General features: G+C 42.8%; 4 protein-coding genes and 1 long non-coding RNA gene across 17 annotated transcripts in view; 2 read left to right on the top strand and 3 right to left on the bottom strand.

The window, feature by feature from the left end:
- LOC124004649 (CUGBP Elav-like family member 2) overlaps positions 1-64,764 on the bottom strand; it is a 65,432-nt gene extending 668 nt beyond the window's left edge. The window contains exons 1-13 of one of the 11 annotated variants that reach the window (XM_046313347.1): positions 64,483-64,764; positions 34,587-34,786; positions 22,700-22,782; positions 15,123-15,171; positions 14,226-14,360; positions 9,917-9,996; positions 4,348-4,509; positions 3,879-3,942; positions 3,279-3,386; positions 2,744-2,902; positions 2,143-2,319; positions 1,780-1,797; positions 1,148-1,291 (exon numbers count right to left, since the gene is read on the bottom strand). In XM_046313347.1, coding sequence (XP_046169303.1) covers positions 1,148-1,291; positions 1,780-1,797; positions 2,143-2,319; positions 2,744-2,902; positions 3,279-3,386; positions 3,879-3,942; positions 4,348-4,509; positions 9,917-9,996; positions 14,226-14,360; positions 15,123-15,171; positions 22,700-22,782; positions 34,587-34,786; positions 64,483-64,604 — 1,501 coding nt within the window. In that variant the 5' untranslated portion in view covers positions 64,605-64,764. Of the gene's footprint in view, positions 1-1,147; positions 1,292-1,779; positions 1,798-2,142; positions 2,320-2,743; positions 2,903-3,260; positions 3,387-3,878; positions 3,943-4,347; positions 4,510-9,916; positions 9,997-14,225; positions 14,361-15,122; positions 15,172-22,699; positions 22,783-34,586; positions 34,787-40,673; positions 40,827-60,172; positions 60,351-60,611; positions 60,951-64,482 lie in introns of those variants that run through there. The other 10 variants (XM_046313356.1, XM_046313319.1, XM_046313326.1 and 7 more) reach the window with 10 other exon arrangements.
- On the top strand, positions 60,138-65,885 carry LOC124004699. The gene is made up of 3 exons (XR_006833510.1): positions 60,138-60,989; positions 64,011-64,099; positions 64,365-65,885. It is a non-coding gene; the product is annotated as an uncharacterized LOC124004699 (long non-coding RNA).
- A 6,840-nt stretch (positions 65,886-72,725) lies between these two features.
- Positions 72,726-84,201, bottom strand: LOC124004635 (transcription initiation factor TFIID subunit 3-like). Its single transcript, XM_046313294.1, has 7 exons — positions 83,841-84,201; positions 82,511-82,762; positions 78,164-80,064; positions 77,998-78,080; positions 76,109-76,337; positions 74,097-74,203; positions 72,726-73,852 (listed from the first exon to the last, which is right to left on the bottom strand). The coding sequence occupies exons 1-7, from the start codon at positions 84,004-84,006 to the stop codon at positions 73,738-73,740; spliced, it is 2,853 nt and encodes a 950-aa protein (XP_046169250.1). The 5' UTR covers positions 84,007-84,201; the 3' UTR covers positions 72,726-73,737.
- Positions 84,202-84,235: 34 nt separating this feature from the next.
- Positions 84,236-97,634, top strand: LOC124004642 (rab GDP dissociation inhibitor beta-like). Its single transcript, XM_046313306.1, has 11 exons — positions 84,236-84,425; positions 84,874-84,981; positions 85,391-85,490; positions 85,975-86,109; positions 90,744-90,942; positions 93,938-94,069; positions 94,304-94,403; positions 94,620-94,791; positions 95,106-95,250; positions 96,057-96,111; positions 97,079-97,634. Exons 1-11 carry the CDS (start codon positions 84,381-84,383, stop codon positions 97,232-97,234), a joined length of 1,347 nt encoding a protein of 448 aa, XP_046169262.1. The 5' UTR covers positions 84,236-84,380; the 3' UTR covers positions 97,235-97,634.
- Positions 97,635-97,688: 54 nt separating this feature from the next.
- LOC124004619 lies at positions 97,689-143,722 on the bottom strand. 3 transcript variants are annotated; one of them, XM_046313266.1, is made up of 22 exons: positions 143,270-143,722; positions 141,827-141,975; positions 141,416-141,511; positions 141,109-141,181; positions 130,439-130,530; positions 130,040-130,177; positions 129,567-129,700; positions 129,427-129,443; positions 129,165-129,264; positions 128,850-128,944; positions 111,135-111,238; positions 110,872-110,944; positions 110,708-110,779; positions 107,704-110,475; positions 106,257-107,091; positions 104,542-105,022; positions 100,047-104,432; positions 99,717-99,842; positions 99,425-99,578; positions 99,068-99,173; positions 98,738-98,919; positions 97,689-98,559 (listed from the first exon to the last, which is right to left on the bottom strand). In XM_046313266.1, exons 1-22 carry the CDS (start codon positions 143,295-143,297, stop codon positions 98,459-98,461), a joined length of 10,314 nt encoding a protein of 3,437 aa, XP_046169222.1. In that variant the 5' UTR covers positions 143,298-143,722; the 3' UTR covers positions 97,689-98,458. The 3 variants fall into 3 exon arrangements, with proteins under 3 accessions (XP_046169222.1, XP_046169231.1, XP_046169237.1); XM_046313275.1 differs by having other exon boundaries at positions 104,764-105,022; XM_046313281.1 differs by having other exon boundaries at positions 106,257-106,578.
- Between the last annotated feature and the right edge of the window lie 457 nt (positions 143,723-144,179).

Genomic DNA, 144,179 nt, shown 5'->3' with positions numbered 1-144,179 from the left:
GATCTTCCTTGAGATGTTTCTACCAAGCCATGAGGTCGAAATAATTGTCCGTAGAGCTCCGAGACAGGATTGTGTCGAGGCACAGATTTGGGGAAGGGTACCCAAAACAAATTTGCAGCATTGAATGTCTCCAAGAAGACAGTGGCCTCTATCATTCTTAAATGGAACAAGATTGGAACCACCAAGACTCTTCCTAGAGTTGGCCACCCGGCCAAACTGAGCAATCAGGGGAGAAGGGCCTTGGTCAGGGAGGTGACCAAGAACCCGATGGTCACTCTGACAGAGCTCCAGAGGTCCTCTGTGGGGATGGGAGAACCTTCCAGAAGGACAACCATCTCTGCAGCACTCCACCAATCAGGCTTATATGGTAGAGTGGCCAGACTGAAGTCACAACTCAGTAAAAGGCACATGACAGTCCGCTTGGAGTTTGCCAAAAGGCACCTAAAGACTCTGACCATGAGAAACAAGATTCTCTGGTCTGATGAACCCAAGATGGAACTCTCCTGCTCCAGAGAGCTCAGGACCTCAGAATGTGGCTAAGGTTCACCTGCCAACAGGACAAAGACCCTAAGCACACAGCCAAGTCAACACAGGAGTGGCTCCGGGACTCTGAATGTCCTTGAGTGGCCCAGACAGTGTCCAATCTAACATCTCTGGAGAGACCTGAAAATAGCTGTGCAGGGACACTCCCGATCCAACCTGACAGAGCTTGAGAGGATCTGCAGAGAAGAATGGGAGAAACTCCCCAAATACAGGTGTGCCAAGCTTGTAGCGTCATACCCAAGAAGACTCGAGGATGTAAAAAAAAATGCCACTGCCAAACGTCCTTCAAAAAAGTACTGAGTAAAAGTTCTGAATACTTACGTAAATGTAATTACATTTTTTATGTTTGACATTTTATTACAAATTAGCAAAAATGTCTAAAAACCAGTTTTGCTTTGTCATTATGAGATATTGTGTGTAGATTGATGAGGGGAAAAACGATTTAATACATTTTAGAATAAGGCTGTAATGTAACGAAATGTGGAAAAAGTCAAGGGGTCTGAATACTTTTCAAATGCACTGTAGCTGGTTAATGATCCTGCTTTCTACCCCAGCGGCCATTGAGCCAGTTAGTTCTCATGTTTGGAGGCAGCAGACTACATACCGAAGCACTTGCTCAGATTGGTCTGTTTGTCGATGAAGACTTTGGCAGAGATGACACTTCCAAAAGGCATGAACATCTGCAGGACATCCTGGTCTCCAAACTCCTGGGGCAGGTGGTAAATGAACAGGTTGGCTCCCTCAGGACCTGAGGGAGAGAAAGCAGAAAGAGCAAGAGGGGAGAGGATCGCAGGGGAGGAGAGAGAGGGGTGGAGAGGAGAAAAGGAGAGGTAGAGAGGAGACAGATCAACAGATCAAGAAACATAATCATGTGGCATGACGCACAGCTGTGGCCAGCAGACTGACCTGGGTTCAAAATTGTATTTGAAATCTTTCCAATACTCAATCTGTGCTTGATTGAGCTCGCCTGGAACCAATGGAATAGCCCCAAGAGCACCAAAGCCTTCCAATCTGGCACTTGAGGGCCCTGAAGTTCCCCTTAGGTGCAGATCTAGGATCAGCTTATCTCCTCCCACAATCCTAACCACTGCGAAACTGACCCAAGATCAGCTTCCAGGCCAGGGCAACTCATCTTATTCCCACTAGTGGCAAGCTCAAGCAAATGCTGAAAGAATTTGAAAGAAAACCAATACTACCTGACCACACATTGTGGTTAGTGTGTGGACTGAGACTCACCCTCCCTCTGGCTCCCAGCTGAAGGAGCAATGAAGGAGAGGATGGAGTTTTAGATTTGTTTTTTTGAGAAAGAGAGATACTGGTACTAAGTAAACATATGACACTGCGCCCTATGGTTAGTCGATTCTTTTCTTTCAATGTCATACATCGTTTACTTGCAAAGCCCATTTGGGCTTTACAAGAAACTAGTTGAGACACACATGGCCAAAACATTGATATTTACATGCCATTCTTGGTAATTTAGCAGACTTACAGTCAATGCATTCCACTTAAGGTAGCTAGATAAGGCAACTATATATCACAATCAATGTAAGTTAACAAGACAACATTTGCAGCCTAACTGGTGTGTGGACTGAGACTCACCCTCCTTCTGGCTCCCGCCGGCTGCTCCCTGCAGTAGGGACTGGCTGTAGAGGGAAGGAAGGGCGGAGGCAGTGTACTGCTGCATCCCTGAATAGGCCTGAGTCAGTGCGTCCATGGAACTCGCCCCCGAGCCGTTCGCCATCGAGGCCCCCAGTCCTCCGTTCATAGCCGCCATTCCTAACACAGTAGACGTAAAGATATCATTTATTTTGACAATTCAAAAATACAGATTACATCCATGCAACTGGATACAACAGCCAGAAGAAAGGCCTCGACACCTAAAGTTCTCTCTACCATACAGACTGGCATACACTTGGGATTAAAATGACACGAGTCTAGTCCTATACTAAATAGCTATTTCAATGGATATTCTCCCAAGCATTCTTTTCAGTCCAAACCAGGCAATGTGTGCGTAAAACCAGCCCTTACTCCAACATTTGACAATCATGAACGTGAACAACCATACAGGTAAAGAAGCCTGAACATCAACAGAACACAGCGGCTTTATCAACACAATTAATTAAGGTATGATTTGAATGGCCGAAAACAAAAAAGGTTGAAGAAAAGGTAGTGAAGTCATTGTTTTTAGTGCAGTACTCACGGTTGGAGTACTCACCGCTGACACCCCCAGTGAGGGCGTTGAGGTTGTTGAGACCCATGGAGGTCCCTGTCAGGCCCCCGCCGAGGCCCTGGGTCAGGCCCAGAGAGGCCAGGGTGTTCATGGCTGCACCAGCGCTGGAGCCTGCCGTCTGGCCTGCTGCTGGCGAGGAGAGGGGTCAGAGGTTACTATTAGGTGTCGTTTAAGCATAGCAAAGATGTGTTATAGTGGAGTAGATAGAGCAGGCCAAGCAATTGAATACGAAGCAGGTGCACTCGTAGGCGTCTTTCTTTGGGGACACAGAATCTTAATCCTGGACTAAAAAGCAAGTTCAATGGGGAATCTCCACCAAAAAGTTTTTAGTTCAGGACTATGTTAAATCTGTGTCGTAAGATTAAGCGCCGTAGATTTTTTTGTGAGCAGTACATTTTTTATAGAGCGAAAAATGAAGGGAGAAACTAACATTGGCCTCAGACTGCTAGATTACCTGGACTATAGAGAGAAACTGGGCTATAGTTACCTGAGTTATAGAGATTACCTAGAGCTCCGTTGGCTGACAGGGCATTGGAGCCGCCGCCTGAGTTCTGGGCTACAGAGGCAGCAGCAGCTAACGTTGCCAGGTTCTGCAGCTGCAGCTGGTTCACACCTGGAAGAGGTGAGTGAGAGAGAGGTTGTTTTATTTCAACTTTATTTATTCAAGTATGTCAATTAAGAGCAGATGCTTATTTGCAATGACAACCAAGAGGGGGAAATGGAGCTGCATTAGCTGTTCTTATGGGAGACCAGAAGAGCGGAATCATTCGCATACAGAAAGAAATGGCAAAAACAAGAAGACTTCATAGCATTGACATATAACAGGAAAAGAAGTGGCCCTGGCACCCTGCCTTGAGGCACTGCACCGGTTCTTGATTTTCACCCCTATAAATTTGTCCCCAGCAGACTTGTATCTCCTAGAATAGCTACTCTGATTAATGTTCCAATCTTATTCAACGGTAATGCGATTTTAGTGGTTGTGAAACTATGTGGGAGTAAAGCATCGTGACAGAAGGTTATTTACATGAACAGTTGTATGTTTATCAGAGTGGGTTCGAGTTGTGGAGGACGGGAACAGGGACAGGAAAAAAAATGAGTGACTCACCTCCTAGCCTCTGCATGCCACCAAAATTACTCTGGTTACTGGTCGATGTCGCCTGTTGGAGCAACTGTAAAAGAAAGAGAGAGTTCTAGAACAGAGTAAAGTAGACTTGTGCTCATTCCCAATCATTTTTGTCTTTCCTTGATTCCCCACGTCCTCTCTAGTCTTTTTCAAAACTCATTGAAGGTCCGCGGGTAGGGCCCTTCTCAAATGCGTTTTGAGAAAAGGGCGAGGAACTTCTCCTCCAATGTAGAGACAGAGAGGAGGTGACAAGGACCTGAGGAAAACTAATTGAGAAAGAGTACGACTTCTCAGAATGTCATGCTTTCCCAACAATGATAAACATGCATGTAGCCTATATTTATGAATATGTATGTCAATGGTTTCAATTTACTGCCAGGTACTGTACTGTGAGGCCTCCAAGCCCTGCCAGGTTACTGTGGCGTACTATGGTGTATTAAGGTGTACTTACTGCCAAGTACTGTGGGGTGAGGCCTCCCAGCCCTGCCAGGTTTCCCCAGGTGGAGGCGCTGTTGAGCTGCTGCATCTGTTGGGCCATCTGCTGCTGCAGGCGCCGCTGCTCTTTGTCCCTCTGAGTGTCCGCAAACTTACACACCATGGGAGAGGAGCAGCCCTGTAGTAGTGGGGGAGGGGGAGGAGCAAGTTCACACACACACACACACACTATCAGAAACACAGACACTATCACAACAGTCAAATCTGCAGGGCCATTTTTCAGGAAGAACTATCGTGGAGGGTATACTATGCCCTGTGGTAATCTGGGGAATGTATTTCTTTAAGTGTTGCATTCAAAATAGGAAATAAACTAATTAGAACATTGTCATGCACGACTAAGCCAGGCTACATTCCACAGACAGAACCAGGAAGGGATCATGTTTAGACAGAAACAAGACAGCCAGTTACACTTTATAACACTGGAGGGTATGGCTCAAAAGGAGGATTGGGGCGGGGTCGGTTGGGAGGGACTGAGGCTGAGGAGAGTCAACACAAAATACACACACACAAAGGCAGATGGGAGGGACATAACAGAAACATATAAACAGAGACAGTCAAACAAGGAAGGACGTGAATGCCAAGTCAAGACATAACGAGATAAGACATTTAGCTACAAAACACATACATAGGATAGCGCTGTAACAAACAGACAAGCCAGATATTGACATATCACTGGACAGACCAGACATAGACATGTGGTATCAATGTTGTGAATTAGAGAGAGCCAGACAAAGGGACCAGGCTTGACAGGGAATTACTTTCTACACTAGTAGCACCTCCCATAGCATCAGGGGGATACAGTAAAGACTAATACACTAGTAGCACCTCCCATAGCATCAGGGGGATACAGTAAAGACTAATACACTAGTAGCACCTCCCATAGCATCAGGGGGATACAGTAAAGACTAATAAACTAGTAGCACCTCCCATAGCATCAGGGGGATACAGTAAAGACTAATACACTAGTAGCACCTCCCATAGCATCAGGGGGATACAGTAAAGACTAATACAATAGTAGCACCTCCCATAACATCAGGGGGATACAGTAAAGACTAATACACTAGTAGCAACTCCCATAGCATCAGCGGGATACAGTAAAGACTAATACACTAGTAGCACCTCCCAAAGCATCAGGGGGATACAGTAAAGACTAATACACTAGTAGCACCTCCCATAACATCAGGGGGATACAGTAAAGACTAATACACTAGTAGCACCTCCCATAACATCAGGGGGATACAGTAAAGACTAATACACTAGTAGCACCTCCCATAACATCAGGGGGATACAGTAAAGACTAATACACTAGTAGCACCTCCCATAGCATCAGGGGGATACAGTAAAGACTAATACACTAGTAGCACCTCCCATAGCATCAGGGGGATACAGTAAAGACTAATACACTAGTAGCACCTCCCATAGCATCAGGGGGATACAGTAAAGACTAATACACTAGTAGCACCTCCCATAACATCAGGGGGATACAGTAAAGACTAATACAATAGTAGCACCTCCCATAGCATCAGGGGGATACAGTAAAGACTAATACAATAGTAGCACCTCCCATAGCATCAGGGGGATACAGTACTGACTGTAAAGGGTGTAGTAGGGTTGCAAAATTCCCAGAAACTTTCCCCAAATCTCCAGAAATCGCCTAGTTCTAAATTCCGAGGTCCAGAGCTGAGCTAGTTTTATTCTGTGGTTCCTAATTAGGGATCGGTTGGCTGCTTCCCTAGGGAGCCTCTGACCTGTTAGCAGTCACATCACTCTTGCTCCAGTTCCTGAGCACTGAACTGATTCAACGGGAATACCAGCCCAGTTTTGAAGGGGCTTAGTGGGACAGTTACTCTTATACAGTACACGCATGCCTACAGTGCATCTTAGTTGACACCTAAACGATTGTGGAGAACCTAGGTTCCCTGATCTACAACGTTTTGAAAGGACCCACTAAGACAGTTGCTCTAATACTGTAGCCTTTATCTCGGTTTAGTTCAAGTCCATTCAGTATAATGTGCATCGTAATGATTTACTATGCAGGTTAAGCATGGGTAAATAAACACTTTGTAATGCAAGAGGTTATACAGTGGCTCTAATATAGGACTATATCTCAGTTAATGTATATTGAATATAGTAGTCTCTATGCTTTACTATGTAGGCTAAACAACATGGGTAAATACTTTGTAATGCAAGGTTTAACACATTGCCGGGCGCGTTGCAATTGGCACGTCACAAATAAATAAAATGGTATAAATAAATTAGTGTTATATTATTGATTCATTCGGCTTCTGCTAAAATATAGATTCAAAAATATGTTTCTCTCCATGTGTGCCCTCTTAAAGCTCCAATATGTAACTTCTTGGGCGACCCAACTAAATTCACATAGAAATGTGAGTTCTAGATCTGTCAATCATTGAAAGCAAGTCTTAGAAGCGGTATATCTGTTGTATGTGAGCTAATTCTATGCTTCCCATTACAAATATTTATATAACAACCACCATACAAAAGTAAACTTGGGAGTCACGCGATGAGAAGTTGTGTGGTCCTTCCTCTGCGACTCGTCGGGAAAGCATGCAGTTTATTAGGCTACAGATGAAATAAGTTATGTTGAACTTCACAGGCTGGTGAAAGTGCAATGGGATTATCTTAATGCTCCTCTCCAATAAATATTGAGGGTCTTACACTGGCGACATGATGATCTTGGCTGCCGTTTAACAAATTAAAAATAAATCTTGCTCTTTTGGCCATAATAATCTCATCATGTAGGCTATACCCACGAGCTGGCTTGAGCGCACTTGCCAATAACAGAATGGGAATACTGCTATATAACAATAATTATTTTGTGAGAAAACCATCGGGAGAGTTAAAAATGTGCTGGGAACCAATTTATTAAGTACATCTTTTATTCGGTTCATGGGAATTTAACTGCAAAATCTATTTGTATGTACCTTTTATCTCAACAACAAAATGAGATGAAAACACATCTCAGGTGGGAAAATCGTTCTCGTTCTGTGCGTGACGTCCTGCAAGACAGGAATGTCAGTGTTCTGCCATGGCCAGCGAAGATCCCGGATCTCAAACCCATTGAGCACGTCTGGGACCTGTTGGATCGGAGGGTGAGAGCTAGGGCCATTCCCCCCCAGAAATGTCCGGGAACTTGCAGGTGCCTTGGTGGAAGAGTGGCTTTAACATCTCACAGCAAAATAACTGGTAAATCTGGTGCAGTCCATGAAGAGGAGATGCACTGCAGTACTTAATGCAGCTGGTGGCCACACCAGATACTGACTGTTACTTTTGATTTTTTTTCAGGGACACATTATTCCAGGTCTGTTGGTCACATGTCTGTGGAACTTGTTCAGTTTGTCTCAGTTGTTGAATCTTATGTTTATACAAATATTTACACATGTTAAGTTTGCTGAAAATAAACACATTTGACAGTGAGATACGTTTTGTTATTTTGCTGAATATATATATATTAAAACACGTATTTTTTTTAAAAACATACGTTTATGCAACATTAACCTATTAAAAACAATTCTGTAGCAATGAGGTTTGTGCAGTATGCTATAGGCGCAATACCTTATCAATGCATATTGGCTATGCTTGAATTGCCCTGCCAATGTTGTTCTTCTCAGACTATTTAGAATGTACATTTCACAATGTTAGGTATATGACCATACTGGAAATAGATGATTTGTTATATGACTTGTGAGGCACAGCCAAGTGAGCGTAACAATTTGCTTATATATTTTACTGGACTGATGGCATGCATCTGGTGGTCAGTCTGCGGGGAGGGAGGTAACAGCAGTGAGGCTGCCTCTCAGACTCACAGTCCCTTCCTCTCTTCTTCCCTTCGCTGAGAAAAGGGGAGATACGTTTTTTAAGTCGCACTGTATTATTTCTGCCTTAAGCACCAATTCATGTTGTTACTCCTGTGACCAAAGAAAGTGTCATATTCCTCTATTTTAAAAAAGACAAGCTGCTAATAATAACATTGCAAGCTTATCAGAACACTTTGCTATACTCCATTGCAGTTGCAGTACAGGTTGTAGCGTGAGTGAAAGTAGGGAGAACGCACATTTTATAGCTTATAAAACTGTTGAACAAAGTGTTGACAGTGCTGAATAACAACTTAAACATGAACTTACAGAAAATAACTGCTGTTTTTGAGTATTTGTTGAGTCTCTTGTCACTGCATCGCAGAGCTTGAGGCGTCACTACAGCCCGGGTTCAATTCCCAGGATGTGTCACAGCTGGCCATGACCGGAAGACCCATGAGGCAGCGCACAATTGGCCCAGTGCTAGCTATCTGGGTTAGGGGAGGGTTTGGCCTGCCGGGATGTCCTTGTCCCATCGCGCTCTAGCGACTCCTTGTGGCGGGCTAGGCGCCTGCAAGCTGATATCTTTTGCCAGTTTTAAGGCGTTTCCTCCGACACATTGGTGCGGCCGGCTTCCGGGTTAAGCAAGCAATGTGTCAAGAAGAAGTGCGGCTTGGCAGGGTTGTGTTTCGGAGGACGCATGGCTCTCCCGAGTCCGTACAGGAGTTGCATCAATGGGACAAGACTAACTACCAAATTGGGGGGAAAAAGGGGTAAAAGTACAATTAAAAATAAATAAAACCTGCGGTGCGCTCGAGGCTTCGTTTTACGGCAATGGCTCGAGGAAACTGGCGCAAACTGTGTAGACACGGTGAGCTGATCTATCTGATTGGCCAGCGGTAGGCCTATAAATGCACTTGATTTGCTCTGTAGACCTGCCGGGTAGGCCGAGTTCTACTTTCAGACATATGAAATGGTTCAAAATGGAAACACTTTGCCTTCCCGGCGCTAGGGCAGCCCGAATCAAGTGCACCTACCACCAAAAGCGTGAAAATAAATAAATAAATTAACGCATGGCTTTATAGTTTTTTTTATACAGATATGTAAATAAATGGGCTTAACATCTTGTATTATTTTCCCTTCCGTACAGACTAATTAGCATATGAGTATATAATTTGCATAAAGTAGTATAACAAGTTTATTCTAATTTCATAAATTGTTACAAACTCCCAGTTAGGCATTAAGCATAAAAATGTGTTAATAATAGGACCAGCCTACTTTAAATTATTGGGCTGAAATTACTGTAATTATGTTTTCCGTAGTGCCTAATTTGCATTGCAGTCCTATCCTTATAAAATGAGATGCTTCTCTATAACATGGAATACAAAGTATAACACCAGAACTACAGTTTCATTTTGTCTTCCAACACCCTAGTAATATTGACCAAGTATGCTTTGCGTTGGTGTATGACTAATGTTCTGTGATATGACGTCTGCTTCCCAAATGGCACCTTGTTCTTTTTATAGTCCAAAGTCCAAAGTAGTGCACTATAAAGGGAATAAAGTGTGATTTGGGACAACCTATAAAATCAACCAACATGTGTTCCCTTGTGAGATACAATTCTCAATTCGCACTTAAACCACAAGAAGGCAGCAGACTGCATAGAGGGAGAGGGGAGAGATGAGAAATAGGTGCTAAGGGGTACAGTACCTCCATAGTCTGAGAGTGATGCATGGTTTTGATTGCATTCGCGGCCTGAGCCCTGGTAGAAAATGTGATAAACGCACAGCCTGTAAGGGAGGGGAGAGGGAACAAGAGGAGGAGGAAGGGAGGGACAGACAAGAGGAGGGAGGGTAGGAGGGAGGGACAAAGAAGAAACAAAACAAGACAAAAGGTTTTGGGACACGTCGTTATGAAATCCCAAATAACACATTACAGTAACATAGAATGAACGGCACTCCAAGCACACAGAAGAACAACCGCTCTCACTGGTTAGCACATGGAAGTAACATAACAATACAGTCACAACAACAACCACATGAGCACAGTAACATAACATTGATTGACGTATTGTACCACATTCAAGAGAAGCTGTGGATGGATTGGGCTAGTTGGGGATGTGATTACTGGGTGGATGAGACAGTAATTGAGATAACTACAGAAAACACACACTCCTCTCACACCACACACACACTAAATGGCTATTATGGCAATTTTCTAGTAAAAAGAGAAATATTCATTTTAAAATGACAGAGCAACACATGCTACAACTATGATGACAGAGACTACTGGGTGAACCACTGCACTGTCAGTTGAGCTCTGCATATTCTTCTATTACTTAGGGATGGGCATTTTGACTGTTCGAGTACACGCATGATTTCTTTCTGTACTTGAGTACACTAATATATATTTTTTTTAACACTGGAAAGAAATGAGCGCATTTATCTATACGCTTATGTAAAAAGTGTGTGACAATGCCTAATTTATAACCATTACAGAGAACAAACCATAATTGTCCCTTATAAATACACTATATATGGAAAGTATGTGGACACCCCTTCAAATGATTTGATTCAGCTATTTCAGCCACCCGTTGCTGAAAGTTGTATAAAATAGAGTACACAGCCATGCAATCTCCATAGACAAACATTGGCCGTAGAATGGCCTTACTGAATAGATCAGTGACTTTCAACACGGCATGGTCATAGGATGCCACCTTTCCAACAAGTCAGTTTGTTAAACGTTTTACCCTGCTAGAGCTGGCCCGGTCAACTGTAAGTGCTGTTATTGTGAAGTGGAAATGTCTAGGAGCAACAGCGGTTCAGCCGCGAAGTGGTAGGCCACACAAGCTCACAGAACGGGAATTCCGAGTGCTGAAATGCGGAGCGTGTAAAAATCTGACCTCGGTTGCAACACCCACCACGAGTTCCAAACTGCTTCTGAAAGCAACTTCAGCTGTTCGTCGGGAGCTTCATGAAATGGGTTTCAATGGCCAACCAGCCGCACACAAGCCTAAAATCCCCATGTGCAATGCCAAGCGTCGGTTGGAGAGGTTTAAAGCTTGCCGCCATTGGACTCTGGAGCAGGGGAATGAGTTCACTGGAGTGATGAATCACGCTTCACCATCTGGCAGTCCGACAGACTAGATCAGTATGATCAGTATGGAAGAACTTGACTGGCCTGCACAGAGCCCTGACCTCAACCCCATCGAACACCTTTGGGATGAATTGTAACGCAGATTGCAAACTAGGCCTATTCACCCAACATCATTGCCCGACCTCACTAATGCTCGTGGCTGAATGGAAGCAAGTCCCCGCAGCAAATGTTTCAACATCTAGTGGAAAGCCTTCCCAGAAGAGTGGAGACTGTTATAGCAGCAAAGGGGGTACCCACTCCATATTAATGCCCATAATTTAGAATGAGATGTTTGACGAGCAGGTGTCCACATACCTTTGATCATGTAGTGTATATTCAGTCAATAAAAAGCAAGTGACATTTCAGGCGAATTTATTGAAATCATAATATCAACTGGTTATATATTACACAATCTCCAAAAAGGCAGTAACCTTAGCAGTGGTGCGAGCTTGTATAAGCTTATGGCTGTGTAATGGCATAGCCTTGCTTTGTTCATTTAGCAGACAAGACACTTATTTCCAGAGCCCTTACCACAGTCAAGTCACCTATTTTATAGTAAAAAAAAATGTAATAACAGACTAAAAACATTTTTTTCCAAATGGAAAAAGTTGTAATAGTGAAATGGGGCTCAATTTGGCGAGTTGAAAGACCATTTTGTTCAGGGTTAAAAAACAAAAATGGTCTTCTTTTCGATATACAGATGTTCAATTTAGTTTATTCTGCCTGTTCTTTGGAAATGTCTAAATGGATTAACAATTACATGGTGCATGGTGATGAATTACGGCCATGACATCGGTTTGGTGAGAAGGCCGAGCCTTAATGATTCTGATGAAAATATGCTCTCTGTCTTTATCAAACTAATGCCTTTTGTGTATTCACAGTGTGGAACCTGTCTATGTTTAGAGGGGTTATAGCCTGGGCCAGGGTTATTCAACGCTTACCCTACGAGGTCTGGAGCCCGCTGGTTTTCTGTTCTACCTGAATTAAATTGCACCCACCTGGTGTTACAGGTCTAAAAATCCTTCCCTGATTAGAGCGGAACAATGAAAAAAACCCACAGTGGAACCTGGCATCGAGATCCAGTGTGGAGTTTGAGAGGCCTAGGCTAACCATCTAAATGGCACAAGCAGTTCGCAAAGTAGCCTAAGTGGAAAATAGACAGGACACAATTTTTCCTAAACAGCAGCAACGGTTGTTGGAACACATTTTCCTACTTCAATCTACCAGTCCATTTGAATTTGTGATAAAACTGTCGTCATTTGGTAAGAAATGTAGCTTTTGTATCCCATCAGTTAGATCCGTTTTATAGGCATTTACTTCTGTAGGCCTAACAGGAGCTTGTGAGCGCGCTCAGCATGTGTATGTGTAGGGAGCGGTCGGAACGCAATTGAGTGAATGAGACACGGGGAAAGGACATTTAGGGAGAAGAACTGTGTGATCCTTAAGGCTTGGTTTCTTTTTTTGTTGTGCCCTGCAAATGCACATGTTCAAAATGGAACACTTTCGAGTCAAAGCAAATTAACGTTGTCTTTAAGTAAACATAAAAAATAAAAAATTTGTGACAAAATTTCACTTGTACGAGCTGCGACAAAGCACATCCACCAAATAGTTTTACAGTATTCCCCCCCCCCGGTTAAAGATCGAGCTTCGTACTCGATAACTCATGCCCGCCCATACTTTTATTGCATTTGTCAGTCTCACTTGCTTTTATGAGGTCTTATGCGGCACAGATAGAAGTTGAGGCAGGCAGAGGTGGAGCAGTGGAATAATTCCATCCTTTGTGGAGCACGGTGGGGGCGGTGCAGTACTGATTGTGCGTGTCCTGTGTTGCCTGCCAGCTGAGGCCAGCCTAGAACACCAGCAGCCATGGGGTTGCCATGGCGATGGCTGGGACTATTGTTACAGGCGGAGTTGAGAGCTGCGAGTGTTGATGCACCCCCTCCCTCTGCTGCAGAGATGTAGGAGGTGGTGAGTGTGTCACGGGGAGAATCATATCAGGTGGATTGGGGGGGGGCAAGAGAGAACGAAGAGGGGGCGAACTTTGGGTGAATAGGATATGACTATCGGGGCAGGGTGGGAAGGGAGGAAATAAACGATTTGGGAGCAGTGTAGTAAGGCAGGCACTAGGCAAGTCTGTGTTCTTTTATCGGCGGGTGTAGTCGAGGACTACTCTAGTGGTGAATTTCAAATCAAACGCGAGCTCCTATTCCCTACCCACTACTGTGATCTGAGAAGATTGGATAGGTGGAAGCAATATAGCGACATTTAAAGAGGAAGCCACTACCATAAATACCATATATCTAGGCCTCCCGAGTGGCGCAGCTGTCTATGGCGCGGCGCACAATTGGCCCAGTGTCATCCGGGTTAGGGAAGGGTTTTGGCCATGGGGGCTTTACTTGGCTCATCGTGCTCTAGCGACTCCTTGTGACGGACCGTGTGCCTGCAGGCTCAGTGTTTCCTCCGACACATTGGTGCAGCTGGCTTCCGGGTTAAGCGGGTGGGTGTTAAGGAGAGCGTTTTGCCCGGTCATGTTGTTTGCCCGGTCGTGACTCGACCGTCGCCTCCCGAGCCCGTTGGGTAGTTGCAGCAATGACACAAGATCGAAATTGGGGAGATGAAGAGGTTAAAATACTAAAAATATCTATCTTAACAAATTTCATCATATATAGAGGATGGCCTAGGGTGCGTTTTATCTAAAAATGACTTTCAGTACATTTGACATACATTTCTGGTATGTGCATTATGATCCCTGTAGGAATTGAACCCAAGAAGACCTTTGCTTTGGTTCCTAGTGCCACGCCCTTACAAACCGATTCACTAACATAGGACCACTTTGTATAACGGGAGCGTGGAGCGGAGTGACACGGCGTTACCCACAACCCACCTCTGCTCAGACCGTCAGGTCCTCTGAGAATTCGGCATTCCTCTATCTGTCCGAAAGCAGAGAACATCATTCGGACCTCGTTCTCGCCGTATTTCTTTGTCACCATTCCAATGAAAAGCTTTCGGTCTTCCACCGCTGAAATGGAGAAAGAGAGGAAAGAATGAGTGACAGCAAAACAGCGAAAGCAAAATGGGCTATGCAACCTTCCACCTCTCTTTTTGCTAGTTCAGTCTCTCCTTGCAACCCTCTCACTCAATGTGTCAGCTCACCCTTTTTCGTTCTCTAAATCTCTATCTTACTGCTTCATCTCTCCCTCCTCCCCAATCTCTTTTTCTTCAGACGGATGACTGCTTTATCTTCCCCTTATCCTCCCACAAGATCCCTCTGTACCCGCCTTCCTCTCACCCCACCCCCCCCCTTCATAAAGCTCCTTTAAATCCTAGTAACCCCTGAAATACTCCCAAGAAATACTGAATTTACAGCACAGAGCACCATTTCGGCAGTCTCGTCCCAGATCTGTTTGTTCCATAACAGCCAACTTCTATGGTCGTTGTCATGCCTTTGCAGCACATACCGACGAGTACCATTTGGGCCACCGTGTGGGAACTAAAATGTAGAGACAGTCTCCTTTTTATTTCCTTTCCCAATCTTATTTCTTCTTGGTGCAATTTCCTCACGTCCTCAGGGACTTCATGGTAGCTGTGTTCTGTTCTCAGGTTGTGACCCAAATGGCACCCGATATAGCCCACTACTTTTGACTACAGCCCTGGTCAGAATTCGTGCACGATATAAGGTGCTATTTGGGACGCAACCCTTCCCTGTAACCGGCCAGTCGCTATGTTTTGTTTATACACATTTTAGCCTGTGTCACATCGTATCTGCAATGATGTCACTCACCGTTTGTTTTCTCACTGTCAGCGGGTTTCATCTGGATGGGATGATGCATCTGGAAGGAGAACACGGAAGAAACATGTTAAACATCAACATATCATCAGGCCTGTCATCACCTGGCCTGTTCATTGTCACGTTAGTTACCGCGACGATGAACAGGCCAGGTGCTTGGCTATGTTTTTTGGTTCTCTCTTGCTCCCTTGCCCTTTAGCAATGGTTTAAACATTTTGTTCACTCCTAGCCTCCTCTCCTTGACTGATCTGAAAGAACTGACAAGGTGAAAGCCACCCTAGTAATGAGCTCGACTCCATATTGTTTTCACCTGTCAAGTCTCACCTGTCAAGTTACCTTTTCCAATCAGTGCAGATGAAGGAAAGGAGGTGAGGATGGATTTTTAGACTAGAATTGCTCTCTTGCTCGTTATTACACTTCTTCCTCCACCTCATCCCCCCCCTGTCAGCATCTTTCTCATCCGCTCGCCCCCTCTCAGATTCGATTATCCCTCACACTATAGTGAGCTATAGAAAAGGATATGTCCACTAGTATTTGGGCTCAAATTCTCTCCCCTTTCTTTGGGTTGGGCCAGAGCAGTAGTCATATGATCGCAGTTATTGATTCTCCCCGTCAACATCCTTTCAGGATCTATTTAAGCCCCCCCCCCCAAGTGGACTGATCCATTGTAGAGGCTGTGGGGATGGCACAGTCCATCAGTCTAAGACATGTGCTACTGAAATTGTATATGGTTATATTATGTAAGAACCATGTTGCAACAAATGAAAAAAATGAAATATTTTTTATTAACAAATGAGCTTTCTCCCGCGCTGGATATTGGTCGCTGTCCACGGTTCTGAAACACATCAGTGCGCTGTTGAATTGGTGCCTTTTCCTAGACCATACAGCTATGTGCATAATAGAGCAAAGTTAACCCGCATATTGGTGTTGAGAACAATGTGGAAGGCAACAGCAGATTTAAGAGACGAGAATACAGCCCGTGGCTTAATTGTCTAAGAAAAGTGATCTTGGAAACCAACTTAATTACGTCTAATCAATAGTCTAACTGTTAAATGTGCCTGGCTTCATAAATCATCCATTTATATCTACAGAAATAAGACAGATCCTGCTTCTGTTTGAGTGTTTAACAGCCTACTGATTCCGTGAGCGCCAAGCCTCAAGCAACAATTCCACAAATTCGGCGGCTTTTTAATATTTGCTATGGTGTAATAAAGGCCTTACTTTATGATATTTATAATAACAATAACAACAATGACCCTCCTTTTTCCTTGATCTCATTGTTAATATTGCCGTTATTATAATCATTAATAGGGTTAGTATAGCAGCCTTGTTTAACCACCATCGAGCTGTAGGTCTAAGAGCACATCCTAAATACTGTAACTTACTTACAGTAGCTTGTATGAGCATTGAAATAGGCTACGGTATCAATCTATTTATTTATTTATTTGTTCATGTCATTACACAGAATTACAAAATCATGAATGATGTGAAATGCAATCAAGCATTTGAGTGTTAAAATAAAATAAAGCGACCATTGAATAATTAGCATAAACCGTTCCATTTCGGAAATTGCATTCACGACTCCATGAGACCGTTTTTAGTCTTTGCTGTAATAAAAGCTTTTACAAAAAAACAACGTTACACTCTGGTACGCTTGTAATTGATTTAGTGTTGTTTACAATGTATTTCTGACCGTCTGGAACAATGGAATCCAACAGCACCTGTTTGGCACCGAGAACATGCACGCATCGCTTACTCCATACTTTTATTTACAGTATTTTCTACAACTAGTCATAATTATTCCACACATCCGACTTCCCCTTCACCCCCTGCGCACCCAGTATACATCCCCCCTGTTTGAATTGATTTGTCACATCCTCTGCATCCATTTTGTTGTCATGTGTTACGGTGTTCAGAGTTTGTTATAACCAATTTATTGATGTGCTGTAGGTCAGGCCCTATTGGTCACTTGCATGCGAAGCATACATGTGTCACGTATAAGAGAGCAAGCGTTGATGGGATAGGGAATGATTTTCCTAAACAAATGAGGGATTTCGCCAACGTAACTTTTCAGTCTGAAATGGCTGTAATTATGTTGCAGCTTCAGCAACACTGACAGCGCTATACACATTGTTGATGTGTGATGGTCCCTGCAGCAGGGAGGAGAGACACACAATGGGTGCTAGTCAAACAGTCACTAAGTGACTTTTGTATAATATATATTCATTTTTTTACAATGCAGCAAGTCTGAGACAGGGGCCACAATCAAATCAATTGCGGTCAGACTCCCTCTAGTCATTTGTATGTCTTAATTATTTAATCAAACAGTTAGCTTAAAACATCAGACAAGCTCAGTGCATATAGTTGATTTGATTAAAAACACATAGGACTCGATTTTGGGGGGTCAGGGAGAGCCCTAAAACACACAGTACTATACAGAGCCATGGTTGCATGGAACTCCCTTCCATCTCATATAGTGCAAATGAATAGCAAACCCGGTTGGAAAAAAATACAAAATAAAGCAACACCTCACGGCACAACACCTCTCCCTCCGTGTGACCTACTTTTTGTGTGCATGTATTGACATTTATGTCTAGCTGACAGATGCACACACAGCCACCACCCACACATGTTAATGTATGTGAATTGTAAAGTATTTTGTATGTAATGTCTTTTTCGTTATGTGTCGGACCCCAGTAAGACTAGCTGTCGCCATTGGCGTCGGCTAACGGGGATCCTAATCAAAAACAGGCACTCATATTCACACTTATTGAATCTCTCTCTCTCTCTCTCTCTCTCTCTCTCTCTCTCTCTCTCTCTCTCTCTCTCTCTCTCTCTCTCTCTCTCTCTCTCTCTCTCTCTCTCTCTCTCTCTCTCTCTCTCTCTCTCTCTCTCTCTCTCTCTCTCTCTCTCTCTCTCTCTCTCTCTCTCTCTCTCTCTCTCTCTCTCTCTCTCTCTCTCTCTCTCTCTCTCTCTCTCTCTCTCTCTCTCTCTCTCTCTCTCTCTCTCTCTCTCTCTCTCTCTCTCTCTCTCTCTCTCTCTCTCTCTCTCTCTCTCTCTCTCTCTCTCTCTCTCTCTCTCTCACTCCCCATACATCCCCCCCAAACATTAGACACCGAACAGAATGTGTGGATCAGAAAGAGGTAGATGTTTGATCTAGTTAGGCCTAGTGGTTAGAGCGACAGGAAGCCTAGTGGTTAGAGCGTTGGGCCAGTAACCTGAAGGTTGCTGGATCGAATTCCCGAGTATTCTGCCCCTGAACAAGGAAGTTAACCCACTGTTCCCCAGTAGGCTGTCATTGTAAATAAGAATTTGTTCTTAACTGACTTGCTTAGTTAAATAAAAAGGTAAAATAAAAATCCTACATTTGAAGCACGTGTCATGATCTTTCCCTTTCTTGCAGTGCCACTCAAATTTACCTAAACCTACTGTCAAGTTACCAGGTTGTTAGCTAGCTAGGTAACATGACAAACAACGTTGTTCAGTTTAGAAGTTGACCGATTAATTAGGGCCGATTTCAAGTTATAACAATCGGAAATTGGTATTCTTGGCCGCCGATTTGCCAATTTTTATTTTATTTTTTATTATTTTAATACCGGTGGGTTAACTGAACGACAGATTTTCACCTTGTCAGCTTGGGGGATCCAATCTTGCAACCTTACAGTTAACTTGTCCAACGCAATGACGACCTGCCTCTCTCTCGTTGCACTCCACAAGGAGACTGCCTGTTACGCGAATGCCGTAAGCCAAGGTAAGTTGCTAGCTAGCATTAAACTTATCTTATAAAAACAATCAATCATAATCACTAGTTAACTACACATGGTTGATGATATTACTAGATATTATCTAGTGTGTCCTGCGTTGCATATAATCTGACTGAGCATACAAGCATCTAAGTATCTGATTGAGCGGTGGTAGGCAGAAGCAGGCTCGTAAACATTCATTCAAACAGCACTTTCGTGCATTTTGCCAGCAGCTCTTCGTTGTGCGTCAAGCATTGAGCTGTTTATGACTTCAAGCCTATCAACTCCCGAGATTAGGCTGGTGTAACCGAAGTGAAATGGCTGGCTAGTTAGCGCTCGCTAATAGCGTTTCAAACGTCACTCGCTCTGAGCCTTGGGGTGGTTGTTCCCCTTGCTCTGCATGGGTAACGCTGCTTCGATGTGGTGGCTGTTGTCGTTGTGTTGCTGGTTCGATCCCAGGGAGGAGCGAGGAGAGGAGCGGAAGCTATACTGTTACACTGGCAATACTAAAGTGCCTATAAGAACATCCAATGGTCAAAGGTTAATGAAATACAAATGGTATAGAGGGAAATAGTCCTATAATAACTACAACCTAAAACTTCTTACCTGGGAATATTGAAGACTCATGTTAAAAGCAACCACCAGCTTTCATATGTTCTCATGTTCTGAGAAAGGCACTGAAACGTTAGCTTTCTTACATAGCACATATTGCACTTTTACCTTCTTCTCCAACACTTTGTTTTTGCAGTATTTAAAACAAATTGAACATGTTTCATTATTTACTTGAGGCTACATTTATTTGATTGATGTATTATATTAAGTTAAAATAAGTGTGCATTCAGTATTGTTGTAATTGTCATTATTACAAATACATTTTAAAAAATCATGTAAAAAATAAATAATTGTATTTATATTTAATTTTAAAATCGGCCGATTAAATCGGTAGCGGCTTTTTTTTGGCCTTCCAATAATCGGTATCGGCGTTGAAAAATCATAATCGGTCAACCTCTAGTTCGGTTATCAAACCAATAATTAGCGGGCCTGGATTAGTTTAAAATCGCGCAGGAAGAAAAGAGGTTATAAGAGGCGTATTCTTTATGCCGTTTGAGCTAGAGACAAAACAGTGTCTTTGTTGCCTGTCGCGGCGCTGTTTTCCTCTCTGGCACTGCTGTGTGACAACAAACTTGCAAACGCCTATAGTCAGACTGGCCTGTGCCCTTTATCAATGATGAAATTACATACAATGTATCAGCTTTACTCGCTCTTCGTGCTGCTCCAATTTAGCAAATGTAACAGAAGACTGATCAGGGTCTCTATCCCCACTCGGCATCACAGCTAAATTACTTTTTTTTTAACCGATGGAGGAATAGATGTGCAGGAAGAGCGGACGGAGAGAAGCAGGTGAGTGAGGACACACGTGATATGCACATGAAAGTGAAGTGGACATTGGACCGGCGCATAGCCTACAAGAGACTAATTGCAGTTGCATAAGCAACTGCCTTTCTAAACATTTACTGTTTATGAAGTCACCTGCAGGTGCTTTAGATGAGTAGGGCCAAAAAAGTTGGTAGTATCATACGGAACGGTACTATGGTATTCTAAAAATGTTGGTGCCATGATGTTTTGGTAGCACGATATTAACGTGGTACTGGATTTCCATGCAACACTACCCTATACACTACCTTTGGTCAAAAGTAGTGCACTATATAGGGAATAGGGTGCCATTTGGGGTGCAAACAATGTCCACTGGTCTTTAAAGTTGTCATTTTTCACTTAGGAATGGAATGCTAGCCACACTGTCCAGCATTGCTAACATGTTCCAGAAATGAGGGGCCATATCTGAGCAACAGCTTGAGCTTCAACAAGAAGTTGGCAGAGAATCCAGTCCATCTGCAAATGACATATTTCCACCTGCGATTTATTTCCCCTGGCTCTTCCACTAGATCCTTTAATACGCTGAGGAAGAAGTGGATCTGAAGAGCTAATCTTTTGGATTAGATATCTACACCTGCCATATTGACACAAAGAAGCCAGAAAGGCAATAAGAAAAATATGGAGTGAAGTGGCTAGATTTTAAGCAAGGGGAATTAGGATATGAGCAGAGGGCAAGGTTTCAAGTTAAATGTATTTGTCATGTGTAAAGACTAGATATTTTACTCACTTCTTGCCATTTCTATAAAAACAAAAACTGGGGAGGCTGGCTGTATGTAATGGTGTTATTATTCAAGAGAAGGGGACCAAGAGAAATAGACAGGTGATATAAAGATATCATGGAAGTTGCTTGGCTTCAAGTTTATTTACCAGGTGTTATGATAACATGGGAAATCTTACTCCCTCATTTGAGTGCTCACGATAAAAACAAAAACTGGAGAGGCAGTTATGAAATGTGTTGTTTTTCAGAGAGAAGGGAACTGAAAGATATAGACAGATGGCCCTCTCGGTATGGGGACTGGCGTCACTTGCCAAGGAGAGGAAGGCACAGGAGGAGGGAGTCCGTGCGACAGACCTACCTGGGTTCAAATACTATTTAAAAAAATAATTCAAATACTTATTGTATTGGATTTAGCCTGCCTGGAGGGCCAGATAGGCGGGGATCCGGGATGTGCACTTGTGACTTTTCTATTGGTTCCATTGCAATAGGCAAACTCAACCATGCAGAGATCAAGTATTTGAAATGATTTCAAATAGTATTTGAACCCATGTTTGACGACCGAAAGGGACGCAAGCTTTTCCACCAACGAGCCGTCGGACTTCAGTCAATGCCAGGAGCAGCATGACTGGCTGTGGTAGGGTTCGGGAGCAGCTGTCAAAATACATGCACTTGATTTGAAAATGCTTTAACTGATTAATGACACCAAATACAGTGCTATTTATACTCTAGGTTTGTACAGTATGTGTTCTCTAATCGCACTTCGATCATTATGCTACTGACAATTTCAGGGTTGGGGTCAATTCTTTTTCAATTCAGGACTCAAATGGAATTCACCCAAACCCTGAATGGTGTAATTAGTACAGGTCTCCCTTTGCTTATCACACAGGTACAAATTCTTCAACACTTAGTCATTCTCCTCATTATTGGAAACTGAAAAAGTCAGCCGAGTGGAGTTAGGTTTAATTGAAGACTGAGGTAGTTTAGTATTGATTTAATTGAAGACTGAGGTAGTTTAGTATTGATTTAATTGATGGGAAGCAGATAGAGTAACATAGGGGACAGGGGAGGCAGATTTACGAAGCTTTAACAAGCAATTGCACTTGTTCCAGTTGACTGAGCTTTAATCTCTATCAGATAAATCAGGTTAGAATTAAGACTCCCCCTGTTTCTCTATACAGCTGTCACCCTGTTTTCTCTTTCCTTCTCACACTCCCTCCATCGCTCTCAGCAGATTCCATTGTTAGGAGCAATATTCTTCAAACACTTTCCTTTTGTATTCCTTTTTAAATATTAAATGTAGTTTTGCATCTATGATTCATGAGGACAAGCACAATGAATAATCTGTTCCACTTTATGACTGGGTAGCTGTGTGTGTGATTCAGTGAGTTGGCTAGCTGGGCTCCCCTCGTGCAAAGCACCCTTTACCTGACTCTCCGTGTTTGGGTCTTGATGTGCACACGACTGTGTGGTTATTACTTCATCAGAAGAGGGAGCAAGGTTCAGGTCAGTTCTTGTGGATGGGAATGGCATGGCAGTGCCTATACGGTGTGTGTGAGCTGTGGCTATAGTGAGCTCATTAGGTTACATCCATCCAAGTGCAGTCCACAGCAGCAACACAGGGGAGCAATGAGGGGCTAAAGGCGGCACGCACACACACACACTTCCTGCTTACTCACCCCTGTTAAGGTCTTTATGTTGTGCAATGCATTCTGGGCCTCCAGGGCAGCTTTTCTGGTATAAAACATTACAAAACAGCATCCTGCAGAGAGAGAAGGGGGGGATTTTTTATTTTTTATTTAATAACAGAACAATCAGAATAGCGCAACATTAAACACAAGTGCTGTTTCAAGACAAGGAATGGAATCACTATTAACTGTTGTACATACAGTACACATACTGCACAGCATGCTAGGTGCCTATACAGCACACGCACAGCATTTGTAGTGAGAGTAGGCTATGGGCAAGATAAGGAGATGGGCTGATGGATCAGGGTCATAGTTGACACTCATGACTGTACAGTACTGCCACAGAGAGCAGAGCAGGAGACCAAGAGGCTATCTGTCTGTCAGGGTCACTGAGGTGTGGCAGAGAAAGGCTACAGTGAGGCTACTCAGAGGCAGGCAGCCACTGTACTGACAAAACTATTGAATGGCTCTCTGTTACATAAGTGTGCATACACACATAGGCAATACATCCACATACATGATAAGAATGGGAGAGGGAAGGAGAGAGCAAGCAAGCAATAAAACAAGAGAGGGCGATGGGGAGGGGTAAGAGAGGAGAAAAAAATAAAAAAAAATACTCTCATCCTTCAGTCCCAGCAGACCGCCAGTGGCGTTCCAGCCTGTCAGTTTCTCTGGGCTGGCAGAGAACACAAAACACACACACACACACACACACACACACACACACACACACACACACACACACACACACACACACACACACACACACACACACACACACACACACACACACACACACACACACACACACACACACACACACACACACACACACACACACACACACACACAGAGTACTGCAGCGTCTCTGACCTACATAGTGTTGTATTGCTGCTGCTTACTGTAGAACTCCCTCTCAGGCTGTGCCGTGCCCGTGAGTTATAATGCTACTGTGTAGTGGAGTGGAGCTCCCCCTCTCTCAAGCCTCGACTGGGAGCTGCGATATGGTAATATGCATTGAGCTTCTCCGTTCTCATCTCTAAGAGGCTGCTTCAGTGTTTCCCCTATATTTATTTAGCAGCGGTGGCATATGAAGATATGTTTTATATACAGTACCAGTCAAAAGTCTGGACACCTACTCATTCCAGGATTTTTCTTTATTTTTACTATTTTCTACATTGCAGAATAATAGTGAGACATCGAATCTATGAAATACCACATATATGGAATCATGTAGTAACCAACAAACTGCTACACAAATCAAAATATGTATTATATTTGAGATTCTTCAAAGTAACCACCCTTTGCCTTGATGACAGCTTTGCACACTCTTGCGATTCTCTCAACCAGCTTCATGAGGTAGTCACCTGGAATGCATTTCAATTAACAAGTGTTGCTTGTTAAAAGTTAATTTGTGGAATGTCTTTCCTTCTTAATGTATTTGAGCCAATAAGTTGTGTTGTGACATGTTAGGGTTGGTATACAGAAGATAGTCCTATTTGGTAAAAGACCGAGTCCATATTATGGCAAGAACAGCTCAAATAAGCAAAGAAAAAATACGGTAAGAAGTAAAAATTACTTTAAGATATGAAGGTCAGTCAACACGGAAAATTTCAAGAACTTTGAAAGTTTCTTCAAGTGCAATCGCAAAAACCATCAAGCGCTATGGTGAAACTGGCTCTAATGAGGGCCGCCTCTGGAAGACCCAGAGTTAACTCTGCTGCACTGGAAGTTCATTAAAGTTACCAACCACAGAAATTGCAGCCCAAATAAATGCTTCAGAGTTCAAGTAACAGACACTTCAACATCAACTGTTCAGAGGAGACTGTGTGAATTGGGCCTTCATGGTCAAAGGAAAGAAACCTGCAAAGAAACCAGGGTAGCCTAGTGGTTAGAGCATTGGACTAGTAACAGAAAAGTTGCAAGTTCAAACCCCCGAGCTGACAAGGTACAAATCTGTCGTTCTGCCCCTGAACAGGCAGTTGACCCACTGTTCCTAGGCAGTCATTGAAAATAAGAATTTGTTCTTAACTGACTTGCCCAGTTAAATAAAAAAAAAATAAAAAAAAATAAAACTAAAGGACACCAATAAGAAGGGCCAAGAAACATGCACAATTGACATTAGACCGGTGGAGTGTGCAAAGCAGTCAAGGCAAAGGATGACTATTTGAAGAATCTCAAAGATAAAATATTTTTTATTTGTTTAACCTGTTGATCCTACCCCCTACTTTTTCGAACATTCTGTTAAAAATCGCGCAACATTTCAGCGCCCTGCTACTCATGCCAGGAATATAGTAAATGCATATGATTAGTATGTGTGGATAGAAAACACGCAGACGTTTCTAAAACTGGTTAAATCACGGCTGTGACTATAACAGAACGTGCGTTTCATCGAAAAGCGCAGGAAAATCTGATCACTGAAAACTGGAAAATATATCAATGCGCCACTTGAATGTATTGTTGAATAGAAACCACATAACCTGGAGCCGAGTTTGCAAAACCTACAGCTTCCACACGATGTCAACAGTCTTGTCATTTGCCTAGGATTTGTTTCTTGGTCAAACATTTCTTCCGGTCTCCAACAGGATATTTTGGTTGAGATTTATCCGGACATTATTTCTAGACGTGGAGCTATAGAATATACATCGCCCCGTGATCAATTTGATCGATTATTAACGTTTACTAATACCTAAAGTTGTATTACAAAAGTATTTTGAAGTGTTTTGTGAAAGTTTATCGTCAACTTTTTTTATTTAAAAAAGATGACGTTGCGTTATAAAACGCTGTTTTTTTCCTTGATCACAGTCTTCATAGATCGATATCTAGGCTATATATGGACCGATTTAATCGAAAAAAAGACCCAATAGTGATGTTTATGGGACATCTAGGAGTGCCAACAAAGAAGATCTTCAAAGGTAATGAATGTTTTATATTTTATTTCTGCATTTTGTGTAGCGCCGACTATGCTAATTATTTTGTTTACGTCCCCTGCGGGTCTTTAGGGGTGTTGCATGCTATCAGATAATAGCTTCTCATGCTTTCGCCGAAAAGCATTTTAAAAATCGGACTTGTTGGCTGGATTCACAACGAGTGTAGCTTTAATTCAGTACCCTGCATGTGTGTTTTAATGAACATTTGAGTTTTAACGAGTGCTATTAGCATTTAGCGTAGCACATTTGCATTTACAGATGTCTAGATGGGACGCCTGCGTGTCGGGTGGAGGTAAGAGGTTAACACCTTTTGGTTACTGCATGGTTCCATATGTGTTATTTCATAGTTGATGTCCACTATTATTCTACAATGTAGAAAATAGTAAAAAATAAAGAAAAACCCTGAAACGAGTAGGTACTCTAAAACATTTGACCGGAAGTGTGTGAGTGTGTGTCTGTATATACACTACCGTTCAAAAGTTTAGGGTCAGTTAGACATTTCCTTGTTTTTAAAAGAAAAAGGAACATTTTTGTTCATTAACATCAAATTGATCAGAAATACAGTGTAGACATTGTTAATGTTGTGAATGACTATTGTAGCTGGAAACGGCTGATTTTTAACGGAATATCTACATAGGCGTACAGAGGCCCATTTTTAGCAAACATCACTCCTGTGTTCCAATGGCACGTTGTTAGCTACTTTGAGAACTAACAATTGCCCAAATTAAAAACTAGGACAGGGAGAATCAAAAATTCCATAAATTAAATGGCATGGGGCTCCCATTGATTTCGTTATAATGGTTGAGTCACTGAAATGGCAAAATACATGGCAAAATGTGTAGAATTGCAGGCCCTTATCTTTACAACAGCTGCATTTTGTCATGGGCCACCCCCCCACGCTAACTTTGCCACCACTGCAGAGTTGCACAACCTTTCCTCTCTGTGACGCTCTCTCTCCCTCTCCGCTGTTCAGTGCGACCCACTAGCACTCTGCTGACGCTAAATAAACCATGAATCTTTCTCGCTCTCTCACTGTGCTTCCCCTCCCTCCCTGCTGCATAGAGGCTAAATAATCCATAGGGCTAAGAGCTAAGCATGATGGTTATCGTGTATTTATAGCCTGCAGTCAGATACCCTGGCATCATCATGACCTAAAAAAAACAACGCTACAAATTTGACCAGTCTCAAAATAGATAGGGGCGAGAACAAACAGACCCAAATTGAAGTGGGGATTTAAAATGGATTGATTCCAACAGAATCAGGAGGACTCATACAAAAGCAAGATGGATGACACAAAGAGGAGGGGGAAACGGCATTGAGGGGTGTATTATCGACTTACAATGTGCTTTATATTAGGCTTCGGCAGTATATCGTATATACCCTATACCGGGATATTTGGAAATAGCCACAGGGATAAAGATTGCGTTCTTCATTTTCGCCTGTCACATTATTTTACATTATGAAGCTCACCGTAGTTCCCCAGAACAGTGTAGCCAGTAACGTGTTTGTTTGTAAATAGCACAACGGGAGAAAGTGGGAGCAGGTGAGTCCAGCAGTGTATTGTCAGGGTCACGTTTTAGATTCAAGTGTTTTTTTTGCTTCAATAGAGTGATCAGGGACATGCAACTAGTTTTCCTTCACAGAAAATACATTAATGAAACACATTCGGCAGAAAATAGCTTCATTTTCATCAATGACAACAGATGAGCAAAGCTATTTGGCTGGCAGCAACACAAGTTAATGAGCGTACAATGAAAGAGCAAAGCTATTTGGCTGGCAGCAACACAAGTAAACGAGCGTACAATGAAAGAGCAAAACCTTCTTGGCAAAATCAATGCATGGCCATCATATTTCTAATGCTTATTATAGAAAAACATGTAGCTGGCTACATTTCCTTATGTTTTGCTTTGGCTGGCTACAGCGAGAAAAGTAGTTTCACATCAGTCAGAGAGCCGGAGAAGATGGCTGCCATTTTATGTGCTCTTAACCAACCTTTCTATTTAGTTTGTTTTTTCACTATGTTTGTTACTTATTTTGCACATAATGTTGCTGCTACCATCTCTTATGACCGAAATTAGCTTCTGGAAATCAGAACAGCGATTACTCACCTTGAACTGGACGAAGAATTTCTCTTTAATGAGTGGGACTAGAGGGATTTACTCCTGACAGCCGAACAGGCCCTCATCTTTTCATTCTCTTTCTCCTGCGAATGACAGGGATATCGCGGACGGAGATCGGGGTGCCTTGTGAGGGAGGATCCGCCAACGAGTGGCAATTCTGTACTATTGGCCAACGTACATTCGGATAATAAATTGGACAAACTAAAAGCATGTATATCCACCAACGGGACACTAAAAACGGAAATATCTTATTTCACTGAGTCGTGGCTGAACGACGACATGAATAAACATACAGCTGGCGGGTTATAGACTGTATCGGCAGGATAGAACAGCAGCTTCTGGTAATACAAGGGGATGTCTATGTGTATTTGTAAACAGCTGGTGCACGATATCTAAGGAAGTCTCGAAGATTTTGCTTGCCTGAGGTAGAGAATCTCATGACAAGCTGTAGACCACACTATCTACCTAGAGAATTTCTGTATTTTTCGTAGCTGTCTACATACCATATCTACATACATATCGATGCTGGCACTAAGACTACACTGAGCTGTATATCACCATAAGCAAACAGGGAAACGCTCATCCAGAGGCGGCGCTCCTAGTGGCCGGGGACTTTAATAAAGGGAAATTAAAATCAGTTTTACCAAATTTCTTCCAGCGTGTTAAATGTGCAACCAGAGGATGGGAAAACAACAACTGTAGACTACCTTTACTTCACACACATAGACACGTACAAAGCTCTCTCTCCCTCCATTTGGCAAATATGGCCATAATTCTATCCTCCTGATTCCTGGTTACAAGCCAAAATTAAAGCAGGAAGCACCAGTGACTAGATCAATAGAAAAAGTGGTCAGATGAAGCAGATGCGAAACTACAGGACTGTTTTGCTAGCACAGACTGGAATATGTTCTGGGATTCTTCCAATGCCATTGAGGAGTACACCACACCATTCACTGGCTTCATCAATAAGTGCATAGATGACGTCATCCCCACAGTGACCGTACGTACATACTAGAGGTCGACCGATTAAATCGGGCCGATTTTCAAGTTTTCATAACAATCGGAAATCGGTATTTTTGGGCACCGATTAAAAATATAAAAAAATTGTATACCTTTATATAAGTAGGCAACTCAGAAAGAACACATTCTTATTTTCAATGACGGCCTAGGAACAGTGGGTTAACTGCCTCGTTCAGGGGCAGAACGACAGATTTTCACCTTGTCAGCTCCAATCTTGCAACCTTACAGTTAACTAGTCCAACGCAATAACGACCTGCCTCTCTCTCTCGTTGCACTCCAGGAGACTGCCTGTTACGCGAAAGCAGTAAGCCATGGTAAGTTGCTAGCTAGCATTAAACTTATCTTATAAAAAAACAATCAATCATAATCACTAGTTAACTACATATGGTTGATGATATGATATTACTAGATATTATCTAGCATGACCTGGGATGCATATAATCTGAATGAGCATACAAGCATACAAGTATCTAAGTATCTGACTGAGCGATGGTAGGCACTTTCGTGCGTTTTGCCAGCAGCTTTTCGTTGTGCATCAAGCATTGCGCTGTTTATGACTTCAAGCCTATCAACTCCCGAGATTAGGCTGGTGTAACTGAAGTGAAATGGCTAGCTAGTTAGCGAGTGCTAATAGCTTTACAAACGTCACTTGCTCTGAGCCTTCTAGTAGTTGTTCCCCTTGCTCTGCATGGGTAACACTGCTTCGATGGTGGCTGTTGTCGTTGTGTTGCTGGTTCGAGCCCAGGGAGGAGCGAGGAGAGGGACGGAAGCTATACTGTTACACTGGCAATACTAAAGTGCCTATAAGAACATCCAATAGTCAAAGGTTAATGAAATACAAATGGCATTGAGGGAAATAGTCCTATAATAACGTTTTACCTGGGAATATTGAAGACTCAAGCTTTCAATGTTCTCATGTTCTGAGCAAGGAACTGAAACGTTAGCTTTCTTACATAGCACCTATTGCACTTTTACTTTCTTCTCCAATACTTTGTTTTTGCATTATTTAAACCAAATTGAACATGTTTCATTATTTACTTGAGGCTACATTTATTTTATTGATGTATTATATTAAGTTAAAATAAGTGTTCATTCAGTATTGTTGTAATTGTCATTATTACAAATAAATGTACAAAAACATAAAATAATAATAAATAAACACATTTTATTTTTAAAATCGGCCTTTTGGGTCCTCCAATAATCGGTATCGGTGTTGAAAAATCATAAATCGGTCGACCTCTATTACATACCCCAATCAGAAGCCATGGTTTACAGGCAACATCCGCACTGGGATAAAGGGTAGAGCCGCCACTTTTAATTAAGGAGCAGGACACGAACCCGGAAGCTTATAAGAAATCCTGCTACGCCCTCCGACAAACCATCAAACAGGCAAACCGTCAATACAGGACTAAGATCGAAACATCTTACACCAGCTCCAACGCTCGTATGATATAATATAATAATAATAATATATGCCATTTAGCAGACGCTTTTATCCAAAGCGACTTACAGTCATGTGTGCATACATTCTACGTATGGGTGGTCCCGGGGATCGAACCCACTACCCTGGCGTTACAAGCGCCATGCTCTACCAACTGAGCTACACAGGACCATATGTCAAGACTTGCAAACTATTATACAAAGGGAAGCACAGCCGAGAGCTGCCCAGTGACACGACGAGCTAAATTATTTCTATGCTTGCTTTGAGGCAAGTAACACTGAAACGTGCATGAAAGAACCAGCTGTTCCAGACAACATTCCATAAGCAAAGAGTGTAACAGGAAAAGGCAGCCATACCCAACTCTCTGGAGATTGCATGGGCCTCAGGTGTAATCCATGCTTGAGACCTGGTTTTTGGAATTCGAATTCTAATGTTGATGAGTGATGATAAATAAAGTAGATTATTCAGACATGCTTTGTAGACAAACACGAGAGCATGTTGTTCTTGTCTCATGGACAGCAAAGTCCAACCCACATGTTGATATAAAAACAGTGGTGAGTTCTGTAGCTATCACCCGTAATAAACCTAAGTGCGCAATGATAAGTAGCATCCAGCGGTTTAAGTGTGGATGCCGTAGCATGCGGGTAGATAATATCCGCATAATCTATAAACAGACATAAAAGTAGCTTGCATAATTTGTCTTCTATTTGTATAGGACAAACATGTCCTGTTTCTATGGAGGAAGCATAGCTTGATTTTTACCTTGACTAACCGGTGCACATTGACTCTGTACCGGTACCCCCTGTATATAGCCTCACTATTGTTATTTTACTGCTGCTCTTTTTTTTTTTTCACCTTTATTTAACCAGGTAGGCTAGTTGAGAACAAGTTCTCATTTGCAACTGCGACCTGGCCAAGATAAAGCATAGCAGTGTGAACAGACAACACAGAGTTACACATGGAATAAACAATTAACAAGTCAATAACACAGTAGAAAAAATGGGCAGTCTATATACAATGTGTGCAAAAGGCATGAGGTAGGCGAATAATACAATTTTGCAGATTAACACTGGAGTGATAAATGATCAGATGGTCATGTACAGGTAGATATATTGGTGTGCAAAAGAGCAGAAAAATAAATAAATAAAAACAGTATAAAAACAGTATGGGAATGAGGTAGGTGAAAATGGGTGGGCTATTTTCCTATAGACTATGTACAGCTGCAGCGATCGGTTAGCTGCTCGGATAGCTGATGTTTGAAGTTGGTGAGGGAGATAAAAGTCTCCAACTTCAGCGATTTTTGCAATTCGTTCCAGTCACAGGCAGCAGAGTACTGGAACGAAAGGCGGCCAAATGATGTGTTGGCTTTAGGGATGATCAGTGAGATACACCTGCTGGAGCGCGTGCTACGGATGGGTGTTGCCATCGTGACCAGTGAACTGAGATAAGGCGGAGCTTTACCTAGCATGGACTTGTAGATGACCTGGAGCCAGTGGGTCTGGCGATGAATATGTAGTGAGGGCCAGCCGACTAGAGCATACAAGTCGCAGTGGTGGGTGGTATAAGGTGCTTTAGTGACAAAACGGATGGCACTGTGATAGACTGCATACAGTTTGCTGAGTAGAGTGTTGGAAGCCATTTTGTAGATGACATCGCCGAAGTCGAGGATCGGTAGGATAGTCAGTTTTACTAGGGTAAGCTTGGCAGCGTGAGTGAAGGAGGCTTTGTTGCGGAATAGAAAGCCGACTCTTGATTTGATTTTCGATTGGAGATGTTTGATGTGGGTCTGGAACGAGAGTTTGCAGTCTAGCCAGACACCTAGGTACTTATAGATGTCCACATATTCAAGGTCGGAACCATCCAGGGTGGTGATGCTAGTCGGGCATGCGGGTGCAGGCAGCGATCGGTTGAAAAGCATGCATTTGGTTTTACTCGCGTTTAAGAGCAGTTGGAGGCCACGGAAGGAGTGCTGTATGGCATTGAAGCTCGTTTGGAGGTTAGATAGCACAGTGTCCAATGACGGGCCGAAAGTATATAGAATGGTGTCGTCTGCGTAGAGGTGGATCAGGGAATCGCCCGCAGCAAGAGCAACATCATTGATATACACAGAGAAAAGAGTCGGCCCGAGAATTGAACCCTGTGGCACCCCCATAGAGACTGCCAGAGGACCGGACAGCATGCCCTCCGATTTGACACACTGAACTCTGTCTGAACTCTGTCTTATTTACTTCTATCTCTTATTTAGATTATTTTTTAAGGTATTTTACTTAAAACTGCATTGTTGATTGAGTAAGCATTTCACTGTAAGGGCTGTTGTATTCGGCGAATGTGACAAATGAAAATTGATTTATTTTGTCTGCTGATACGATTGCCCATTACTCTGATGCGGAACAGAAATTACAATAAGAAACACATGACATCTGAATTAACTTAACCCCTAAGTTTAACTTGCTAGTTATCTAAGTAAGTGGCTAAATCAATAAGGAGACGGGGCATCATATAGTGTTAGTTTTCTGCTGTGTTTGAGAAGTAACAGCCCTTTGGATGAGTTATTTCTAGAGCTGCCACCACCTTGATTTCCTTGTGTTTTTCCTCCTCTCCATTGTCAGTCTGTCTTCTCCTCTACACTCTTCTTTGAGCAGAGCAGGCAGGTCCGTTGCTCTAGCGACTCCACAGACACAGCGTGTAGCCTACACATGCTGCTCCAGAGCCAGTACTGTTCTTCCTTCAGAGAAGCATGCGTCAAAACTTTGTTCATTTACACAATGCCTCTTATTCAACTTCGCTTGTAAATGTCCAAACTCACCAAAATGACATTCGGTAGCACCTACACACACTTTATAAGCTGGATTGCCTGTCTTTAAAATTAATTTATTTTCATTAGCGCTTGTTAGCATACTTAGCTAGCAGCCTACATTGAAATTAGCTATCACTTGTGCTAATTTTGTTATCATTCAGGTAGACACTACACAATTGGCTTGTTTTTGAGGTTTTTGGCATCGCCTTGTGTACTAAGCCGGTAGTACGGTATATCCCGTATGAGAGAAGGACAGTATGGTGATATGAAAATGTGGATACCGCCTCAACCCTACTCTATATTAAACAGCACCCAGGAGACACTGGTCTAAGTACACAGAAGACTCATTTGGTGTTTTTGACAGACGCCTGGGTATACATGTACTTACAAGTTTATACAGAGGTCTAATAAGCAGATGAATTCTCATTTCAATGGGGGGTAGGGGGTGGTTCAATTTCAATGCAGTCTCTTGCTTAGAACAGTGCAGTGTAATATCACTACAGCTCAGAGGTACAAAGTTGGGAACATACCTGAGCAAATTCCAATGACAACTCTCCAGCCTGCAACTGTGAGATTAGGTCTAGCTCCCTCCTCCATTCATATCTCCCTCCCTCCCTCCCTTCCAGCTCTGAGTACTGGCAGTAACAGATAGACCAGACACAAAGTACCAACATTAAAGAGAGGGTTCCACAATCCACATCAAAACCACCAGTTGGAGGATTAAGGCTTTCAATCCTTATTGAATCCCTCACATCAGGTTTGAGACAGTGTATTAAATAATGGGAATATGCCTGGCCGCCATAAAACATATTTTCACTTCACATCAAAGACCATATTTACATGTGGCTAATTCCAGAGGGCTGGGCACTTTCAGTGGCATGCACACGCACCCCACACAGTCGCAGAAGCTTTCAGAACTGCAGGCTTCTACTTGGCCGTCTCGGCTAATTGCGAGCCCAAACAGAACCGCTCGACGCGAGCACTCGAAGGTGAGTGTGTCGATGGATGTCTTAATGGAAAATTGCAGGCAAATAAAACTCCTTCCTCCCGTCTTTCCCTTGCTCACTCACTTCTTTACACATCTCTTAACCACCCGAGGAAATAAAATATGTTTTCCATAATGGACAGGAGTAAGAAGGGTTGCTATTTGGTATAACCCTGAAAACATAACAGAAATTTATATTATGTTCAAAGTAATAGACTCAGGAATATAGCGCGCACACACAAACAGCCTACTACGCCTGTTAACACCGACATTGAGTGACAGCACTGTGTGTGTGTGTGTGTGTGTGTGTGTGTGTGTGTGTGTGTGTGTGTGTGTGTGTGTGTGTGTGTGTGTGTGTGTGTGTGTGTGTGTGTGTGTGTGTGTGTGTGTGTTGTATTGAAGTGACCTCTTGGCTATTCTTTATTGCTGTCATAAAGCAAAGTGAGTTTGCATGAGCGTGTGAGTTATGACAGCCCCTACACCTCTGTTTCCGTCTTCTCTTTGGCTTCTAGGGCCTAGGCTATTGTAATGTTATTTCTGCTGCTATAGAAAGGGCTTTATTAAAGACATTTACAATTGATTTACCTTTGCTTTGGGGGGGTGTGGCAGCGCGGTCTCGGAGGATGTTGATCTGGTGCACGGCCCCATAGGGCTCAAACAGCTCCTTGAGTTCGGTTTCCGTCCAGGAGCGGGGGATCTGGCCAACGAACATCTTGATGGAGTCATGGTCAGGGGTATCCAGGTTCTCCATAGAACCATTCATCCTGCTGCTGTTGCTGCCGTTGCTGTGGGGAAGAGGTGGAGGGGGAAGAAGGATTTAGTACAATATTTAGTTTAGGATAATTTAGTACCAGGGCCTACCATCTTATTGCTAGCTTTTTGGTGGCGCAGCTGGCTAAGGTGTTTCAAGAGGGCGGTCACGTGTGTTTGCAAGACAGAGGACGCAAGAAACAGTTTCAGTGCGAGCAGGTGAGCAAGGCAGCTATACTGTTGAGCAGCAGCGTGTTGGCAGTTACACGTACAAAAAAAAAAAACTCTGGTTGCACCGTGGTATTGGTAGAAAATGTTCTGCAAAGCATTTGCAACATGGCACTAACATCTCCTAGCGATGGGCTAGTTTTTCACAAAAACCTGTACCATAGAACTACCATAGAACACAATTGTAGCCAATCTTGGCTGACGGATGACACACTGTTCTGCAATGAAGCCTCAACAGCTCTCTCTAGGGTAATACCATGGTGTAGCCCAAGGACAGCTATAGTTTTCATTCTCCTCTGGGTACATTGACTTCAATACAAAACCTAGGAGGCTCATGGTTCTCAAACCCTTCCATAGACTTACAGTAATTATGACAACTTCCAGAGGATGTCCGCGAACGTATCAGAGCTCTTGCAGCATGAACTAACCTGTTGTCCACCCAATCAAAAAAAATCTGAGAATTAATTTAGAACAGCTGGGTGAATTGAATTTAAATACCTTATCCAATATGCTTTAAAATAAAGAAATAAAGAAAAATGGTCCTCCCTAATCTTAAAATGGCACCAACTGCCACTGGTATATACCGTATACCGGGGTATTTGGAAATAGCCGCGGGATGGTTTTTCAATACCGTTGAAATTATTTAACATTTTTAAATAATAATTTTATATTTGAAGTTACTTTTTAAATAAATATCTGCAGTCAACTTGTACAATACGTGAGGAGATAAAGCAGATAGCGTTTTTTCACATTATGAAGCTTACTATAGTCCCCAGTGGGAGCAGGTCCAGCAGTGTATTGCCAGGGTCACGTTTTAGATTTAAGAGTCAAGTGTTCTTTTGCTTCAATAGAGTGATCAGGGACATGCAACTAGTTTTCGTTCGCAGAAAAAACAATGCAACACATTCGGCAGAAAATAGTTTCATTTTCATCAGATGACAACAGATGAGCAAAGCTATTTGGCTGGCAGCAAAACAAGTTAACAAGCGTATAATGAAAGAGCAAAACCTTGTCAAAAACGATGCATGGCCATCATATTTCTAATGTTTATCATAGAAAGAATATAGCCAGCTACATTCCTTATGTTTTGCTTAGAAGAACATCTTACATTTTACCCGAGAAATGTAGGCTGGCTACACCGAAAAGTACAGGCGAAAAGTCAGTACTATCTGATGATAGTATGCCCACTTGTGATTTTGTAACAGAAGCACAAAATTAGTCTGATGCCGAGCAGAAATATTAAGAAACATTTTAGATCTGCGTTTACAAAACGCAGCAAGATATTTCTTAAGTGCTTTATCTTTTTTTTTCTGTGTGAAAAACACACCAAAAATGATGTTCGGTTGCTCATACCTTTACATGTATAACTTTATGAGCTGTGCCGCCTGTCTTTGCAATTTGTATATTTTGTTTGCACTTGTTAGCATATTTAGCTAGCAGCCTCCATGGAAATTCACTATTACTTGTGCTAATTTTGTTAGCTGGCTGGTCTGGTAATAGATGACCAATGGGCCTTTTTGAATTTTTTTTGGAGCCCTCGTGTACTAAGCTAGTATTACCATAAATCCCAGCATGCGAGAAGGATGGTATGACGATATGAAACTCTGGATACCGCCCAACCCCCATTTGTATCATTGAATCAAGGCTAAATGTGCTAGTGTTTGTAAAAGTGTCCTGTTTTCAGACAGTGTGAATTGAGTTAAGTCATTGGCTCCTCCCAAAAATTGAAGTTGATTAGTACCAGGTGTATTAATGTGAGCGGGAGAGAGGCAGTGGCTAGTTAGACAAGGATGAGATGCGTTTGTATTGTTTCAACAGTAGTCAGGGATTTTTTGCAATTGTGATCCTTGGGCAGGCTGCCGAAATGTTTTTTTTTCGCGTCCCCTACAAACAGCGTAAATAACTAACATTTTCAGGATGAAATATATATATATTTTAAAGTCACCGCCAAGATGGGGTCCAATAAAATTCTCAAACAAGCCGACAGTGCTCATCGCCACGCCCACCACCCAAGCCCATTTTTTATCCAGAATAAGCCCTGGTTGTGTACGTTTAATCCAGGTTTTAGCCTTTCAGGGGATTTATTTTGTGCCTGATGAGTCTATTTTTTGGATTTCATTCACCAGCTCAACAAACAATGCAATAGTACTTTGACTGCTGCTGTTTTAAAACAAACAATTTAGAGAGACAGTAACACAAGAGCCGCACACACAGCTCTCTCTCTCCCCCTCAGTGGGTCAGCGCCATGCTGCATGGCCAGGCCCTGAGAGGGGATCAGCATTCCCAGGGTGATTAAGTTAGGGCCAGCCTTAAAGGGACTGATGGAGTGTCTGCAGGCCAGACCACTGAGGCCAGGCAACGTACCACAAAGTCTACCACACAGACCATCAGAAGCCTCTCTGATGCCCACTGAGCCAGAAAAGCAAATATGCAGCAGGCCAGACCAGGCAGGCAGCATTGCGTAAGTATCACACTGTGCCCACTGCCTAGACCACTACACACTAGAAGCCTCTGTCAGCATATGCCCACACTGAGGCTGAAGGGGCAGCCTCTTACAAGCGCTGACCCCCCCACCCGACAGAGCCAGGCTGGGAGGGGCCAGTACGCCACAACTCTGGCCCCACATTTAGCTGGGAGACTGGTCCTACCTAGTAGTCAACTAGGTACAGGGAAGGTATTATTCACTCACATTGCACACGCACACAAAAGACTGTGCCAAAGGATCACTTTTATGTGTGTGCGCGCACGAGTGTTAGGGCTGGGCGATATAGCCAAAATATATCACCGTATTAATTTTTTTTAAATAATAAAACATTTCTAAATTTGCTTTAGGAGTAGCATGTGACCCAAAGGTGGAAAAAACACACAAGTGATTTCAATGGGTCTTTCTCCATTCTGATTAATTGTTCTATACTGTTCAGACTTCAACCCCCCCAAAAAAATGTCTACACTTTCATAAATCTCTGCATTTCCTGCACTCATTTTGAGATCCTTTATACACTGTCAAGTACGGCTGCACGACATGGGCAAAAACAAACCTAGGCCATATTTTTTAACCAAATGTTGCAATTGTGATTTAGAGCAAAACATTTGGATAAACTGTTGGAATCATGGAAATAGAATGATTATTCAAATTCTATATAAAAAAGAGTGGGCACTTTGAATACAGTGTTGTTTGACAACGAATGTAAATGCCACGGAGGAGTTATTTTGACAGGGTAAGAAAAAGGGGAATACCTAGTCAGTTGTACAACTGAATGCATTCAACTGAATCAGAGAGGTGCGGAGGAGGGCTGCCGTAAAATCGACATCCACGTCAACGGTGCCCGGGGAACAGTGGGTTAACTGCCTTGCTCAGGGGCAGAACAACATATTTTTTTACCTTGTCAGCTCAGGGATTCGATCCAGCAACTTTTACTGGCCCAACGCTCTACCCACTAAGCTACCTGCCACCCCAAAGTGTTGGTCAGTGTTTCCAGGGTACCCTATAATATTTGTCTACATTAAATGTTTTCTCTTTAGGTACTTCATGTAGCCAACATACTCATGCTTCATCTATTCCTCTTTGATTTAGAATATACTGTTGCACAAACAACATGCTGATCTAGGTCTACACCATAATTGGTATGAGGCTGTATAGCTAGCTACGTTTGCTCCGACTCGGTACATTTATTAGCTAGCTAGCGATTAGCATTAGCAGCTAACACGATTTAGCCACAACTTGCTAAGAAAAGACAAACTAGCGGGTTGCAGATAAGAAAAACAAATAGTGTAAAAGTAGAACACTTGTGGATTTATATTAAGAAGCAAAGCGGAAAAAGCATTGTCGTCGTCAACATTGTTGGATGATCATGTAGACTGAACGCAAGTGTATCGTGGTCGAGCAACACCAAACACGATCCTTGAGGGACAGGGGGCGTGGCTAGGTCTGTCTGGAAAGTGGCATGGAGAGAGATGACTGAAGTAGTGGAGAAAACTGAAAATGTACGCTAAGAGATCGACCGATTAATTGGGGCCAATTTCAAGTTCTCATAACAATCGGTTATGGCCAACTACATTGCATTCCACGAGGAGACTGCGTGGCAGGCTGACTATCTGTTACATGAGTGCAGCAAGGAGTAAGTTGCTAGCTAGAATTAAACTTATCTTATCTTAGAAAAAACAATCTTAACATAATCACTAGTTAACTACACACGGTTGATGATATTACTAGTTTATCTAGCTTGTCCTGCGTTGCATATAATCGATGCGGTGCCTGTTAATTTAGCATCGAATCACAGCCTACTTCGCCAAACGGGTGATTTAAGAAGCATATTCGGGAAAAAAAACTGTAGTTGCACCAATGTGAACCTAACCATAAACATCAACGCCTTTCTTAAAATAAATACACAAGTATATATTTTTAAACCTGCATATTTAGTTAATATTGCCTGCTAACATGAATTTATTTTAACTAGGGAAATTATGTCACTTCTCTTGCGTTCTCTGCAAGCAGTCAGGGTATATGCAGCAGTTTGATCCGCCTGGCTCTTCGCGAACTGTGTGAAGACCATTTCTGCCTAACAAAGACAGTAATTAATTAGCCAGAATTGTACATAAATATGACATAACATTGAAGGTTGTGCAATGTAATGGAAATATTTAGACTTATGGATGCCACCCATTAGGCAAAATAAGGAACGGTTCTGTATTTCACTGAAAGAATAAACATTTTGTTTTCAAAATGATAGGGCAAATCCGGAAACTATCATTGTATTTCTGTGTGTTATTATATTATAATTAAGTCTATGATTTGATATAGCAGTCTGACTGGGCGGTGGTAGGCAGCAGCAGGCTCGTAAGCATTCATTCAAACATCACTTTCCAGCATTTTATGACTTCAAGCCTATCAACTCCTGAGATTAGGCTGGCAGTACTATAGTGCCTATAAGAACATCCAATAGTCAAAGGCATATGAAATACAAATGGTATAGAGGGAAATAGTCCTATAATTCCTACAACCTAAAACTCCTTACTTCGGAATATTGAAGACTCATGTTAAAAAGGAACCACCGAGCTGTCATACATTCTCATGTTCTGAGCAAGGAACTTAAACGTTACCTTTTTTACATGGCGCACTTTTAGAGCACTTTTACTTTCTTCTCCAACCCTTTGTTTTTGCATTATTTAAACCAAGTTGAACATGTTTCATTTATTTGAGACTTTATTGATCTGTTAGATTTTATTGATGAATTATATTAAGTTAAAATAAAAAAAGTGTTAATTCAGTAATGTTGTAATTGTCATTAAAACGTCCGATTAATCGGTATCGGCTTTTTTGGGTCCTCCAATAGTCTGTATCGGCGTTGAAAAAAATCATAAAAATCAAGTCAACCTCTAGTACTTTACACACGGCATATCACATTTAACAAACCAAACATAAAAATAACATTATAGAAGGTAAAATAAAAACCCAAACCGGTCCGTGCATCAATACCGGTATATAGTAAAATAAGGTATACCGGCCAGCTCTAGTGTGTGTGTGTACATCCAATTGAGGACTCAAGGGACTCCTGGTGTGAGAATGCTGGCAACTGGCACACAGACCTGGTGATTAGTTAATGGGATAGTAAGCAGAGGGACTGAGGGAGACAAAAACAGGGAAAGAGTGACTAGGTTAAATAAAGGGACAGAGAGAGTTACAAGTATACAGACCTTTGGACACGAGCCATCCATCTCTTACACATAGAGCCTAAACGCTCGGCCGAGACACCAAGTGACGACCTAAACGACATTCTGACTCCTCACTGTCGGTCCTCTGGAAAGCCAACTCTTAAAAAGACCCAGATCCTACACACTTCACAAATAACTCTTCAGGGGAAAAATGGAAAAAAATACAAATACTTTCCTTACTGGAGCCAATACATCCAAAATGACAATTTAAAGCTCACAAAGCCAAGGGGCGACTTCACTGCCCCTCACCAACAACCCCGACAGATATCTGTACAGGATCCACTCAGCAGCAAGGCCTCGGCACAGCAGTGTAGTGGTCAGTCAGCACTAACCAGAAGATAGCAATCCTAAACACAGTGAAGCAGGGAGGTACAGTACTATCTGAAATTGTCCAATAACAAAAGCTCCCTTTCTATTGTTGTTGCAAAATGTTTTACCCTCTTAACACCTCTCTAAAACGCTGGGAGTTGGCAGAGAGAGGATTGTAGCCCATCACCCTCCTCAGGCGCTGGTCTAGCTTGGCGATGGAACAGGGAGTAACCTACCAGCTTCCACCATCAGCACTTAGAAATACAATCACTAGAATAGGCTAACCCATTTTTACAGTAATCCTACTGTGATGATGCCCAATCTATGAATTCGCTCTATGCTATCCTGAGCGCAGCAACAGCGGAAACAATTGCATATTGTTCAGATGCTGGAGAGAACACTATTCACCGATAGATCCCCTATACAGTAACAATGGGCCTGTGGTGAGTCAGAGGGAAGCTTTGTAATCCTCCCATCCAATGCTACGTCTCACTAAACCACCGCAACGGGCATTGTGGTGTGTGACACCATTTATCTAGTTGCCAGATCCAAGCAGCCTTTCTCTGACGCCATTTTGCTGAGTGCTTTGCCTGCCTTCTCATACATCTAAAATCTCAGACACAGCTGCATGTCACATAATTAGGTCAGTCCCCGACTAAAACGAAACAAAACGTGGTTGACCGAAAGTAGTCTGTTCTTTTGACCAACCGATTGGTTGAAATTTTAAAACGAGTATTTTTCCATATTATTTATGTGTGTGTGTGTGTGAGTGAGCGAGCTCCTACTGGCTTTCGTAGTTTCTGCCGTTATGCTCCTGAAGTTGCCTTGTAATAGGCGACACGAGGAGTCAGTCAACTTTCATGTGGAATGCCAATTTATTTTTGTGGAACAGTTTCATTTCATTTAGAATAATTTCTCCATATCTCAAAATCATTGTCATGTAGTTAATCAAAATGCTATCCAAATCTAAAATGAAAAACCTAAAAAGTAACATCTATTGCCATCTATGTAAAAATAGCAAACAAATAAAAACATTACAGCCTGCAGGTAAAAAATATCCAGATGAAAATAAATATCCTATAAATCACATTGGCTACGCATGGCCTGTCTGCAACCAACTTGAAACATATTAGCAACAATTAACTTGGGTCCTGCCTGAAGCTCCTTGCAACATTGCCCATTTGGGGATATAAAATATTCTGGGCCCTCCGTTTCCCGCTACAGCTGTAGGCTATTTGCACAGGGGATATGAAGTAATCAGGTAGGCCTATGTTATGTTTCCACTGGATCAGAGCATGAGATTTTTCCTTTTCACGCTGAGTGGTTATGAAAGGGAGAGAGCTGGAAAGATTTATCAAATAAATTGGAATTGTCATTCTCAATAGATGTAAAAACATGCTGCTTGCTGTTTATTTTGAAGAAAACATTACTCTGAGAAGCTCCACAGCTCATTAGTGGTGGTACATTAAGCCAATCAGAAATACTATTAGATCCTCCACTGGGCAGGTTTATATACCTTAACTTGCAAGCAGGCCAGGTAGCCTATAGGCCTACTTCTATGCGTAATCAGGTGCACGTCCTTACTCAACATCGACAGGAGCGCTCCAAACAAATGACAATGAAAAAAGAGACAAATCTCGTAAATGGAATTAAATAAATAAAAACAAAAATTCCCACACGTGTAGCTTAGTTTCTGCGCACAATGTGTCCACTCACTCCAACATTGAGAATGGTAAAAAGACTGGAATAAAGATATATTGAATGCATTAGACATTACAGTAACCAAACAAACATTGAAGATTAGAAATTAATGGGACACGTACAGTGGCTTGTGAAAGTATTCATCCCCCTTGGCATTTTTCCTATTTTGTTGCCTTTCAACCTGGAATTGGGGGGGGGGGGGGGTTGAATTGATTTACACAACATGCCTTGATGTGCCAGGCTCGCATGCCAGGCTCGTACGCATTAATGCATACAGCACTTTCGTGCGTTTTGCCAGCAGCTCTTCGCAATGCTTCAAGCATTGAGCCGTTTATGACTTCAAGCCTAACTCCCGAGATTAGAATGGTGTAACCGATGTGAAATGGCTAGCTAGTTAGCGGGGTGCGCGCTAATAGCGTTTCAAATCGGTGACGTCATTCTCTCTTGAGACTTGGAGTAGTTGTTCCCCTTGTTCCCCGTGGCTTTTGTGGAGCGATGGGTAACGATGCTTCGAGGGTGGCTGTTGTCGATGTGTTCCTGGTTCGAGCCCAGGTAGGGGCGAGGAGAGGGATGGAAGCTATACTGTTACACTGGCAATACTAAAGTGCCTATAAGAACATCCAATAGTCAAAGGTATATGAAATACACATGGTATAGAGAGAAATAGTCCTATAATAACTACAACCTAAAACTTCTTACCTGGGAATATTGAAGACTTATGTTAAAAGGAATCACCAGCTTTCATTTGTTCTCATGTTCTGAGAAAGGAACTGAAACGTTAGCTTTCTTACATAGCACATATTGCACTTTTACTTTCTTCTCCAACACTTTGTGTTTGCATTATTTAAACCAAATTGAACATGTTTCATTATTTATTTGAGGCTAAAATGATTTTATTGATGTATTAAGGTAAAATAAGTGTACATTCAGTATTGTTGCAATTGTCATTATTACAAATAAATAAATAAATATTTTAAAAATCTGCATCAGCTTTTTTTGGTCCTCCAATAATCAGTATCTGCGTTGAAAAAATCAGAATCGGTCGACCTCTAATCTCTAAGTCTAATATTGCTGTTACAACCGTAAAATGTTATGTCATATTTATGTACAATTCTGGCTAATTAATTACTGTCTTTGTTAGGCAGAAATGGTCTTCACACAGTTCGAAGGGCCAGGAGGATCAAACTGCTGCATATACCCTGACTGCTTGCACAGAACGCAAGAGAAGTGACACAATTTCCATAGTTAAAAGAAATTCATGTTAGCAGGCAATATTAACTAAATACGCAGGTTTAAAAAATATATACGTGTGTATTGATTTTAAGAAAGGCATTGATGTTCATGGTTAGGTACACATTGGTGCAGCGACAGTGCTTTTTTCACGGATGTACTTGTTAAATCATCACCCGTTTGGTGAAGCTGTGATTCGATGATAAATTAACAAGCCCCACATTGATTATATGCAACGCAGGACAAGCTATATAAACTAGCAATATCATCAACCATGTGTAGTTAACTAGTGATTATGTTAAGATTTGTTTTTTTTTAAAGATAAGTTTAATGCTAGCTAGCAACTTACCTTGACTCCTTCCTGCACTCGAGGAGCAGGTAGTCGTCAGCCAGCCACGCAGTCTCCTCGTGGAGTGCAATGTAATCGGCCATAATCGGCATCCATAAATGGCAATTACCGATTGTTATAACTTGAAATCAGCCCCAATTAATAGGCCATTCTGATTAAATCAGTCGACCTCTAATCAAAACACAAACAATTCACACAATGAAGTTATTTAACAATTATTGTGCACAGATTGGCGGGAGAGCGCGCATTCTGGAGAGAGACGTGAATTGTGCAGCCGCACTCTCCTTCTTGGACTGTGCCATCCCCGTGGCCTCCACAATGGATTAGTTCACTGGGATGGGCGCAAATAAGACAGGTGTCTCATGTGTCATAACAAAACACAGATATCTGCTACTTGCTCGACAAGAACAAAAAAGCCGCCCAGTCAAATAATTGGCGTCAGCCCAATACATAATACAATTCTCTTGATAACTAGATGCATGTGGTGTGAATTGCTGAAACATAGTGATCCCAGTGCTGGATAAACACTTCAACACTACCAAAGCTAGACGTATGGGTGGTCCCGGGAATCAAACAGTTAGTGCCAGTGGTCATTTGCCCAGCCACCACACCAAATGCAAGTTCCAATCCAAATGACTCAAACTTCTTCCTTTCTTTACTCCCCTTGGTTGGAAAGGGGTCCCACATGTAAAAGCCATAAACCGTCACTAGGGAGCGAACTCCAGTGGGGATCATTTCAAATTAAACTGGCTCCAGTTTATCCAATAAGAAACACTCGTTTTCAAGTTGCAACTGTTTTTGCTAGTGTGCCCCAATAATTATGACCCAGACCTGTCGCTGTGATGTGGCAAGTGACCTGGCTCCAAGACACCTCGGAGCAGCTGACAGGTCCTGGAGCAGCTGACAGGTTCAAGTTGACATTAGCATAACTGCTGTTGCTCTTCCCACAAAATAACATGATTTACCGGGACCATATGCCTGGAGATTTGCTGTCGTCTGAGTGCAGAAGCATGTCAGCTGCACTGCTACACTTTTCCTAGTTGCTCCCATTATAGAGACTGTCACTGAGGCAGCACTGAGCCACAGATATCATATACGAGTATACATGTCGTCAGCCACAAGCGTCACACGTTTGTTGGGTTCTGTATGCATCCTAAATTAACGGCCAGTGAACACCTTCGACTTGGAATATATGGCTTTTACTTAGCTTGGTTGGGATCATTTCAGGAATCACTTGACGCTCTACCTATAAAAAAAAGTCAACATTCATAGGCCCACACCCTGTGATATAATCCAGTGCTGCTTTATGTGTTCGTTCAATTCATAGGTTGTGGTAAAGAAAGATTACCAATGTTAGTCAGGAAAGGCTCTCCCTCTTTGGGTAATAATTAGGCTTGGGAGGTATCCCGTACATCCCATATGCATGGAGTATGAAATATACATTTTTGGTATTGAAAATAATAGACTATGCCACTGCTTAGAACTAATTGAACTATGTAAGACATGCCAAATAAATGATCTCCAGCTCAAGGTGCCAGCTATGCATTTTGTTTGCTAACCTGCTAGCTAAATGGCTAGGTTGCAAGAGAAAGCTTCGTTACAGCAGAGACAATCAATCCCCTATGGTATAGGAACGGTATTATTTAAAATTTTACCTTTATTGAAGGTAAAGGCTAGTAGAGAACAAGTTCTTATTTACAACTGCGACCTGGCCAAGATAAAGCAAAACAAACAACAATGCAGAGTTACACATGGAATAAAAAAAACATACAGTCAATAAAACAATAGAAAAAGTCTATATACCGTGTGTGCAAATGAAGTAGGATAAGAGAGGTAAGACAATAAATAGGCCATAGTGGCAAAATAATTACAATATAGCAATTAAACACTGGAGTGATAGATGTGCAGAAGATGAGTGTGCAAGTAGAGATACTGGGGTGCAAAGGAGCAAAATAAATAAAAGTATGGGGATGGGGTAGTTGGTTGGGCTATTTACAGATGGGCTATGTACAGGTCCAGTGATCTGTGAGCTGCTCTGACAGCTGGTGCTTAAAGCTAGTGAGGGAGATATGAGTCTCCAGCTTCAGTGATTTTTGCAGTTCGTTCCAGTCATTGGCAGAAGAGAACTAGAAGGCGGCCAAAGGAAGAATTGAGTTTGGGTATGACCTGTGAGATATACCTGCTGTAGCGTGTGCTGCGATGGTGACCAGTGAGCTGAGATAAGGCGGGGCTTTTTTTCAGACATTTTCTGAGAATACCCAGACTATCCTGAAGTGTTACTTGTTCTTCAAGTAGTAATTTAAAATTCCACTGAGTGCTGCTTCGACATGACCAAGATAAAAAAAACATGTTGGAAGGGATCAGTTTGAGCAGGGCAAGGCACAGAAATCACTTATCTTGATCCATGAGTAGTTAGATTTGGGATGCAAGATGATTTGTAGATCGGTGATTCTGCCCAGTCCAACTGCAATGTAGCCTTGTCACTCTCAAACACAGAGAAAAGCTCTTCTTTATCCTCCCTAACATCAGACCACTGTCAAGTGTATAAAGGGTCTCCATCTCGCTTCTGATTCTCTTTCCAACCTGACAAGTCAGACAGGAAGGACCCAGCCAGGTATTGGTTGTCAGAGTGGATGAATAATTACAATCTCAGAATAGAAATACCACTCAACCCGAGTTGCAGAAGCCACAGGGCTGTGTATTCTAGCCTCGGAGCAGAGGCAGTCAGATCACACAGGCATAGCAGTCTCTAAATCACTCTCACTCCAGAAAAGGACCTGACAAGGCAGGCACCAAGGAAATAGCCATGTCTGTTTCTGGTGTGATGTCTGCAAGTCTGTCTGGCCTATGTTCTGTGATATCTGACCAATTTCCATAGGCAGGGCAGGCTGCACCTCGAGTCACTCCGGCTACGAGCACACACACAGCTCTGTGATATCTCATCTCATTTCCATACAAGGTGCTGCTGCCTGCTGGAGGACCATCACAGTTGTCTATAATCAGTACATCAGTGCTCTGATGAAGGCCCCATTAAGATGTTTCCATCCCAGCATGAACTCCAATTCTGCCTCAATATGGCCTAATTTTCATTGTTGCATTTCCCCTGATGAAGACAGACGTGTCCAATCATGCTGTGAATAGGGCTCCATGTGGACAAGAGGCAGCCAGGGCCTGATGACAAGACCCGCCCCATTAGCTCCATAATCATATGGAGTGTCCCTGGTGACGGTGGTTATGGATGAGGAGGGATGCAAATTAGGCTGAGTCAGGGTGTGAACGTAGCGTGCCCACCCACTCGGCCCAGAGTAGATGAAAACACGTTTTTGGTAATGAAATCTCACTTCCTTATGTTATAAAACACATTTTACCAAGACAAATATCATTTCTTCATGTTTTGAATCGTTCAGTGGGGTCTTTCTCTAAACATATCATTAACATTCAGCATCTTAAAAAAAGTCGTAACCCAACACATCCGATAAGCACAGAGCTCTGTTGACAGAGCGGTGCCGCAACGAGTAAGCGCCTTAAGGATTTTGCATGTTGTGGTGGTCTGCAAAGTCGTTTTCTTCAAGTCGCAAAAAGAATGACAAACTAAATTAAATGTTAAAAGCTGTGAAAATAAAAAAAGCTTGCCATACGCTCAGTGCTCTGTTGACATTTCACAGAGTTATACTTGTTTTTGTGAGAAACATTTTTAAAAGAACAGGAATTCTTCATTAATATGAAAATATCACATAATATAGATAACAAATATAGATAGAGATAACAAGTTCAACGGTGAGCCTGTCAGTTAGCCTTAATTCTTGCATAGCTTTTCCATTTTTTTTCCCTCTGGCCTCCATTGACGTAGTCACCTAAATTTTGGCCATCCTACAAAAAGGCAACAAAAAAAAACAAAAGTAACTTAAGAACGGATTATGATAGGAGACACGAGGTTTGAACCGATGGGTTTCTTAGAGGATAATAGACCATTTATCTTACGTATTTGGTCAAAAGATGCATCTTTGATTGGACACTCTAGTGAATGGATTAATGAAGATAGACAAATAGGAACCTGGTTTAGGCTGAAGCAAGTCAACTCTGGTCTGGCTGGAGGTAGAATGCAAATCTAGCATCAGGTGAAGAAGACTGTTGCAGGGATATAGAAAGACTAGACTACAACCAGCTACTACAGACCAAGAAATAAAGAAGGCAGACCCAGATAAAACAAAAAAGGTTCCTAGTCTGGTGTATTTATGGCTTAGAAAAGCCCTCCAAATAAAGAAAATAAGCTACTACGGCAGTTGTTAAAACCAGAGTAAACTGCTGTTTGAAAAGGGCCCTTAAACAAATAAGTCTTCTAAAATTAAAAATAAGCAACGTCACAGAACCCCACTCGAGTCCAGTTATTTTTGTTTACAGTCTTCTGTCCCTCCAATGCATCTTAAGACGGTCAGTCAACAACTGGCGAGCGGATTTCTGCTCGACTTAGGCCTCTGTCCAAGAGGGAAAGGTTACCCAGCCCACAAGCCCTCCTGGCTCCTGCTGCCCATACAAAGCTGCTGCCCACATTCTCTGACCTGGCCTGGATGTTTTTTCTGATGTTATTTTCCATTTTGTATTTATTTTGTTTTAGGGTCCAATCAGTTTTAATATTGCAGATAGAGTGTGGGTTATATCAATGTACAATTGAAGTCAGAAGTTTACATACACCTTAGCCAAATACATTTAAAATCAGTTTCACAATTCCAGACATTTAATACGAGTAAAAATTCCCTGTCTTGGGCCAGTTAGGATCACCACTTTATTTTAAGAATGTGAAATGTCAGAATAATAGAAATAATTATTTCTTTCAGCTTTTATTTCTTTCATCATATTCCTAGTGGGTCAGAAGTTTACATACAGTCAATTAGTATTTGGTAGCACTGCCTTTAAATTGTTTAACTTGGGTCAAACATTTCAGATGGTCTTCCACAAGCTTCCCACAATACGTTGGGTGAATTTTGGCCCATTCCTCCTGACAGAGCTGGTGTAACAGAGTCAGGTTTGTAGGCCTCCTTACTCACACACACACTTTCAGTTCTGCCCAGAAATGTTCTATAGGATTGAGATCAGGGCTTTGTGATGGCCACTCCAATACCTTGACTTTGCTGTCCTTAAACCATTTTGCCACAACTTTGGAAGTATGTTTGGGGTCATTGTCCATTTGGAAGACCCATTTGCGACCAAACTTTAGCTTCCTGACTGATGTCTTGAGATGTTGCTTCAATATATCCACATAATTTCCCTCCTCGTGATGCCATCTATTTTGTGAAGTACAGTCCCACCTGCAGCAAAGCACCCCCACAACATGATGCTGCCACCCCCATGCTTCACGGTTGGGATGGTGTTCTTCAGCTTGCAAGCCTCCCCCTTTTTCCTCCAAACATAACGATGATGGTCATTATGGCCAAACAGTTCTATTTTTGTTTCATCAGACCAGAGGACATTTTTCATAAAAAGTACGATCTTTGTCCCCATGTGCAGTTGCAAACGATTGTCTGGCTTTTTTTAATGGCAGTTTTGGAGCATTGGCTTCTCTTCCTTGCTGAGCGGCCTTTCAGGTTATGTCGATATAGGACTTGTTTTACTGTGGATATAGATACTTTTGTACCGGTTTCCTCCAGCATCTTCACAAGGTCCTTTGCTGTTGTTCTGCGATTGATTTGCACTTTTCACACCAAAGTACATTCATCTCTAGGAGACAGAACGCGTCTCTTTCCTGAGTGGTATGATGGCTGCTTGGTCCCATTGTGTTTATACTTGCGTACTATTGTTTGCACAGATGAACGTGGTACCTTCAGGCATTTAGAAATTGCTCCTAAGGATGAACCAGACTTGAAGGTCTACAGTGTTTTTTTCTGAAGTCTTGGCTGATTTCATTTAATTTTCCCATGATGTCAAACAAAGAGACACTGAGTTTGAAGGTGGCCTTGAAATACATCCACAGGTACACCCCAATTGACTCAAATTATGTCAATTAGCCTATCAGAAGCTTCTAAAGCCATGACCCCATTTTCTGGAATTTACCAAGCTGTTTAAAGGCACAGTCAACTTCGTGTATGTAAACTTCTGACCTACTGGAATTGTGATACAGTGCATTATAAGTGAAATAATCTGTCTGTAAACAATTGTTGGAAAAATCACTTGTGTCATGCACAAAGTAGTCCTAACCAACTTGCCAAAACTACAGTTTGTTAACAAGAAATTTGTGGAGTGGTTGAAAAACTAGTTTTAAAACCTAAGTGTATGTAAACCTCCGACTTCAACTGTAATTGTCTATCAATTTCCAATCTCCCCCATACACACACACACACACACAAAAATGTTTGTAGATTTTTTTTACCCTAATCCTACAATAAATGGACAACAATACATAGGCTTCTACTTACAGCTAATACATACATGGCCACCTGAATGTTACTTCTTGTATACTGGTTCTGAGTCCCAATAATGTGTCATTTTCCCTGTAGTGTGCACTTGTAGTGTCCTGCTCATAAGGCACCAACGAAAAAAAAAAAAACTGAAACAGGGATGGATTGGGACTACCTCGACTTGTCCAATAATAAATGCTTATTGTAACTTTCCATTGCAAAATGTTTTACATTTTAGTCATTTAGCAGACACTCCAGAACGACTTACATAGTGCATCCCGTAGTGCATTAATCTTAAAATAGCTAGGTAGGACAACCACATCTCAGTCATAGTTAGCTACTTTATTGAGGGAAAATGTACTATCGGGAAAGTCAGTGCTAGTAAAGGGGGGATAGTGGCAAGTGTGAGCACACAAATTACTTTTAAAAACATAATTTTTACAGGGGGGGGGGTACTCTTTGAAGAGATAGAGTTTCAGATGTTTTCAGAAGATGGGCAGGGACTCTGCTGTCCAACTTCAGCGGGAAGCTGATTCCACCATTGGGGTGCCAGGACAGAGAAGGGCTTTGACTGGATTGAGCGGGGGCTTCCCTCCTGTAGGGGTGACAGAAATATGTTCTCAGGTTGGGATGTAGGGTTTGATCATAGCCTGAACGTAGGGAGGGGCAGTTCCTCTTGCTTCTCCATGGGCAAGTATCATGGTCTTGTAGTGAATGTGAGCTTCAGCTGGAAGCCAGTGGAGTCGCAGGGTGACATGGGTGAACACCAGGCGGGCTGCAGTGTTCTGGATAAGTTAAAGGGGTTTGATGGCACAAGCGGGGAGCCCAGCCAACAGCGTGTTGCAGTAGTCCAGATGGGAGATGACAAGTGCCCGGATTAGGAACTACGCCGCTTCCTGAGTGAGGTAGGGTCGTACTCTACGGATGTTGTAGAGCATGAACCTGCACAAGCGAGTCACTACTTTGATGTTTGCAGAGAATGACAGGGTGTTGTCCGGAGTTATGCCAAGTGTCTTTGCTCTCTGGGAGGGGGACACCGTGAAGTTGTCAACTGTGATGGATGGAGAGGTCTTGGAGCAATCAGGCCTTCCCAGAAAGGAAGATAAGCTCTGTCTTGTTGATGTGGAGCTTGAGGTGGTGGGTCAACATATCTGTTAGGCACGCAGAGATGCATGTCGCCATCTGAGTCTTAGAAGGTGAGAAGGAGAAAAGTAGTTGAGTGTCATCCGCATATCAATGATAGGAGAGACCATGTGAGGATATGATGAGTCGAGTGACGGTGTATAGAGAGAAGAGGGCCTAGAACTGAGCCCTGAGGGACAACAGTAGTGAGTACGTAGTGCAGACACAGATCCGCTCCATGTCACCTGCCAGGTAGGATGCAATCCAAGATTGTTCAGAGCCTGAGACACCCAGCTCTGAGAGGACGGTCTGATGGATGAGAGCAAAGGACAGAGAGTCCGCTTTGGCAGCACAGTGCCACAGAGGAAATCAGTCTCAGTTGAGTGACAAGTCTTGAAGCCTGACTAGGTACGGTCAAGAAGATCGTTCTGAGAGAGATAGTGAAAGAGTTTGTCAGACAGAAAACTCAAGTGCTTTGGAAAGAAAAGAAAGAAGGGATACCGTTATGTAGTTTACGTCAGAGGGGTCGAGTGTTGGTTTCTTGAGGAGGGGGAGTGACTCTGGAGTCAGAGGGGACGCAGCCAGTGATCAAGGATGAGTTGACGAGGGAAGTGAGAATGTTTCCAGAGATTGTATGGAGAAGGGAGGAGGGGATGGGATTGAGCAGGCAGGTCGTTGGGCAGCCGGAACTCACTAGTAGCAGGATTTCATTTTCCGTTGCGTGCCCTAATCAGTAACACAACCCTGGACTGGCCGCTGATTTAGTGTTGCCGGTATACCAAAACTTTGGTACTTTTTGGATACTAGAACATGAAAAACAGTTCGGTACTAGAATGTATTACTTTCAGTACTTCTGTCAAATGTGTTGTCTACTGATTGAGGATCTGTATCAGCGCAGCCGATGTCCCCTTATAGTGCGAGAGCACCGTGCCTGCTGCACTTACTCCTTGCGAGCTCTCGCATATCCTGAGGAACAACTGCACTCAGTCTGGGCCGCGTCACCACTTATACTGCACAGAAGTTAACACAATTGAATAATTCAACACGGCATGTGGAAATGTTGAAACTTATTGTTCACTCCTATTCTAGATAATCTTTGCTCGAGCCTCGAACTGAGTGTGTGTGAATGACATCATGGGTCTTAAAGAGAGACCACGCGCACTTTTATAAAAGAGATTTCTTCTTCAATGCAAATATTGTTGATCAGTACAATAAGTCCCAAATGAAAGGGGAACAGATAAGCATTTTCTGGCTGAATTCATGGGGCTATAGATGAAAACCAAACTCAATGCATGCACACAATCCAATTGAATATTCATTCGCCTGTATCGTAAATAAACTGTTTATATCAAGATGTAGCCCGGGCCTATCAATAGACTAGAGATTTAACATACAAAATAAATGATGACATTGTGTTAAGGTCGTTATATTTTTTTATTTTTTTATACCAAAGTCAAATTGATTGGATAATGTATTTATCAAAAAAATAAAATGTAATGATATTGAACTCAAAAGATCTGTCTGGATCAAGTGCCATTCTGTGACTTTGGCTAATACGCCTTCTTTTTCACTTTGGTATAGAGTATCGTGATGGTATCGAAGTAAAAAAATAAAAAATGTAAAAGATTGTATTGCAACAATACAAAGCTGATTCCACTTAACTTGGACAGTATACCCTTCTAACTCATAAAATATATGAAGTGCGGGTAAACGGAGGGAGTAACTATGACTCTCTTAAGGTAGCCAAATGCTGGTAACCTAAAAGTACAAATATGAAATACTGGTAAATGGTGGGAGTACCCAGGTTATATGCCTCTATCTGGGCATCAGAGGTCACAAACAGGCCTCAAGACCTCATTTGAGAGTATATGCATTCAATCTTCAAACATTTTATTAGCAAGGCCTATAGCATGTGCCACTGCCACTGCCTTCATACAACCTAACGTAATTTTGGGATTTACCTTGGTTGGCTGAAGTGGACTCGAAGTTTCAGTCGTGGTGGTTTAAATTTTTCACACTTTCAGCCCTCAAAATATAGCCTAAAGTCATACACATTGATATTACACTGTATATCCTATGCTCTGTAGTATACCAGCCAACCAGGCGTGCTGGATATGGGTAAATAACTAGCTATCCCACTGTGTCAATTACAGAAACACCCCGACGAATGCATCTGATCTTTGCTAAATAAACACGCCATGAGGCCAGCTGAGCGTGAAAGTCGACTACAATTACTGAATACTTTGTTGCGACCTCTAACCACACAAACAAAACTTGGAGGCGACTTTGGAAGAGGAAAAAAACAGCGAGAAAGAGGGTTGAAGAAGATAAATGCCCATGTAGTTTGCCTCAAACCACACCACACAACTTGGGGAGCACAAATGAGAGAGCGGTGGATATGTACATTAGGCCTATGTAGTTTGTTGCGACCTCTACTCAAACCAAACTTGGGGAACTAGGAAGAAAGGAGACAGTGTGAAGAAAGACGTAGACATGAGCCTAGTATTTTGTAGCAACCTCAAACCACACTTGGACAAACTTGGTAGAGTAGGAGGAAAGGAGAGGAGTGAAGATGTAGACCTAGGCCCATGTATGTAGTTCAGACCCAAGTTCCTTATTTTAAATCCTTTGCATGTGTTCGAGAAATTGTCAGCTCTCTTACAAGTCAAAAGGTCAAGGATGAGAGAGCCACAGTGCTGTATGCCCTGTGAATGCCAGGCCACCATACTAGACAGTGTCTGAAGGGAGGGGAACAGATTCTTATTCAATTAAACATAGTTTCATGGCGCATTGCCACACCAACAGCAGGAAGTGGTAGAACAGGTGACAAACCCCTCCCAGACTTCAACATCAGTCTACATGGCTCACGCAGGAGATGATTGTGGACTACAGGAAAAAGAGGACCGAACACATTCCCCTTCTCATCGACTGGGCTGTAATGGAGCAAGTTTGAAAGCTTAAAGTTCCTTGGTGTCCACATCACCAACAAACTAACACAATCCAAGCACAACAAGACTGTCGTGAAGAGAGCATTATAAAAACTATTCCCCCTCGGGAGACTTGGAGAGAGATTTGGCATGGGCTCTAAGATCCTCAAAAGGTTGTACAGCTGCACCATCGAGAGCATCCTCCTGACTGGTTGCCTCACTGCCTGGTATGGCAACTACTCAGCCTCCGACCGCAAGGCACTACAGAGGGTAGTACGTACGGCCCAGTATATCACTGGGGCAAAGCTTCCTGTCATCCAGGACCTCTATACCAGGTGGTGTCAGAGGAAGGCCCTAAAAATAGTTAAAGACTCCAGCCACCCTAGTCATAGACTGTTCTCTCTGCTACCGCACGGCAAGGGGTACCGGAGAGCCAAGTCTAGGTCCAATAGGCTTCTACACCACTGCTACACTCTGTTGTTGTCATCTATGCATAGTCACTTTAATAACTCCACCTACATATTACCTCAACTAAGCGGTGCCCCCGCACTTTGTACCGGTACCCCCCTGTATATTGTCTTGGGTCTCGCTATTGATATTTTACTGCTGCTCTTTAATTACTTGTTCATACATTTTTTTTACTGCATTGTTGGTTAGGGGCTCGTAAGTAAGCAACACCTGTTGTATTCGGCACATGTAACGGAAAAAAATGGATTTGATCCCCACACACTATGCGAACAGCTGGCCCCCTCTCAGCCCCAAGAGTCAGTGCAAAGAGGCCACACTTTGCCCAGATCAGACAGCCACCCGACCCCCTGTCAGTGTCCACAACAAAAGGATCACATCATCATCACAGCGTAGCCCAGATAACACCATGTGTGCGTTTCAAATAGCACCCTATTCCCTATATAGTGCACTACTTTTGGCCAGTGCCCATAGGGTAAAAGAAGAAGTGCTGAGCAAAAGTAGTACCCGGGCAAAAGTAGTGCACTAGGGTGCCATTTGAGAGACTCCTCATCTCAGTGTTCGTTGCCAAAGGATCAAACTTAAGCCCAGATATTCACTATCTTCTATCAGAGGCTCAATCAATCACAGAACACACACGCGCACACACACACGTCAGGTAGAAACTGTCACCTTTGTGTGCATGCGCGTCCAAAGCCAAAAGATATGATGAATGAAAGGAATCCTTCCAGTCCCAAACCACCCCAAGCCTTTAGTCCAGGAGTGTCAAATATGGTCCATGGAAAATAATGGACATGCATTGAAACAGTCTCTTGATTGTGCCCGCCTTGCCAAAAATCACCTAAATTAAAGCTAGACGGTCATGGAGTAAGTTCCCCATTCATCATTTTTGCAATGATCTTTCGCAAATTTTGACGGCGAGAAAATATAACCAGTTTTCAGTGCGGCACTCCGGACCTCGTTGAAGACCAAATGCTGCCACTAGGTCAAGATGAGATTGACACCGATGTTTTAGACTAATCACAATTCAATTTCCAGACAGCCATGATCACATTTTCCCTCGGTCAATCATCCCTTGTTGATATTAGCCCATGTTGATATTACGAGTAAGTTCACTGTTGGCTTTTCAATATGTGTATGTGATGGTGGGAAATGGATGAAGCTGCTACAGGATACTTGCTGTTGAACTCAACTAAGATGAGTGATATGTCAATAAAGTCAATTGAATTGAAATGCTGGAATCACATTAACAATAAGATTGTTTATTATATTTACAAGATATTCAAGTGACCGCTCTAACAATGGAAATATAAATGCCTGGAAGACAGGATGGAGGAGGGACCATTAGTGGGGCCATTCTAGCCAATGAGAGGGCAGATACACCTGTGAACAACAGGCCATAGAGATAGGTAGAGGACTCATCTTTGTATATGTGCCGTTATAGCGTCTGTGACAGCATGGGCAGCAACATTTAGGCCATCTCCATTTTAAAGTACAGATGTGAGAAATTGCCCATTTAAACTGCAATTTATTTATATATTTTTTTTATATAGAATCGGTTTTCCGTTAAAATTAGAAAATGACATAAAATTCCATGCAAATTCACAATGCAGCTGCCTGCAGCAGCACCACCATCCCTTTCAGATGGTTAAGCATTGCACACGTACTACTATTACTGTACAACAATTCCACCTTAGAAAGTTTGCATTTCCTTCTCATTTAACTTCTCAAAGTATTGCCATAAAGGACTTTGCTGCTGTCACTTGCATTTACATTACATTTACATTTTTATGCCTTTCTATGCCATTTTTCCAACTGTTTAAGACGATGACATAGTGGTGGAGTCTACTCAAAATATACATTCTCGACTCCAATCATTTATTCCTCGATTCCCCTGGTGTCAACTTCCATTTCCAATTTTCAAGATTTGATTCTGCAAGGAATCAACTCCGAACTCCGTACTTCCGAGAACACAAAACACTCGCATCTGGCAAAATGACGCCAACAGAGAGGGCTGCCTCTCTTTTAGTCCTTAAGAAACTATGCAGTATTTAGTTTTTTTAAATGTATTATTCCATTATTCCTGTACCCAAGAAGGCAAAGATAACTGACCTAACTGACCTAAATGACCATCGCCCTGCAGCACTCACTTCTGTCATCATGAAGTGCTTTGAGAGACTAGTCAAGGATCATATGACCTTACACCCTAGACCCATTTCAATTTGCTTACCGCCCCAATAGATCCACAGACGATGTAATCACCATCTCACTGCACATTGCCCTATCCCATCTGGACAAGAGGGGTATGGAAGAATGCTGTTCATCGACTACAGCTCAAAATTCACCACCATAGTACCCTCCAAGCTCATCATTAATCTTGAGGCCTTGGGTCTCAACCCCACCCTGTGAAATTAGGTCCTGGACTTCCTGGATGGGTCACCCCCAGGTGGTGACGGTAGGAAACAACATCTCCACTTTGCAGATCCTCAACACTGGGGCCCTACAAGGGCAGGTGCTCATGCCCCTACTACCGTACTCCCTGTTCACCCATGACTGCGTGGCAATGCACGCCTCCAACCCAATCATCAAGTTTGCAGACGACACAACAGTGGTAGGCTTGATTACTAACAGCGACGTGACAGCCTACTGGGAGGAGGTGAGGGCACTCGTGGTGTGTTTGCCAGGAAAACAACCTCTCACTCAATATCAACAAGACAAAGGAGATGATCGTGGACTCCAGGAAACAGCAGAGGGAGCACCCCCCTATCCATAGACGGAACAGCAGTGGACAAGGTGGGACATTTTAAGTTCCTTGCGTACACATCACGGACAGACTGAAATGGTCCACCCACACAAACAGTGCGGTGAAGAAAACGCAAAAGCGGCTCTTCAACCTCAAGAGACTGAATTATTTTAGGATTGTCACCTAAAACTTTCACAGATGCACAATTAAGAGCACCCTGTCAGGCTGTATCACAACCTGGTACAGCAACTGCACCGCCCACAACCGCAAGGCTCTCCAGAGGGTGGTCCAGTGCGGTATGCACAACGCGTCACCGGGGGCAAACTACCTGCCCTGCAGGACACGTACAGCACCCGATGTCACAGGAAGGCCAAAAAGATCATCAAGGACAACAACCACCCAAAACACTGCCTGTTCACCCCTCTACCATCCAGAAGGCAAAGTCAGAACAGGTGCATCAAAGCTGGAACCGAGAGACTGGAAAAACAGCTTCTATCTCAAGGCCATCAGACTGTTAAACAGTCATCACTAACATAGAGAGGCTGCTGCCAACATACAGACAGAAATCACTAGTCACTTTAATAATGCCACTTGAAGAATGTTTACTTTAATAACTTACATATCATACTCATCTCATATGTATATACTGTATTTTATACCATCTATTGCATCTTGTCTATGCCGCTCTGTCATTGCTCATCTATACATTTGTATGTAAACTCAGCAAAAAAAAGAAACATCCCTTTTTCAGGACCCTGTCTCAAAGATAATTTGAAAAATCCAAATAAATTCACAGATCTTCATTGTAAAGGGTTTAAACACTTGCTTGTTCTTGCATACCTCGCAAATTCACTCAAGTAGCCTGAAGTTTGCATCTTCCTCTCTGGTTTTATTTACAATGACACAACTTTCCCCAGGCCTTTATAGCATAATGGCTAGTTAGGCTATAACAAGGAAAATAATATGTTTTGTGATAACTGTACTGTACTTTAAATTTGTGGAGACAAAAAAAAACATTGTTTTCAGTTAAGGGTTTTTCTTAACTTCTTCATTCACTGATTGTGCCAACTCAGGAATCCCCACACAGTTGACAAGTTTAAAATGGTGGATCCCTCAATGGCAATGTTCATGCTAAATCAGGTATATCAATGATGAGTCCTCTAGCTATCTCTATGACAACAGGCACAACTATGAAATAAAGCAATTTACCCCAAAACGACATTAATGCCACGTGCGTCCACGTATATAAATCAATTCGTAACAACTTAACCATTAAGAAACTAATATTCGATCAAAGAAGCTTCATGGAGCAAATTAGCAATTACATTTTTTGTTGACCATATTCGACAAGCTCGTTGACCTTCATACATACATTTTCGTGGACAGACCTGGGGCGGAGTAAAACCTCTCGCTTCACCTCTTCCTCTCACATGAACATGCATAAATCCATCATACAACAACAGCTGCGAGTTGGACAGGTCAGGGGTCGAAAGATTTCTCTTGAGCATTATGACAAACGTATTTGTTGCCAAAAAAAAATGTATTCCGTCTTGCATGGAAAAGGGAAACTGGTGAGAATGCTCCCCGTTTGTCCTTATCTAGTAGGAAAGCATATTATTTGTCAGTCACCGTGTTTTAATGCAAATCCATTGATCAGACCATTTTATAATCACTATCTGCGCAAAGGATTTGTTGTAAAATGTTTACGTTTGTAGCCTATGTATGGCCCCGTATGTTTCGGGAACTTAACTACAGAGCCAAGCCCATATCTAGACATAACTAGGGGGATTTCAGAGTTAACTGTGACTAGCAACGTAGAGCCTAGAGCTTCAAACCCTATCCTATCTATGGGTGTGAGTTGAAATCCACTCATGGTAAGCCGAATTAGCCTCGGGGGCATTTCTGAAAACAACACGCCTGTGTTGACTGGCTTCCTTTGCAAACAAATCTATGTGGCGGTCACACGATTTTCATTAAAATTGCTCAACAAAAAAAAATGTACCACGTGTTCCTGCAAGCCACCCTGCACGAACCTCCATTACGGGAAATCGATTTGTTAACGGGGAAACTAGCTACAAAAACGTAGCAAACGCAAGAAATACCTCCCCCCCCCGCAAAAAAAAAAAAAACGTTTTACGTCAACTGTTACATTACATAGCGACTGATGTGCAACGCTTGCCATCGACAGCGTGGCAACGGGTAGTAACATTGTTAGTTGGAAGTAATTTTATGTCATGACCTACCCGAACCGACGACTCCGTTGCTGTTCTGCTCAAGCAAGCAGCATTAAAAAAAAACAAAGGGCGGCTGCCTCGTGTGCACGTTTCTCCCGCTCGCACAGTAAACACACAAGCAACCCCAGCTTGTATAAACTTTACAATGACGAGCCCGATAATGTCTGCAACGTCTTAACTCCGGAAGCAAATGTCACTTGACTAGCATTTCCTTAGCTAAACCGTAAACACATCTCAGTGAACTACCGTATACCGTTAGCGAGCTTATAGTACCCCCCCAGCCTTTTTCTTTAGCCTTCTAACTCAAAACCGTGTCGATGTGTGTTGCGCGTTGGACGCGACTTCATGTGCGGGGCGTTCTACATTTTATCTGCAAATTCATAAAAAACATGTTGACAAATACATGTCGGTTATGATTAGTCTTAAAAACCAGACATTTGCTACTTACTTTGTGTCTTCCGAGCTCATCATCAACCGGCTTTCGACCGTCCTATCCGGAAGAAAATCCAGACCACTGTATGCCGAAGTCATGTTAACGAGCTACGGTACAAGCCACCACGCCGTCGTCTTTCAACAATGAAAGTAACGGCTTCGAGATTCAACTGCTGCGCGACCACAAAACGGAGCCAGGGAGAGGAGAGGAGGGGGGGCTTCTACTCTAAGCAGCAGAATGCGAGTACTAAGTCATCAGAAGCGATTGACATTCGTCTTCTGCATCCCCCAGCTCATTTCTCCTCCAATCGCCAAATTGAAAAAGAAACTACAGGCGAGCTGTCAACTGCAGGGAGAGCAAGAGAGAGGCGTGACTACTTCTGTTCCCTGTCAAGTATGTAAAAACATTTTGGACTAGGCTGGGGTTCCAGTTATTTTTGTTTGCACGTCCATATAATCCATACTTTATTTTACTATTTATTGTCAGTCTATTTGAAGTAGGCAGCAGTTTACACAAGTATATTGGTACTTTAACCACCCATGGCTCAATCTGACCTAATCGATATGCTTGTGAAATATGGCAGGTGTTGATGGAAGGAAAATGAGATCCCAATAATTCCCTGGCAAGACTACAACAGAACCAAGACAGACAAAAACAGAATGAGATGGATGCTTATATGTAACAAAAACAGCTATTTTGTACCCTGAAGAGGGTGGATGGGTTAACAAAAAAAGGGGGGAAAAGAGATGGACATTTTGTGAGAGGTAAGAGATTATCAGAGAAAGGAAAATTATATAGCGAGCCTTACCCAACCCCATTTCTTGAACCTTGACTACAGACCCAATAGGCCAATACCGTTTGCTAGAGAGGTAAGAGATTATCAGAGAAAGGAAAATGATAGGCTATGGCAACCCCATTCCACAAGTCCTTAGCTCAAGCACTTGGCTATTATTGAACCAGTCAAGTAGTAATAGGAAATCCCCTTTCTATAATACTTCTCTATAATAATTCAGATGAAATACTCCAAATGTTTTGTTACGGCACTCAAATCCGAGTCCCACCCTATTAGTGTCTGGGCCAGTATTCAAAAAGCTTGTCAGAGTTTGAGTGCTGGTCTAGGATCACCCCTGTCCAAATTATATTAATTTGTATCTAAAAGACAAAAGGATCCTATATCAGCGCTACTACACCGAGACTCTTTGTGAATATTGGCCAAGAAGAAAAGATCATTCAAATACTGTTTTTTTCCCCCAGTCATCGTGAGTTTTCCTATGTGTCCCAAATGGCACCCTATTCCATATGTAGTGCACGTCTTTTGGCCAGAGTCCAGCTTGCCATTTGGGACATAACCCATCCTTCTATACGGGTCACAGGTCATGTTCCCCTTTTGTGTTATTGCTGTTGTTTTCTTGGGGAGGGGGCTGTCTTTCTTTGTTGAACTAGACTTGCTGGGCGAGGTTTCCCTATACAAACCCCCATCGAGGGGGGGACAGATCACAATTGTCAAGTACTATTTGTACCACAGCAGAGCAGAACAGGTACCAAATGGAAGAACACAGACTGAAACAGAGAGGGAAGGACTAGCTGAATTGTTTAATAAGAAATGCTTGTTTTAGCTTTCCGTTGCAAAACATTTTGCTACGTTGTGCCCTAATGATACAACCCGTAGCATAGAGGGGCTGATGGCCTAATTAACTGGACTGAATGGTTAATTCTAGCACTCACAGCAGCTGCACATTCATAACCCCCCTAAAATATTATTGGGAGTGTCTCACCAAGTTTCAAATTTCAAGTTTTATTAGTCATACGGGATACACATGGTATACGTCGTCCAACAAAATTCCTACTTGCAGGTTCCTTCTGCAGACTCACTGATAAGAAATATCCTATTTGTGAAATCCCAGTTAATCCTTGTATCCAAAGCTATTTTCAAGGCAGACTACAGTGCAGATTGTGTTGATTTTAGCGTTTCAAGGTGTTATGCCCTATGCGTAGCCGACATACATACAATATGACTGTGACCTATTTTACCATATAGGCTACATTCAGACAGGCACATAGTCTATTATGAACGCCCATTAGGATTTAGGGGCTGGGCTGCTATAAAAAGCATCTTATCAAAGCATCTCTTGGTTCAGATATTATGTTGGAATGTTACGCATTTGGACTCTAATCTGATATTACTATCTCACACAACATCAAAGTATGTGTGAGCTTTAGACTAGGCTATAATTGTGTTTAATCATTTTAGATCTCTGAAAATCTCTCTAAGAAGATACATTGCAAGAGGGACATGACAGCCCCCTTGTCTGGCCATTTTAAATGACAGCCCCCTTGTCTTGTGGTGGTTATTAGTCTTGTGGAACCAGACAAGTAAGTCTCTGAATATTACATCTACCGTAGTCTGTCATATGAGATTAGTTGGGTAGCCTACAGTACATCACAGTTCCCCATTGTACACTAAATGACCCATCTATTTATGGAAGAAAATATAAAACATATTGTGCTGGAATATTAAAAAATAAATACTATTTTATTGTTGCAATGGAACCATGTTTCTTGGAATGGATTGTAAATAGTTAGTTATTGGTTGCCGCCTCTTGACGTTAGTCTCGCATGTTTAACCTCTCAGATTATTACGATCGTAATCCTATGGTAATCTCTACACGTACCATATGCCTTGTTTGTTTACATCTTCCTGTTCTGTGGTATTCTTTTGCAACGTGGGACTATCTGGACGATCCCTGCCCCCTACAAATCAATTCATCTAGCATTTGACTTGCACCCCTTCTTAACCAATGGTGAAGCGGGTCAAGTAAAAATAGGCCAACTGTACAGAGCAACCCAAATGGGTTACATCATCTATGTTTGTATATGTATCGTCATGAACTTGCTGCCTGCCTATCTGCCTGGCTGACATCATTTCTCCCAGCTCTGAAAGCACTTGCAGAATGGTGACCAACTGAAGCTGGTGCTCTCAAAATGGAGAAGGAGTGGGAGAAGATCTGTGTATGACTCAATGTTCTAATCTGAAAATAAATGCAGATTTTTTGTTATAGCTCGGCTGGCTGCTATGTTGGTTAACACTAACCTTATCAGATTAGTTTGAGTTAGGTTTTTGGTGCTGGTAATACTGGTTTATGCAAATGTCTTATTGGATGATGTAAATGTTTCTGTGCCCTGCAGTAGATTTGCAGTTCATATTGGTTTTGTCTGAAGGTGTTAGGGCAAGGCCTGGATGGATGGACTTGTTCGCACCACTGTCCTCTTCAGTGGCCTCTCTTTCATACAGTGGTAGATCCCTGTTCCTGCATCACTGACCGACAGACTGACAGACCCATTTCTTCATCTTTTAATTGTGAGGGAAGGTCACGCCTATTTTTAATTTATTTCTTTAACTTCTTTTCATTTCAGGGAGACGCAACTTTCCCGATCCCTGTGGACCAATACATCAGTATTGTGTATTCACAATACATTGGTTTTGAGTCATGTAATATAAGAAGGTAAATGTATTTATTCACATTTGATTTGATGATAACTTCAATCAACAGGATCAATATGCGAGTTTGTGAAGATGACTGAAGGGGGTGGATTTTGGGCAGGGGGGAGATTTTCCCCCAGATCACAAGATAGCTTGTATCTCTTTTCCTTTCAGTGAAAAACATACACATCACAAATCTACTCTAACCCACCATGGCATGAGAATGAATAGTTCAACTGAAAACAATGAATTGGTCCTATAACAATATCCATTATTCACCACCACAGGGACAAATAATCATTATAAACACTGGCTAAAGCCCCAACCACAACAAAAGCAAGCCAGGCTAGATCTGACTCATTCATTCTGAATGAGGGGCCAACCCAACATCCAAGGACAACGTACCTCAGAGATCCTAGGTCCTCATTCCTGACGGGGACACCGGCGGCAGAGGCAGAGGGGGGACAGCGCATGCCGTTTACGTATATGCTCTGCACCAGGGCTAGCTCCGACGAGTGTTCCAACATCGCACGGTACTCTTCCAGAAAAATCCACCTTCTTATGTGTGTTAAATGGACACTTCTCTTCTTCTCACTATTTCTCCCTCTCACCTCTCTATCTGGGTAGCTTTTTTTCTCTCTCTCTATTTCTCTCTCGCTCTCTCTGTTTTTCACTCCCGCCCCTCTCTTTCTCTCCTCAGATTTAGTGCAGTCGAGCGGCACACACCCCTTTTGCTGACTGGCGTAGCTGAAATAATCCTTTTTGACAGCTCATCGTGGGCTAATGCATTGTGCAGCCCGCGGCAGACCGGTTCGCAGGCTGCAAAGCTGCGGCCACAGTAGTACTCTTCTTCTAATTGACACCCATATTAGGAAGAGTCCAGGAAATTGGACACGGGTGATTTATTCCTACTGTCAGACTGGGCAGACTGGGATGCATGGGGAAAATAAGGGGAAACGTCTGCAAAGTTTGCCAATGGATCTCTGGATCTGTTTCTTTCTCAGGTTCTGGGATTGAGTGGGTTGTGGTATGATCCCTGTTTCAATGTTTTGCATGTATTTGAATGCTTGGATACAGGAGAAATACAGGCCAAATGTAGGTCGATACCAGGTGTTGTTGTTACAAAGGAAATACTGTACATACAGGCTAAACCTCAGGTACTGCACTTGTGGCAGGAATCATAGTGTGGTCCAACCAAAGTCTGTGTCAAGCAGGGAAATCAATCCAACAAGCAAAGCACCACACCCTTTTTAGAACAGATGCATGCCTTTGTATGTAAAAAACTGGATTCTGAAGTGTCAAACTTCAAATGTTGCAATGATTGAAATGTTCTAACAACTCCATCTACTAACTCTGCAGTTACATGCAGATCTTTTGGTCGAGATTTAGTCCGTGAAAACACCAAATATTTAACACCAGGAAACATTTATTGGGGACGGGCATTTATCCAAAACCCTTATCCAGTCCAGTCATACCATCACTTTCTGAGTAATCTTCTTTTAGACAGGAGGATGCGCATATGTCACATTCTTCACATTCCCTGGACTGACTGATGATAAACCAGAGGATGAGAAGAGGGAGGGGAGAGAGGTACAGGGAGCGACAGAGGAGAGACAGAGAGGGGGTGATGGAGACCTTTGTGAGAGGGGGAGACAGAGCCAACCCTGTCTACCTCTGTACCCTCTCTACAGTATGTTGTCATTATTACACTGGTGCAGAGATGGATAGCATAGCTCGCTGTATGTTTAGTCAGTAAGAAAAAATTCTGGTAAGCATGGCTATCTTTTAATAAAGGAAGGATTACGCTAGTCTCCTCTCTCAGATGGCATTTTGTTTGCATGTTGAGCCTAACATGAACAGAAATCTCTCTGCAATACTTTGCTATATGAAATATAGCCCCATTTTACGTTCCAAATGGCACCATATTCCCATATAGTGCACTACTTTTGATCAGAGCCCTATAGGCCCTGGTCAAAAGTAGTGCACTACAAATGGAATAGGGTGCCATTTGGGATACACTCATCATATCCCATGGCAGTGTAGCATATTAGTTGTTTGACCATGTCAAATACTAGTGTGGTCAGTTGTCATATCTGTTTGTAGTATAGCCAACGGTTCTTCTAACGTGCGTCTATTCTCTTGTTTGGCATGACAACACACGGTAGAGACGTTGGCTATAGCACAAACAGATCTGGTAACTAGGCCAGTCAAATGCATTCTCAACTACTTCACATAAGACACACACACACACACACTTGAAGGACAGTTTTACATAAAGTGTTGTCACAGACCCTGGAGCCATTGGCCACCATCAACTGACAACATGAACCAAAACATGAAGAGGCATACCCTTATGTCGTTTCAAATTACTGCCCTAATTTGCATAGCTTATACACCTACCATAGAGTTACCAAAATTAAAAGAAGTATGGCATGCAGTGAGATAATTTCCTGTTTATAACTTTATGTAGTTCAAAACTACTGCTTTAGTACCATAATTTTCATGGCAACTCATCATAGTCCATTTAGGACTACACCACAGTGCTATCAAAGTGAAGAGTATGGCAGGAGTACAGTAGGCAGAGGAAATAAACTAGAAAATATTTCACTATGGCATGCAGCCAGATGACTTCCTGTTGATGCGTACAGTTCCTCCTTTTATTCCAGGTACATAAAGAAACAACCTTTAAGATGAGATTTGCTCTGTAATATCCTTCTCGGACTCTGAGAGCCCAGGAGAAAATAAATCTAGGCCTCCGAACCCCATAGGCGTTCTCTCTTGCTCTCTCTCTCTTTCTCATTCTCTCTCTCTGACTTTAAGTAGGAAAGTCATTTGAAACAGGGTCATGTATGCTGTGCAGTACATGTGGGTGTGTGTGTTGCATGTGTGCCGAGCGGGTATCATAGGGGATAAGACTGACATGGTGAAGGGGATCCTCTGATCTGAGCGTAAATCCCTCTGGTTTCAGCCTCGCTCTTTCTTGCACACTTAGTTTCCGCTGACATAAATATTTTAACGCTGATGTTGAAACCCTAGCTAGTCTTTGTGATGTGTTGCTGCACCATATAAAGCAGAGAGCAACTAAAGTTATTGTGTTCTTGCACTAAGTGAACTTACAGTATCTCCTGAAATACCTCTGATCCAAGTGATACATTCAACAGTAGGTTTGATTCTAATGGACGAAAATTGATTTTGAAAGTGAAGCTGTATCTATTACAGAAACATTGAAGTTAAATTATTCAGGAATGAACATCCATTTCAACGTAACACTTTCCAGAAGGTGAATAGAATCTGAAAGGGAAGACTGCACATCTGTAAACTAACCACATGTGCTAGGCTACTGAAAGACACATGAAAGGGTTTGAGACCTCTTGTCTGGCAGTCTCTCACTCTTTCGTTCTCACTCACGTGCTCCCCATGACCCAAAGTGACAGAGTCTGTTTGTCTGGTGACTCAATGTTCGCTAGCACTGCAGAAAGACGTTTTTATGAAACCGGAAAACAACTACCAGCAACTTTCTATGGTCAGATTGTGAAACTGCTATCTGTCTGTCTTGTTTTGTTGAAACCTCCATGCAGTATTTTGTGAAAATGAAACCTCCATCCATAGGCTTTGGTTCTGGGTGTTGGAGGTGTCTGATAGCTTTCATTGGGTAATCTCAAATCAAATTGCATTGGTCACATATACATATTTAGCAGATGTTATTGCGGGTGTAGAGAAATGCTTGTGTTCCTAGCTCCAACAGTGCAGTAGTATCTAATAGTGCAGTAGAATCTAAAAATTATTCACAATACACACACATCTAAAAGAATGGAAATGGGTTGGCGCCTCCCCTTGGGTTGTGCCGTGGCGGAGATCTTTGTGGGCTATACTCTGCCTTGTCTCAGGATGGTAAGTTGGTGGTTGAAGATATCCCTCTAGTGGTGTGGGGGCTGTGCTTTGGCAAAGTGGGTGGGATTATATCCTGCCTGTTTGGCCCTGTCCAGGGGAATCATCGGATGGGGCCACAGTGTCTCCTGACCCCTCCTGTCTCAGACTCCAGTATTTATGCTGCAGTAGTTTGTGTTGGGGGGCTAGGGTTAGTCTGTTATATCTGGAGTATTTCTCCTGTCATATCCGGTAACCTGTGTGAATTTAAGTATGCTCTCTCTCTCTAATTCTCTCTTTCTTTCTCGGAGGACCTGAGTCCTAGGACCATGCCTCAGGACTACCTGGCATGATGGCTCCTTGCTGTCCCCAGTCCACCTGGCTGTGCTGCTGCTCCAGTTTCAACTGTTCTGCCTGCGGCTATGGAACCCTGACCTGTTCACCGGACGTGCTACCTGTCTCAGACCTGCTGTTTTCAACTCTCTAGAGACCGCAGGAGTGGTAGAGATACTCTCAATGATCGGCTATGAAAAGCCAACTGACATTTACTCCTGAGGTGCTGACTTGTTGCGCCCTCGACAACTACTGTGATTATTATTATTTGACCATGCCTGTCATTTATGAACATTTGAACATCTTGGCCATGTTCTGTTATAATCTCCACCCGGCACAGCCAGAAGAGGACTGGCCACCCCTCATAGCCTGGATCCTCTCTAGGTTTCTTCCTAGGTTTTGGCCTTTCTAGGGTGTTTTTCCTAGCCACTGTGCTTCTACACCTGCATTGCTTGTTGTTTGAGGTTTTAGGCAGGGTTTCTGTACAGCACTTTGATATATCCGCTGATGTGAGAAGGGCTATATAAATTTGATTTGATGAGAAATATTTGCATATTGGATCAAGCAATGTCGGAGTGGCATTGACTAAAATACAGTAGAATAGAATACAGTATATACATATGAGTTGAGTAAAGTAGTTTGTAAACATCATTAAAGTGACTAGTGTTCCATTATTAAAGTGGCCAGTGATTCCAAGTCTATCTATATAGGGCAGCAGACTAAGGTGCAGGGTTGGGTAACCGGGTGGAAGCCGGCTAGTGATGGCTATTTTACCAGTCTGATGTCCTTAAGATAGAAGCTGTTTTTCAGTCTCTCGGTCCCAGCTTTGATACACCTGTACTAACCTCGCCATCTGGTTGATAGAATGGTGAACAGGCTGTGGCTCGGGTGGTTGATGTCCTTGATGAGCCTTCCTGAGACATAGGTGTCCTGCTGTAGGTGTCCTGGAGGGCAGATAGTTTGCCACCGGTGATGCATTAGGCAGATGGCACTACCCTCTGGAGAGCCCTGCGGTTGCGGGCGGTGCAGTTGCCATACCAGGCGGTAGGATGCATATCAATTGTGCATCTGTAGAAATTTGTGAGGGTGTTAAAGAGCCAAGCCAAATTTCTTCAGCCTCCTGAGATTGAAGAGGAGAGAGAGAGGAGAGGGGGGGTGGGAGAAATCTTAACCACCCAGCACCATAAGAGAAGTTTTGCTAAGATTATCAACAGGACTAGATAGTCATGGTCATCACGAGAGGAGGAGATCATGTACCTGTCTACTGTCCCGTATATCACACCAGAGAGGATACAGTTTGCTTGTAAAAAAGGATTTGCACGACATTTACATTATTACTACATTAGCAGGGAAGAGCTTGTATAAGTCCAGTTTAATTTCAAATGCCAAACTTGTGCACAAAATGTTTGCTTGCACTTAACTCTGTACATATAATGCTTCATGGCTTTTTATGAGTATGTATGAGCCTACCACACTTTCTTACAAAGGCTGTTGTATAAACTTTGTTACATATTGAAATATTTGTGTAATGTTGAATGAATGCATTGTGTTGCATAACCTGATAAAGCTAGCAGAGAGCCATGAAAGCACATTTTTATTCATCTGTACAAACCACCTTAGGTCATTAATTAATGAGCTTATTTTGCATGTGCAATAGGACACTTTTTACTTCTCTTTTTCCAAGGCCAGTCCCCTTTCACTTCCTCCTTGATTTCTTCACATCAGACAACCTCGTGTGTCTCTTCTCCATTGAGGGCCAGCTGTGTCACATGCACACTTTCTCTATCTCATAATGTTCTCTAAAGGCCTATGTGCAGCATTACATTATTAGCTCTCACCTTCACTAGCCACCCACACAACACAACACAGCCCAAGCATGACAGTATAATGCATCAGTTCTGCTTCCGAGCCTGGCCAAAATAGTCAGTTCACTGTGAAAATTTCATCAAGATGAAGAGCCCACATCATCTGACTCAACTGGTCTAAAATAGACCAAGATGAAACGCCCAGCGTGAGATGTACCAAGCTGTGACAGGCAGCAGAAACATATACTGTAGCTTCTTGAAGGTGCAATCTGTGATAGTTCCCGCTGTTCAATGGTTATTTAAATTAATGATATATTATATACCCATTGGAGTACAGATTGTAGCTTTAAATACCATCACGATGCAAGTTACAAACTAAGTGCCTCCCAACTCATGGAGTGACAGAAAATTTAAATATTGCCTGTTACTATGGAGATGAGTTCCCATGCTGTTGCTATTCTTATTATTTGCACAGATACTCTTATACACTGTACATAAGTGAGTGATAAGTGATCTGGAGCTCAAAAACAAACAGCAACATGCTTTCTTCCTATAGACTGCAAAACAGAAACCTAAATTCTGTTTTTAATAACACCAATCACCGGGTGTGAGCAAATTATTTTGTGATCTCTGGAAGTGTTTGGTTTTCTTTTTTGCTGTTCAATCAAACAATGCGCTCAGCATTTTACCGACAGGTAGAAAAGCAACAAAATATTCCTCTGCCTGATGTAGGCCTCATTATAAACCAATCAGAAATCAATTGACTAGTCTATTATCTATCCCATAGCACCTGTGGTTTGTTGCGTCATGGGGGAACAAGACAGACACTTCAAAAGCAAGTCTACTGTCATGATTACAGTTCAAAGGCAGTAAATGAAGTTCTCCAAATGGGCCAAACTGTATACCAGAGAGGTATTCCTTCCAGTTTCTACATTCAGTATTTGGGAGTATATGCTTTTTGATGAGCATGCTGTGAGCAAAATGAATTACACTTCGTCATGCACCAGAATCCAAAACATTGTATAAGAGCTTCTATCTCATGTCTTCTTGGCATGTGAAGATACCTGCTAGTTCCTGCATTAAGAATGACACCATGTGGTCATATGGAGAAATGCAAAATCTGAAGAATTGCTGTGAATTGATACATAACTGTGCTGCATATTGCCTGACAGGAAAACCATGAAATGGGCAAAATGTTCACATACACCCATCATATACCCTGCCCTTATACTTTTTACTCTTATCCTGATGCCTAGTCACTTCTCCCCTGCCTACATGTACATATCTACCTCAATTACCACATATCCCTGCAACTTGATACTGTATGGCACTGCTGTATATAGCTTCCTTCTTGTTTTTTATTTTTCTTATTTAACTCTTGCGTCATTGGGAAAGAGCTTCTAACTAAGCATTTCTCTGTAAGGTCTACTACACCTGTTGTATTCGGCGCATGTGATGAATTCAATTAGATTTCTTTTAGTGTATTACCACACCAGGAAGACATTACCACTTAAACATTCTGAACTCAGCTTTACTATAACATCTTACCTACCTTAGGCTTTTTAAGAATTATAATAAGAAATAAAGGTTCATACAGGTTTATAATAAGAGATAAAGCATTACACCAGTTGGCTTTAAGTAAAGTAAAATGTTACCGGAGAGTATACTTGAACATTCTACACTAGGTTTTAGGCCTACTCAAACATTCTACATTAGGCCTACTTGAACATTCTACACTAGGCTTTAGGCCTACTCGAACATTCTACACTAGGTTTTAGGCCTACTCAAACATTCTACATTAGGCCTACTTGAACATTCTACACTAGGCTTTAGGCCTACTCGAACATTCTACACTAGGCTTTAGGCCTACTCAAACATTCTACACTAGGCTTTAGGCCTACTCAAACATTCTACACTAGGCTTTAGGCCTACTCGAACATTCTACACTTGGCTTTAGGCCTACTCAAACATTCTACACTTGGCTTTAGGCCTACTCGAACATTCTACACTAGGCTTTAGGCCTACTCAAACATTCTATACTAGGCTTTAGGCCTACTCGAACATTCTACACTTGGCTTTAGGCCTACTCGAACATTCTGCACTAGGTTTTAGTACTTGAACATTCTATTAGACTATACACTAGACTTTTGGGTGACAGTCCATTTCTGCTCTCTTGCCAACTCCTTATGGTATTTGGACATGCATAAGGAGTTGGCAAGGGAGCAGAAACATTTACTCGAACACTCTGCACTAGGCTCTTCTTGGTTGCTACAGCTGAGACGGCTAGTGGTTCACCTCCAGCTGGTGACACGGATATGTTTTGAGCAGTATAACTCCCTGCTCCTCAGACAGAAATACAAAGAAGGCAAAAATGACATACTACTACTTCTTCATCAAAACATCTTCTGATTAATTTAACACATTCAAATTCACTGTTTTGTTAAAATATTTCCACTGTATTTTCATGAATTAAATGCATCAAAACAAAGGAAAAAAATGTATAGGGAAAGGTTCAGAATTACACATCAATGTAAATGCATGAAGGAAGATAGAAGTGCGTATGCCCTCAAATGATATCAAAGTAAAGTTGCGTACAGAAAAGTTAGGTACAAATGAGTGACTTCTTTTGAAAAAAACAAATGATGGCAATGAGACTGTTAGGCTTTAATATTGTAAATATCAGCAAAATGAGATACGTGTACAACGAGCACAGCTACAGTATAACTGATTGGTGGACAATTCATAAGGGGGAGAAAAGAAATGTAATTTAAAAAATATACAGAAAATCAATTAAAAAAAAAAAATAATAATTTGGAAATGGATTTAACAAGTCAGAAGACTCCTAACAACAGAACGCACTTGGCTTGGTTGGAAGTTGGTATTTACGCATTTTATAATACACACAAATGCAGTTACCTTTATATACATGACATATTTAAACGATACTGCAGAAAACCGGGGGGATCTGAATCTGTCATTCAGTTTGATGTTATTGACCTTTTTATGGAAATACTAGCCTTGTTCCCAGATATGTTTGTGTTGTCTTGCCATCTCCAACTCAAGCCAAAGGCCATAGGAGTTGGCAAGACAGCACAAACAGATAACGGACCAGGCTATGGAAATACGAACAAAACAACAAGAATAATATGAAGATGGATGAATGTAGATTTCTCTCTATACCATGCCAATGCTATCTTTGACAACATTGAACTCAACAGTGATCGGTTTGGAACCACGATGATGGAAAGGCATGATCTCTGTGACGACATCACACCTACAGAACGCTGGGCCAAGGGCTCGCACAACAAAGACTGCGTCCTAATTCTCCCGATTTAAACAAAGGTGGAAACTCTCTCCAGCCAATGCTTACATCAATCCAATGCTTTTAGTGTGCAAGCCACATGCACACTTTGGGAGAAGGGTACAGAACTAGGACATAGCCTTAAAAACTGAGGTTGGATATGTGCTGGTTAAAGAGTTTGTTAGGCTCATGTCATTCACTAAAATCATCATGTGTGAATGTCTTATCTGTCATGTTTTTAATTTCTTTCTTTTTTTTTTTTTTACAGCAGTGCCAAAAGTGTTCCAGTATGGCTTGAAGAAGCAGTCAGTCCAGCTAATGAAAAGTTCAAAGTGTGCTTTGTTTTGCGTAGTCTCAATGCACTTTGTGTTTTCGCTTCTTGTGTTTTTTGTCCTTCTTCTTGCCAGCACACTTCACACAGAACCACTGCTGGTCCTCGGGAGGGGCCGAGACCATCCCAACACATGGCCTGAGGAGAGAAGGACAAAATCGGTGAGTGAGTGAAGAAAGGAGGGAAGTTGGAGGGATAGAAAAGGGATACATACATAGTAAAAGTGGATATCAGCTTTCCACAGTGCAGCAGAAGTATATTTTTTAGGTTCAACAACTAGTATCCTAGTAAATGTTCCTCACTTCTGCAGCAATAACTAGGTCATATCAGCTGGACTGAACCACAGTAGATAAATGAATGAATGAAGCAAAGCCTTTCTTACCAATGGTACCAGTCATCGCAGTCATCACAGCCGATCATGGGACTGCCGTCATCAGGCTTGTTGCAACCAGGACAGATCCAGATCTGGTTCCCCAACTCATCACGAATCTACGGAGAGAAATTGTAAGCAACAAGACACTCAGGAATAAAATAAGAATATACAGTTGAAGTCGGAAGTTTACATACACCTTAGCCAAATACATTTAAACTCGTTTTTTCACAATTCCAGATATTTAATCCTAGTAAACATGGCCTGTTTTAGGATCGCCACTTTATTTTAAGAATGTGAAATGTCAAAATAATTGTGGAGAGAATGATTTCTTTCAGATTTCTTTCAGATTCCCAGTAGATCAGAAGTTTATATACGCTCAAATAGTATTTGGTAGCATTGCCTATAAATTGTTTAACTTGGGTCAAACGTTTCGGGTAGCCTTCCACAAGCTTCCCACAATAAGTTCCCCCTGACAGAGCTGGTGTAACTGAGTCGGGTTTGTAGGCTTCCTTGCTCACACACACTTTCAGTTCTGCCCACAAATTTTCTATGGGATTGAGGTCAGGGCTTTGTGATGGCCACTCCAATACCTTGACTTTGTTGTCCTTAAGCCATTTAGCCACAACTTTGGAAGTATGCTTGGGGTCATTGTCCATTTGGAAGACCCATTTGCGACCAAGCTTTAGCTTCCTGACTGATGTCTTGAGATGTTGACTGATACAGTGGGGCAAAAAAGTATTTAGTCAGCCACCAATTGTGCAAGTTCTACCACTTAAAAAGATGAGAGGCCTGTAATTTTCATCATAGGTACACTGTAAGTGTAATGTAAACTTCCGACTTCAACTGTACATCACACATCCAGCCTAGTGTTGCACAGTATACCGAAACGTCGGTACTTTTTCGATGTTAGAACATGAAAAACGGTTTGGTAAAAAAAGAAGAGATATTTAGGTAATTCTGCCAAATGTGTCTGTATCAGTGCAGCCGATGTCCCCTGAACACTTTACAATGCAAGAAAATACTGGTAGCTTCCATATTTGTAGGCTAACATTCCTTGCTAGCTTACAGCTGAAGCTAACATCAATTCACTACTCTAGTACTTTGTTTGTGATAATATGCAAACTATAATGCGAAAAATATACTGATTTTAAAGCCGATTGCAACTACTTTATTAATTCACTTAAAATCATTCTCTCTCACGTGTCTCTCCCAAAGATTACCTATTGCCTCAGCGAACTGACTGTGTGTGAGTAGGGCTCCGACCACTGCCCCCCTCTTGCCTTGTGAATGAGTCATTACTGGTTAAAGTAAATGTCCAAATATGCAAATGTTGATGATCAGTACAATAATATTAGTCCCGAATGGAAGTAAAACAGCTTGTTTGTAATCTTTAGCCCGATGATATCATCCAAAACATGCTCACTAACTCAATGCAACACACACACACTCCTATTGAATATGTATTCACCTGAATTGTGACTCAACTGAAGCTACATCTTGATTTACCCAGTTCATCAATAGAGATTTACCATTCAAATAAATTGTCATTATTTTGTTATGTAGTTAGATTGTTTTTACCAAAGTCACATTGATTGTATAATTTATTAATTAAAGCATACATGTCCATCTCTGAACAATTTGACTTAAAAAAAAAAAATGTAATGATGTTGAACTCAAAAGATGCCGAGCAACTGAACAGAGCAATAGCTGAGTTTCTCTGGCTGGATCAAGGGCCATTCTGTGACTTTGGCTAATATGCCTGCTTTTTTTTGCCTTGGTATCGAGTATTGTGATACTAAACCTGGTATCGAAGTCAAAATTCTGGTGTCGTAACAACACTAGTCCAGCCATGCACTGCAGACATCATAGTAAAACTCCTTGTAGGCTATTCCCTGATTAATTTGCTATCACAAAAGGGGTCCCCGGCCCCAAAAAGTTTGAGAACCCCTAAGATAGAGGATAGGCATGACAGATACATCATTTTGTATATGGTTGAGGTAGAGGGTCTGACCGGGACTCACCACGTATGTTCTGACAGTTTCAGTGATCACACTGCGTACAGGCAGTTTGCTGGAGGACAGAATGGTGGCAGGGGAGAGCAACGAGGGTACAACTGGAGACAATAGTGGTGGAGGTGGTGGGGGCTGAAGGCGACTGCCAGGTCCTGATTTAGTGGCGGTGATCTTGGGTGCTGGCATCTTGGGTGGCGGCAGCGGTGGCTCGGAATTGGGAACCACCTTACTGATAACTCTGGAGATGGATATAAAGAGAAACAGAGGGGGAGGGTCAAACCAGAGCCTATGACACAAACTGCATGCAGATCAACAATACAGCTGCCTTGCAGCACAGAGCCAACCAAATTTGTCAGGTACATTATTTCTATGTATGGTTTCATATGTGTCTGTGTTTTGTATGTACTTGATGCATCTGTATGATGTGGACAAATTACAGTGCATTCGGAAAGTACATTCCAGCCTTATTCTAAAATTGATTAAATTGTTTCCCCCCCCTCATCAATCAGCACACAATACCCCATAAAGACAAAGCAAAAACATTTTTTTTTAAAGAAATGTTCGCAAATGTATTTTATTTTAAACAACAACAAATATCACATTTAGATAAGTGTTCAGACCCTTTACTCAGTACTTGTTGAAGCACCTTTGGCAGCAATTAGAGTCTCGAGTCTTCTTGGGTATTAAGCTACAAACTTGGCACACCTGTATTTGGGGAGTTTCTCCCATTCTTCTCTGCAGATTCTCTCAAGTTCTGTCAAGTTGGATGGAGAGCATCGCTACACAGCTATTTTCAAATCTCTCCATAGTTTCCATTGGGTTCAATTTCTGGCTCTGGCTGGGCCACTCAAGGACATTCAGAGACTTTTCCCGAAGTCACTCCTGCATTGTCTTGGATGTGTGCTTAGGGTCGGTGTCCTGTTGGAAGGTGAATCTTCGCCCCAGTCAGAGGTCCTGAGTGCTCTGGAGCAGGTTTTCATTAAGGATCTCTCTGTACTTTGCTCTGTTTATCTTTCCCTCGAACCTGACTAATCACCCTGTGTCCCTGCTGCTGAAAAACATCCCAACAGCATGACGCTGCCACCACCATGCTTCACCGTAGGGATGGTATTGGCCAGGTGATGAGCGGTGACTGGTTTCCTCTAGACGTGACACTTGGCATTCAGGCTAACAACTTCAATCTTGGTTTCCTCAGACCAGAGAATCTTGCTTCTCATGGTCAGAGTCCTTGAGATGCCTTTCGGCAAACACCAAGCGGGTTGTCATGTGCCTTTTATCTTGGATTGGCTTCAGTCTGGTCACTACCATAAAGGCCTGATTGGTCGAGTGCTGCAGAGATGGTTGTCCTTCTGCAAGTTTCTCCCATCACCACAGAGGAACTCTGGAGCTCTGTCAAAGTGACCATTGGGTTTTTGGTCACCTCCCTGACCAAGGTCCTTCTCCACCGATTGCTCAGTTTGGCTGGCTCTAGGAAGAGTCTTGGTGGTTCCAAACTTCTTCCAATTAAGGATGATGGAGGCCACTGTGTTCTTGGGGAGCTTCAATGCTGCCGACATTTTTGGTACCCTTCCCCAGATCTGTGCCTCGACACAATCCTGTCTCGGAGTTCTACAAACAATTTAATCATTCTCATGGCTTGGTTTTTGCTCCGACATGCACGGTCAACATTGGGACCTTATATAGACAGGTGTGAGTGAGCCTTTCCAAATCATGTCCAATCAATTGAATTTACCACAGCTCGGCTCCAACTTGTCGAAACATCTCAAGGATGATCAATGGAAACAGGATGCACCTGAACTCAATTTCAGGTCTCATAGCAAAAGGGTCTGAATACTTACGTAAATAATATATATATATATATATATGGACAGAAAGTTTAATTGAATTGAGAAACATACATTTTGTCCTGGCCAGCCCCAACCCTTAGGGTAAGCCTGGGGATGACTGGTGATGGGACTGCAATTGGAGTCTCCACCCTCACCTGTGACAGAAGAAAGGAGAGCAACCAGTTAGTCACTGTTACAAACGCTACACTATAAATCAAAACTGGAAAACACAGCTTACCTTTTCCAGCCTAATCCTCTCTTTTTCCTTCTCTTTCTCCTTCTCCCGTTTTTCCTTGTCTTTCTCCTTCTCTTTCCTCTTCTCCTCTTTCTCCCTCTCCTTCTCCTTGGACTTTTCCCTCTCCTTTTCCTTCTCCTTGTCTTTATCTTTCTTCTTCTTCTTCTCCTTCTTGTCTTTCTTCTTGTCCTTCTCCTTGCTCTTCACATCCTTTTCCTGGAGGATAGGCGGTAGAGGCGGCAGCATGGAGGGGATGCGGAGACACGTGGATGGGCTGAACAGGGCAGGCATGTCACTCAAACCGAACGGGGTGAGGGAGGATATCTTCTGCCGGTCCTTACCCTTGTCCCGCTTGTCTTTGCCCTTCTTGCTCTTCTCCTTGTCCTTTTTTTTGTCTTTGTGTTTGTCCTTCTCCTTCTTACCACTGCCATCCCCTCCATCTCGCGACTTGATCTTGATCATGGAGCCCTCTGGTCCGCCAAACCCTGGCCTCTGACCCAGGAAGTGTTCCCTGAGGTCATCGTCCTTGTTACCGAAGTCCTTCCACGGCATCTTAGCCTCCTTGGAGAAAGAATCTTTGCTCTTATCCCTGTTCTTATCCTTGTTCTTCTCTTTCATCTTCCCCTTGTCCTTATCCCTCTCTTTATCTTTTGGCTTCTCTCCTTTCTCCTTCTTCTTCATCTTTGTCTTCAGCTCCTTCTTGAGTTTCTTCTTGATGTCAGCCGAGGAGACAAGCTTGTTCTTCTCCTCGTACATCTTCAGGAGGGGCTCAGGGGTCGGGGGCGAGGCAGATGCTGAGGATAGGTATGATTCGCCTTGGGGGTGTCCCGCATTGGGACCACCCTGGTTTACTTTACGTAGGACCTCATTGATGGAGTCGTCCATGGTCCAGTTCCCGGGGCCACCGTCTGCATTGAGTTGAAGCGGCGTAGAAGTGTCTTTACCCAGGCTGTTGGCACCCAGTGAGAGCTTAGGCGTTCCGCCTGGCTCCATGATAGTAAGCCTCCGTGGAGAGGAGAAGCCATCACTCTCTGACTCGGAGCCTGATGAGAAGGCAAACGGGTCAGGCTCTCGCTCAGCGCATGCCCTGGCAATCACAGCGTCGATAGAATCGTCAATATCAGCGTTGTCGCCGCCAGGTTCGCAGAGTTTATCAGAGACGAAACCCGCCAGCTCGCATTCCTCCAGGCTTTGCCGCACGTGGATGTTTTCCTTCCCCATCCTCTCGCTGAGGGCCGACAAGGGAAGTCTCTGTAGGGCCAGGGCCTGAGCCTCTGCTTTTCCCTGGGAGTGAGAACCAGATTTGACTCCAGAACCCATCTTGGGGCTTTTGGGACTTTTAGGGCTCTTGGTCCGACCTGGGGACTTTTTCCGCTCCTTGGAAGATTTGGGCGAGCGGATGGGGCTGCCTGACATAGCCCCACCAGCATTGACCCCCTTTGGGGACTTAGTCCGTGGCCTACCAGGGGATGAGCCTTTGGGCCCTTTGCGGCCTTGACCGCCATGAGACTTATGATCAGAGTGTCTCCCTGGGGTCACCGGCTGGGGTCTGAACAATGCCGGAGGCCCAGGTGTCTCTGGGGACAGAGACATTGAACCCATGCTGTCGTGGGAATGGGAGGCCATCATGCCTGGAGGGACACGCTGAGGGTTGAGGGAGGTGAGGGGCTCCCTGGGCTCCATGCTCCAGTCGGGGCTGAAGCCGGGGTGCATGCGAGGCCTCTTGGAGGTGGGCATCATACCCATGGCGGCGTCGGGGCTGTCCAGGTGTCTCTTTACAGGGTGGTTCTCATCGTTCACCACCTCGTCGTCATCCATGTCCTCGTCTGTATCGTCCAGCGGGACCTGCATGGCCTCGGCAGAGGTGCCCATGTCAGCCAGGGCTTCTTCTTCCTCCTCCTCTTCTATAGATGGGAGAAGAGAGAGAGGGAGAGAGGATGAGACACAGCAAAGAGAAGCAGAGTGAGAGAAAGTCAAAAGTTCATCACTGTCATTCAATCAATCTCACCCTCTGATTAGTATTGTATTAAAGGACAAAGAAAATAAAAAAAGCATGGATTATCTGTCCATCGTAACCCCATTAACACACAAATGCACACACACACACGTGTCTCACGTAGGGCTGTTGCAGTGAACATATTACCGCTACTCCATCAGTCATGAGTCATAACCGCAGTCAAACGGTCACGGTAATCTCCTCTTAGGCACTCTGGACATGCATTCAGTACCCAACTCGTTAACAACTGACAGGTGCTAATGGCCTGGTACTCAGCGCTCTATTGTCCCTCTAACCACTCCGACATCAAAGCAAATGCAATCGAAAATCCCATCAAACACTCATCATAACAGTATCATGCTTTTACAACTGACCTCACTGTGATGATCAATTTGAAGAAAGAAGTTAAACAACAGGTTGAAACTGAGTGGAAAACATGGTTATTGTGGATGTTGTTTCAAAGCCTAACACAACTAAATGGGCAATGCTTTCTAAGATTAAATCTAAACACTATAAGCATACAGTGCCTTCAGAAAGTATTCATACCCCTTGACATTCCAAATTGTGTTGTGTTACAGCCTGAATTTACACACTATACCCCATAATGACAAAGTGAAAACCTGTTTTTAGAAACTTTTGTAAATGTATTCAAAATGAATACTGAAATACCCCTGAGTCAATACGTTAAGGAATCACCTTTGGCAGTGATTACAGTTGCGAGTCTTTCTGGGCAAGTCTCTATGGGCTTTGCACAATTGGATTGAACAATATGTTGGATTGAACAAAGTGTTTTGATAAACCATCCAAAGTGTAATTAATAACTCCACCATGTTGAAAGGGATATTCAGGTTTTTATTTTTAAACCGATCTACCAATAGGTGGCCTTCTTTTCTTTTCCGCTTGGTCTTTGTGGTTGAATCCGTGTTTGAAATTCACTGCTAGACTGACGGACCTTACAGATAATTGTATGTGTTGGGTACAGAGATGAGGTAGTCATTCAAAATATGTTAAACACTATTATTGCACACCGATTGAGTCCATGCAACTTATGTGACTTTTTAACTTTCTTGTTCAGGGGCAGAACGACATATTTTTACCTTGTCAGTTCGGGGATTCAATCTTGCAACCTTTCGGTTACTAGTCCAATGCTCTAACCACTAGGCTAACTGCTGCCCCAAATGTAGATGTAGATTAATGTAGATACATTTGTCAGGGTGGCTTTTAAACATTTATAAGCATTCAGAAAAACATAATTCCACTATGACATTATAGGTTATTGTATATAGGCCAGTGGGAAACAAAAGTCCATTTAATCCATTTATTATTCATTTAAAAATTATTTTTACAAACAAAATGTGGAAAAAGTGTGTGAATACTTTCTGAAGGCACTGTATTAGAGCTTATGCGTAGGCCTATATGAGCCCAAACCAGAAAAAAAACAGTATTAAAATAATGATTATGCCTTTATAGCCTAATACGCATGGCCAAACTTTCTATCCATGAGACTGGGAGAGAACATATAGGTCTAGGTGATGCTGTTGGCTCATTAATTGTGCAGGGTGGCTTCGAGTTAGCCTACAATTATAGTGCATTTGTATTTTGAATAGCCTAGTAATAAAGGGATTTTTATATATTTTCATAATTAATAGGCTGACATTACCTTTGGCAATAGAATACCTCACCACTGTACGTTTCCATCTCCACCTCTCTCTCCTTCATTTCTTTCTCGAGCGTGCGCAGAGAGAGGGGCTGTCAACAGTTTAATGCAATATGTTTCATTGTGAAAACACTGCTATCAACGTTCCAGAACATATTTCACTTGGTTTCCCAAATTAAGCACTGGGTAGCTGCAGGAACACTGTTGGCGAGTCTATGGCACACAGAGTTTTGGCGGAATATAACCTGTCGCACAGCAAGAGGCTGCATGGTCCTCAAACAGTGGTTGATACGTGTAGTGAAATAGGCTAAGCATATAACATACATTCTGTTCTTCTGAAATACATTTTCTTCATATCATGATTCTTTAATATAATAATAATAATATATGCCATTTAGCAGACGCTTTTATCCAAAGCGACTTACAGTCATGTGTGCATAATGTATTTATTGTGATGATGCATATTAAACGAATGTATTAGACTTTAAATGTAGATGTTCCAAAGGCGAGCATCAGCGGCTTGTATGTGTGGAGGCCTGGAGATGTTAATGGGTTTATGTTAATTGACGGTCAATTACCGCGAGGCCGACAGTCATTTACATGACAATAACCGGCTGAGGAAGTTTCATGACCGCCACAGCCCTAGTCTCAGACACACAGTTCCCTCAGACACAATTAATATAGTTAAAGTCCTCACCTTCTTGCAAAGAGACCAAGGGTGGCATATAATCTGGAATGTATTCCCTCCTCTCCTCGGCATCCCCCCGTACCCCCACTCCAGGCTGAGGGAACTGCAGCATGTTATTTTTGCTGAGGGGGAAGAGAGGTGTCTGCTGGGAGAACCCCACAGGCTCCAGGTTATGGACATAGTCCTCCAGCTCAGACAGGCTCACACCCAGCAGTCTGAAGGCCTGGCCCACGTCCTCCAGTACTGGGTCTGTTCGCCCATCTAGGACGAGAGGAAAAGTGCATGCATGAGACGTGATCAAACCTTTATGTTTCCTTCCCTTCTATGAATGCATATATGATACATGTACTATAGATGGGTTAGCTGATAGCGTAAAAAAACCATACGCACGCTTCAATGGGGCAGAAGTCTGTGTTATTGTGGTTCTGGATGGCCAAATAGTTGGCAAAAATGACTAGAAGCTTCTATGTGGGGGATCGTAGGTGGCTTGTTTCAGTTAGTTTTATCTTGTTCTTGATACCATGTTTTGTTTTGAGGTGTCACGCCTATGCAATATAGCTCAAATTAGCAAGCTAGAAAACCAACAGCTGTAAGTACATATTTGAGAGACAAGTGCTCATGACATTATGCAAATTTACATAAACATTGGAGACGAAATCAAGTTGACATGTTGTCAACAATCTAAGCCAACACGGTCTGTTTTGCCCCCTAGTTGTGCATGGGTCGGTTGTTGCTAAACAACCAACCCGTCTTCAGTATACACACTACAACAAACGAACTGTGTATTTTACACCATTGCATGACGTAAGAGATTTTCAAAAATCAGACAGAAGTTATTTTTTAGACCATCAATTATGCCTTCAGCAAATCATTGATTAAATTCAACCCGGGAAAGTCAGTGGCATTTACAGCTAACGTTACCTAGTCTGTTTGTTAAGCCCATTTCTAAACAAGATGCCACACTGTTTTCATTGGAACTACAGTATGTTAGAACACTCCCCCATGTTGACATCTGAGCTAGCTAGTTAACACACACCACAGTATGACCCGTTTCAAATTGAGAAACAAACATGGTCATAAGCGACTAAATGCATATCATGACTGTAGTTAGCTAAACATGAAATACATGTAATACTTGGGAAAGTACTTTTGCAAACCAACCTAGTCATTGTTTACATGACTAAGAGTTAGGCTAACTTTACTGTACATGTCTCTGACATTAGCACTAGGCCTTGATTGGAGGGGGCGCTAGTCACAGAGCGTGGAATAAACAACGCGACCCAATACCTAGACAGATTCATTTAATTTACAGTGGACATGTCTGAAACACAGTACTTACATAGCTCCGAGTATCGATGACAACCCCTGGCTAACTGCTGGATATATCTGTGAAGAACATCGGAGAGCAGATCGCAGGCTGTGAGCTGCACTGCATCCCAGCCCAGCGCCTGGCAGATCTGCGCCACCGACACACGCAGCAGCGAGCGAGCATAGCTCTCGCACATCTTCCTGACTTTAATAACGGTCCTAGTTTCTTCAATCCCGGCTATAAAACATGCTCCTGGTCTTCATGATGCATGAAAGACGTGCAGGTTGTGAACAAAACGCTCGATGAGGGACACTTCTGACATCTATTCGTGTATATATGTTGGCGCTCTTGCCAGAGCCGCCATCTTGTTTCCACCGATAAAAAACCCATCCCAGAAAACGTCGATTAGACATGCGCAAAAACATCCGCCAACCCACAGAGAAGGGTACGTTCACGGGTATCATTACCTGCGCTGTGCAGCCGAACAACTTCTTAAACTATCAAACAGCCGTTCCATTTCCACTAACAAAACTTATATATTTAGGGATAAAGTACAGAAGGACACTCAGTATGGATGAAGAATACGATGTCATTGTTCTCGGGACCGGCCTAACGGTGAGAACTGACAAAAGCAATATAGTACAACCGTCCAACAATGGTCACAGCTACTAACCTAGATGTGTAGGCTAATCTGTAGGCTAATGTCATCATGGCCAACAAGCCGCTAACTCACGTTAGTGCTAAATTAGCTTGCTTGCTCGTTTGTTAGATCTCAAATTTCAGATTTTGTTTCTCAGGAAATCGGTGTCTACTGTGATTCTCATTAGTGTTATCGGAGTGTGGTGATACTTTCCCCGCTCGGCAACAAGGGACAACTCCCATACAACAGTATTTCCAGTTATTTTCCCTGTAGTAAAATGGAGCTAATTAGCTATGCTAAGTAGTTATTGTATTAGTTCGCTAGTTGTGTTGTGTTGTTAGCTCGCTGGGCTTAAATTACCATTTTTACATATCTTTTTTGTGTAGCTACCGAGCTATCTAACTTCATCTTTTTCTTCCATAGGAATGCATTCTGTCTGGCATTATGTCAGTGAAGGGGAAGAAGGTGCTTCATATGGACAGGAACTCTTACTATGGAGCAGAGAGTGCGTCCATTACGCCACTGGAAGATGTAAGCAAAGACACGATGAATATGACCCTTTTCATACTATAATGCCGAACAATATACCATCACTGGTATATTTTCTTTACACATTTTCCCTTCCGGCAACTATTGTGGATCCTTAACTAGGCCAGCCCAGTAATTGGTTTAACTTGGCTCAGTAGTGTCAAAAGGGTTTTAGATTATTAACCTTAGGTTCCACAGCCCCCACTGTGTGGTGCTCTCACACAGATAGTAATATGTTATATTATGTATGCTATCACTCACATCTCGGTGTTATAGCAATACTTTGTGGCACGTAATGAGTTTCAGATACTCAAAATCTGACATCTTTATGTTTTATTGAATTAATGAAATTGATGAAGTAATAATACAAAGTTTAATAATTTCTGTGTGTCTTCTTCTTGTCCCCCTCCAGTTGTACAAGCGCTTCAGTCTTCCAGGCAAACCTCCAGAGTCCATGGGAAGAGGTCGGGACTGGAGCGTGGACCTCATCCCAAAGTTTCTGATGGCCAATGGTAGGAAAGCAATGTGGGGTCTATTCAATTCACTAGGATCCCAAACGGAATGAAACTGTGAGGAACCAACGTGCATTTGTCCAATAAAAACATTTGTTTTCATTGCAAAACATTTTACATTTGGAGTAAAGGGCTTCTGTTGCAAAATGTTTTTTAACTGTTTGCTACGGTCATCATCTAATGAATACACCCATGGTATTCCAGATATAATCCTCATTGCTGGTTTGTGTTTATTAGCCACGACACAGAAGAAAGGGGACTGTACAGAAAGGGACTACTTGGACTTGTCCAAGAAGACGTTTTCATTTTCTTTTGCAAAATGTTATAAAATGATACAACCCACGTAAACTACTTTTTATGAATGTTATCAAAGGCCTCTCCCTCAGCAGCTTCTTTCGTCTTGGTAAACATCAGGATTGTTTTGACATGTTTTCCATTGCATCCCTTAACAAACGTTACCTATTTTTTTCCCTTGTATACCCAGGTCAGCTTGTGCGAATGTTGCTGATCACTCAAGTGACCCGTTACCTGGACTTCAAGGTAATCGAGGGCAGCTATGTCTACAAGAAGGGAGCGATCTACAAAGTGCCGGTTACTGAGACCGAGGCACTGGCCTCCAGTGAGTATATCAATGGGATTTTCATTTGCCTATTTCTATAATATAGGCTATGCCAGATGCTTTTATCCAAAGTGACTTACAGTACAGTGAGTGCATACATTTTTTGTCAAGTTAAGAAAAAAATATTTGTGTCACTCCTAGGGCCGTTGAGGTGCAGTATTATCGCCAAACCGGCAGTCGAAGATCACGAAGTCAGTCAAATTCCATGTGACTGTTTAGTCATGGTAATTTGGCTTCTACAATTAGGCTACTCAGCACTCTATTGTCCCTCTAATCACTCTGACATCAATGCAAATCTAATCAAACACTTAATGACAGCCCATGAGCTCATGTTGCACAATACTTTTGACAGGCTATGCGATACAGGCTATGCAATAGCCTCTGTTAAAAAGAGGATCAGCTTTCTATATTTATTTATCAACTTTCCTAATAAACTCAGCAAAAAAAGAAATGTCCCTTTTTCAGGACCATGTCTTTAAAATATAATTTGTAAAAATCCAAATAACTTCACAGATCTTCATTGTAAAGGGCTTAAACACAAGGCTTGTTCAATGAACCATAAACAATTAATGAACATGCACCTGTGGAACGGTCGTTAAGACACTAACAGCTTACAGACGGTAGGCAATTAAGGTCACAGTTATGAAAACTTAGGACACTAAAGAGGCCTTTCTACTGACTCTGAAAAACACCATAAGACAGATGCCCAGGGTCCCTGCTCCTCTGCGTAAACGTGCCTTAGGCATGCTGCAAGGAGGCATGAGGACTGCATGTGGCCAGGGCACACACAGTGGATAATTCTAAATCATTGAAATGCTAATCCTTTGCACATGAACGGCCGCTCATTCGAGAATAATTGCAATGTATATATTTACTCCCATATGTCGTTGTTGTCTCTCCGTTGAAAACACTCAATCGTCTTGTAGAGTTCATCAGAGTCTACTTAACATTCCCAGAAATAACAATGTCTTTCATGGTTGTAGGTGGTTAGAATGGATACTTCAGAGTACCATTCGGTAATGTTCTCATAGAATAGATGCTTCGTCGGTTGTCGGTATTCGCAATCTGGAATTATGTCATTTCTAGCTGCAGAATAGTAATTATGTGTCTAAGATTTTGCTTTTATTCTGTAGTGATCAATAGTCTCAGTTTAACCATTTCTAGCCGTGTAGCAAAACTACAGCTGTATGGTCTCCGTGGCCTATAGAATTGTAGCCATTCCAACTTGGGGACGACATCCTGGCGACCATCTGAGACGTCCGGCTCTGAGGATCTCTTTGGCATGAAATGTACATTTCGTCATGAGTGGTTTTATACTCTAGAGTAGAAAAGGGTGGTTGACACCGACGTAATTTCTATGCTCACATGGGCGTAGCCGCTGACTAGTTAATCTTTATATGAAAATCCTTATTCTCGTTTAGGTTAACATCACATTGTCTTTTCACAAATAGTTTCATGTTTAATCACATACTTTTCACAATATTTAGATGTAAACCTGACAGCTGGGAAATGTACACTTTAACACAGTGGTTCTCAACTGGTTTTGCCTGGGGACCCAAAATTGACAATGACAATTTAGTCGTCATGCAATATTATGGACTGTTGTATTCCAGCTATATTTTAACGTTGTATTGCAGCTGCCATCTTGGGCAGGCTTCACTTGCAAAATAGACTGTCTCAATGGGCTACTATTATGGTATTAAAGAAAGTCATTACACAGCCATATTAACTGTGAAAACATTTATTATCAATTCAAGAGAATAAGCCATTTAAGGCAACCAGGTCAGGAGTGCGTGTAATAAATTATTAGATTCAGAACATGCCATCGAAACCAGTCCAATAATGTTAATGAACAGTAACGCATACCATGGTTTTAAAATAGAAAACGACAATCATTAGGATTTCGTAATCAGCTATTACTATATGAATAGCTTCACAACCTTGAAACGGTGTACATTTTTAACCAGTTCAATGAAATGTATATATGAATGTCAGAATGAATTAACAATAATAATGAACATACTGAACAATAACTAATTTACCTGTTTATTTAGTGTGTGTGTGGCCCATCAGTGGTAAAACTGGGGGTGATTCTTCAGTTTGATGAGTTTATTCATGTCTGGGCTGATGTTTGACAGGGCATCTCGGAGGTCATGCTGGCTGTCCAGTTTGTTTCTGCTTTTAGTTTTCAACTGCCATAGCAGAGAAGCCACTTTCAGAGATAGGTAGTGCTAAACGGTAACATGATTCTGATTGCGTGACAGACGAGAGCAGCATACTCTCCCACTACGCTGCACCAGAACTGTGGCAGTGTCATTTCCGGAATGTGCATGCTCAGTCCACGATCAAATGACCGCTCCACCAGCTGATCCTCTTCTTTGCTCAGCAACATGACGCTTCCAATCTCCACTCAAAAGGTGTCTTGTTTCCTGTTCTCATCCAGGAAGTAGTCACAAAACTTTCCCTTCAGCTTGATAAGATGCTGTTTAACCGTTTTTTTTTCAGTGTGTTGCTGTGTGCTTTGTTGATCATATTCTGAATCTTGAAATCAACATTGGGAAACATGTCAATCCTCCCATTAGAAATATTTGCCCAAACGGTAAGCTTTATCTTGAAGGCATCTACTTTGTCCCTCTGTTCAAATCGATTGTGCCCCATCCCTTGCTTTTTCACAGTGAGCGAATTTAGATAACCAATATCTGCCCCCCCCAAGTTGAGAATCACTGCTTTAAGAGATACAGTTGTGTGTTTCCTGTCCTTCATGAGATCACCAAATGAAACACACTCAACATGACTGTCCTTTAAGTGTCCACGGATCATTCCCACATTCTCAAAAGTAGAAATATTGTTTAGTTCTCCCATTTTGTGGATTAGGGGTTTTGAACTAAGGGAAGCTCTTTGTTCTGGTAGACTCCCCCTCAATTCTGCATGGCAGTTTCTACCAGGTATTTATGACTTGTCGTAAAGTCATAAAACTGTAGAGAGGGGGGGATTCTCCCCTGAGGGAGAATATAATATAATAGTTTATCAACATTTTAAGCTAAACGGTATCTTTTGCTTCAAGCTCATTGCTTAAAACAAGTTTCTTTTAATGTTAGTGGTTGTATTCATTTTGGGTCTATCGCATCCCACAACTATCACAGACTATGTTTGGAATATTTATTTCTCGCACAATAGAATAGGTTAACTTTTTTTGTACTATGGTGGATAGTATATTGACGTAGGCTAGTGCTTTTGCTGTTCGTTAGGCCAACTCATCTTGTTGGCTGAGGAAAAATAAATCTGGACAATTCATCCAATATCTTCAATATGTGCCATGGAATTGGATAAGGACGCACGCAGTTCAGTCCTCAATGTGTCTGTCTTCACTTGTAGCCTGTGAGAAAGACCCGATCACGTGACTGAGAGCCATGTGAGTGAGAGGTGCTTCGGCATGTTGTGGGAGAAGGGAATTATAATTATTATATTCAGCACAAGGGGATAATGGCCGATGGCTGTATAAAACAAAGCAGAGCTAATGCCTTTCATGCAACTTTTTCCAAATCATCATTAGAGTCGCATTATGCAGCTGTAGAATGTATTAAAAATCAAAACTTATAGCCCAACATTTGTATCGCAACTTAAGTTATATAAATAACTCTAAATTAAGCATAACTGTTGCTTTGTTAACCGTGAAACACAGGATAGCCACATGGGCGCACTCCCTCATTGTTTGGAGAAAATATCCTTTCTATTTCATTCAGCAATGTTCAATTGTATTCTTCATACTATAAAATAATTATACGGAATTCTAAGCAAATCTTGCCTGGTAAATGAACTAGTAGCCCACAGCCATATAGCATAGCCAGATCAGGGCCTAACATGAGGACAACTCAGTATGCTATTCTGTTCTTCTGAAATACACTACATTTTCTTTAGACCTGTCTAAAAATTAAATAATGGATTTATTGTGATGGTGTAGGCTTTATTACATGGATTTATTAGACTTTTTAAAATGAAGATGTTCCAAAGGTCTGCATCAGCGGCTTGTAGGCTTTGCGTGGAAGACAGGACATGCTAGATGTGTTTATGTTAACGGTCAATTACTGTGAGACCGGCAGGTAAATCAAGTATTCTATTAACTTATGCTATACAGAGTGTACGAAACATACCCCGTTCAAAAGGCACTTAAATATTTGTATGATATTAAGTGCCAGGCACACCGGTTTGAGTATGTCGAGAACTGCAATGCTGCTGGGTTTTTCACGCTCAACATTTTCCTGTGTGTATCAAGAGTGCTCCACCAGCCAACTTGACACAACTGTGGGAAGCATTGGAGTCTAAATGGGCCAGCATCCCTGTAGAATGCTTTCGACACCTTGTAGAGTCCATTCCCCGACAAATTGAGACTGTTCTGAGGGCAAAAGTGGGGGGATGCAATTCAATATTAGGAAGGTGTCCTTATTGTTTTTTTACACTGTGTATACCACTTAGCAGAAGCTTTTATCCAAAGTGACTTAAGGTGAGTGAGTGCAGGAATTTAAGCCACAAATGAACCCACAACCTTTCAACTGAGCCACACAGGACCACATTCTTAGTCTTATTTCAAAAGGTTTTTCTTTTTCTCTCTCATTCACTTTTTTGCACCCGCTCAGGTTTGATGGGGATTTTCGAGAAGAGACGTTTCAGGAACTTCTTGATCTTCGTTGCCAACTATGATGTGAACGATCCCAAAACCATGGAGGGTGTCGACCCCAACAAGGCGACAATGCGTGACCTGTACAAGAAGTTCAGCCTTGGCCAGGATGTGATGGACTTCACTGGCCACGCCCTCGCACTCTACAGGACAGACGAGTAAGTGGCTGTATCTGAAATGGCACCCTATTCACAATATATAGTGCACAAATGTTTTACCAGGGCCCATAGGGGTCTGGTAAAAAGTAGTGCACTGAATAGGGTTGCCTTTTCAGACAATCAACTTTAATATATATTTGTATGTTTCTTGCTGTTCTATTTATCATTTTATTTATTGTGAATGCCCATATATGGTAGTAAGTCACATGAAAGATTTGTAGGCACCAATCAATAGCCAAGATAGTTGTAATGATCTTCGTCTGTTGTTTGTAGAAAGTCAGACCGAAATGCAGCGTGTAGGTTACTCATGACTTTTAATGAAGCTAATACGGTACATGAAATAACGGAAGAAGAAAACAACAAACGAATGAAACTAATACAGCCTATCAGGTGACTAACACTAAGACAGGTACAATCGCCCACGAAATACAACGCTCACTCAGACTGCCTAAATACGGTTCCCAATCCGAGACAACGAGAATCAGCTGACTCCAATTAGGAATCGCCTCAGGCAGCCAAGCCTAACTAGACACACCCCTACTAAAACACACTCCTAATTAATACAAACCCCAATACGAAATACAACATATAAACCCATGTCACACCCTGGCCTACCCAAACATATAACAAAAACACAAGATACAATGACCAAGGCGTGACAGAACCCCCCCCCCCCCCCCCTAAGGTGCGGATTCCGGGACGCACCTCAAGAGCATAGGGAGGGTCCGGGTGGGCGTCTGTCCATGGTGGCGGTTCTGGCTCGGGACGTGGACCCCACTTCATAAATGTCCTAGTTCCTCCCCTTCGCGTCCTAGGATAATCCACCTTCTCCGCCGACCATGGCCTAATAGTCCTCACCCTGATCCCCACATAACTGAGGGGCAGCTCGGGACGGAGGGGCAGCTCGGGACGGAGGGGCAGCTCGGGACGGAGGGGCAGCTCGGGACGGAGGGGCAGCTCGGGACGGAGGGGCAGCCCGGGACGGTGGGGCAGCCCGGTACTGAGAGGAAGCTCAGGCAGGTAGTAGGCTCCGGTAAATCCTGGCTGGCTGGTGGACCTGGATGATTAAGGTTGTCTGGCCGATCTAGAAGATCTTGGCAGACTGGCACTTCTGGCGGATCCTGGCAGACTGGTGACGCTGGGCCGACAGGAGACTCCGGCAGCACAGGAGAGGAGTAAAGGCTCTGGCTGAGCTGAACAGGCGGGAGACTCCAACAGTGCAGGAGAGGAGAAAAGCTCTGGCTGCGCTGAACAGGCGAGGCGCACTGGACGCGCTGGGCCGCCTGGTAGCACTGGTGGCGCTGGACAGACGGGAGACTCCGGCAGCGCCGGAGAGGAGAAAGGCTCTGGCTGCGCTAAACAGGCTGGAGACTCCGATAGCACAGGAGGGGAGAAAAGCACTGGCTGTGCTGAACAGGCGATGTGCACTGGACGCGCTGGGCCGACTGGGAGCACTGGTGGCGCTGGACAGACAGGAGACTCCGGCAGCGCAGGAGAGGAGAAAAGCTCTGGCTGCGCTAAACAGGCGAGGCGCACTGGAGGCCTGGTGCGTGGTGCTGGAACTGGTGGTACTGGCGCGAGGACACGCACAGGAAGCCTGGTGCGGGGAGCTGCTACCGGAGGACTGGTGTGTAGAGGTGGCTCTGGATAGACCGGACCGTGCAGGCGCACTGGAGCTCTAGAGCACCGAGCCTGCCCAAGCTTACCTGGCTCGATGCCCACTCTAGCCCGGCCAATAGGAAGGGCTGGTATGTGTCGCAGCTGGCTCTGCACCCGCACTGGAAACACCGTGCGCTCCATAGCATAACACGGTGCCTGCCCGGTCTCTCTAGCCCAACGGTGAGCACAGGGAGTATGCGCAGGTTTCCTACCTGGCATAACTATTCTCCCTTTTAGCCCCCCCAATATTTTTTGGGGGGTGACTTTCCGGTTTCCAACCGCGTCGCCGTGCTGCCTCCTCATACATACGCCTCTCCGCTTTAGCTGCCTCTATTTCCTCCTTGGGACGGCGATATTCTCCCGGCTGCTCCCAGGGTCCTTGACCGTCTAATTCCTCCTCCCATGTCCAAATCTCCAAATGATGCATTCTCTCCCATTGCAACTGCTCTTCACGATTAACAGGGAGAGTAGGCTCAGGTCTGTTTCCTGACTCAGCCACTCTCTCTCTGCGCTTTCCCCTGTTACCTTCAGTTTTCGCTCTGTATAGCAATGCTTTCCTTCTCGATTCCATCCGTGTATAGCCCTCTTCGCATTGCTGTAGGGAATCCCAGGCGGGCTCTTGCACTCGCTCTGGGTCGGCTGCCCACCTGTCGATTTCTTCCCACGTCGTATAATCCCTGCTTCTGCCGTCCATATCGTCCTCCTTTAGCTCCTGCCAGTTCACACGCTGCTCAGTCTGTGAATCGTGGTGGGTGATTCTGTAATGATCTTCTTCTGTTGTTTGTAGAAAGTCAGACCGAAATGCAGCGTGTAGGTTACTCATGACTTTTAATGAAGCTAATACGGTACATGAAATAACGGAAGAAGAAAACAACAAATGAATGAAACTAATACAGCCTATCAGGTGACTAACACTAAGACAGGTACAATCGCCCACGAAATACAACGCTCACTCAGGCTGCCTAAATACGGTTCCCAATCCGAGACAACGAGAATCAGCTGACTCCAATTAGGAATCGCCTCAGGCAGCCAAGCCTAACTAGACACACCCCTACTAAAACACACTCCTAATTAATACAAACCCCAATACGAAATACAACATATAAACCCATGTCACACCCTGGCCTACCCAAACATATAACAAAAACACAAGATACAAGGCGTGACAATAGTCACCTTTTGCAGATAGGGATGAATTGAATAAAACAAATCTAATAGGGTCCCCAAATGTGGAGACTTTACATTTTAAAGTGTCAAATTTAAAATATTTAGAAGCATTTAGGATGGCTTATTCATGAACGTAATAACGAAGTGTCATCTCTTTGTTTGATCTCAGCTACCTGGACCAGCCCTGCATCGACACCATCAACAGGATTAAGCTCTACAGTGAGTCTCTGGCCAGATACGGCAAGAGTCCTTACCTCTACCCTCTCTACGGCCTGGGGGAGCTGCCACAAGGCTTTGCTAGGTAAGATTCACTTTACCTCCTCACTGCCATTATCATTTGTCCATCTTAAGCCTTTTGGTTGATGAACCCAAGGTTTAATTCCTGCAGGGATCCCATACTTGCACGGTAAATGTTCTACACTCACTGCACCATGACTCTAAAGGCGTCTGCTCAGCGGCACTAATAGTAATCATATGAACCCACCCCATGCTCCGTTATTCACCAGTGTCTTTGAATTGATCTCTCTTCCTCTAGGTTGAGTGCTATCTATGGTGGGACCTACATGCTGAACAAGCCCATAGAGGAGATTGTTATGGAGAATGGAAAGGTAGTGGGGGTCAAGTCAGAGGGAGAGGTGAGATTTTGTCAAATGTGTATATATATAAAATATTGTTTGATATTAGTTCTTAATGGCGATTTAATTAGGGTGGTGTATACAACCAACGGATTTTGAATGTTTCCAGGTGGAAGTTGGCTAACCCTATGCCTTACCCAAAACGTAAACTTCACCCTTACTCTAACCCATCCTAACCTTAACCCTAACCACTACCATCTCTCCTTCCCTCTCTAGATAGCCCGCTGTAAGCAGCTGATCTGTGACCCCAGCTACCTCATGGACAGAGTCAGCAAGGTCGGCCAAGTGGTCCGTATCATCTGCGTCATGAGCCACCCCATCAAGAACACCGGCGACGTCAACTCCTGCCAGATCATCATCCCTCAGATCCAGGTCAACAGGAAACATGGTGAGACTCCTGGATACCTAGCCTACATAAATACTTAATAATACATTCGTAACCATACATACCACATTAAGCAGTAGATAAGCTTTTCATAAATCCTTGTGTTGAAATTAAGTTGTCACTGAAATATGTTGTGACTTTTTGAATGGTATTGACCGTTTTCATTAGGCACCAAATAGAATTTAAAAAATGGGGAGCGACCTGGAAGAAATGCTCATTTTCAGTTTCAAAACATTTTGCTAGTTTTTATATCCTACTGAACACCACCTAGTAGAGCTTAGTGAATATGTCACTGATCTGTTCTGTTTTCATTTTAGACATCTACGTGTGTATGATCTCCTCGGCCCACAACGTGGCAGCGCAGGGCAAGTACATTGCCATCGCCAGCAGCGTAGTGGAGACCAATGACCCAGAGAAGGAGCTCAAACCGGCCCTGGATCTATTGGAGCCCATTGAACAGAAGTAGGCCTTTTGATTCTATGATACTATACAGAGCATTCGGGAAAAGTTTTCAGACCCCTTCCCCTTTTCCACATTTTGTTACGTTACAGCCTTATTCTAAATTTGAATAAATAACAACATTTCCTTGTTAATTTACACACAATACCCCATAATGACAAAGCGAAAACAGGTTCACTTTTATTCAAAATAAAAAGCAGAAGTACCTTCTGGGTATTCAGACCCTTTGCTATGAGACTTGAAATTGAGCTCATCCTTGAGATGTTTCTACAACTTGATTGGAGTCTGACTGTGGTAAATTCAATTGATTGGACATGATTTGGAAAGGCACACACCTTTCTATTTAAGGTCCCACAGTTGACAGTGCATGTCAGAGCAAAAACCAAGCCATGAGGTTGAGGGAATTGTCGTAGAGCTCCGAGACAGATCTGGGGAAGGGTACCAAAAAAGGTACAGCATTGAAGGTCCCCAGGAACACCGTGCCCTCCATTCTTAAATGGAAGAAGTTTGGAACCACCAAGACTCTTCCTAAAGTGGCCGCAAGGCCAAACTGAGCAATCGGGGGAGAAGGGCCTTGGTCAGGGATGTGACCAAGAACCTGATGGTCACTTTGACAGAACTCCAGAGTTCCTCAGAGGAGATGGTTGTTCTTCTGGAAGGTTCTCCCATCTCTGCAGCACTCCACCAATCAGGCCTTTATGGTAGAGTGGCCAAAGGGAATCCACTCTTCAGTAAAAGGTACATGACAGCCTGCTTGGAGTTTGCCAAAATTCATGTTTCCTTACCCTGTTGAAAACTTCTCTCCTCAGGTTTGTGAGCATCAGCGATCAGTATGCACCAACTGACATGGGAAAAGACAGCCAGGTGAGTACATATTTCCTAATCCTCTTGTTGTGCTGCACTTTGAAATCAACAGGAGGCGCAAACATTTTCTGAACACTAACCATGTTTCCATCCAGTTTTTATACAAGTAAAGTCATATTTAAAAAAAAAAATAATAATAATAATAGCTGTAATGGAAACAGGAATTTTTGGTGTAATTTTATAAATGCCGACAAATAATTTGTTCGTTCGACATGGTGGGATCTTTTTGTGCCATTTCAGGCGGTGGTATCGACTTTATGCGAAAATATTGATATAAAAACCAGCATATCACTTGACTCCAAATCTACCTCGATATGGTGTGTGGTCCTCCCACTACGACTTGGGAAACCATGCAGTTATAAATGATGATGAATTTCCCAGGGTGGTGAAAGTGCAGGGTGATAAGTTTGATGCTGCTTTCCAATAAAAATCTAGGTTCTTATTCTGGTGACATTATGATTGATGCTTGACTGGTGTTCAACAAATAAAAATGTTCTCATTCTTATCCATAATAATCAAATAATGTAGACTAGCAAACCCACACAGCCCACCCGCACTACAGTATCTGCAAGATATTGGCTCGAGTGCAGGTGCCAAGACCAGGAGTAGGCACATTTAGCGTTATAACGCACATTTCTTTTAGGTAGAGTTGAAAATGTGATGGAAACGCATTGAACTTTAGATTTGTATTTGCTACATGAACATTTTAAGTGAAAAATACATTGTGTGCACTGACTTTTATCGGCTACACGTCCATTTGGTGAAAACATGGCACTGGTGAGAAAATTCAGATATTTTCTTGGTATATTTTAGAATATTCGCATGAAAATCTGTCGCCAATTGGATGGAAACCTAGCTATAGCCTATTCAGTCATAGGCCTGTAGACATGATTTGTATACATCATTGGTTTAGACTTTATTTTTATCTTTTTCCTCTTTCCCTTCTATGCATCTGGGATATCTGCAGATATTTATCTCCCGTACGTATGATGCAACAACCCACTTTGAGACCACCTGTGACGACATCAAGGACATTTACAAGCGCGTGATGGGCACGGAGTTTGACTTTGCAGAGATGGAGCGCACGAAGAATGACATCTTTGGAGACGCAGGTGATCAGTGATAGTGTCAGCATCATGTTAGTGTCCAGACAGCTCCAAATCTTAACAAACTGGTTTATAATCCAAATGCATTGTTGGAATCTGTATCTATGACCCTTTAAAACAATGGAAATATGTTTGTAGAAAAAAAATAAAGAAAAGTGTTTACTGGCATGCAGACAATTTTGGGTGGCTGCGTTTTTATAATGAATTTGACAGTTGGTTAAGAACATGCAATGATCACATTGTTTACCATCATGAAGGTTTCTTCAAATTCGGACATGTGAATGTCTCCAAAGAGTTTTATTCAGGGGTTTATACGTAGTCTATAATTGTGATATAAATTGTATTTTTACATAAGGTAATATTCTGTGTTAAAGTGAAATAAATAAATAAATATTTGATCTGTAATAGAGAAACGAACCATGTTCACTCTTTTTCTGTGTGTGTGTGTAAAAAAGGATGGGGAACATTTAGTCAATTTCTTTATCGCAAAGGTGCAATAAATGTATTTACAAACATACAAATAAATACACTAACACAGAGCTCTGCATTGAAGCAGATGTCAATCTATACAGAATCTACCTGTCATAGAAAATTAAGAATAAATAAATCTACACAATTTGATTTACACTAAGGAACCAAAAAAAAGAGACTAAAACAGCAATACACAAAGCCTTGCTATAAACATAACTTACTGAGAATAATTTTATTCTTACACCACAATGATTTAGATCAGTGTGTCTAACTCCCAATGATCCCCTAAAAAGCAGATTTTGGAGTGAAGGGGCATCCCCTTCTGAGTCTGGTTCTTCGCGAGGTTACAACGTTTCCCTTGCCACGGTTCTTCTGCTTGCTCGTTGGAGTCTGGGTCGGGTTAATTTAAATCACTTTGTGATAGCTGTTGATAATGTACACTGAATTTCTGTCTAATAAATCCTTTTTGTGGGGAAAAACACATTCTCATTGGCTGGGCCTGGCTCCCCAGTAGGTGGGCCTGACTGCCAAGTGGATGGGCCTGGCTTCCAAGCGGGTGGGCCTATGCCCACCCATGGCTGCACCCCTGCCCAGTCATGTGAAATCCATAGATTAGGGCCTAAATTATTTCCTTACATGAACTCTAAACGAGTAAAATCTTTCAAATTGTTGCATGTTACATTTTTATATTTTTGTTCAGTATAAAAAGGGCTTTATAAATCAAATTTGATTGATCGTACTGAAGACTTCTGTCAGGCTTCCCCGTCAGTTTAAGAAATAGTGCAAGTGTCACTCTGAGAAATCAGCAAGAAGGAGTTAATATTCATTGTGAATATCCCATGTTTTGCAAACGCTTTGTCTGCCGTTGTGTCTGCAAAATAAAGAAAATTGTCAAACTAGCATTCTTGCGACTAAGAATCCCTATATATTACAAAAATTGAAATGATTTCAATGTTAAAGGTCCTACTAATTACCCCCAAACAACCCCAAAATACTGTACATTTAGCTAATCTTAACGAATGCAGTATAGGGGAAAAGTGATCTCTCACCAGTTATAAATACAGGTAGACGAGCTGATACGTTCTGGACCTGCAGGCGGACTAGACAGTGGAGGTAGTTGGGTCGTGTCCTTGAAATGACGTCACATTCATGGTAGGGTAAGACCTCCACCATTCCAGCCTCCTGGCAGTTGTCCATGAAGCTCTTTTTACCCTGTGCCTCAGCACTAGACCTTTAGAGGGAGGAATGATCAGTTCTGGCAGGTAAGTTTGAATCTTAGTTTCCTTGAATTACAAAAATGACACTAGCCTGGATTCAAAAAAACACTGTTTGATTATCTGCATTGAGATAAACATTTACAAGCGCAAGAATGAGCTTACCGTGCGCTCTCTTTCAACTTCCGGCTGTCTTTGTAATGCAAGAGCCATTTCCACTTCCCCTTTTTACTCAGCCCCTCAAGGAAACCAGACATTTTCTTAATGTTGCCTGAGAGAAATAAAGAGACATTGAGTAACTCGCATACAATGCAATGTGGGAGGGGACATCATAGCCTGGCCCCAGATTTGTTTCTTGCCAAACATTGGCCATAGCAGTTGGCAAGATGACACAAACTGATCTGGGACCAGGCTAGGGACATCATAATTGCTTATAGAGATTGACAGTTGTCAATATAATGAAACATAATGAAATGTAACAAATGCACTTTGGTCTCTTGCAAATTAGTGAAGTGTCCATACTGAGACTGAGTGTGTCCAGTGCTGCTCCCTCAAACACCACAAAACCGCCTTTGCTGAAGAGTTCTTGGTGGGTCAGGTTCACAATGTCATCAGGACGGTCAATACCAGCAAACAACACATTCTGAGACTTCTTCAATTCAAGCAAGTGAGGGACCTGAGGGGGAAACAAAAATCTCAAAATGACGACAATGTAATACAATGGAAACCGATTCAAAAGGCTGGATTTCGAACCTGGATTGCTTATTCTTTTCACGGAGTTTGAGATACTTTTATAAGTCTACAACAGTCTTACCTCACAAATGTGTTCAGCAATATCTTCGTTCCTCAAGATAATGTATAGAGGGGATGAGGGACTATCCTTTCCAAGGCAGAATTGAGACTGTTCTACTGTTATGTGTCCCTCTGCTTCTAACAGCTCCTACAAAAATAACAAGCTTGTTTTTGAACATGGTGCAAGAATGAACTTTGGCTTTCATTGTTGTACAGCTTATGATACGGTTTCGTACCCTGGTCCCAGATCTGTTTGCCCTGCATAGGCTATGGTCATTTGACACTGACCATAGAAGTTGGCAAGACAGCACAAACTGATCTAGGACCTGTCTAACACTTATGTTCATCTTACCTTTGTCTCGTTGAAGAATGGGTCATCTGATGTCACCAGTATGTAGAACCTGAACTTGTTCTTACATGACTGTTTCACAACAGAGTTCAGATTATCATGCAGGCTGTCATACATGTCCTTCTTCATCTGACCACAGAAGTCTTTGTCTTTGCTTGGGGTTCGAGACTTTGGCAAACTGTTTCTCTTTGCTTCTTCTCTCTCTCGTCTCTCAGTTCTGTGTGGGTACTTTCTGCCTGCACAGACCTCAGTCATCATGGCATGGTACGCCTTGAAACTTTCCGCAACCAGATCTGAAACGTTGACATGCGTCATCTCACTGCCCTTTGTATAGGAGAGTTTTTGAAGATGCTGTGGCATATCTCCGTCTGTTTCTTCAGGCATACCCTTCCTTTCAGGCATATCTATTTTTAACTTCTGCCCTGCGAGTGAAGGTAGTCCCTCCCAGTGTTCTTCCGAGCTTTCCTGTTCCTGCAGGCTGGAAAAGTGCACTGTCACAGCCGGGCTACAGGAGGAAGCTCTTTCTTCTACACTTGACCTGTGGTGTTTTGATCGGTTGTACCTGCTGCTGCTACTCTTCCTTTTACGTTTTAGCATCTTGTTCATTCTCTCTGAGAAGATGAGGGTCTCCAGATCCACAGAAGACTGAGTGAGGTCAGATTCATCAGTGTTATGTGTATCATCCCACCTCTTGGAGAACTCCAGAAAACTGCTCGAGCCCTGTCTGTTTGGGTTCGGAGCTGTCCACGTGTGCGTGCTTGTTGAAGGTTTCGGAACGGGATAGTTTTCATAGGTGATTCTGTTTCCTTTGTGATCCAAAACTGTAACTAGGCATGGCTTTGCAAATGAGGAAACTTCCTCGTGCTCATCGTCCAAATCGATTTGGCTTTTGGAGGTGTTCCCACTCCTCTCTGACCTACAATACTTTAACCAGTCCTGTTTGTTCTCTTCCATACGGGTAAATATTTTGTCTGATTCTTCAGACTGGAAGGTGACTGAAGAGGAAGTGCCTTGCTTGCTGAAGTCCAAAACATCAAATTCCCTTTTATCCCATTGCTGATACTCGCGTAAAGAGTTGATGAAGTCAAGTTTTGTTTTATTCAACTGGGATGTATTACTTGCGTGTTGGTCATTTGATATCCAATTTGTCTCTAGACTAGATTCAATGTTGTCTTGCTCTACGGCAGGCTCCTCACTTTCATCCATAACATAATCTTGCAAACTTGCAATCTGTCTCCTCATTTCGGTGACATATGGTGTGTTATACGGGAGAGGATTAGTGTTTGAGTGGACAGGGGCAGCGGTTTGTTTGCTTTTTACAACATCTGAAGACATAGGGTCAATATTCGTTTGTCCTTCTTTCCAGCTGTACTCTCCTCTGCTGCCTTCACTCTTGGAGAGATTCACAGCCATGGCAAGTTGTTGGCTGTATGGATGGGGCTCAGTAAAGTTGGGCCCTGAAAGGTTCTGAGAAGCTGCTGTAGGTCCACTTACTCCTGGGATATTCTGACGGATGGACTGTATGATAATCTCTGTTGACGCAGGACACAAGTTAGTGTCTCCCTCCAAAGCGATTTCACGCAAGTCCCGAGTTAATATTCTTTCTGTTGTGTCATTGGACAGGACTTCAAGGTGGGTTGATGGCACAGATAATGCTGCTTCCTGTGTTACGGTGCTATGGGTTTTGGGAAAGGAGGCAGGGAACCTATGCAGTGAATCGTGACTTGAAAGAGCATACAGGTCTTGTTCAGCAGGGGTAAGTCGCATATTTGAATAAGGACTGTAATCGTTTTTTTCCTTTGAAGAAGTATAGGGGGTGTTGAGGGGTGTGCTAGTGGCGATTGACTTCTTGCGGGGTTCAGTCCATAATTGAGAGAACTGATTACCAATGGCTTCCAGATTATTTGGTTTGCTATTGTTGCTGGATTTACGCAACTCATGCAACATATTCTCTACAGAGCTAGGGCTGCAACCAAGACTTGGTTCATGTGGTTCACAATAAGCCTTTTCATTTTCAATAAGAGCAAAACCACTATTGAGGTTGGGACTGTTGATGTCTTTCAAATCGGGTAAAAAAACAGTCTTCAGTGTGTGATGGTCATAAGACAATTCTGTAACGAAAGGTGGCTCATCTTGTGTAGGTGTTGGGCATCTGCTGAGGGGTTTGCCTACCCCACTGGCATCGCAGTTAACCAAGCAGCCACTATCGATGTCAGGAATCGGGATGTAACCATCGTCCACGATAGGTGTTGGGCATCTACTGACAGATTCAGTTGCCTTTGAAACTATTCTAAACATTTCACCTGAAAACAAATGATCACTTTGACACACTGAAGATATTGGTGTGTCTTTCTGACACAAGTGAGTGTCGTGCACCTCTGTGTGCATGATATCCTTGCTATCCGTCTCTACTCCAATGAATGGTAATTCTACTCCAATAAATGGTATTTCTATCTGAGCACACTCTGATGTCTGACTGTGTGAATGTAGAACATCTGTGTGTGAGATATCGTCCCTGGGAATTCCTGCTCCAATCAGTGGTATTTCTACCTGGCCTGTCAGTACCTCTGATGTCTCGTCTTGAGAATGTCGGGGCCCTTGTGTGTCAATATCAGATTTACTCTGACCCGGCATTGATATCCGTTTTTGATCTTTAGAATCTCTAATCCCATTGAAATCGGTCTCAACTGCTGTTGTTTTAGCTTCTCCTGAAACATCCTTGGACTGAATGGGTGTGTCGAACTCACCTACAAAAGGCGTGTTCCCATCACACAGTGGAAATACTCTCGTGGTCAGTACCTCATCATTAGATTTAATCTCAACCTGCATCTCTAGCAGTACTCTAGTGGTGCCAACAGAAACATTCCCAACCTGTTCCATTGGTTGTACCTCATCGGTGGGTTCTTCGTCTATATACAGCTTGCTATACAATTTCACAGGTAGTGTCGAATCATTTCCACCATGCACCACTGACGGTGTCTCTTTTTGGGAATCATTTTCATTATGTGATATCTCTGGTGGTGTTTCAGCCACAGAATTATTCCCACCACATACTGCAGGTGCTGCTTTATCTCCTGACTCTTTTTCATAATTCACCGCTGGTAGTGCCTCATCACCATTATCATTCCCTTCCTGCCATGCCGTTTGCGCCTCATCACCATTATCATTCCCTTCCTGCAATGCCGTTTGTGCCTCATCACCATTATCATTCCCTTCCTGCAATGCCGTTTGTGCCTCATAACCATTATCATTCCCTTCCTGCAATGCCGTTTGCGCCTCATCACCATTATCATTCCCTTCCTGCAATGCCGTTTGCGCCCCATCACCATTATCATTCCCTTCCTGCAATGCCGTTTGTGCCTCATCACCATTATCATTCCCTTCCTGCAATGCCGTTTGCGCCTCATCACCATTATCATTCCCTTCCTGCAATGCCGTTTGTGCCTCAGAACCATTATCATTCCAGTCATGCAATGCCGTTTGTGCCTCATCACCATTATCATTCCCTTCCTGCAATGCCGTTTGTGCCTCATCACCATTATCATTCCCTTCCTGCAATGCCGTTTGTGCCTCATCACCATTATCATTCCCTTCCTGCAATGCCGTTTGTGCCTCATAACCATTACCATTCCCTTCCTGCAATGCCGTTTGTGCCTCAACACCATTATCATTCCCTTCCTGCAATGCCGTTTGCACCTCATTTTTGGAGTTCCCATCATCCCGTGACACATCTTTGGGAATCTTTTCATCATGCATTGCTTTGAGTGCCTTACCAATGGAATCATTCCCAGCAGGTTGTGCATTGATTTCCTTGTTTGTGGTGTCTTTCCCAACATGCACTGCTTCTGGTTTTGCTGCTTCAACAGAATCCTCCACGCTAGGATATGCTTTGTGCATTTTTGACTCACTGCCATCACAGATGGCAACGTAAGACCCATCTCTGGGTTCACTTGCATTACACTCAACTCTGTCAGCCATATTGGTAAGGTCACCATCCCCTAGCACCTCTGTGCATGACATTGTTTTGACTGAATCGTTATCTTGAACTTGTTGCGCCTCATCAACATCTTTAGATTCCATGGTTTTAAGACGTGCTATGTTTTGTTCTCCATCATGGCTCCTCTCTTCCTTTTGGATTTCCTTTTTGGCTTTGCCCTCCAAACCCCGGTCAATTCTTTGAGTCTCCAGGACCTTTTCTTGATTAATGTACACACTTGCTGCCTGTTTACACAAGAGAATGTACGATCCATCACTTTCCAAATGTCTTCTTTTAGGGGACACATCATTTTGGAGGGTACCATTGCTGTCATTATCATGGGTGTTAGTTTCATCATCATCCAGTTCACTCGTTTTGTCTGACGTCATGCTGTCCTCACGGTCTCTGTAAACCTGTAGAGAAAAGAGACAAGCAAAATAAACAATTATGTGTATTATGTCAGCAAAATATTTATTGGAAAACATTTGTGCTTTACATATATAAATACATTTATTTTCTAACCTTTAACTCAAGACCTGTACTTTGTTTGTGAAAAGAGATGATTTCCTTGTGGAGTCCACTTTCTGGTTCGTATACTGAAGGACTTTTTAAATATATACTTTGCTTGGACTCAGGGGAATCCTTTGTGTCTACAGTGAAATCTAACACAGTCGAGGTTGTTTTCACTGAAAGGTCCAATGCCTTAGGTTCCAAGCTTAATGGTTGTGATTCTTTTTTACCCACATTACTACGGTCCAAAACGTCAGGTTCTGGGATCCTGGAAAGGTCAATATAAGCAGGGGAACTTGTCTTGGTCTCAGATGTAACCTGGGCTTGTACCATTCCATGATCCACTTCTGTAGAATCTTTTTCCTCCATACATAGAAGACTTGGGTCTGCCTGGAAGAACCTAGCAGTGGACCTGCTGTAGAAAAGACCTATCCACATGTGGATGATGAGCTGAACCTGTTCGTTTGTGTCCTCAATGTTGAAATCCCATGGGCTGTACAGAGAGAGGGTGAATAGAGGTGAAGGAAAGGGACACAGAGAAATCAAAATCCAGTCAAACAATTAGTCTGTGGAGTAATATATAGAATAAGCTTTCTGTCTCTAGCAAGCTCTTCACTTATGCATCTATTAGTTAAAATTATAACAAAAAAACTAAAGACATTTTTATTTACACTGAGCAAAATTATAAATGCAACATGTAGTGTTGGTCCCATGTTTCATGAGCTGAAATAAAAGATTGGCATGCTGACTGGAGGAATGTTCACCAGAACTGTTGCCAGATAATTTCATGTTAATTGCTCTACGATAAACCGCCTCCAATGTCATTTTAGAGAATTTGGTAGTATGTTCAACCAGCCTCACAACCGCGGACCACTGTCAGAAACCATCTCAGGGAAGCTCATCTGCGTGCTCATCGGCCTCACCAGGGTCTTCCTGACTGCAGTTCGGCATCATAACCGACTTCAGTGGGCAAATGCTCACCTCCGATGGCCACTGGCACGCTAGAGAAGTGTGAACTTCACGGAGGAATAGATGGCAGGTCACATGTACGGTGTCGTGTGGGTGATCTGTTTCCTGATGTGTGAACACAGTGCCCCATGGTGGTGGTGGGGTTATGGTATGGGCAGGCATAAGCTACGGACAATGAATACAATTGAATTTTATCGATGGCAATTTGAATGTATAGAGATACCGTGACGAGATCCTGAGCCCATTGTTGTGTCATTCATCTGCCTCCATCACCTCATGTTTCAGCATGAGAATGCACAGTCCCATGACGCAAGGATCTGTACACAATTCTTGGAAGTTGAAAAGGACCCTGTTTTTCCATGGCCTGCATACTCACCAGACATGTCACCCATTGAGCATGTTTGGGATGCTCTGGATCGACGTGTATGACAGCATGTTTCAGTTCCCGCCAATATCCAGCAATTTCGCACAGCCATTGAAGAGGAGTGGGACAACATTCCACAGGCCTGATCAACTATGTGAAGGAGATGTCGCGCTGCACGAGGCAAATAGTGGTCATACCAGATACTGAATGGTGTTCTGATCCATGCCCCTACCTTTTTTATGGTATCTGTGACCAGGATTCATATCTGTAGATTAGGGCCCAATTAATTCATTTCAATTGATTGATTTCATTATATGAATTGTAACTCTTTGAAATTGTTGCATGCTGTGTTTATATTTTTGTTCAGTGTAAATTACAAATTCTAAGTACATACCCATGTAGGGCTCTAATAACTGTTTTATCCATAGGGTCGTTGGTAAACTTGCTGTCTGAATTAAAGTCATAGTTTTCCTTCCACAGCCTTGTCACTTGAACTGAGCGGTCTTTTTCGATGAACCGCCGTAACCGACGGAACTTCTGCCTGCGCCCAATTCCTTTTCTCGTGGATTCTGGAGCCACCCCGGATTCCTTCCCGAGTTCCTTCCTGTTCTGCTCCTGACACAGGAAGGGCCGTAGTGCTTGAGTTCCGTCACCATAGACCATATCCTTGCAATGCGGCTGAAGTGCCTCCGAAATGGGGACTTGGAGGGTTGAACCTGACAAACCCAATAGTAGAGAGGAGGATGGCGGTAGTGAGTAAGAATGCTCTTGTGAGACTAACACAACCCGCTCCCCACTCCCCACCACCAGCCCCTTGGGTGACGGAGACTGAGGGGGAAGTTTAAGCCTAGCAACAGAAGGGTGCTTCAGCAGTGCATCATGAAGGACAGACTCTGGTTCACCATCTGACTCATGAGGAGAGCCGCCATCTTTGACACTGTTGTCACTTATAAGCAAACTTGGACAGCATTCTTGTTGCTGAAGTGCCAGGTGGTCTGGCTGCTGGTCCAGTACTTTGTCGTTACTGGTACTAAGGGCCAAATCGGCCAATAGGGTCAGAGCATCTGCTGGTGGGCATGATGCATCACTGGTATCTTTCTTCACTGTGCGAGGCCTACCCCTACTGACAACACGCCTGACATCAGGGTTAAGTGTCAGTAGTTGGGAGGATATAGGTTGTGCTACTTTCTCTTTTTCAAAAGAAGTTGGTGTGTGATAGTGCAACCACCCTGTAGAAACAAAAGAGAACAGAGAAAAGAGACAGAAGAAACAGTATGAAAACAAAAAACACAAAGTAGCGTATAGTGATAATGAATACTTTGAAATTAAATTGTCGTAAGGCAGTCAGTCGCCTGAATGCAAATCTCCTCGCCAAAATTGAACCAAATTGTTTTATGATTTGTATTAGATTGAAATGGGGGACAGCAGCACGACACACAGCAAGACAAAGCAGAGGCAACGGAGGTGGCAAGAGGCTAGCCTGGTCCAAGATCAGTTTGTGCTGTCTTGTCAACTACAGCACAAACAGACATGGGACCAGAATAGCAAGAAGCTATAAACATGTAACTTCATAGTGTTGCTTTGCAGTTCAGGTAGAAAAAAGAGATATATAGAAACAGAATCATCAGGAATTCAAGACAAAGAGATTATTTTAAAATTTCGGCATATTTCAAAATTCAGCACAAATGAACTGCAATCACAACTCAATTATCAAGATGACAAATATCAATATCTAATTAAGTGTGTGGTTTAGGAGAACAAAATCAAATCAAATCTGCATGTTTTGTTATTTGCATGGTGTGAGGTTGACAACAACTACATGACTTCCCAAGAGAACTTACATTTTTTCCTTATGGAGTCTGCAGGCTTGCATTTCATTTTTAATGGGCTCCCCCGACCTGTTAAGGTTATTGTTGCTGAAGGGGAGCTAGGCAAAGCCTCAGACATTTGGTCAGATGTGGCTTGAGGTGTAACCAGGTCCAGTCTGCTCTGAATGTCTTGCTTCAGTGGAATATCACTTTTTTCTGGAGATTTGGGTGCATTATTATGCAACTCCCTAGGAGTCAAGCCTAATGCTAGTGCAAACTTTGGGTCTAGGCCAAATGTCTGTTCCTTTGCAAATTCAGCAGCACCTGTGGTTCTGTCCGGGGTATCTTTGCAGGAATTACTGAAATGAACACTTTCCATGCCAGCATCGGCCTTGCTTTTTTTGTCCAATGGTAACATTTGATCTTCTGAAACAGGTTTGAGAGGTGTTTTCTTCTTTCCCCTTCTTGAAAAAACTGTCTTTAGTTTACTGAGGGATATTGCAACAAATTGACTATTCTTTTTGTGTTTTTCTAAGGAAGGAAAATCCATGTCTTTGTTCTGGACCAGTTCTGAGGATTTCTGAGAGGCCATCTTGTCTACATCAGCCATTTTGACCTCTGGTGGATGGTCTTTACTGTCTGAACTCCATATGTGCGGATCTTTGTTTTCATCTGACTTTATCAACTCTAGGCCAGGTTCATCTCCTGTTTCTATGGGTTGGGGTACTTTGATACAAGCTTCAACCATCATCTCATCAGCACATTGTTTGTGATCTATCACTTTCCCCATAACTTTCAAAGATTCTATATCCTTGGCGATAACTGCGGAACCATGAGGGACAAAGATTCTACCGCATTCGGAGATGATTGCCTTCAAGTCCCACCGATCTGTCTTCTTTTTCAATGGGTGGCCGTCGTGAATTAGATCCACACTTTCCTTTCTTTTGAATGGGTAAAAGTTAATTGAATCCTTGCTTTCCTTCTTCTTTTTCAAAGGCAGATCTTGGATCAAATTCATTAGTTCCCTCTGCATTTTCAATGGACGAACCTGGGTTACATCCATCCTTTCCTTCTTTTTCCATGGGTTAAGTTGAACTAAATCTGTCATTTCCTTCCTCTTTTTCAATGAGCAGACTTCACTTGAATCCAAAGATCCCTTCTCAGTTTCTTCCTCTTCAAAGTCAGCTGCCGAAGACCTCAAGACCCGTTTACCCAACCCGCTAAATCTACGCCGTTTCCTTGGCCGTTTCCTCCAATCTGATGTAGATAAATTATTGACCTCATTGGCCTTGCCACGTTGCCCATTGAGAGCACTTCCACCCCTCTCCTGTACTTTGGCTGGTGGCAAACTGAAGGAGTTCTTTGTGATTGACTCTGTATTGATCAAGCCAAAGTTCTCATTATGAGGTACAACGGTTGCAGTTCCTTCAGTGGCAGTGATGACTAGCACTGTTGGGAGGTCACCTGATACAGGTGAGGTTGAAACCTCTGTCACCTCTGTGGCCTTGGTCATCACTGTCATACCGGCTATTGCAAAAACATTTGCCGACACTGCAAACTGGGAAAGATCACATGGAACCTCCTCTTGCACCCCCTTAGGCAAATCCCCCCCTTTATCCTCTACTCCTGTCTCTACTGCTTTAATGTTGGGCTTGGTTGCCAGGGCCGGCCCAGGTTTCTTCAATTCCTCTTGAGAGACTGCAGGCTGTGAAAGACCAGAGGGCATATCCTTTTGCACCTCTTTCAGGTGCAAGTTTGTCCCTTCATTCGCTACTCCTACCTCTGGTGCTTTACAGTCTGCCTTACCCAACGCTGCTGGGCCAGCTTTCCTCAAGTTTTCTGCAGGCTGTGAAAGATCAGAAAGCATATCCTCTTTCACCTCCTTTTGCCTATCCACTTGGACTTCCTCTGTGTTCAAATGTGTCCCTTCATCCTCTACTCCTACCCCTGGTACGGCCTTGTTCTTCCCAGGCTTCCCAGAATCATCTGCCAACACAACAGGCTGGGAAAGATCATAGGGAAGCTCCTTCTGCACCTCTTTTGGAATCAAAGTTGTCCCTGGTGCATTACTGTCAGCCTTATTCAAGACAGGTTTCCCAAAGTCCCCTGCTGGGACGGCAGGCTTTTTAAGATCAGAGGGCACTTCCTCCTGCACCTCCTTGGGTTGCACCTTGTCTTGCACCTCCTTTGAAGACAAGGTCTTCTCTTCCTCTACTCTTTTATTTGGTGCATTACTGTCTGCCTTGGTCATACCAGGTTTCTCAAAGTCCTCTGTAGATACTGCCAGTGCATTACTTATGTATGTGTCTGTGTCTCCTGGTGACTGTCCCCCTGACTGCTCCTCCTCTGGGCCACCCAGACTAGCAGGAGTCATGGGGGGGCCTTCTGGAGATGACAGACAGTAGTAGACGTCATCATCTGGCTCATCCCCTCGCTCCTCTCGTCCAGCCGCCAGGAGCTCCGTGGCCCTGGATACAGAGAGCTCGAAGGAGCCCGGCTGGTGGAAGTAATACTTGAGACATTTCCATCCCATTTCAGTCCACTTTGGGGTGGAGTAGAGATATTTGAGGGCGTCAGGAACATCAAACTGATCTGGGAAGATGCTGGCTTCCCTGGATGGACTGATAGTAAGCCCAGGGTGGATGAGGGCAGCGTAGCTCTGGATATGCTGCTCTAGTAAACCACGTATCTCCCCACTCTGTTCAGGGAGGCACTTTTCCACCTCTGTCTCTGCGTAGTTCAGTGCAGGCACCACCTGGAGGCCCTCTGGTGAGAGGGAGCGCTTCTTCGAGCAGATCTTGGTGTCTGTGGTAAAAAAATAAAAAAAGACATTACGTAAGGATAAATGATAAAAGAATAGACAAAAACCTTACTGTATACAAGGGCATAGGTGTTGGCCACACACACACACACACACACACACACACACACACACACACACACACACACACACACACACACACACACACACACACACACACACACACACACACACACACACACACACACACACACACACACACACACACACACACACCTCGTTGTATAGCTCTGGAATCCGGAAACACAAACATCCCCTGCAATACCTCTGGCTTATTGGACCCGGCATCTGAAATGTACAAGTATAATGTAAAGTTAGATATTTAGCTTCTATCTATAATATATTTAAATGCAATATGTTGCGTATACAGGTTGTCTTACCTTCATATGTGAGGAAGTGAGATGAATGTAACAGTATAAGGAAACCACTATCATTCAGTTGTATTACGAGGGCCTGTTGGTAAGAAAAATAGTTTTTACAATCAAGGTCTGACAACACAACAATGAACTGCATTCAGAGGGGTTGGGTTAAATGCGGAAGACACTTTACAGTTGAATGCATTATACAACTGACTAGGTATCCCCCTTTCCATTCCGGTCTTCCAATAACCTGTCAGTCGACTTTAAGTACAATGAACGCTCACCAGGTCTTTCTCCTTGAGCTCCTGTGTGAGCTGAGAGAGAGAGGTGTCATCAGCCTCACTGGGTGCCAGCTCATACAGACTCCAACCCATTCCTTCCAGAGAAACTGAAAAACCATACAATTCAATATCATTAAATGGTTAAAAAAATAATAAAGCTCTGTAAAGCTCTCATAGCTGGATAAATATTCAGATAAGCAACACATCAAATATCCTTGGGTAGGGTTGCAAAGCTACTGGTAATTTATCAAAGTTACAGGAATCTTCTGTAATTTTCATAATTAACTGAAGATCTATGGTAATCTATCGTAACTTTGGTGATTTATAGTTGAATAACTTAAAAATATATATATATTCGTAGATAGTGTAATTTTTTTTAGATCCGTGTCCATATATTAGATCGACCATATGGTTCAAGAGAAAATAGCCTAATTAACGAAAAAAGCAATCAGAATACAACAGGTAGAACCTTACCGTGAAATTCTTAAAGGCCTTAACTCTATTTATTGAACAGCATTGTTGGCTAAAAAAAGATTTACTAAATAAACGAAAGTAAAAAATAAAATAAAGTCAACACAACAGGCTGGGAAAAAAAATAAAAACATGAGCTGGCGCACACCCAGAATAGTAGTTTGTGTGGAGATGCTGACTAATGGCGAATAAACTGTAAACTATCAAAATAAGAAAGTTGCACATTCCATGTATAATCTCCCAGCAATTTAATGGGTATTTACCAACGTTACGGGAATCACTGTGCCTAAACGTTGGTAAATACCCATTAAATTGCTGGGAGATTAGACATGGAGTGTGCGACTTTCTTTATTTTGATAGTTTAGGGGGGAAAAAATATATTTTTTAAATGAATCAAAAAGTAACAAGAATATTAATTAACAATAATGAGGCTATATAAAGGGGGTACTGGTACCAAGTCAATGTGCGGGGGTACAGGTTAGTCAAGGTAATTTGTAAAGTGCATAATAATAGATAATAAACAGCAAGTTACAGCAATGTAAAAACATATGGCTTGGGGGTAGAAACTGTAAAGGAGCCTTTTGGTCCTAGACTTGGCGCTCCGGTACTGCTTGCCGTGAGATAGCAGAGAGAACAGTCTATGACTTGGGTGACTGGAGTCTTTGACATCTTTATGGGCCTTCCTCTGACACCACCTAGTATATAGGTCCTGGATGTCAGGAACCTTGGCGCCTTACGGTCAGATGCCAAGTAGTTGCCATACCAGGCAGTGATGCAACCGGTCAGGATGCTCTCGATGGTGCAGCTATAGAACTTTGTGTGGATCTGTGGACCCATGCCAAATCTTTTCAGTCTCCTGAGGGGGAAAAGGTGTTGTCGTGCCCTCTTCACAACTGTCTTGATGTGTTTGGACCATGATAGTTAGTTGGTGATGTGGGCACCAAGGAACTTGAAACTCTCGACCCGCTCGACTTCAGCCCTGTCGATGTTAATGGGGGCCTGTTCGGCCCTCATTTTTCCTATAGTCCACGATCAGTTCCTTTGTCTTGCTCACATTGAGGAACAGGTTGTTGTCCTGGCACCACACTGCCTGGTTTCTGACCTCCTCCCTATAGGCTGTCTCATTGTTGTCGGTGATCAGGCCTACCACTGTTGTGGTATCAGCAAACGCAACAATGGTGATGGAGTCGTGCTTGGCCACACAGTCGTGGGTGATCAGGAAGTACAGGAGGGGACTAAGCACGCAACCCTCAGGGGCCCCAGTGTTGAAGATCAGCGTGGATGATATGTTGTTGCCTACCCTTACCACCTGGGTGTGGCCCGTCAGGAGGTCCAGTATCCAGTTGCAGAGGGAGGTGTTCAGTCCCAGGATCCTAAGCTTAGTGATGAGCTTTGTAGGTACTATGGTGTTGAACGCTGAGCTGAAATCAATGAACAGCACTCTCACATAGGTGTTCCAGGTGGGAAAGGGCAGTGTGGAGTGCGATTGAGATTGCGTCATCTGTGGATCTCTTGGGGCGGTATGCGAATAGGAATGGGTCTAGGGTTTCCGGCATGATGGTGTTGATGTGAGCCATGATCCGCCTTTCAAAGCACTTCATGGCTACCAGGCAGTAATCATTTAGGCAGTATACCTTCGTTTTCTTGGGCACAGGCACTATGGTGGTCTGTTTGAAAAATGTAGTTATTACAGACTTGGTCAGGGAAAGGTTGAAAATGTCAGTGAAGACACTTGCCAGTTGGTCCGAGCATGCTTTGAGTACACTTCCTGATAATCCGTCTGGCCCCGCGGCTTTGTGAATCTTGACTTTTTTAAAGGTCTTGCTCACATGGGCTACGGGAGAGCGTGATCACACAGTCGTCTGGAACAGCTGGTGCTCACATGCATGCTTCAGTGTTGCTTGCCTCGAAGCGAGCATAAAAGGCATTTAGCTCATTTGGTAGGCTCGCGTCACTGGGCAGCTCGCTGCTAGGTTTCGCTTTGTAGTCCATAATAGTTTTCAAGCCCTGCCACATCTGACTAGCGTCAGAGCCGGTGTAGTAGGATTCAATCTTAGTCCTGTATTGGCGCTTTGCCTGTTTGTTGGTTTGTCTGAGGGCATAGCAGTATTTCTTTAGCTCGGTGCAGATGTGGCCTGTCATCCATGGCTTCTGGTTAGGATATGTACGTACAGTCACTGTGTCGATGCACTTATTGATGAAGATGATGACTGAGGTGGTATACTCCTCAATACCATTGGATGAATCTCGGAACATATTCCAGTCTGTGCTCGCAAAACAGTCCTGTAGCGTAGCATCCGTGTCATCTGACCAATTCCATATTGAGCGAGTCACTGGTACTTCCTGCTTTAGTTTTTGCTTGTAAGCAGGAATCAGGAGTATATAATTATGGTCAGATTTGCCAAATAGAGGGCGAGGGAGAGCTTTGTATGCGTCTGTCTGTAAAGGTGGTCTCTAGTTTTTTTCCTCTGGTTGCACATGTGACATGCTGGTAGAAATGAGGCAAAACAGATTTAAGTTTGTCTGCATTAAAGTTCCTGGCCACTAGGAGTGCTACTTCTGGATGAGCATTTTCTTGTTTGCTTCTAGCCTTATACAGCTTGTTGAGTGTGGTCTTAGTACCAGCATCGGTTTGGGGTGGTAAATCGACAGCTACGAATAATATAGATGAGAACTTTCTTGGTAGATAGTGTGGTCTACAGTTTATCATGAGGTATTCTACCAGAGGCGAGCATTACCTTGAGACTTCTTTAATATTAGATATCGCGCACTGGAAGTTATTGACAAATAGACACACACCCCCGCCCCTCGTCTTACCAGACGTAGCTGCTCTGTGCTACTGATGCACGGAGAAGCCAGCCAGCTCTATATTATCTGTGTCGTCGTATAGCCACGTTGCGGTGAACTTTTTTCACAACTGCCACCAGTTAAACATTTTTATTTTACCCTTATTTTACCAGGTAAGTTGACTGAGAACACATTCTCATTTACAGCAACGACCAGTGGAACAGATACAGAGGGGGTGGGGGGGGGGAGGGGATGAATGAGCCAATTGGAAGCTGGGGATAATTAGGTGGCCATAAGAGTAAGCGGGCCAGATTTGGAATTTAGCCAGGATATCGGGGTTAACACAACTACTCTTACAATAAGTGCCATGGGATCTTTAGTGACTATAGAGAGCCAGGTTACCCGTTTTAACGTTCCATCTGAAAGACGGCACCGTGCACAGGACAATGTCCCCAAACAATACCCTGAGGCGTTGGGATCAGTGGAGGCTCCTCAGAGGAGGAAAGAGAGGACCATCCTCCTCAGTAAAAATGGTAAAACAGTAAAAAAGTTATCCTTTTTAGATAAATCTATACTAAATATATTCATATGTCACCAAATAATTTATTAAAACATACTGTTTTGCAATGAAGGTCTACAGTAACCTCATGTTGTCCACCCAATCAAAAGGATCAGAGATTGAATCTAGTACTGAAAGCATAAACTACAGCTAGCTAGCACTGCAGTGCATAAAATGTGGTGAGTAGTTGACTCCAAGAGAGAGAAAAACAATAGTTGAACAGTTTTCAACAAATTAATTTATTAAAAAATGAAGGAGAAGCAAGCATTGTAATTTCTTTTCAGTTCTTTTCATGGGGTGACCAGATATACCTGCTGGAGTGCGTGCTACAGGTGGGTGCTGCTATCGTGACCAGCAAGCTGAGATAAGGGGGGACTTTACCTAGCAAGGTCTTGTAGATGACCTGCAGCCAGTGGGTTTGGCGACGAGTATGAAGCAAGGGCCAGCCAACGAGAGCGTACAGGTCGCGGTGGTGGGTAGTATATGGGGCTTTGGTGACAAAACAGATGGCACTGTGATAGACTGCATCCAGTTTATTGAGTAGGGTATTGGAGGCTATTTTGTAAATGACATCGTCATCGTCAGGATCGGTAAGATGGGTCAGTTTTACAAGGGCATGTTTGGCAGCATGAGGGAAGGATGTTTTGTTGCGAAATAGGAAGCCAATTCTAGATTTAACTTTGGATTGGAGATGTTTGATGTGAGTCTGGAAGGAGAGTTTACAGTCTAACCAGACGCCTAGGTATTTGTAGTTGTCCACATATTCTAAGTCAGAACCGTCCAGAGTAGTGAAGCTGGATGGGCGGGCAGGTGCAGGCAGCGATCGGTTGAAGAGCATGCATTTGGTTTTACTTGTATTTACGAGCGATTGAAGGCCACTGAAGGAGAGTTGTATGACATTGAAGCTCGTCTGGAGGGTTGTTAACACAGTGTCCAAAGAAGGGCCAGAAGTATACAGAATTGTATTTGTTTATTTTTTTTATTTATCCGTTATTTGACCAGGTAAGTTGACTGAGAACACGTTCTTATTTACGGCAACGACCTGGGGGATGAATGAGCCTATTGTAAACCGGGGATTATTAGGTGACCGTGATGGTTTGAGGGCCAGATTGGGAATTTAGCCAGGACACTGGGGTTAACACCCCTACTCTTACGATAAGTGCCATGGGATCTTTAATGACCTCAGAGAGTCAGGACACCTGTTTAACGTCCCATCCGAAAGACGACACCCTACACAGGGCAGTGTCCCCAATCACTGCCCTGGGGTATTGGGCTATTTTTAGACCAGAGGAAAGAGTGCCTCCTACTGGCCCTACAACACCACTTCCAGCAGCATCTGGTCTCCCATCCAGGGACTGACCAGGCCCAACCCTGCTTAGCTTCAGAAGCAAGCCAGCAGTGGTATGCAGGGTGGTATGGTAAAGAATGGTGTCGTCTGCGTAGAGGTGGATCAGAGACTCACCAGCAGCAAGAGCGACATCATGGATGTACACAGAGAAGAGAGTCGGCCCAAGAATTGAACCGGACAACAGGCCCTCTGATTTGACACACTGAACTCTATCAGAGAAGTAGTTGGTGAACCAGGCGAGGCAATCATTTGAGAAACCAAGGCTATTGAGTCTGCCGATGAGGATGTGGTGATTGACAGAGTCGAAAGCCTTGGCCAGGTCAATGAATACGGCTGCACAGTATTGTTTCTTATCGATGGCGGTTAAGATATCGTTTAGGACCTTGAGCGTAGCTGAGGTGCACCCATGACCAGCTCTGAAACCAGATTGCATAGCGGAGAAGGTATGATGGGATTCGAAATGGTCGGTAATCTGTTTGTTGACTTGGCTTTTGAATACCTTAGAAAGGCAGGGTAGGATAGATATAGGTCTGTAGCAGTTTGGGTAAAGAGTGTTCCCCCCCTTTGAAGAGGGGGATGACCGCAGCTGCTTTCCAATCTTTGGGAATCTCAGATGACACGAAAGAGAGGTTGAACAGGCTAGTAATAGTGAGGGAAGGCATTACCCGGGCCAGGTCAATTAGAAAGGCCTGCTCGCTGAAGTGTTTCAGGGAGCGTTTGACAGTGATGAGTGGAGGTCACCTGACCGCTGACCCATTACGGATGCAGGCAATGAGGCAGTGATTTCTGAGATCTTGGTTGAAAACAGCAGAGGTGTATTTAGAGGGCAAGTTGGTTAGGATGAGGGTGCCCGTATGAGGGTGCCCGTGTTTACGGCTTTGGGGTGGTACCTGGTAGGTTCATTGATAATTTGTGTGAGATTGAGGGCATCAATCTTAGATTGTAGGATGGCTGGGGTGTTAAGCATATTCCAGTTTAGGTCACGAAGCAGCACGAGCTCTGAAGATAGATGGGGTGCAATCAGTTCAAATATGGTGTCCAGAGTACAGCTGGGGGCAGAGGGTGGTCTATAGCAGGCGACAACGGTGAGAGACTTGCTTTTAGAGAGGTGGATTTTTAAAAGTAGAAGTTCAAATTGTTTGGGTACAGACCTGGAAAGTAGGACAGAACTCTGCAGGCTATCTCTGCAGTATTTTGCAACACCGCCCCCTTTGGCCGTTCTATCTTGTCTGAAAATGTTGTAGTTAGGGATGGAGATTTCAGAGTTTTTGGTGGTCTTCCTAAGCCAGGATTCAGACACAGCTAGGACATCCGGGTTGACAGAGTGTGCTAAAGCAGTGAATAAAACAAACTTAGGGAGGAGGCTTATAATGTTAACATGCATGAAACCAAGGCTATTACGGTTACAGAAGTCATCAAAAGAGAGCGCCCGGGGAATAGGAGTGGAGCTAGGCACTGCAGGGCCTGGATTCACCTCTACATCACCAGAGGAACGGAGGAGGAGTAGGATAAGGGTACGGCTAAAAGCTATGAGAATTGGTTGTCTAGGACGTCCGGAACAGAGAGTAAAAGGAGGTTTCTGGGGGCGCTAAAATAGCATCAAGGTATAATGTTCAGATAAAGTTATGGTAGGATGTGAATACAGTGGAGGTAAACCTAGGCATTGAGTGATGATGAGAAAGATATTGTCTCTAGAAACATCATTGAAACCAGGTGATGTCATCGCATGTGTGGGTGGTGGAACTGAAAGGTTGGATAAGGTATAATGAGCAGGGCTAGAGGCTCTACAGTGAAATAAGCCAATAAACACTAACCAAAACAGCAATGGACAAGGCATATTGACATTAAGGAGAGGCATGCTTAGCCGAGTGTTCATAAGGGTCCAGTGAGTAGTGGGATTGGTTGGGGTCACGGCGATTCAGACAGCTAGCCGGGCCATCGGTAGCAAGCTGACAGAGGATGAGGGTTTGTTTTTAGACACCTTGTGCATTTCCATCGGTAGATTAGTGGGGTTCCATGTGGTAGAGGGGATCAATCCAATTGGCAAAATAGATATAGTTATAGTGACCCAAGAAAATTGTCCGATAGACCTATTCAGATAGCAGCCGATAAGACAGCTAACGATTAGCGGGCCGCAGATGGGCGTTCAGGTAACGTCGCGACGGAGGGGCCAGTTGGATAACTCCCTCGTGCAGGTAACATTGGTAGTCCAATCGTGAAGGCCCAGTGGGGCTCCGCATCGGTAGTAAAACGGGTCCGGATAGGCGATTGTAGCCCTGGAGTGGCTAATGGAACTCTTCACCTGGCTAGCTCCAGAATAATTGTTGTTTGCTCCGGGACCGACGTAAGCCAATAGTCACTCGGATAGCAGCTAGCTAGCTGCAAGATCCAGGTGTAAATGTCCAGAGCTTGCGGTAGAAATCTGGGGCTATGGAGAGAAAATAGGTCTTGTATGTTCTGGTCTGAGTCACGTTGTACAAAACTGGCGATAGCTTTTCGAGCTAAAGGATAGCTGATGACCACCAACAGTGGTTAGCTGAATACTAACGTTAGCCAGTAATCTGGCTAGCTTCTGGCTAGCTTCTATTGTGGATTTCAGAATTGAGGTGAATAATACTTTTTTTAAATTGGTGAGGCGGGTTGAAGGAGAGTGTTTTGAAGTTGAGATGTCTTTTTTTTTATTATAAAAAGATATGCGAAGAAAATATGTAAATATATATATACACGGGACACGACAAGACGAGGACAAAGGACGTCTGACTGCTATGCCATATTGGGGGGAAAAAGACTGTAACGTTACTGTATGATTGTAGCGGGTTTACTAACGCATTAGTTCTATTAGCTATGTTGACGAGGACGTTACTTTAGCTAATATGGAGACAACAATGTAGGCTGTGTGTAGTGGTTATGATATGGTTTGGACAGGTTTTTTCGCCTGGTCACACAGCTGATGTGTTGTTCATTGAAGTCCACAAAAGAAGGTAAAAGGTGAGAGGAGGAGAGTGCATAGAGGCTAGAATGAATACAACGTGACTGCTAGGTATGAAAGTGAACTGTGTTTATGCGTGATCTGGGGTGTATTCATTCTGCCGACTCTGCTGAAAAACGTTTCTTAAACGAAAGCAAACAAAACAGGGATAAAAATAGCAGAATTTGTCCAATAGAAATGCTCGTTTGCAACTGTTGGACTAATGATTACACCCTAGATAAGCTAGAAGCTGTCCATGTGCCACTCACTGTCTGTCATCTCAAATTTCTCTCTCTCTGTGTACACCTACATTGTAAACTTTTATTTATAGGCTGTAGCTGTCATGTTTTGTCTTATATTGTCTTGTCATTTTGCTTTTCCTTCTGTTCGTTTTCCCCCTGCTGGTCTTTTTAGGTTCGTTCCCTTTTTTCTCTCTCCCTCCCTCTCTCTCTTCTCTCTATCGTTCCGTTCCTGCTCCCAGCTGTTCCTATTCCCCTAATCAATCATTTAGTCTTTCCACTCCTGTTCCCTATCTTTTCCCCTGATTAGAGTCCCTATTTCTCCCCTTGTTTTCCGTTTCTGTCCTGTCGGATCCTTGTATATTGTTCACCGTGCTGTGTCTTTGTATCGCCCTGTCGTGTCGTGTTTCCCTCAGATGCTGCGTGGTGAGCAGGTGTCTGAGTCTGCTACGGTCAAGTGCCTTCCCGAGGCAACCTACAGTTTATGATCGAGTCTCCAGTCTGTTCTCGTCATTACGAGTGGAATTGTTTTTTATGCTTTATTTACCGCTCCGATTTGTCTAGGAGTATTGCATATTTCCTTTACTGGATTAAAGACTCTGTTTTCGCCAAGTCGCTTTTGGGTCCTCATTCACCTGCATAACAGAAGGATCCGACCAAAGAATGGACCCAGCGACTACAGACGCTCGTAACACTGCCGTCGAGATCCAAGGAGCCATGCTCGGCAGACACGAGCAGGAATTGTCTGCTGCTCGTCATGCCGTGGAGAACCTGGCCGCTCAGGTTTCCGACCTCTCTGGACAGTTCCAGAGTCTTCGTCTCGTGCCACCTGTTACTTCCTGGTCTGCCGAGCCTCCGGAACCTAGGGTTAATAACCCACCTTGTTACTCCGGGCAGCCCACGGAGTGCCGCTCCTTTCTCACCCAGTGTGATATTGTGTTCTCTCTCCAACCCAACACATACTCTAGAGAGAGAGCTCGGGTTGCTTACGTCATATCACTCCTTACTGGCCGGGCTCGAGAGTGGGGCACAGCTATCTGGGAGGCAAGGGCTGATTGTTCTAACAATTACCAGAACTTTAAAGAGGAGATGATTCGGGTTTTTGACCGTTCAGTTTTTGGTAGGGAGGCTTCTAGGGCCCTGGCTTCCCTATGCCAAGGTGATCGATCCATAACGGATTACTCTATAGAGTTTCGCACTCTTGCTGCCTCTAGTGACTGGAACGAGCCGGCGCTGCTCGCTCGTTTTCTGGAGGGACTCCACGCAGTGGTTAAAGATGAGATTCTCTCCCGGGAGGTTCCTTCCAGTGTGGACTCTTTGATTGCTCTCGCCATCCGCATAGAACGACGGGTAGATCTTCGTCACCAAGCTCGTGGAAGAGAGCTCGCGTCAACGGTGTTTCCCTGCTCCGCATCGCAACCATCTCCCTCCTCTGGCTCAGAGACTGAGCCCATGCAGCTGGGAGGTATTCGCATCTCGACTAAGGAGAGGGAACGGAGGATCACCAACCGCCTGTGCCTCTATTGCGGACTTGCTGGACATTTTGTCAATTCATGTCCAGTAAAGCCAGAGCTCATCAGTAAGCGGAGGGCTACTGGTGAGCGCTACTACTCAGGTCTCTCCATCTAGATCCTGTACTACTATGTCGGTCCATCTACGCTGGACCGGTTCGGGTGCTACATGCAGTGCCTTGATAGACTCTGGGGCTGAGGGTTGTTTCATGGACGAAGCATGGGCTCGGAAACATGACATTCCTTTCAGACAGTTAGACAAGCCTACGCCCATGTTCGCCTTAGATGGTAGTCATCTTCCCAGTATCAGATTTGAGACACTACCTTTAACCCTCACAGTATCTGGTAACCACAGTGAGACTATTTCTTTTTTGATTTTTCGTTCACCTTTTACACCTGTTGTTTTGGGTCATCCCTGGCTAGTATGTCATAATCCTTCTATTAATTGGTCTAGTAATTCTATCCTATCCTGGAACGTTTCTTGTCATGTGAAGTGTTTAATGTCTGCCATCCCTCCCGTTTCTTCTGTCCCCACTTCTCAGGAGGAACCTGGCGATTTGACAGGAGTGCCGGAGGAATATCATGATCTGCGCACGGTCTTCAGTCGGTCCCGAGCCAACTCCCTTCCTCCTCACCGGTCGTATGATTGTAGTATTGATCTCCTTCCGGGGACCACTCCTCCTCGGGGTAGACTATACTCTCTGTCGGCTCCCGAACGTAAGGCTCTCGAGGATTATTTGTCTGTGTCTCTTGACGCCGGTACCATAGTGCCTTCTTCCTCTCCGGCCGGGGCGGGGTTTTTTTTTTTTTTTTTTTAAGAAAAAGGACGGTACTCTGCGCCCCTGCGTGGATTATCGAGGGCTGAATGACATAACGGTTAAGAATCGTTATCCGCTTCCCCTTATGTCATCAGCCTTCGAGATTCTGCAGGGAGCCAGGTGCTTTACTAAGTTGGACCTTCGTAACGCTTACCATCTCGTGCGCATCAGAGAGGGGGACGAGTGGAAAACGGCGTTTAACACTCCGTTAGGGCATTTTGAGTACCGGGTTCTGCCGTTTGGTCTCGCCAATGCGCCAGCTGTTTTTCAGGCATTAGTTAATGATGTTCTGAGAGACATGCTGAACATCTTTGTTTTTGTCTACCTTGACGATATCCTGATTTTTTCACCGTCACTCGAGATTCATGTTCAGCACGTTCGACGTGTTCTCCAGCGCCTTTTAGAGAATTGTCTCTACGTGAAGGCTGAGAAGTGCTCTTTTCATGTCTCCTCCGTTACTTTTCTCGGTTCCGTTATTTCCGCTGAAGGCATTCAGATGGATTCCGCTAAGGTCCAAGCTGTCAGTGAGTGGCCCGTTCCAAGGTCACGTGTCGAGTTGCAGCGCTTTCTAGGTTTCGCTAATTTCTATCGGCGTTTCATTCGTAATTTCGGTCAAGTTGCTGCCCCTCTCACAGCTCTTACTTCTGTCAAGACGTGTTTTAAGTGGTCCGGTTCCGCCCAGGGAGCTTTTGATCTTCTAAAAGAACGTTTTACGTCCTCTCCTATCCTCGTTACTCCTGACGTCACTAGACAATTCATTGTCGAGGTTGACGCTTCAGAGGTAGGCGTGGGAGCCATTCTATCCCAGCGCTTCCAGTCTGACGATAAGGTTCATCCTTGCGCTTATTTTTCTCATCGCCTGTCGCCATCTGAATGCAACTATGATGTGGGTAACCGCGAACTGCTCGCCATCCGCTTAGCCCTAGGCGAATGGCGACAGTGGTTGGAGGGGGCGACCGTTCCTTTTGTCGTTTGGACAGACCATAAGAACCTTGAGTACATCCGTTCTGCCAAACGACTTAATGCTCGTCAAGCTCGTTGGGCGTTGTTTTTCGCTCGTTTCGAGTTTGTGATTTCTTACCGTCCGGGTAGCAAGAACACCAAGCCTGATGCCTTATCCCGTCTTTTTAGTTCTTCTGTGGCTTCTACTGATCCCGAGGGGATTCTTCCTTATGGGCGTGTTGTCGGGTTGACAGTCTGGGGAATTGAAAGACAGGTTAAGCAAGCACTCACGCACACTGCGTCGCCGCGCGCTTGTCCTAGTAACCTTCTTTTCGTTCCTGTTTCTACTCGTCTGGCTGTTCTTCAGTGGGCTCACTCTGCCAAGTTAGCTGGTCATCCCGGCGTTCGAGGCACTCTTGCTTCTATTCGCCAGCGCTTTTGGTGGCCGACTCAGGAGCGTGACACGCGCCGTTTCGTGGCTGCTTGTTCGGACTGCGCGCAGACTAAGTCAGGTAACTCTCCTCCTGCCGGTCGTCTCAGACCGCTTCCCATTCCTTCTCGACCATGGTCTCACATCGCCCTAGACTTCATTACCGGTCTGCCTTTGTCTGCGGGGAAGACTGTGATTCTTACGGTTGTCGATAGGTTCTCTAAGGCGGCACATTTCATTCCCCTCGCTAAACTTCCTTCCGCTAAGGAGACGGCACAAATCATCATCGAGAATGTGTTCAGAATTCATGGCCTCCCGTTAGACGCCGTTTCAGACAGAGGCCCGCAATTCACGTCACAGTTTTGGAGGGAGTTCTGTCGTTTGATTGGTGCGTCCGTCAGTCTCTCTTCCGGGTTTCATCCCCAGTCTAACGGTCAAGCAGAGAGGGCCAATCAGATGATTGGTCGCATACTACGCAGCCTTTCTTTCAGAAACCCTGCGTCTTGGGCAGAACAGCTCCCCTGGGCAGAATACGCTCACAACTCGCTTCCTTCGTCTGCTACCGGGTTATCTCCGTTTCAGAGTAGTCTGGGTTACCAGCCTCCTCTGTTCTCATCCCAGCTTGCCGAGTCCAGCGTTCCCTCCGCTCAAGCGTTTGTCCAACGTTGTGAGCGCACCTGGAGGAGGGTGAGGTCTGCACTTTGCCGTTACAGGGCACAGACTGTGAGAGCCGCCAATAAACGTAGGATTAAGAGTCCAAGGTATTGTTGCGGCCAGAGAGTGTGGCTTTCCACTCGCAACCTTCCTCTTACGACAGCTTCTCGTAAGTTGACTCCGCGGTTCATTGGTCCGTTCCGTGTCTCCCAGGTCGTCAATCCTGTCGCTGTGCGACTGCTTCTTCCGCGACATCTTTGTCGCGTCCATCCTGTCTTCCATGTCTCCTGTGTCAAGCCCTTTCTTCGCACCCCCGTTCGTCTTCCCTCCCCCTCCCGTCCTTGTCGAGAGCGCACCTATTTACAAGGTACGTAGGATCATGGACATGCGTTCTCGGGGACGGGGTCACCAATACTTAGTGGATTGGGAGGGTTACGGTCCTGAGGAGAGGAGTTGGGTTCCGTCTCGGGACGTGCTGGACCGTTCACTGATTGATGATTTCCTCCGTTGCCGCCAGGATTCCTCCTCGAGTGCGCCAGGAGGCGCTCGGTGAGTGGGGGGTACTGTCATGTTTTGTCTTATATTGTCTTGTCATTTTGCTTTTCCTTCTGTTCGTTTTCCCCTGCTGGTCTTTTTAGGTTCGTTCCCTTTTTTCTCTCTCCCTCCCTCTCTCTCTTCTCTCTATCGTTCCGTTCCTGCTCCCAGCTGTTCCTATTCCCCTAATCAATCATTTAGTCTTTCCACTCCTGTTCCCTATCTTTTCCCCTGATTAGAGTCCCTATTTCTTCCCTTGTTTTCCGTTTCTGTCCTGTCGGATCCTTGTATATTGTTCACCGTGCTGTGTCTTTGTATCGCCCTGTCGTGTCGTGTTTCCCTCAGATGCTGCGTGGTGAGCAGGTGTCTGAGTCTGCTACGGTCAAGTGCCTTCCCGAGGCAACCTACAGTTTATGATCGAGTCTCCAGTCTGTTCTCGTCATTACGAGTGGAATTGTTTTTTATGCTTTATTTACCGCTCCGATTTGTCTAGGAGTATTGCATATTTCCTTTACTGGATTAAAGAATCTGTTTTCGCCAAGTCGCTTTTGGGTCCTCATTCACCTGCATAACAGTAGCACCTCATGATGGTTATAGGGAAAATTAGAGTATCTTGTAGTAGCCTAAACCTATCAGAAGAATTATCATCATGAACAGCACTGACTGAGATATATACAGTGCCGTGCGAAAGTATTCGGCCCCCTTGAACTTTGCGACCTTTTACCACATTTCAGGCTTCAAACATGAAGATATAAAACTGTATTTTTTTGCGCTTTTAACGGACCTCTGAGACTATCACAGTGCAGGTGCATTTATACGGAGACTTGATTACACACAGGTGGATTGTATTTATCATCATTAGTCATTTAGGTCAACATTGCATCATTCAGAGATCCTCACTGAACTTCTGGAGAGAGTTTGCTGCACTGAAAGTAAAGGGGCTGAATAATTTTGCACGCCCAATTTTTCAGTTTTTGATTTGTTAAAAAAGTTTGAAATATCCAATAAATGTCGTTCCACTTCATGATTGTGTCCCACTTGTTGTTGATTCTTCAAAAAAAAATACAGTTTTATATCTTTATGTTTGAAGCCTGAAATGTGGCAAAAGGTTGCAAAGTTCAAGGGGGCCGAATACTTTCGCAAGGCACTGTATTTTTTTTGACCAGAGGAAAGAGTGCCTCTTTTTCGCCCTCCGACACCACTTCCAGCAGAATCTGGTCCCATCCAGGGACCAACCAGGAGCAATCCTGCTTAGCTTCAGAGGTAAGCAAGCAGTGGGATGCAGGGTAATATGTTGCTGGTTTACAGTTGAAGATTAATGACAAAACATTTATAACATACATATTGACATAGTTAAATAAATGTGTATAACCTTTTTTAGAAAGGATATTTCATGCTGAAACCTTCAAATTAAACATCAATGGTATTCACTAAGTTGATGGTTTATACACTGGACAAAAATATCAACGCAACAAGAAAAGTGTATGTTTCATGAACTGAAATAAAAGATCCCAGAAATGTTCCATGCACACAAAAAGCTTATTTATTTCAAATGTGGTGTTTTTTTACATCCCTGTAGCAAGCATTTCTCATTTGCCAAGATAATCCATCCACCTGACAGGTGTGGCATATCAAGAAGCTGATTAAACAGCATGATCATTACACAGGTGCACCATTACACAGGCCACTTTAAAATGTGCAGTTTTGTCACACAACACGATGCCACAGATGTCTCAAGTTGAGGGAGAGTACAATTGACATGCTGACTGCAGGAATGTCCACCAAAGCTGTTGCGAGAGAATTTAATGTTAATTTCTCTAGTATGTTGTTTTTGAAAATTTGGCAGTGCGTCCAACCGGCCTCACAACCGCAGCCCCACCACGTGTATGGCCTCATGTCGGCGAGCGGTTTGCTGATGTTAACGTTGTGAACAGAATGCCCCATGGTGGCGGTGGGGTTATGGTATGGGCAGGCATAAGCTACGGACAACAAACACAATTACATTTTATTGATGGTAATTTGAATGCACAGAAATACCGTGACGATATCACCTCGTTTCAGCATGATAATGCACAGCCCCATGTCGCAAGGATTTGTACACAATTCCTGGAAGCTGAATATGTCCCAGTTCTTCCATGGCCTGTATACTCAGACATATCACCCATTGAACATGTTTGGAATGCTTTCGATCTAAACTCAGCAAAAAAAGAAACAGACCTTTTTCAGGACCCTGTCTTTAAAAGATCATTCGTAAAGATCCAAATAACTTCACAGATCTTCATTGTAAAGGGTTTAAACACTGTTTCCCATGCTTGTTCAATGAACCATAAACAATTAATGAACATGCACCTGTGGAACGGACATTAAGACACTAACAGCTTACAGACGGTAGGCAATTAAGGTCACAGTTATGAAAACTTAGGACACTAAAGACGCCTTTCTACTGACTCTGAAAAACACCAAAAGAAAGATTCCCAGGGTCCCTGCTCATCTGTGTGAACGTGCCTTAGGCATGCTGCAAGGAGGCATGAGAACTGCAGATGTAGCAGCGCAATAAATTGCAATGTCCGTACTGCGAGACACCTAAGACAATGCTACATGGAGACAGGACGGACAGCTGATCGTCCTCGCAGTGGGAGACCACGTGTAACAACACCTGCACAGCATCGGTACATCTGAACATCACATCTGTGGGACAGGTACAGGATGGCAACAACAACAACTGCCCGAGTTACACCAGAAACGCAGAATCCCTCCATCAGTGCTCAGACAGTTTGCAATAGTCTGAGAGAGGCTGGACTGAGGGCTTGTAGGCCTGTTGTAAGGCAGGTCCTAACCAGACATCACCGGCAACAATGTTGTGGTTTTGTCTCACCAGGGGTGATGGTCGGATTTGCGTTTATCATCGAAGGAATGAGCGTTACACCGTGGCCTGTGCTCTGAAGCGGGATAGATTTGGAGGTGGAGGTCTGGGGCGGTGTGTCACAGCATCATCGGACTGAGCTTGTTGTCATTGCAGGTAATCTCAACGCTGTGTGTTACAGGGAAGACATCCTCCTCCCTCATGTGGTGGTACCCTTCCTGCAGGCTCATACTGACATGACCCTCCAGCATGACAATGCCACCAGCCATACTGCTCATTCTGTGCAAGACAGGAATGTCAGTGTTTTGCCATGGTCAGCGAAGAGCCTGGATCTCAATCCCATTAAGCACGTCTGGGACCTGTTGGATCGGAGAGTGAGGGCTAGTGCCATTCCCCTCAGAAATGTCCGGGAACTTGCAGGTGTCTTGGTGGAAGAATGGGGTAACATCTCACAGCAAGAACTGGCAAATCTGGTGCAGTCCATGAGGAGATGCACTGCAGTACTTAATGCTGCTGGTGGCCACACCAGATACTGACTGTTACTTTTGATTTTTTTCAGGGACACATTTACATTTACATTTTACATTTACATTTACATTATTCAATTTATGTTAGTCACATGACTGTGGAACTTGTTCAGTTTATGTCTCAGTTGTTGAATCTTGTTATGTTCATACAAATATTTACACATGTTAAGTTTGCTGAAAATAAACGCAGTTGACAGTGAGAGGACGTTTCAGTTCCCGCCAATATCCAGAAATTTTGCACAGCCATAAAAGAGGTGTGGGACAACATTCCACAAGCCACAATCAACAGCCTGATCAACTCTATGTGAAGGAGATGTGTCACGCTGCATGAGGCAAATGATGGTCACACACCAGACACTGTCTGGTTTTCTGACCCACGCCCCTACCTTTTTTAAAGATATCTGTGACCAACAGATGCATATCTGTATTCCCAGTCATGTGAAATCCATAGATTAGGGCCTAATGAATTTATTTCAATTGACGGATTTCCTTATATGAACTGCAATTCAGTGACATCTTTGAAATCATTGCATGCTGCGTTTATATTTTTGTTCGGTATATTTAGGATAATGATTTACAGCATTGTCATTCTACTTATTTTTATCATGTTATTTAATTATTTCATATATTTTACACGTGATAAGTAATATATAATATAATAATATATGCCATTTAGCAGACGCTTTTATCCAAAGCGACTTACAGTCATGTATGCATACATTCTACGTATGGGTGGTCCCGGGGATTGAACCCACTACCCTGGCGTTACAAGCGCCATGCTCTACCAACTGAGCTACAGAAGGACCATAAGGCCACACAGAGGGCTAGATTACAAACACCTGTGATAACCTGAAGTATCCAAAAGAGCCACTTGATGTCTTGTGATAAATAAGATAAAACCTTTGAAAGAATTGAACATTTTGGTCGTTTTCAGTAATATACCCTCCCTTTGCAACCCTAGTCCTGGGAAAGTTTGTTTGTGGTGACACTGCTGAAGCAAAATGCTATCAGAATGAAACCACTTTTGAGTAGCCTACATTTACATTTGTGAACATATGTAAACGTACCTTCACCGATGAAGCAGGTTTCAAACATAGCCTTTGGTAATTTCTGCCTTAGATCTGACATTTTAATGGCTCCGTCAACTGCCATTACTGTTGGACTGAAATCAAACAAAATGACTTTCTCAAGTTATGTTACCACATGAAAACAGTGAGTTAAACTTATTTGTTGTTTTGTTGCCTACTGTCTTGCTATGGTGTGCCCTACTAGACACGACCCACATCAAGTAAATTGGAGAGATATTTATAGGATACTGTATTTACAAGTCATAGCATAGGGAGAGAGAGTGCACCTTCACATTAGGGTTGCATTGAACTTACAGTTTAGCTGGAATCAGGGGTCCAGTGCTAGACTTCAGACCCACATGGTAGACCCGGGAGCTGATTTGGAGCTGACCCCTCCAGGGGTAGTAGTGAAACACTGTAATAATATTGACATTTTAGCAGACAATGTTATCCAGAGCAACTTAATGCATTCAGTCAAAGCAGGAATGCACTGTACTGTAGTAGTAATGATATGCCATTGAACGGTACCATAACATTATCCAAAAGGACCTTTGTAACAGTTTGATTCATTACTCACCTGTTTTTTCTTCCTCACTGCAAAAGAGAAGAAAAAAAACAAATCAATAATTTTGTAAGTTTTAGAAGATGTTCCTTTTCATCAAATATTTTCTATGAATCTGGAAAAATGAAAAACCCATGAGAGAGAGGGAAATGTACCTCTTCTCTTGGTCCTCTGATGCAGGTGTCTTGGTATCCCAATAGGAAAAAGCCACTATAGCGAATGGGCAGGCATGGCTAGGAGGCTGGACTGTCGAGTCAGCCCCTCCACCAGGCAGCTCATACATGTAGTACTGCAAAGACCAACACAAATCTCTTCAGCTTTGCTATTGTATTGTATTTATCACTACTGTATCTCCAGGTCTATTTCATCAACTTGTCTAAACGCCTGGAGCAAAAACACAAATAAATTATAACTTTTTTCATTAGAGAGGTAGCTTACTAAATTCATTTCCGTTTTATTGCTTTGACACAGAGTGCACATTTTACAATTGAAGGCAACAGAACCCGAAACCCAGCAGGCAAAGCTGGTTGAAATGACGTCATTACAACTGTTTTTTCCTACTGGAAAAGTACACAGTGTGACATGGATGGATGGATGGATGAACGTTAGATGGATGGAGGAATCTCACCTGTGTTCTCTCAAAGGCCAGGAAGGAGCTGGTGTTGGCTGACACAGCACTGAGCTGCTCTGATACATGACAGTCAAACCCATTAGAGGGAGGGGTGTAGTTTACTGTGTAGTTCTCTGTCACATCTTTCACTCTGCCCTGTAGAACAACACAAAAAGAGAGAGAATTGAATGACAAGCCCTTTCAACAAACAAATCAATCAAAATGTATTTACAAAGCCCTTTTTACATCTGCAGTTGTCACAAAGAGCTTTGCAGTAACTCAACCTAAAACCCAAAGAGCAAGCAGAAGCACAGGGGGGCAAGGAAAAAAACTCCTTAGAAGGAAAAAACCTAGAGGAACATTCAACAGTGAAGTTACACATAGCAACGCCTCTGTGGCTCGTAACTATGTAAATACCTTGGTGAGTCTGATGATGGCGATGTATCCAGACTTCCCGTGGTACCAGCGGTTTAGGTCCAGGCAGTCTGAGTACTTGGACACGTACACACCTGAGTTAACAAGAAAATTCACATCATTGACAAGTCTGTTCCCACAGCAAGAACATGGGCGGTGAGTGTGCCAGCATCCTCCTCTCTGATAAAACCAAAACAACCATATTCAGTGCAGAATAAGGCGTGAGGATCTTGAAAGATGTTAGCTGAACTAAATATTTGTAATACAAGGAATACAAATATTTGTAGGTTTAATTACATTGAAACGTTTCATTTGAGAAGTGGAAATATAGATATTGTAAAAATGTTATTGAATAAACGCATCACACAGTCAATGGGTTTTGGTTTATTTCTAAGTGTGAATATGTTATTTGTGCTCATTTTCCCAATGGCCAATCGTGACAGCCCAGGGAACCAAAGCCACACCCTAAAATATGTTTTTTTATACACCTGATCTGACATTAAAGTCAACGACATGGGAGCCATGTTGTAAAACGCCCCTAGTATCACAGTGCCAACGCACACCCAGTCAAGCCTTACCCAAAACAATTAGCAATATCCTCCAGTGAGTAAGTTCCAAAGCCGCTCAGCGAGTTGCTTGGAGACATGTCAGATATTTTCAATGCGTGGGAAAACGTTCTATACTTTGGTGCCAACTGCCAAGCCCAACACAGCCTGTGTTCCCTTTCTAAAACAATGAAGTGAGGCCTTTGGAAGAGGCTGTGAAACTTCACACTGGTTTTCAGGTTAACTGGGACGGCAGGTAGCCTAGTGATTAGAGCATTGAGCTAGTAACCATAAAGGTTGCTAGATCAAATCCCTGAGCTGACAAGGTAAAAATGGGTTGTTCTGCCCCTGAACAAGGCAGTGAACCCACTGTTCCTAGGCTGTCATTGTAAATAAGAATTTGTTTTTAACTGACTTGCCTCGTCAACACTGCATAATGTAACTGAGGTGGTTTGGCAGAATTGGCATCACACTCACACGATCAACTTGTGTTGGCCCCCTAATCTAATGCTCAGGCTTTTTCTCAGCAGGCTAACACAGTCCTGCAGCACACAGGTACATGCTATGGATATGTGGTTAGATATTTTCCTTAGTCTGAGCAGAGAGGGCTGTACCATGTCAATTTCTCTATAGTGAAGGGAGGAGGTTCACAAGGGGAGAAAAAGGAAAAAATAGATTAAGCACATTCAAGCAGTGACAAGTGAAGAAACCATACAGGAATGAAAAGGGCTGACAAAAGACCTCTTGTACTAGTACTGAAAAAAATAGACTTCCAACTCCTTTTGTAAAAAGTTGCCTAAGATCTCTAAACAGTTGTCTCTAGTTTTTTTGTGTTTTTTTTTTAACATGGCGATGTCGTACACATTTAGAATGGTTAACTTTTGAAAGTGCAAAACAACACACTACACAAGGACTCTGACCACTGTTTCCTTCCTCCGTAACTATGTCAGTAATCTCAATCTGGTCCTAGTAGATATACAACGAGCAGACTTTGTCCTACCGTAGATAATCTTACATCACCCTCCCCCTTTTCGAACTGCTAGGGACTGCCTCCGCACCTTGAATTCTATTCAGGAATGCATTTATGAAACTCCAAACAAAGTTAGATATGTACTGTATGTTTGAAGCTAAACTCTCATAACATTACTAACATTCTGCTGGTAAAAGTAGAATCATTCCAATGAGTTAAAATCATATCTAATTTCTACATCATTAAAAAAAAAAATTCTGTATGCCTAAGTATAGGGTAACGCTACTCCCTGCCTCAGCAGACATTACTAGAGTTAAGTTTCACTGGTCTCTCCCCTCTTTTCCACTCTACTTCCACTTTCTCTTTCCAATCAAAGCATTCATATCATATGTCTGTAAAGCACAGTTTCACTTTCCAAAGCAGAAGGAGCAAACATGCACTGAAAAGTCCACCAGCAGCTTGGTAAGAAAACTGCTTTCAATCTCATTACTTATGTTATGAAGTGTATTTAGCCATATACTGCACACTCACGGATAGCATAGTATAGATTATGGTCACAATTTAGACAATTGCATGTCATTTAGTGTGTGAGCAAGTTGCCTCTCTATAGGCCTAGCTAGCCAAACAGAGGATGTCCATTATACCAGCTTAGAACTGTTCCTTTGTTTAGTTGAGGCCTTGTGGCTGACAGCATGAACAGTTTTCATTAATAGTCAAACTACACACTTTTCTCTTATCCCCTTAAAACAGGTTGTTGTTGACCTAGTGTATTTAACTTTCGTGCTGCGAACCATTTAGTCATTTCCACTTGGAACTTTGCCAACACAAAGCCAGGAAATGGGTTTAGCGTCTTGTCTGACCATTGGACACAAACTGGTTGAATCAACGTTCTTTCAACATAATTTGTCAAAGTAATGTGACGTGGAAACTACATGGAAAATACATTGGATGAAAAAATCACAACGTAATTGTTTTGAGGGTGACATTTCAAACACAGGATTAAGTGATCATGGTTTTAAAAAACAAGACATATACACACCTTGTATAAAATATGTTGAATTTGTACCATTGAAATAACGTCAGATCTCCACTATCAGAAAAAAACAATAGGATGAGCAGCACCTCCTACTGGATAATCAATAAATCTACAGTTATCCATTTAGTCTCCCATCCAAGGTTTTAATGATGCCCAGCACTGCTTAGCTTTGATATTTGTTGCTGACTACTACCAATATGCTATCATGAGAATTGTTATTGAGATCTCTTAATAACTTACAGTGGGGCAAAAAATAATAAGCCAGAAATCTTGCTTGTTTGTAGGTGACCAAATACTTATTTTCCACCATAATTTGAAAATAAATTCATTAAAAATCTACAATGTGATTTTCTGGATTTTTTTTCTCATTTTGTCTCTCATAGTTGAAGTGTACATATGATGAAAATTACAGGCCTCTCTCATCTTTTTAAGTGGGAGAACTTGCACAATTGGTGGCTGATTAAATACTTTTTTTGCCCCACTGTATATAGATTCACTGTTGTTATCAAAGTCATTCCAAAACATAGGTTTAACAGAGCAAATTAAATGTACCCATACTTTATAAGTCATATAGCCTAGTGGTTAGAGTGTTGGATTAGTAACCGAAAGGTTGCAAGATTGAATCCCCGAGCTGACAAGGTAAAAACAAGGCAGTTCAGGGGCAGAACTGTTCCTAGGCCGTCATTGAAAATAAGAATTTGTTCTTAACTGACTAGCCTAGTAAAATAAAAAATATCATCAACAATACTATTTAGGCCTATATGGCATTTTCGAAATCATCAACATCTATTGTTTTAAAGGCCCCCGCCAGAGGGCAATGCCTCCCCTGTAATCAATGTAATTCCTGTCCCAGAGCGTAAATTCTCATTTAGGTTCCACCTCTGAAGAATGACAATGGCTGCTAATACATATTCGCGAATTACGGGTGGGAACGTTGTGGTGATTTCCACGTGGAGTGGAAAAATAACAACAAGTAGAGGCACAGACAGTGGTCAGCGTAGCTAGCTAGAATGCTATCTTTATCTAGCTAGCTAATATCTGGTTGTTGCTGTTGTTGTTTTTTACTATACCCTATTTAAAAGATTAGCCAGCTGGCTAGGCTATGGCTGGTTCTGGATTTGTCATAACAAGCATTTAGGGAAACCGTTGCCACAGATGGTTTAGGGGAAGCCAGTATCTCTGAATTTGCCATGTATTGTTATCTCCAAAGTTTTGTCATCTTCTATAAATTGCATCCACGAATCCGCCATAGAAATACAAAGAATAAGATTAATCTCCGGTATCATCGATTGCCAAACAATTGAACTGTTTCGACCAGTTTCGTTTTTCTACATTGAAATGGACACGGTGCAACCTTTGGTATGCTACTGGCAGGCTATTCATCTGCAGTACAGCAAAGTCAAGTCAGGCCATGCTCATGCCATGGTTCACAAAGCTAGAAGAAGTGAAATGATAGACTACAATGACCTTGCTCATGATGCACACCACAAATTATACACTACATCCCCAAAAGTATGTGGACGCCTGCTCGTCGAACATGTCATTCCAAAATCATGGGCATTAATGTGGAGTTGGTCCCCCTTTTGCTGCAACAACAGCCCCCACTCTTCTGGGAAGGATTTGCTGCGGAGACTTGCTTCCATTCAGCCACAAGAGCATCATTGAGGTCCGGCTCTGATGTTGTGCGATTATGCCTGGCTTGCAGTTGGCGTTCCAATTCATCCCAATGGTGTTCGATGTGGTTGAGGTCAGGGCTGTGCAGGCCAGTCAAGTTCTTCCACACTGATCTCGACAAACCATTTCTGTATGGACCTCACTTGTGCACGGGGGTATTGTCATGATGAAACAGGAAAGGGCCTTCTCCAAACTGTTGCCATAAAATTGGAAGAACAGAAGAGTCTAGAATGTCATTGTATGCTGTAGCGTTAAGATTTCCCTTCACAGGAACTAAGGGGCCTAGCCCGAACAATAAAAAGCATCCCCAGACCATTATTCCTCCTCCACCAAACTTTACAGTTGGCATTATGCATTAGGGCAGGTAACGTTCTACTGGCATTCGCCAAACCCAGATTCGTCTGTCGGACTGCCAAATGGTGAAGCGTGATTCATTACTCCAGACAATGCATTTCCAATGCTCGAGAGTCCAACGGCAGCAAGCTTTACAACACTGCAGCCAACGCTTGACATCGCACATGGTGATCTTAGGCTTTTGTGAGGCTGAAGCTTCATTTCATGAAGCTCCTGATGAACAGTTGTTGTGCTGATGTTGCTTCCAGAGGCAGTTTGGAACTCGGTAGTGAGTGTTGCAACCGAGGACAGAAGATTTTAACGTGCTATGGGGTTCAGCACTCGGCGGTCCTGTTCTGTGAGCTTGTGTGGCCTACCACTTCGCGGCTGAGCCATTGTTGCTCCTAGACATTGCCACTTCACAATAAACAGCACTTACAGTTGACCGGGGCAGCTCTAGCAGGGCAGAAAAATGATAAACTGACTTGTTGGAAAGGTGGCATCCTATGACAGTGCCACGTTGAAAGTCACTGAGCTCTTCAGTACGGCCATTCTACTGCAAATGTTTGTCTATGGAGATTGCATGGCGGTGTGCTTGATTTGATACGCCTGTTAGAAACGGGTATGGCTGAAATAGCCAAATCCACTAATTTGAAGGGTTGTCCATATACTTTTGTATATGTAGTGTGTATGTAACAACATCCTGAGCGCATTGAACACATCAATTCAAATGTGAAAACAACAACAAAATAGACCAACAAGTTTGTGTAATTTTCTTTTGCGGGTACCTTTTCAACATAGGTTAGACACCAATCAAAGCAACATGGTCAAAACCATTCCAAAATGCAGACATAGCACACAATATTTAATCATTTATAAAATTGTCTTTTTTTTTAATACAGACTAGCTAAATAATAAGTGAAACTTGACAAATTATCTAAAGGATTATGATAATTTGCTGGTAAAAAAGTGGAGCTCAGGCAGCCAAGTGTAGGCTTTGGCGAAAAGTTGTTTGGCTCAGTCACGAGGAAGAACTTTGCAGGTGTTTCTGATTAATAAACAATGCCATGCTGATGGGTAGTAACATTCACATAAAACCCAGACCCGAAAAAAAACGTAGACTGAAAAGTATTTGCAAGTCATCCCATAAGGGAAACACATGGCATTGACATGGAAAATATCTGAAGTTACAACCTTGGTTTTCCCACTTTAAGCCCAAATATATCATACCTTGACTAAAACGATGACTTATTGACTTAAAGCGTTGTGCAACATCATGTGTAAGCTATGGGCATCATCTTTCAGCTAAAAAAAATATATAATTTCCACTCTTGTGAGCATTTAAATTCAACCCAGGGTTCGACTAAAAATAGACAATTCATACAGTTGAAGTCAGAAGTTTACATTACACTTAGGTTGGAGTAATTAAAACTAGTTTTTCAACCACTCCACAAATTTCTTGTTAACAAACTATAGTTTTGGCGGTTAGGATATCTACTTTGTGCATGACACAAGTCATTTTTACAACAATTGTTTACAGACAGATTATTTCACTTATAATTCACTGTATCACAATTCCAGTGGGTCTGAAGTTTACATACACCAAGTTGACTGTGCTTTTAAACAGCTTGGAAAAATCCAGAAAATTATGTCATGGCTTTAGAAGCTTTTGATAGGCTAATTCACATCATTTGAGTCAATTGGAGGTGTACCTGTGGATGTATTTCAAGGCCTACCTTCAAACTCAGTGCCTCTTTGCTTGAAATCATGGGAAAATCAAAAGAAATCATCCAAGACCTCAGAAAAAAATTGTAGACCTCCACAAGTCTGGTTCATTCTTGGTAGCAATTTCCAAATGCCTGAAGGTACCACGTTCATCTGTACAAACAATAGTACGCAAGTATAAACACCATGGAACCACGCAGCCGTCATACCGCTCAGGAAGGAGACGCGTTCTGTCTTCTAGAGATTAACCTACTTTTGTGCAAAAACTGCAAATCAATCCCAGAACAACAGCAAAGGAACCTTGTGAAGATGCTGGAGGAAACAGCTAAAAAAAACTTCCTATATCGACATAACCTGAAAGGCCGCTCAGCAAGGAAGAAGTCACTGCTCCAAAACCGCCATAAAAAAAGTCAGACTACGGTTTGCAACTGCACATGGGGACAAAGATCGTACTTTTTGGAGAAATGTCCTCTGGTCTGATGAAACAAAAATAGAACTGTATGGCCATAATGACCATTGTTCTGTTTGGAGGAAAAAGGGTGAGGCTTGCAAGCCAAAGAACACCATCCCAAATGTGAAGCACGGAGGTGGCAGCATCATGTTGTGGGGGTGCTTTGCTGCACGAGGGACTGCTGCACTTCATAAAATAGATGGCATCATGAGGTAAAAATTACGTGGATATATTGAGGCAACATCTCAAGACATCAATCAGGAAGTTGAAGCTTGGTCGCAAATGGGTCTTCCAAATGGACAATGACCCCAAGTATACTTCCAAAGTATTGGAGTGGCCATCACAAAGCCCTGACCTCAATCCCATAGAAAATTTGTGGGCAGAACTGAAAAAGTGTGTGTGAGCAAGGAGGCCAACAAACCTGACTCAGTTACACCAGCTCTGTCAAGAGGAATGGGCCAAAATTCACCCAACTTATGGTGGGAAGCTTGTGGAAGGCTACCCGAAACATTTGACCCAAGTTAAACAATTTATAGGAAATGCTACAATTTATAGAATAAAATATTAATACTAATTTACTAGGGTTAAATGTCAGGAATTGTGAAAAACTGAGTTTAAATGTATTTGGCGTGTATAAGGTGTATGGAAATGCTACCAAATACTATTTGAGCGTATGTAAAATTCCGACCCACTGGAAATGTGATGAAAGAAGTAAAAGATTAAATAAATATTAATACTAATTTACTAGGGTTAAATGTCAGGAATTGTGAAAAACTGAGTTTAAATGTATTTGGCTAAGGTGTATGTAAACTTCGGTTAACTTTGGTTAAAATGTAATCTTCAAGTTAATAATTAATATGTTGGATTCACGTCTCCATCTCAACCAAAAATGTAAGTTAAATCATAGGAATAAATCAAATCAAACTTTAAGGGCATTTTAAATAAAAATTTGATTTGACTCAGTCCTATTCCTTACCTTTGATTTTTGGTGGAGATGAAGAGGTGATTCCGACATATCAATTATTAATTTATAGACAAACTAGATATTGAATTGTGGTTGGTTGTCAATGCAACCAAATATAATTTGAAGGAGATGTATCTTCTGCTTGGATAGTTCTATTTGTGCCACTGACTTCGTCTGGCTTTAATTCCAGTTTAAATAAGTGACATGTTGAATTCACGTCTCCATCTCAACCAAAACTCGAAGTTAAAGAATATGCCTAAATCAAATCAAACTTTAAATGCACTTTTTAAATAGGATTTAGTCCTATTCTTTAACTTAGATTTTTGGTTGTGATATGAATCCAACGTATACATTTTTTATTTGTAGACAAACTGGAAATAAAGCCAGACTAAGTCAGTGACACAAAATATAAATCTCCTTCAAAATGTTGATATTTGGTTGCGTTGACAACTAAACACAATTCAATATCACTTTTACAATACAGTAAATAGCCCAATAACTTTCAAGTTATCAAATTATATGTTGGATTCACTTCTACAAATAAACCCAAAATAAAAGTTAAAGAATGGGATTTAGCCAGTGGCTCAGATGAAACTATCCAAGCATTAGATAAATATCATTTAAATGTTGATATTTGGTTGTGTTGTTAACCAAACACAATTCAATATAGGACCAGACCATTTAACATTAGACCATTAGACCATAACAACATTAGACCATAACAACATTAGACCATAACAACATTTTGTAATACAGTAAATAGCCAAAAGTTAAGACTGTCTTACAAGTACAGTGGGGCAAAAAAGTATTTAGTCAGCCACCAATTGTGCATGTTCTCCCAATTAAAAAGATGAGAGAGGCCTGTAATTTTCATCATAGGTACACTTCAACTATGACAGACAAAATGAGAAAAAAATCCAGAAAATCACATTGTAGGATTTTTAATGAATTTATTTGCAAATTATGGTGGAAAATAAGTATTTGGTCACCTACAAACAATCAAGATTTCTGGCTCTCACAGACCTGTAACTTCTTCTTTAAGACGCTCCTCTGTCCTCCACTCGTTACCTGTATTAATGGCACCTGTTTGAACTTGTTATCAGTATAAAAGACACCTGTCCACAACCTCAAACAGTCACACTCCAAACTCCACTATGGCCAAGACCAAAGAGATGTCAAAGGACACCAGAAACAAAATTGTAGACCTGCACCAGGCTGGGAAGACAGAATCTGCAATAGGTAAGCAGCTTGGTTTGAAGAAATCAACTGTGGGAGCAATTATTAGGAAATGGAAGACATACAAGACCACTGATAATCTCCCTCGATCTGGGGCTCCACGAAAGATCTCACCCCGTGGGGTCAAAAGGATCACAAGAACGGTGAGCAAAAATCCCAGAACCACACGGAGGGACCTAGTGAATGACCTGCAGAGAGCTGGGACCAAAGTAACAAAGCCTACCATCAGTAACACACTACGCCGCCAGGGACTCAAATCCTGCAGTGCCAGACATGTCCCCCTGCTTAAAACAGTACATGTCCAGGCCCGTCTGAAGTTTGCTAGAGAGCATTTGGATAATCCAGAAGAATATTGGGAGAATGTCATATGGTCAGATGAAACCAAAATAGAACGTTTTGGTAAAAACTCAACTCGTCGTGTTTGGAGGACAAAGAATGCTGAGTTGCATGCAAAGAACACCATACCTACTGTGAAGCATGGGGGTGGAAACATCATGCTTTGGGGCTGTTTTTCTGCAAAGGGACCAGGACGACTGATCCGTGTAAAGGAAAGAATGAATGGGGCCATGTATCGTGAGATTTTGAGTGAAAACCTCCTTCCATCAGCAAGGGCATTGAAGATGAAACGTGGCTGGGTCTTTCAGCATGACAATGATCCCAAACACACCGCCCGGGCAATGAAGGAGTGGCTTCGTAAGAAGCATTTCAAGGTCCTGGAGTGGCCTAGCCAGTCTCCAGATCTCAACCCCATAGAAAACCTTTGGAGGGAGTTGAAAGTCCGTGTTGCCCAGCAACAGCCCCAAAACAGCACTGCTCTAGAGGAGATCTGTATGGAGGAATGGGCCAAAATACCAGCAACAGTGTGTGAAAACCTTGTGAAGACTTACAGAAAACGTTTGACCTCTGTCATTGCCAACAAAGGGTATATAACAAAGTATTGAGATAAACTTTTGTTATTGACCAAATACTTATTTTCCACCATAATTTGAAAATAAATTCATTAAAAAATCCTACAATGTGATTTTCTGGATTTTTTTTCTCATTTTGTCTGTCACAGTTGAAGTGTACCTATGATGAAAATTACAGGCCTCTCATCTTTTTAAGTGGGAGAACTTGCACAATTGGTGGCTGACTAAATACTTTTTTGTCCCACCGTATTTATTCAACCTTAATGTAACACATCCTTGGCCACATATTGAGGTTACATTTACTATAATGTCTTCTTATGTAATCCTAGAAATCGTGCATGTTCAACATAGCATGCAAAGGATGCAGGTCTGTGAAAATCTTCACAACTGCTATAATAATCTGCGCAGACTCTCAAAAAGCATTGATCACTTGCACTTTTAATGTAATCTCAACTGCAATCCAGGTCATTTGGTTGTGCTACTAGATGAAGCACAGTAGTAATACATTAAGTTGTTGTATAAATACAAAATGTCTGACATTGTATTCCTATTTAAACTTTGTTGCTTTTAAATGGTTGAAAGCACAGTGATAACACATTTAGATGACATAGTTTTTCCATTGGAATTTGGTTGTACTTTAAAAATGGTTGAAAGCATCGTGATAAAATATTGCGAATTCAGTGGGTGAATAAAGGTTTAAATGACATTGATCAACGTCTCAACCAAATATTACCCAAATTTCCACGTTGAAATTAAGTGGTGTGCCCAGTGGATGATATCTCGTTTTCTATGGCGAAGGAGTTATAAAACAACATAGCGGAGCTCATTTACCCTTTGAAGGATCTCCAAGCGTTGAGCATGTACTGTGACCAGGGATTACACCAGTTTCTCCCAGTTTATTTGCCTTTAAAATAGAAAAATAGTCATTAGTAGTGATCAGTAACTTCGCTTGGGATGTTTTGAGGTAGTTTTCTATGACAAGAATTACAGATATGGGTTTCTCCATACAAAAAGGGAATCGGTGTGTGACTTTCTTTCCTTTTTTATCAGAAATATTAATGTAGATAAGGTTATAATTGTGTTTAGAGTGATATTACTCTGGTGTTCATTGATATTCTTCCTTATTTATTATTTTCACCTTATTTTTGTCGTCAAACAGTAAAAACCCATAGGACTCCTCCAGTTCCTCCTCGGAGTATCCCATGCCTCTCCTTTCAGTTCGGAAGGCCTCATACTGTCCAACAACAAGAAAGAGGTCATTCTTTATGTCGTATGTGACCAACATCTTGCTAGCAAAAGCAAGAGATTTTATGTAAACATGTACTTAACGACTGACTGAACAGCACAATAAATACTAAGTATTACACATAGTATGTACTATCAAATATAACACATTTACTATCATGTAGAAGTCCAAGTACGATCATGTATTATCAAGTATTACAAAGATATTATCATGTAATAACTGAACTCTCTGGTCAAAGGGGGGTGGCGCACTGAGGGGTAAGCAGGTGGATTAAAAAGTTACCAAGTCGTCAAATATACTGACCCGTTCTTGCAGGGTGGTATTCTTTATCAAGAAAGCAGAGTTGTATCTGAAAGACTGCTTGGACTCCTCATACATGTACATGTTCTGCAGTGGAGGCAGAATACTGTTGTCGAAGGGCTCAGAACCTGGTCGTACAGGTAGCAAAACACCTGGTGGTTGGAACAGGATGAAGATTAAATAGTGACTTTACCACAGGGTTGTAAATTGTTATGTTTTGTACCAACAGTTGCCATGCATTTGTAACTACCCATGTTGATATATTATATCATTGTTTCAATTATATTCTAGGCTATTCTATACTAGGTGCCTTGCATTGGTAACTACCACATGTATGATAGTATTTAAACATTTTAAAAAGTATGTGGACATCCCTTCAAAGGAGTGGATTTGGCTATTTCAGCCAACCCCGTTGCTGACAGGTGTATAAAATCGAGCACACCGCCACAGACAAACATTGGCAGTAGAATGGCCTTACTGAAGAGCTCAGTGACTTTCAACATGGCACCTTCATTGGATGCCACCTTTCCAACAAGTCAGTTCGTAGAATATCTGCCCAGCTAGAGCTGCACCAGTCAAATGTAAGTGCTGTTATTGTGAAGTGGAAACATCTAGGAGTAACAATGGCTCAGCCGCGAAGTGGTAGACCGCACAAGCTCACAGAATGGGTCTGGCAATTGCTGAAGCGTGTGTAGAATTGCTGAAGCGTGTACAGAGTTCTAAACTGCCTCTGGATGCAACGTCAGCACATTAACTGTTCGTCGGGAGCTTCATGAAATGGGTTTCCATGGCCTAGCAGCCACACACAAGCCTAAGATCACCATGCCCCAGTGCACAAAGCGAGGTCTATACAGAAATGGTTTGTTGAGATCATTGTGGAAGAATTTGACTGGCCTGCAGAGCCCTGACCTCAACCCCACCGAACTTTGGGATGAATTGGAATGCCGAGCGTGAGCGAGGCCTAATCGCCTAACATCAGTGCCCGACCTCACTAATGCTCTTGTGGCTGAATGGAAGCGAGTCCCCACAGCAATGTTGCAACATCTAGTGGAAAGCCTTCCCAGAAGAGTGGAGGTTGTTATAGGAGCTAAGGGGGTACTAACCCCATATTAATGCCCATGATTTTGGAATGAGATGTTCGACGCGCAGGGTGTCCACATACCTTTGCTCATGTAGTGTATTTATGCCAAAATTAGTGTTTTACCTATGGAACTGCATTATCTGGAGTGCTTACGAATTCTAACGACAGTGAAGTTAGACCAGTAACCTATGCACACGTGACAAAATACTGTAAAAACTGTAACACTCGTAAATAGACCTAAAACCAATGATGTATGACTACAACCAATTCTCGAAATAGGCAAATGTAAATTATGAATAGCTATCATATAAAAGTGTAATAAGAGTGATAACGAATTATGGTTGACCAAAAACTCTATTCGTCACCTCTTGCGGCACCATTCTCGATTTCCATGGTTGAAAAAAACGTATTGAAATCAGTTTGTGCCTTTTTCTCCTCTTGACATTCCTAGACCACCTCCGTCTTCCATTGACATTCCGATACTTTTAATTCGTCTATTCCGAGAAAAATGTAGCCAATCCATGTGAATTATTTGGCGAAGTCTTTGTGCCAAAGGCAAGTTTCCACATACGTTGCAACCAGGAAGAAGTACGAAAAAGAAAAAACGTCGCGATTAGAATACACTTCGATATTTTGTGAATTTTTCTGACACTATACTCAGATATGTCACAAATAGCATATATATATATATATATTCACCGAGTAATGTAATATTAACTCAACGTAAAGTAGTGCTTCCAAAAAAGAAACAGAAACTTATGTCACCCCGCATCCATTTTGAGAATGATTTGCTTTCTTGTCTCCACTCCGCTAGTAGACGCAGTTGAGTAGATGCTTGAGCTTTTCAACATCAAGGACAAACTGAAAACTGTCCATGAATGGAATACATTATGTCCATTAAAATATTTTAAGTGTGGCAAACATATGCATTTAGAGCAGACTGTCATTTACAGTAGGCCTACATTTTACAAATAGGAAAATTAGTTAGAAAAGTTCCACTTCTTCACTGAATATATCTCATCTATGTGGCGTTATACGTGTCTACACCTCGATTGTAAAACGTAACATTAAATTAACAACTGAAAAGGCGATGCCGCAATAGAGTGATTATTAGAACACTCCAACTGCTAATGCAACGAGAACCGGACGTTACGAATGCTAGGGGGAGGAGAGTGGACGATTGAAAGTGGAATCTTCCGTTCAATCTTTGGAAGGCTGGTTGCATTCCAAACCCTTAAAAGACAAACCCTATCCCCTCAGCCCTCAAATTAAGTG

Source organism: Oncorhynchus gorbuscha, linkage group LG02, assembly GCF_021184085.1.
Source record: "Oncorhynchus gorbuscha isolate QuinsamMale2020 ecotype Even-year linkage group LG02, OgorEven_v1.0, whole genome shotgun sequence".
NCBI classification, from domain to species: Eukaryota; Metazoa; Chordata; class Actinopteri; order Salmoniformes; family Salmonidae; genus Oncorhynchus; species Oncorhynchus gorbuscha.
This window is presented reverse-complemented; position numbering and strand designations above follow the sequence as displayed.

Coding starts and splice junctions, on each gene's coding strand:
- LOC124004642 (XM_046313306.1), top strand. CDS start 84,381: ATGGATGAAGAATACGATGTCATTGTTCTCGGGACCGGCCTAACG. Junction 94,792..95,105: donor CCAGGTCAACAGGAAACATG/GTGAGACTCCTG, acceptor TTTTCATTTTAG/ACATCTACGTGTGTATGATC. Junction 96,112..97,078: donor ACATGGGAAAAGACAGCCAG/GTGAGTACATAT, acceptor GGATATCTGCAG/ATATTTATCTCCCGTACGTA.
- LOC124004619 (XM_046313266.1), bottom strand. CDS start 143,297: ATGGAAATCGAGAATGGTGCCGCAAGAG. Junction 110,945..111,134: donor AGCTCAAGGAGAAAGACCTG/GTGAGCGTTCAT, acceptor TCTTACCAACAG/GCCCTCGTAATACAACTGAA. Junction 110,780..110,871: donor TCACTTCCTCACATATGAAG/GTAAGACAACCT, acceptor TGTACATTTCAG/ATGCCGGGTCCAATAAGCCA.
- LOC124004635 (XM_046313294.1), bottom strand. CDS start 84,006: ATGTGCGAGAGCTATGCTCGCTCGCTGCTGCGTGTGTCGGTGGCGCAG. Junction 82,763..83,840: donor TCATCGATACTCGGAGCTAT/GTAAGTACTGTG, acceptor CTCTCGTCCTAG/ATGGGCGAACAGACCCAGTA. Junction 74,204..76,108: donor AAACTGTCAGAACATACGTG/GTGAGTCCCGGT, acceptor TTCTCTCCGTAG/ATTCGTGATGAGTTGGGGAA.